Source organism: Engystomops pustulosus, chromosome 11 (assembly GCF_040894005.1).
Source record: "Engystomops pustulosus chromosome 11, aEngPut4.maternal, whole genome shotgun sequence".
In the NCBI taxonomy this organism is placed as follows: domain Eukaryota; kingdom Metazoa; phylum Chordata; class Amphibia; order Anura; family Leptodactylidae; genus Engystomops; species Engystomops pustulosus.
Genome location: NC_092421.1, coordinates 50,704,511 through 50,826,947, shown reverse-complemented (window position 1 = coordinate 50,826,947; position 122,437 = coordinate 50,704,511). Strand labels below are relative to the sequence as shown.

Genomic DNA, 122,437 nt, shown 5'->3' with positions numbered 1-122,437 from the left:
TAGTAGCGTGGAGGAGCAGGCATAGCGTGGAGGAGCAGGCATAGCGTGGAGGAGCAAGCGTTGTGGTGGGGAGCAGGCGTTGTGTGGGGGAGTAGTAATAGCATGGAGGAGTAAGCGTTCTGTGCCGGAGTAAGCGTTCTGTGGTGGAGCAGGCGTAGCGTGGAGGAGTAGGCGTTCTGTGGAGGAGTAGTAATTGAGTGGGGGAGTAGACGTTGTGTGGAGGAGCAGGCGTTGTGTGGAGGGGCAGGTGTTGTTCTGTGTAGGTTGTATACTACCCCTCCCCCCCCCCATGTCCCAGAAGTCATACACTGACTTGGAGGTATATAATTATATGGCCTCCGATATGGAGTCTGCTAGTGGGGACGAGTGTGGGGACGTTTTGTTTGTGCACCTCTTCCTCATAAAGCGACTGTGAGGAACCCCTGAGAAGGCGCTTTCGTAGTATTGCTGAAGTGCCTAGGTACAAGGACAAGAGAGAGGTTGCATCATGATTCTTGGGGTGTTTATCTCCCGTGGCAGGAGCTGGGCACAAGATGACATAATAGATATTTTGTACTATCCATTATGCATCATCCTTGGGGTCCACCTGTGGGGTTAAAATGTTCACTACACCCCTAGATTAATTCATGGAGGGATGTTGTTTTCAAATAGGGTCAGTTCTCAGGGGTTCCTACTGTACTGATACCCGAGGGCATCTACAAATGTTTTATGGTGCCAAAAAAAATGTAAATGTAGGTACTCCAAATGCCATGGTCTTCCGAGCCCTGCCCTGTCTCCATCTTTTAGATTATTGGCATGTACCCGGGAGAACCTGCATGATGATTTTTGGGGTGTTTGCCTCCAGTTGCATGAATTGGGTAAAATACGTTTGACACTACCGTAACAAATTTAGAGAAATTGCAAAGCAAATTTTACTCGACACCGTTCAATTTGTGTTACATTTGAGCCAGGATCTTATGGGTTAAAATGCTCATACAACCCTAAATAAATTCTTTGAGGGTTGCTCTTTCCTAAAATAGGGTCACTACACGGGGGTTTCTATTATACTGGTACCTCAGGAGCATCCCAACACCAGTCTATTGAAACGGGTGCTCCAAAAGCTAGATTTTGCTTGTCCCTTCTCCGGCCTGCTGTGTCCCCAGCCTCTAGACTATTGCTACACATGGGGCATTGCCATACCCGAAGTAACCCACTGAATGATTTTTGGGGTGTTTATCCACAGTGGGATGAGTTGGGCTGAATACATTTCTTCCTACTTTGGCACATTTGAGAAAACAATTTTTACACTGCCCCTATCATTTTGTATTACATTTGACCCAGCATCTCAGGGGTTGAAATGTTCATACAACCCTAGATAAATTGCTTGAAGGGTGCCCTTTCCTAAAATGGGGTCACTACTTGTGGGTTTCTATTGTACTGGTACACCCCAACACCAGTCTAGTGACAAGGGTGCTCCAAAAGCAAAATTTCGCTCCTTCCCTTCTCAGCCCTGCCGTGTGCCCAGCCTGTCAATTTCTTGCACATGTGTGGTATTGCCGTACTCGGAACAACCCAAAGAATTATTTTTGTGGTGTTTGTCTGAAGTGACATGGGTTGGGAACAGTATATTAGGTGCTAAAATGATATTTTTGAGATAAAAACTCAATTTTTAATATGCACCATTTACTTTGCAATAAATTTTGACCATCATGTTGGGGGTTAAAATGCTCACCACACCCCAAGATAAATTCTTTGAGGGGTGTAGTTTCTAAAATGGTATAATTTCTTGGGGGCTTCTATTGCACTGGTACCTCACGGGCCCTACGAACATGACATGACCCTCTAAATCCAAACGTGTGAAAGTGGAGCTGCAAAAGCAAAATTTCGCTCCTTCCCTTCTCAGCCCTGCTGTGTGCCCAGCCTGCCAATTTTTTGGCACATGTGTGGTATTGCCGTACTCGGGACCACCCAAAGAATGATTTTTAGGGTGTTTGTCTAAAGTGGCATGGGTTGGGCACAGTATATTAGGTGCTAAAATGACATTTTTGAGATAAAAACACAATTTTTAATATGCACCATTTACTTTGCATTAAATTTTGACCATCATGTTGGGGGTTAAAATGCTTGACAGAAACCCCAGATAAATTCTTTGAGGGGTCTAGTTTCCAAAATGGTATAATTTCTCAGGGGTTTCTATTGCACTGGTACCTCACGGGCCCTGCGAACATGACATGGCACTCCAAATCCAGACAGGTGAAAATGGAGCTTCAAAAGCAAAATTTTGCTCCTTCCCTTCTCATCCCTGCTGTGTACCCAGCCTGTCAATTTTTGGCACATGTAAGGTATTGCCGTACTCGGGACGACCCGCAGAATGATTTTTGGGGTGTTTGTCTAAAGTGGCATGGGTGGGATACAATATATTAGGCAGTAAAATTACATTTTTGAGATAAAAACACATTTTTTACTCTGCACCATTTACTTTGCATTAGATTTTGGCCAGCATGTTGGGGGTTAAAATGCTCACCTCCAACCCCAGATAAGTCTATGAGGGGTGTAGTTTCCAAAATGGTATAATTTCTCGGGGGTTTCTATTGCACTGGTAACTCACTGGCCCTGCGAACATGACATGACACTCTAAATCCAAACGTGTAAAAACGGAGCTGCAAAAGCAAAATTTCGCTCCTTCCCTTCTCAGCCCTGCTTTGTGCCCAGCCTCTCAATTACTAGCACATATGTGTTATTGCCGAACTCGGGACAACCTGCAAAATTATTTTTGGGGTGTTTGTCTAAAGTGGCATGGGTTGGGCACAGTATATTAGGCACTAAAATGACATTTTTGAGATACAAATGCATCTTTTACTCTGCACCATTTACTTTGCATTAGATTTTGCCCAGCATGTTGGGGGTTAAAATGCTCTCCCCAACCCCAGATAAATTCTTTGAGGGGTCTAGTTTCCTAAATGGTGACATCTTTGGGAGTTTTATATTATACTGTTACTTCAGGGGCTCTTCAAGTACACTGTGGCACCACAAAACATTTGCAGTCAAATTGGCCTTCCAAAAACCCAATGGTACAAACTCTGTTCTGGACATCGCTGTACGACTAAAGAGCAGTTGACATCCACATGTCTGGTATTACCGTACTCGGAAGAAGCAGGGCAAAAATTTTGGGATGTATATTTACCTCAAATTCTTTCTGAATTTGTCCAAAATTTTCAATCCATTTATGTTTGCTTCCAGAGAAAGATTTAAAGGGTTAACAGACTTTTCAAATGCTGATTTGAATAGTTTGAGATGTTAGGTTCATAAAATGGTGTTACTTGTGGGGGTATATAGTACATAAGCCTTTGTAGGGCACTTCCAAACTGAATTGGTCACTAAAAATTTTAGCATTTTTCAAATCTCTTGAAAATCTGAGAAGTTGCTACTAAAACTTGAAACCTTCTCCGATCCGTAAAAAAAATGGAAATGTAAAACAAATTATGGAAATAAAAATAAGACCAATGGCAAAAGGTTTCTACAAAAAAAAATTGTGGTTTGACTTTTTGTCTAAAAAGTATAACATTTGAAATTTGAAAATTGTCATTTTTTTTCAAATTTTTCCTAAATTATTGAATTAACTGATCACCGAAATGATAATACTAACATAAACTACAATATCTCATGAGAAAACAATCTCAAAATCACAAGGATATCTTAAAGTGTTGAAAAGTTATTATCACAGGAAGAGAAACTGGTCAAATTTTAAGAAAAAGGTCTGAGCATTAACTTAAAAACCGGCTGCGTCATTAAGGAGTTAATTGATGATTTTTATTAACACACCTTTGTTGTCTTCTATTTAAATCGGAGCCACAACTTTCTTCATACATCTAAATCTGAACAGACCCTACTGACTTTTAAATGGGATCCTCCACTAGGTTACCCATCTTTCTCAGATTGAGTGGTAGATCTACATAATATTTCACATATATCACTTGATCAAACACAAGCTCAGATTTCTGAACTATAAACTACCGTAACACACAATCAATGGGAAGAAGTTGTTTTAGTGGTGCAAATAGGAAAATATATAGGAAAAACATGGTGAAACTAAAGCCGAGGTGTATTTGTTTATATGCTGCAAACTTAATTAAAAATAAAGCTAAATAAATAGGATCTCCGCTCGAGTGTTATCACGCCATGATCAGGTCTCCGGTGGAATTCCATGTGGATCACAGTAAAATTAGGTAAAAGGCAGTGTTTGTATAGCTAACATCTCTGAAAATTGAAGTGGTCCACTGTTATTCACATGGCCGGGTCGTGAAAAGTTCTGCATGCTTCTCATTTCAGAGCATTGATTGCCTTGGAACCTTAGCCTTCCTCCTGAACCACAGAGTAAAGGGTGAAATAACAAGAGCAAACGCCAGAGAGGATTAGAGCCTGCACGGAACACAAGGAGTAGAAAGGAGCCCAGAGGTTTCTGATGTAGGCTAAGCCCTCTAATTCTGGGCATATGGGTTTTATTAAGGCTCAGATTAGAGAAATGAACTCATGCAGACTATACAGGGAGGACACACTTTGGACTCTTCCATCCCGAGAGCACAATAAGGCCACACATATTCTTCAGAAATTTAGAATGTGTAGTGCCTCTGTTTGAAAGCACATTAAAGCCGAGAAGATAATGGAGACCATACATTGTAGACTTGAAATATAACCCTGTATGTGTTTCTCATACCCAAGACTCAAGCTGCTCTGAAGATATATGTTCACAAACCACTTTCAGGCATACCAAAACGTATGGTGCTTTGTAAAAGTGGGTATACACTCACCAGCCACTTTATTAGGTACACCATGCTAGCAACGGGTTGGACCCCCTTTTGCCTTCAGAACTGCCTCAAGGGGCCCAAAGAGTGCCAAGAAAATATTCCCCACACCATCACCACCAGCCTGAACCGTTGATACAAGGCAGGATGAATCCATGCTTTCATGTTGTTGAAGCCAAATTCTGACCCTACCATCCGAATGTCACAGCAGAAATCGAGACTCATCAGACCAGGCAACGTTTTTCCAATCTTCTACTGTCCAATTTCGATGAGCTTGTGCAAATTGTAGCCTCAGTTTCCTGTTCTTAGCTGAAAGGAGTGGCCCCCGGTGTGGTCTTCTGCTGCTGTAGCCCATCTGCCTCAAAGTTCGACATACTGTGCATTCAGAGATGCTCTTCTGCCTACATTTGTTGTAACGGGTGGCGATTTGAGTCACTGTTGCCTTTCTATCAGCTCGAACCAGTCTGCCCATTCTCCTCTGACCTCTGGCATCAACAAGGCATTTCCACCCACAGAACTGCCGCTCACTGGATGTTTTTTCTTTTTAGGACAATTCTCTGTAAACCCTAGAGATGGTTGTGCGTGAAAATCCCAGTAGATCAGCAGTTTCTGAAATACTCAGACCAGCCCTTCTGGCACCAACAACCATGCCACGTTCAAAGGCACTCAAATCACCTTTCTTCCCCATACTGATGCTCGGTTTGAACTGCAGGAGATTGTCTTGACCATGTCTACATGCCTAAATGCAAATGCCGCCATGTGATTAGCTGATTAGAAATTAAGTGTTAACGAGCAGTTGGACAGGTGTACCTAATAAAGTGGCCGGTGAGTGTATGTTCCACATGTACATATTATCAGGGTTGAGTTTGTTTCTCTTCCATAACTGACCATCTAGTATGTTGGAGATGCTCCAAATTCTGACCTATAACAAATTACAGGAGAGATAATGGAGAAAATGGATTTTAACTGATGTAAGGTTGAGAATTATTTCCCTTAGGACAGTGGTGGCGAATCTATGGCACTGGTGCCAGAGGTGGCACTCAGAGCCCTTTCTGTGGGCACCCAGGCCATCATCCCAGAATGAAGTTCACCAGACAATACTCAAAGAATCTTCCTGCAGAATCTTCCCTACAATGATAGGGGAATTTGCCCTCCTCCTTTCAACTGCATTAGTGTCCTTGGGAGGCTGAAGGATTGAAAGTTGTCAATGAACAAAGAGAAATAAATAAATTACTGCTTAAATTGCTGTGCTGGCACTTTGCAATAAATAAGTGGCTTTTGGTTGAAGTTTGGGCACTCCGGCTCTAAAAGGTTCGCCATCACTGCCTTAGGAGGTAGCTGATTGGCTGGACGAGAAACCTCATGAAAAAAAATAGGGTCCTCCTATTATCCTTAGGCCCCCTGCACATGAACATGTATAGAATATATACAAAAGGCCGTATATACAGCACAGGCATTCCAATGGGCAATACGGATGTCACAGGTGCCCCTCACCTGTGCCCCTCGGTGTTCGGGTGCCCCCACGACCCACATCCTGGGTCGCTGGCACACCCTAACTGGCGCTGGCCATTTCCAGGTAATTGATAAAAGCCAACCTCTCCAGGCATTCCCTGCCAAATCTTTGTGCCTAGTGCCTCAGAGAAAGCTGTTCCATGCAATTTACTGCGTGTCTGAATCCTCGTTGTGACCCAGGTTCTGTTATTGACTCTGATCCCGTGCTGCCTGTCCTGACCTTCCACTTCTGTACTTCGTCTTGGTCGCCACGGACAAAGTAGCGGCTGTGGAACGACCTGGTGGTACCACGCCGCAACAAGTCCAACCTGCTTTGCGGCGGGCTCTGGTTAAAACCCGGATACCACTTAGAGTCCAGTCCCTGGTGTCGGCTTATGTCATTGTCTATGGTGGTATAGAGGATCCACTAACATTGATCCTGTCAACGGACATCCATTTACATGGCCGTATTGTCCATTGTACCACTCCGTGAGCGGGACGTATAAAAATATAGAGCATTTTCTATTTTCCACCGTATTTCCATTCCGTGCGGCCAATAAAAGCCAATGGGAACTTATAAAATATGGGCTAAATACGTGCTGAATGGGCCGTATGCTGGCGTATATACGTGCAGTATCCAGAACCAGTGGGAGGTGCATTCTGTCAGCCAGCCATAATTTGCGAGCCCACCGTATTTTATATGGATTTAGTGCCAGAGGGTTGCAATACGACCAGAATACAGCCGTATATACAGAACAGAAAAGACCATACGGTCGTGGAGATCGTGTTGTTTGTGGAGCGGCAAATGAGAACAGCAGCAGGAGTTGCACATAATTCTTATTCTTTTTATGTTTCTGCAAAACTAATTTGGTAACATATATTAACTAGTGGTTTATAAAACAGACAGTTTGGGCAGTAGCCCATGGCCCAAGGCTTCTCGGGGGCCTATGGTCACACACCAAATTTTAAACTGTGAAGGACTTTAACCAATGCAATCCTCATCCTGTTCCTGCCCTCAATGCACATGTACACAAGAGCCATTTCAGGACTTTTGAAGGTCCTCCAAAAGGTCCTGTAACCACAGATTAAAGGCAGGGAAAAAGGACAAATGCTCTATTCACTAAGAATCTTGATTCTAGTACCATATGTAGGAAGTGACTTGTAGGGGCTATAATATTTATACAGCCAGGGGCCCATGCCAGTCTTAATCCACCCCTGAATACAGTATATGATATTATAATTTAATGTGTATAGTTTATGTGTAAATCCCACTAATGACCCTGATTTTTATCTGTGTAACCTGATCACATTAGGTGGTCATAAAAATGTATTAGGGGCAAGATACTTTCCCAGCAATCGCCTACAGGCCGACAACAAAGTAGTGAAGTGACTAAAGGTTTATTAGGTTATCCATATACTTCCATGTCCTCCCACGAAGGGGGGAAGGGGAGTTGGCTAAGTGACTACCATTTTAGACATAAAATTTTAGTCTCTTTTCTATTGGAAACTGGTGTTTAATCATCTTCCTTAAAATAAGCTTCTCATTACAAAAACAGTATTTTTTGCAATTAAATCAGGGACACAGCCTTCTACTAAAATGGCCATTAAATCAACAACAAAAAGGAAGAAACTTTGTTCAATTTTGAAGATTTTTTTTATTGCGGAAAAAGAAAAACATATCCAATGTCTCTCTAACCACATAACAGAAAAAAAAACTAACAGAAGTGAACATGACAGTGGGTAAATAGACTAAGGACACATGAAATGTTTAGCCTCCCCCTCATTTGTTATAGACGTCACCAAACCACCACAGTATATTCTCGGTAAACAGGAATCGGTAACTGAATAGGGGCGGAATTTCATGACGAGAAGTAAAGGTAAGCCGCTGTGGGCGATTATTGTGACTGTATAAAGTTTTGAGTATAGACGGTGAAGGTCAGGCATGGCCCGCTACACATGGTTACATCTAGAGGCACGTAGGGTGACAAGGGACCCGTCCAGACTTGGTCAGCAGTTGGGATAGATTATAGGTGACTTACATTAAAATGATCACATAGAAATTCATTTTGATGCTTTAACATAGATTTCCACAATAGTACGGGAGACGACAACAAAAGAAAGAAAAAAAATTGCACCTATAGAGGCCATCCACCAAGTCCTACAGACATCTGATGCAGATACTGAACTACACAAACCATAGACAGCGCAGCCTCTTCAATGCCACCACATATAAGATGGGTCTCACACATGTATAATTGTTTCTTTTCTACGGGCAAGTGGATAGAGGTTGACCCCCCCCCCCCCCCCATGCCCAGTGCATAGTTTTTTAGCCATCGCACCAAGGAGGGGTATATTTCTCTTAGGGGCAGAATATCATCGACAAGTCACCTTTATTTCATCAAACCAGTCATCCAGCAGATGTATTTCGAACTTGGTAAAAATATTGGCATGCAGTCTTCTTCTCTAGAACTTTATTATTGGGGGACCAAAGCACAAGAAAATTTCAGCTGCGGTATAGAAGCATGCGTTCTGCACATGTCTGACCCACCAAAGTTGCATACTGTTTCACAGCGGTCTCATCGCTCGGCCCTTTGCGTCTCTTCTTGTATACGCTGTAAGGCATAACGGTGCGCTTATGTAAGATCCGGACGCGACATAGCTCTGCCAAATGGTCTTTGTCCCCTGTGAAGAGGAGCAGAGGTGATGTTCATACAATCTATAATAACGCTCGAGAGAAAGAAAGTAGAAATAGTGTTGTGAATTTCCTCAAACATCTGTACAGAACAAAGTTCCACTTCCATCTCTGATGGACAGAATGAAGAGTTTAATTCTGCACAAGAACATCTGTGGCCCAGCTGGTTCTAAAGAGACCACCTCAGTCACAAAATATTAATGACCTCTATAGAACACGAACCCTAGAAGATCTAGCTTTGTTGAAAATGGCTGCTTATCAGTTCAATAAGATAGTATTTGACATAAAAGCCAAGGAATGCAAGACGGAGAAGCACATACCTTCTCTAGGATTACTGTGAAAACGGGAATATTTAGAGGACTCGAGCAGTGGAAAACATTTCTCGATAGGCACCCAGGTATAGCTCTCTGGACAAAGTAGTTGTGATGGCTTATACTGACCCTACAAAAGAGTGGAAAACATAAAAATTACAGCACAACGAGAAGATGGAATAATAGCATGTGAAAAGTCTTTTTAGTAAATATTCTTTGGCCGAGACCCATCTGTCTCAACCAACTCACATCTGCAAGAGGCAGCTTAAACTTGTCACCCTAAAATAACATTATTAGCAGTGTTAAAACGCTAGCACTTCTATACCCTGAGAATGCCGGATCAAACTTACAGCAATCTGGCGTATTCATAAAGCGCGGTCCGAAGTGTGGCTTCTTTCCCAGACCTCCCCTCTCACGCCATAGGCCGGCAGTGACTGCAAGGCTTCATGCGGCAGTCACCTCCTCCTCGTACCGCCCCGTCATGACCTTTGTAAGCTTGGACCGGCAATCTGAGGGTATGGTGCTGCAGTGTTTCGCTAATAATGCTAAAAATAGGGTAGTGCTAGGAGATAGTAAGCAGGACACGGGAAATGAAAGGAAGTGCCTAGTCCTGCCAGCATTACACAAGTAAGTACACAAGTACTATATGGGTGACACTTTTAGGTTTTTGCACTTACCGTTGTAAAGGGTTGGAATAACAGCCAAACCCTTTAAGAAAGCCCAATGATCTGATGGTAGAACAATCAGTTGGGTCCAGGAGTTTAGTTCCCTATAGAACAACTTTATGCTTTACATTACAAGATGAACATATCCCCATTAATAATCGCCATCTCCAGAGATGCCTCCCTGTACGGAAATGGAAACTAAGGAATAACCATCTAATGATCTGCTAGTTGTTTCTGACAGATTTAATGGAGCTGATAAAACACCTCTGGAGCAGCTTTGAGCATTGAAAGCAACTTCTTCTAAATATTTCCTGGCTCACGTTGTGCATTTACCGTTTTATTCCATACAAAAAGCGCACAAAAATAACTGCAATAATTGCAGTGGTTTTCTGCTATGGAAAGGAGCTACGGGAACACCAAGGTGATACTAACCCAAAGGGGACCACACACACAATTCATAATTTTCCCCAGATATTTGGATTCGTGGTTTAGTGGTAAGATGTGCACCAAAGGTATCGAGGTCAAATCCAACCCATACGAAAAGGAAGTGGTTTGTATAAATTTTGTAGACATTAGACAATTGGTCAGCTTAACCCATCCAATCTGGTGAGACTGGAATATATGGTTAAAATTAAAGGGGTTCTCCAGTGACCTACAAGTTAGCTCCTATCCACAGGGACTAATTTGCCAATTGGTGAGGGTCTCGGCGATGAGACTGCCCGCAGATCACAAGAACGAAAGTCCGTTGTACCCCCAGATGAATTACTCATCAATCTTCACCTGCTATAGAGATGAGCAGCAGGCCCATGCAAACCAGCTGCTCAGGTGGTACAACGAACCCCAGTTCTCGTGATACCATTAGTGAGACCCCCACCGATCAGCAAGTTAGCCAACTTTTTTGCCTCTGGAGAACCCCGTTAAATGTAGCAAAAATATAAAGATAAGAGATGTAACATCTCAACCAGCCCATTCTTTGCTCTCAAGGGAATTGTGCATGAACATCTTGTCTAACACCACACATGGCTAAGTAAAATTTGTTTAGCCAAAGCTGGTTCCAGACAGTCTTGTTCAGTTACCGATATGTCGACAATATGTTTTGGAGTGAAAACTGTTTGGGGACACTTGGAGTCCAGGCCTTCCTACAGAACTACCGTCTTAGTGATAACATGACTACAGTACAGTGCAGTAGTCCCATGGGCAGACGGAGAATCATACCATTATAGGTGACAATGAAGTTTCAGTTCAGGTCTATGCATAGACTGTGCACTGGGAAATGGAGTCCAGAAGACATATTGACTGTAGTTCATGTATCACAGTCACCAGAAACTGGTCAAGAGGGATTCAAGAGGAATAGCTTTTGCCATTAGAGTTTGTGGCCAACAACTGTTGAAAGTGTACCATTACATACAGACACTGACTAATGCAAGTAGAACAATGCAAGCTAAATTCTTCCTAAAACGGTAAGATCATTGGAGTTTCATCCAGAAGATCAATCAACTCTTAAAAACAAGATGTCTTGTTACATGTGGTCTGTAGGGGTGGATACAACTGAACAGATCATATACTGTTACACCATATGGCTCTCCTCGCTTTTATAAACATCCTCTTAACCCTTCCGATGGGTCCTTACACGCAGCCAGCTTGCATTTTCCTCTTATAGAAATCATAACAAAAGCCATAATTATAGTCGGGAAATGATTGTACATCTTCTAGTTTGATATTTCTGTCCAGTGCATGAAGATAACACTACTAGTTCACGTCCAACAATAGGAACTGTCTATATATAGATGGGTCATGAGGACCCTAGTGAAAATGCTGCCACGTTCTTGCCTGGTGCACGCATGCCCTCCCAATTACACAACATAATCTAGAGGACGTTACACCGATGATCAAAAGACGTATCAGCTTGTACTAAACACAGAGTGGATAAGAGATATGCCTTAATAATGTTTAGACCGTTTCCAAATACAGCAGAAGGATTCAGAACATTTTACATAAGACAACCGCAAGGTCATCCAAATTTTAGCTTCGGATTGTTCAGATCCCTTTTTTGGAATGTGTGCAGCCGGCAATGCAGCACCAGTTATACACTCACCGGCCACTTTATTAGGTACAACATGCTAGTAACGGGTTGGACCCCCTTTTGCCTTCAGAACTGCCTCAATTCCTCGTGGCATAGATTCAACAAGGTGCTGGGAGGATTCCTCAGAGATTTTGGTCCATATTGACATGATGGCATCACACAGTTGCCGCAGATTTGTCGGCTGCACATCCATGATGCGAATCTCCCGTTCCACCACATCCCAAAGATGCTCTATTGGATTGAGATCTGGTGACTGTGGAGGCCATTTGAGTACAGTGAACTCATTGTCATGTTCATGAAAAAAAGTCTGAGATGATTCCAGCTTTATGACATGGTGCATTATCCTGCTGAAAGTAGCCATCAGATGTTACAGGGTACATTGTGGTCATAAAGGGATGGACATGGTCAGCAACAATACTCAGGTAGGCTGTCGCGTTGCAACGATGCTCAATTGGTACCAAGGGGCCCAAAGAGTGCCAAGAAAATATTCCCCACACCATGACACCACCACCACCAGCCTGAACCGTTGATACAAGGCAGGATGGATCCATGCTTTCATGTTGTTGACGCCAAATTCTGACCCTACCATCCGAATGTCGCAGCAGAAATCGAGACTCATCAGACCAGGCAACGTTTTTCCAATCTTCTACTGTCCAATTTCGATGAGCTTGTGCAAATTGTAGCCTCAGTTTCCTGTTCTTAGCTGAAAGGAGTGGCACCCGGTGTGGTCTTCTGCTGCTGTAGCCCATCTGCCTCAAAGTTCGACGTACTGTTTGTTCAGAGATGCTCTTCTGCCTACCTTGGTTGTAACGGGTGGCAATTTGAGTCTCTGTTGCCTTTCTATCAGCTCGAACCAGTCTGCCCATTCTCCTCTGACCTCTGGCATCAACAAGGCATTTCCGCCCACAGAACTGCCGCTCACTGGATGTTTTTTCTTTTTCGGACCATTCTCTGTAAACCCTAGAGATGGTTGAGCGTGTAAATCCCAGTAGATCAGCAGTTTCTGAAATACTCAGACCAGCCCTTCTGGCACCAACAACCATGCCATGTTCAAAGGCACTCAAATCACCTTTCTTCCCCATACTGATGCTCTATTTGAACTGCAGGAGATTGTCTTGACCATGTCTACATGCCTAAATGAGTTGCCGCCATGTGATTGGCTGATTAGAAATTAAGTGTTAACGAGCAGTTGGACAGGTGTACCTAATAAAGTGGCCGGTGAGTGTAAATTATAATGCTATCTAATACCATACTGGAGGAAAAAAAAACACAAGAGCAAATATTTTTGTAAAATAAAACTGTAAAATAAAAAAAAAAAAATACTTGTGAAATTGAAAGTATTAATTAGGAAGCCGATGTGCACAGAGGACGATGATGTAATGTCAACCAGATTGGACGGTATGGAAAGAGGTAGCTACAGGCAGTGTCTGGAAAGGCTAGTTTCCAGTAAAGAAATGAAGTTTCTATGTTGATGGATAAAAATTGATTAAATATTTTTTTTTTATCCCTTGTGATACTATGGAAACTTTTAGAGCAACACAGAAAGTTAATGGAGTCAAATCAGGTGTCACTACTTTAGGTCAGTGGTGGCGAACCTATGGCACGGGTGCTGTGACACTTACAGCCCTCTCTGTAAGAACCCAGGCCATTGCCCCAACACAGGACTCAACGTCTCCTCCTGCAGTCCCAGGGCATACTGCAATCAGTGCTGTACAATAGTCACATTCGCCTACGACTGCAGGAAGAGCGAGGAGGTGTAGACAGCGTTTGTTATTATTTGAGCACATACTGCAGGCTCTTCATTTCTCGCTGGACAGATTCTGCTAATCCAAATGTCCATTCCTTCTGTCAATGTATTGGCGTTCTCAGGGTTCTTATACGTTTTAAAGCTGAGGCACATCAGTTAAAAATAAGTTACAGCTTAAATTTCCATGTTGGTACTTTACAATAACTGGGTTTTCGACTGTAGTGTGGGCACTTGCTGTCCAAAAAGGTTCCCCATCACTGCTGTAGGTTATACCAAAGCATTTCAGGATTAAGAAGGGACTATATACGAAGGTAGACAGATAGACAGCAGAGTACTCTCCATACTTGTCTCAATCACTTATACAACAGGACCAGCCAACCATCTAACATATATAGAAGTGAAGAGGGTGTCCGGGCTACTCACAGATATAAAATGTTGTTGAAAAAGGTGGAAGCATGGTCAGCATTACAGCCTTTCAACGCTGGGGACCTGGGTTTAAGTCCCAGGGTCAACATCTGCAAAGAGTTTGTATGTTCTCTCCGTGTTTGCGTGGGTTTCCTCCAGGTACCCTGGTTTCCTCCCACACTCCAAAACACACTGGTAGGTAGGTTGATTAGATTAAGAGCCCCATTTGGGACAGAGACTAATTTGGCAAGCTCTGTGCAGCGCTGCGCAATCTGTGTGTGCAATATATAAATAAAGGAATTATTTCTCGTTATGACAAGAGACAAGTATGAATGTGTTTCTATGGAGGTGGGATGGAATATATCTTAGCTTAGAGAACGTCTGAACATTGTCACCTTTACACACTAGAAGCCCATTGGGGCACGTGTTATCGGTCCAGGCAGAAATAACATGCCTGGTTTAAGTAGACAGCAAAAGTTAAGGGAAGTTAAGGGAATCATTCTACTTGCTACATGTTGACTGAAGCATTGCTATCCCCATTTACGCAATGTGTTCCAATAAATCTACATACAAGAGAACATTCTTCTTCTGTACCAAGATGTACTGGTAATGAAAACTAAGGGATGCGCCTATGGGGGCAATATGCTCACGCATTACAAACCTGGATGTAGGACAGAGAAGCCTTTGTACATGTTTGTTTGGACAAAAACTCTAAATTTCACACATCTTCTCTTAACTTCTTTGAAGTCAAGGAGGTCAGGAATCAGCAACAAGGATTCACTCTTAGTTTGGACAATTCCTGACCCCATAGTTTGACCGACATCCCTGAGCACAGCATCAGGCAGCGAGGAAGCCAGATGCAATATTATAGAGAACCCGTTTAAACAACCAATCAGTAAAGATGCTTAAATTAATAAAATTCTGGAGATTAAAATGAAAATGTATGGAATTCAAAGCAAGGATTAGCAGGCTCTTTCCTCACTCCAGTCCTAAAATAAATGACTTTTTGGATGAGGGGGGACTGCTGTTAGCAGCTACTTACCAATGATCTATGGCGATCTGTTAATACAGCGTTAAGAGGGGGATAAAGTGAAAACATAAAATATTGAAAAGAATGAGGGCCGGGAAACCTGATATAAAGAAAGACTTGAGTTTCAGGCCTCGGCACCTAAATCGACAGAGAAAATGCCTGTCAACTAATTTTTGTTTGGTAAGCGAACAGTCTTTTTAAGTAGTGCCATATAACCCAAATATTGGCACGCACACAGCATGCCCCCGCACAACATCAGAAGCGGCCCCGGACCCCCGCCCCCTCCTCTACTCTGCATTCTGGAGACGTTTCAAAGGGAATACTGTAAGGGATTTGTTGAAGGGTCTGAAAATATTGTTTGCTTTGTCATATCCCATCTAGGAAAGGGTCGCAATGAGATCAGCTTATAACAAAGAGGAGATTTAACTCGGCGGAGTCCACGCAGGCTGGTACAGGGGAGGCCAAACCTACAGCCATTCTTGCACTCACATCTGCAATCTGTTGCTGCACAATGACCCCTGTTGAGATTTTATTAAAAGGGTATTAAAGCAGCTTTGCAGTTTCAGAGAACCAGTCACTGTGTAAACAAGCTTCCCCCGAGACTGTCATCGGGAGAACATTAGTGACGGTGACACCTCGGGAGGGAGGGCGGTGGGGGTAGATGGTGCAGACAAAGGACAATTTCTTTTTTAAATTGTCTGTAAAAAGGACTTGGCCACGTCCCAAAAAAAATTCTAGATGTACATTAAAGGTCCCCCCCCCCCTGTATCCAACTGCCAGGACATCTCACGATTGGCAAGATTGGCACGACTTTGAGCATTGACTCATCCTATGTTGCCGGAATTCCCATTGCAAAGTATGCATCGCAGGTCGAAAACTCTCCTATGAGCCTTCATCAGTATCAACCATTAGAGAATGGACCTTGCACAACCCAAATATGTATTAATTAAGCAAAATGACGACACACCAATAAGAATGCATGAATTACCAAAAAGAAAAAGAAAAGTGTGTCACCAGGCAGATATGATACAAAGTGAAAAAAATCTTTATTCTTTTGTGCATATCATATCACAAACAGGGAAAACTGTGTTAAAATCAATTAAAACTTTACCAAGTACATAGATAGAAAACATGGTCGGCCATACAGGTAAGTACGGACCAGTCACACACCCAACAAGACATCAACACCCTAAAGTGATTTGATACGTTACACAACAAATAGGCTGCAATACTCCAGCTGATCATACACACAAGGTTATGGCACCTGAGCACTGGGGGATCAATATCTTATATTTACTATGGGAGATATAAATAGGCAGACAGATCATGATTTAAGGCAGATAAAGGGAGCTAAGCTGTAATAACACTGCTTGGCCACTATACGCAGAAAGGAGCTATACCTTTGGCTCCCCCTTTGTGCCAATTTTGGTGCAAAAAAAAAAAAAAAATTGGTGGAACCTGTTTGGAATGGAAACCCCTATGATCTGATATTAATGACCAACCCTATAAATAGGTCATGAGTTTGAAGAAACTGAAAAAAAAGTCCTTTAAAGAAAGTCTTCCAGCTCCTAATATGCTCTATTGGGGAAGGCAATCCTGGCATAAAGGGAGAATGCTGGGTGTAAGAAAAAGAAAACAGGTGCATCAGCAGAGAAAGCTCCACCCCCAAAGCACTGAGAAACTTATTTAGATAAAATTAGAAACTGTATATTTTGCTAGGTTCTGTCTGGCACACTTATAGGGTGCTTTTCACTTTAATTGAGGGTTGATTTAGGAACTGTAAAGCCCCCTTTAAGTTTTGGGCAGCTTAATGTATTATACTTTGGAATTTGTCAAAGCAAAATAAAAGAAATTAAAGAAAAAATGACTGCATATTCAGTGGTTTAAAGACCGAAATATGGAACTTTACCACTGAAAGTTTGTTTTACATGAGCCTCAAAGTATTCGTGTTGATCCACAAAAGGGTCTTAAAGTGAAGCCATTAATAATCCACATTTTAATAACATTTGTATTCGTAGGTAAATAGTACAAAATAAATAGAAAAATAAAAGTGTTTAACTGCCTGGCACATGTAGTGCTGGACACGTCTCTGTGGAACCTGCGCTGGTGCCATCACAACTGTGTGAGGTTTAAAACTTGGCCAAGAGACACATGAAGTCGTGAAAACTAATTCTTGTTTATAGTTCTGGATAGTTGCTTCATGTTTTACAGGAAAAGGACGATCATGTGTGTTCATATTGCTGTGTGCAGAGACACAACTAAGGATATAGTGGTGGAAACCCGGCAGTCCCATCGCACCACTATATAGGAACCCGGCAGTCCCCGCGCACCACTATATAGGAACCCAGCAGTCCCCGCGCACCACTATATAGGAACCCGGCAGTCCCCATGCACCACTATATAGGATCCCAGCAGTCCTCATGCACCACTATATAGGAACCCGACAGTCCCCGTGCACCATTATATAGGAACCCTGCAGTCCTGTGCACCACTTTATAGGAACCTGGCCGTCCCTGCGCACCACTAAATAGGAACCCGGTAGTCCCCGTGCACCACTATATAAACCTGACAGTCCCTGTGCGCCACTATATACTGTCCCTGTGCACCTGAGAAAAGCAAGAAGCTTTTGTATACGTGAGTATAGAGGCTGTGGCCAGGAAGCTGGAAAGATGGTCTTATCCAAGTTTTGCAATAGAAGTTAAAAAAAAAAAATTCCACTTGCACCACAATATTAGGATCTTGAAGTCCCTAACCTTACCAGGAAGCCATATGCACCCTATACATCCTTATAGTAATTTCCAGTAGTCCTGTTCTGTGGAGACATGGATACAGATATTTACACCAATATATTAAGATCATGCTGTCCCTTACCATGGAGCCGCAGGCACACTGTGCACCAACATATGGAGTCGGTGGAGTCATAGGCAACCAGTGCGCCACTGCACAGGGATAGGTCAGGGCCACCATATACAGACTTGTGAACGCAGCCTTACCATGTGAGGACCCTAATGACTATGATGACATGAGAGCTCTCAGCACGACTTCTGTTCCATCCTGATACCATGATCACAGTACAAGCAGCGCCACAAGGAGTCACTATACCCGGGAGCTGATCTTTAATCTACATTTTTTGGAGTGTATGCATTTGTATGAAGCTAGCCTTAAAGGAAATTTACCAACAAAATCAAGCATGATAAAGCAGAGACACACTCATAGATTTGGGCAGGTGGGAAGTGCTCCGCCACAGTTTAACAGCCTGTGCAGATACAGCATGGAGGGGCTCGAGTAACGCCCCCAGATTCATTAGAATGCTTTTTAAGAAAGGAGGCCACGAATGACAAATATAAGAAGGTTACCACAGTCATGGTGCCTGGATCTATGAGTAAGTGTCCCTGGATTTTGATTTCCTTTTATGTTACAATCCCAGTACACCACTTTTATCTTAACCGTATATTCTTACATTTCACTACATGATAACATTTCCGTTTTTGGAAATTCATGGAAGCATAAAGAGATATAGTATTCAATTATGTTAATCTATATTGTGTTATACTACCCTGAGGTATACAGCACTCCTCTTCCCATACACTATTAAATACGTGCCAGGAGGACCCAGCTATATACTATGCAAGGGGTCCTCCTGATTTCCCTTCAATGGAAGATAAGGATCTGAAAACTGTATTTTAATCCCCTAATGTTTCTGTTAACAGGGCAATAATCGGCCCCCATAGATGTCTACTGATATCACATGTACACTTGCCCAGGAGTCGGGTATGGGGTTATGTGTATGGTCATAATTAAGAAGATATTGTTACATCTGGACAATATGGCCCTCAGACCCGAAAAGGTTTAGAGAGACCCCTGGTTTATATAGGCATCTACATACAGTTTATATTTGTCTTTAAACCAGACTTAACATACTGAGTAATGGTGGCAGTAATAAAAGGGGCGTAGTGTGGAATGGGAGCCGCTGCTTGGCCGCTAACCAAAGTTCTGTAGGGCATTTAGCGCAAACACTGCACTTGTTAAGAATTTCTGGTATGTAACTATACTTCACCCTCTGTAAAAACAAATCCAAAATAAAAGAAAAAAAAAATCCGAGACCCAGAATGCTTTTATGTTCAGCGATAGAAAACAGACATGTAACAGCTCCGGCCCGAGCGCCATACAGCACATCAGGTGGCCAGACGCTCGGGAGGCGTCTATGGTGACCAAACAATTAGGTCCGACACAGAAACCAGCTGGAAATAGACAACAAGTTGCGTCTCCCATTCTTGGATACATGGCGGTCAGTCCAGGAGAAGTCAGCAGTACCTGTCTAAGGAACCCTCCGATTGGTCTGCGACTACTATTGCAAGTCAGTGACTATTCACACAATGCAGATTTGCTGCAGAATTTCTAACATGGTTTCTGTCGCCCCCATTCAGGAGAACAGACTTTATACAAACTACTAGATCTGGACCACAATCATAGTGATGTCTTAAAATACACAAAACAGCTCACCTTGTATCTCATCTTGGGACAAGTGTGAATATAAAATCCCATGTAGTAATAGCACAGGTCGGCTGCCTTTTTCTGCAACTCACGGGTGAAAGTGATTTCTCTAGTGGGACAAAAAAAAACATGAAAATCTCAAATTTTATGAACACTGGAATAAGAAAACCACAACCAATTCAAAATCCATCACCCCCAATACAAAATGCATAAGCACCTAGGCAAGTATGAATAAAAATACAACTAGAAGTTACATTTTTCCCATCTGTCAGGACAGGACTATTAGGAAAGATGCTGAGCTACTTGTGAGATACTTGTTTAACATGACAAGACCATCGACAGTCTAATCTCTACAACTTTCTAATATTTTCTTACCGTAAGGCGGAGTATACACCAAGTGACAGGAATGAGTAATCAGGGTCATAGTAGAGATATACAGATGAGACACAGTATGGAAGGATGTCAATAACCCCGACAGCGATGAGCTTCCCATCAAGCCAGTACTGCTGGTGGAAGGAGCCGTAACCACTTGAGATGCCATCTTGTCGAGTCTCCATCTGTTTACAAAAATTTTCAAAGGTGTCATTAGCCAGTTAAGGACCGGGCCCTTTCCTGTTTTTTCATGTCCATTTTTCACTCCCCACCTTCAAAAATCTATAACTTTTTTATTTTTACATGTAAAGAGCTGTGTGATGGCTTGTTTTCTGCGTAACAAATTGCACTTCATAGTGATGGTATTAAATATTCCATGCCATGTACTCGGAAGTGGGAAAAAAAATCCAAATGCAATGAAAATGGTGAAAAAACGCATTTGCGCCATTTTCTTGTGGGCTTGGATATTACGTCTTTCACTGAGCGCCCCAAATGACATGTCTACTTTATTCTTTGGGTCGGTACGATTAAGGGAATACCAAATTTGTATAGGTTTTATAATGTTTTCATACATTTACAAAAATTAAAACCTCCTGTACAAAAATAATTTTTTTGATTTTGCCAACTTCTGGCGCTAATAACTTTTTTATACTATGGTGTACGGAGCTGTGGGTGGTGTCATTTTTTGCGAAATTTGATAATATAATATAACAATGAAATCATTTTTAGGACTGTACGACCTTTTGATCACTTTTTATAGATTATTTTTAGATTTTTCAAAATGGCAAAAAAGTGCCATTTTCGACTTTGGGCGCTATTTTCCGTTACGGGGTTAAACGCATTGAAAAACCGTTATCATATTTTTATAGATCGGGCATTTTCAGACATGTTGATACCTGATGTGTTTATGATTTTTACTGTTTATTTATATTTATGTCAGTTCTAGGGAAAGGGGGGTGATTTGAAATTTTAGGTTTTTTTATTATAATTTTTTTTTAAATTTTTTTAATTTTTATTTATACTATTTTTCAGACTCCCTAGGGTACTTTAACCCTAGGTTGTCTGATCGATCCTATCATATACTGCTATACTACAGTATGGCAGTATATGGGGATTTTCTTCCTCATTCATTACAATGTGCTATCAGCACATTGTAATGAAGGGGTTAAAACGAAATAGCCTCGGGTCTTCGGAAGACCCGAGGCTACCATGGAGAAGGATCGCCGCCCCCCACCGATCGCGGATGTTACCGGTAAGCCTTTGCTGCAATATGCAGCAAAGACTTACCGGCTATGGAGAGGGCTCAGCCCGTGAGCCCTCTGCATGCAGCGCGACGCGACCGCCGCCGTGAATACACGGCGGGCGGGCGCGAACCGGTTAAAGAATCGATTTCAAAAATTTTACAGAACTCAAAATATTACAGGCGGTCCCCTACTTAAGAAAACCCGACTTACAGACGACCCCTAGTTATAAACGAACCTATAGATGTTGGTGACTTACTGTACTTTAGCCTTAGGCTACAATAAACAGCTGTAACAGTTATCACAGGTGTCTGCAATGAAGGTTTATTGTTAATCCTGGTTTTTGTGAGAATCCAACATTTTTAAAATCCAATGGTCACAAAGAGCAAAAAAAAAAAAAATTGGCATACAAATTCAACTCAAGAACAAACCTAGAGAACCTATCCCGTACGTTGCCTGTACTACAAAACTTAAGAGGTTTTTATGAGACTTTTACTTTTATATTAAAGATCTTTCAATATCAGACTGGAAGCGGGTCTCATCCCCATGAACAGATTATTAAAAAGGAATCCATCAGTTTTTACTTTTGGCAATAATAAACTGCAGACAGTGATAGGTATAGGCCCATGGGAGATATGTAACCATAACTTTGTGCGCAGTACGTAGCAGCAGGGCTGTGAACAGATTGCGAACAGGTCCTGCAAGCACTTTGGGCAGGTTAGCCTGCAGAGCTTTCTGCTCTTTGCAATAAACTGTTCTGCAGCTCCTCCTCTCTGCTCTGAGTGACTGCTGTAAGTATCTAACCAAAATCCTGATGCAACTCTGCCTCTTAGCAGAAAGGAGGGGTTGTGGAGCAGTTCAATGCAGAGAGCAGTAGCTGCACAGCTGGATCTTAAAGAGGACCTGCCACCCAAAATTTTGGCACTAGGAGCTGTCACCACCGGCCTATGGAGCAAGTGGGGCGGTCCAGGGAAGAGGCAGCGCCTCGGACCACCCCCTCATGAATACATCGGACCGGTTTGCAAGCGGTCCGACCATTACATTATTCTCCGCCGCAGTGTTAGATAGTGTTATTGGAGGTTTCCGGTAACGTTATCACTCTAACACTGCAGCGTTTGTTCAAGCACTAGGAGCCTAGTGCCGAAATTATGGGTGACAGGTCCTCTTTAACTTCACGTTCCACAGTTCAGTCAATACTAACAAACATACACAAAGGTATGGTTACTAAACTAGCGAGCCTATCAGTCACAGAGCTCATCATTAAAAGAATTGTAAAGCACTTTAAGATGTGCCACCAACTCATAGTCTCTGCAGCTTGCACACCCCATGGGGCAGCCCAGTGGCTCAGTGGTTAGAACTACAACCTTGCAGCACTGGGACCTGGGTTCAAGTCCCAGGGTCAACATCTGCAAAGAGTTTGTATGTTCTCTCCGTGTTTGCTTTGCTTATGGCGGTATCATCCTCAGGAATGTAAACGGTCTTTAAAGCATTCTATGCATTTCAACCAGACCCGGAATGGACAGGAGTGTTTTTAATCCGTACAAACCCTCCTCCATGCCTCCCTTGCTTGGGGTTCCTTCTTTACCGGTCAAATAGTGCACTGCATCTGCCCGTCTCCACTGGATTATTAGGATATGCTAAGGAAGAAAAACTAGTCCAATTTTGATCTCTCTGCTGCAAGTTGCTTTGTTGTTTTGACACTTCATAGGGCAGTAGCCAAGTCCGTAATAAACTGGTAGTGGAGATGGCAGGAGGGGAGGCTCTGCCGAAATCTGCACTTAGACACTCAGAAGTGAGGTGATTTACTGACACCAATTGTGAAACAGCATGAAATGTTCTATGCAGGGAAATGAAAGGGACCCACACGTGGAGAGGATTAGGACAATTTGCCATTTCTAAACGTATATTAAGGGTTAGGTTGTCTCTAGGTTCCTGTGCAGCTGTGCAATGTGATGCAAAACCCAACAGGCGATGCACTCGAGGACAAGGCGCTGATTTAACTTTATCAATTTGGCCAAAGATAGAAAAGGATGAGTTTTACATTAATACAACAGAGATAAATTATCAAGAGAATCTGTGAAAGATCAGACAGAAGAATGTTTGTATTTGCACCAAAAAAAAAAAAAAGTTTGTTTTTTACCATTGTAACTTGGAAGAAACAAAAAGTTAAAAAAAATGATACTAATGAGCCATAAGGGCTCTGCTGGCTGTTTCTAGAGCCCCTCAGTGATGTCTTTTCACTGGTTGTTAAAATGAGCAGAGCAGGTCTACCCCCTGTGTTTTCTGCTGCTACTAGGTTACAAAGGGAGAGGGAGTTGGGAGAGAACATTTGAATCTGCACCACTGAGGAACAGAGCCCCTTAGACTCATTAGCATAATTTTATAACTTTATTTTTCAAGGAAAGTTATTTTATTTTACAAAGAAAGAAACCATGAATAACAGGTGATAATGGTTTATCATGCTTGAATTTGATGGAATATTTCCTTTAAGTAAGAGGGAGTTGCAATATCTGGTACAAGTTGTAGACAAGTACTGCATTTAAAAAAAAAAAATTCTCCAAAATAATTCTCCGATGCAAAGACTTTATAATAGTGAGGCCTAGCACTGGGGCTTCCACACATAAGAGGCAGCAGACAAGATCAGGCGTCTCATTTTATTAGCAGCATCTCAGTCGAGCAGATCCTCTATGTGGTGGATACGGGTCATGGAAACACTTGTGTAAATAACAGGCCGTCCACATTCATCCCCCTACAAAGAGAGCAATGTACTGCTGGAACGGGGTGGAACCTACAAAATGCCGGACACAAAACGACTACTGGACCCCTAAATAGAAATTTGTAGCCGAGTTTAAGAGCAGCCATGTGTGACGAGCCACAGCAGGTCTACAGCTAATATCTCCACAGGCTCGGTGAAATGGGGCAATTGACTTTGGATTGTGAAGCTTTATTTGACCTTCTCGGTTTCCTGCTATTAAGTCTAGTTTTTCATAGTTCATTAAGAAGGAGAATGTGTGGAACGTTTGGTTTCAGGTATAACAAAATATCGATAATTCTAATATAAATCATATAAACACTTAAGGAACAGTAAATGGAAAAAACACTTAAAATGCAGAAAAGAAAAAAGCTAAAAATATCTTGGTACTCTTCATCAGATTTCAACTTTATAAAGTACTAACAACGCTGGGTAGATCCTATCATCATGAAGAGAAATATATGGATCTTGGCTCTTTTAGTTTATGTAAAAAATTTACTTTTTTCAAGCAAAGTACTTTGGAGGCATCACCAGAGCCCCTCCGGGATCCATGGGCTTTAGCTATTACACACCTCCCTGAAGCACTTGCGACCCAGCCTCCTGCTCCCTCCTACCGCTAGGTGTCCGAAATATGGCAACTGCACAGACTTACTGCAGCCACAAGATTTTGGACAGTAAGAGGTGGAGAATTGCTTTGGGGGGAGTGGAATAGTCAGAACCCTGGGAGGGGCCCTAGTAAAGGGGTTGTCCACTTTCAGCAAATAATTGATAAGGGTTGTGTAAGGAAAAGTTAGATCATTTTCCAATATTTTTTCTGTATCAATTCCTGACAATTTCCTAGATCTCTGCTTGCTGTCATTCTATAGAAAGCTTCAATGTTTACTTCCAGTGGATAGAAATCTTGTGATTATTATCCCAGAGAGTCATGAGAGCAGTGCACCTGTGTGACATCACATGACCCTCAACAGATTTCCGTCCACCGGAAGTTAACAAAGACGGTTTTTATAGCAGGACAGCAAGCAGAGATCTAGAGAACGGTCAGGAATTGATACAGGAAGAAGACTGGAATATTGTATAACTTTTCACTATACAAAGCATAACAATTATTTGCTGAAAGTAGACAACCCTTTTAAAAGTACATTTTCTAAGTACACTAAAGCAGCACAGCTTCTACTGAACATCTTTTTATTCAAGCTGATGGGATCTACCAGCAGTGCTAATAGTTAATGTGGAAATCTGATGATAGATTTCCTTTAAAGTGGTTGTAACAACTATTTCAGTTATCCTCTATTTAAAGAATAAGGGAGAACAAGCCGATTGCTGGTGGTCCAACTTCTGGGACTCCACTCATCATGAGAAAAGGAACCCCCCAGCAATCTGGAGAACAGGGGACCTGTTCTCACCAATTAATGAAACGGCAGATCAAAAATAAGTATGGCCGCTCCATTCAACAGACATCTGACCTGCCGTATGTAGATGTGATTTTATAGTCTCATGCACTGTACCGGTGCTGTAAATTACAGTGCGCCAGCTAACGCCGTAGTCAATAAGATGAAATTCTAACTAGTGTTGCTTAATCTCAATTCAGTTTGAAACAGCAGATTGACCAGTGATTTAAGTAACCCCTTGTGTCGGGAGGAAGGAGTTGAAAGAGAAGCGTAAGGAAATTGAAAACATAAAAAAAATTAAACAAAAAAAAAAAAAATTGAATGTGTCCACACCAGTTCTGTTTGGTTAACCTCATTAATCCAAGGCCAGATACCGAAAAAAAAAAGACAGCAGGATGGAGGGTCGTGATAAGACAGAGGGGAAAGTCCTTTTTGGCAATGATCAAGTGCTAAAAAGTTTTTCCTGTTCTCACTAATGAGTTGTAAAGTTTCTCAACAAAATTCTAAGAAGAGGACATGATCGGATAAGACCAGGACCCCTGAGCAAGTCAAATGAAGAAAGTAATTACTGCAAATCACTGAAGGAGTTTGGGCGCTTATATAATTTCCTTGCGTATTGTTAAAAAGACTCAAGAATCTCATCATGAAAGTAGACATTAAAAAGTTACATAGATCACACACAGACGGGTGTGTGCAGCCATCAGTGCTTTGTAATAGGCAGAAAACCTAGCATTTACAAATACAGGCAGTCCTCGGGTTACAGACAAGATGGGTTCTGTAGGTTTGTTCTTAAGTTGAATTTGTACTAAAGTCGGAACTGTATCTTTTATAATTGTAACCCCAGACAAATGTTTTTTGGTCTCTGTGACAATTGCATTTTAAAAATGTTGGATTGTCATAAGAACCAGGATTAACAATAACACTTAAAGGAGTATTTTCCTCTGGGCATTCACATTCATTTTCATTAATCTGCCATACATAAACATTTCTTCAATTAGAGGTTATTAAAAAAATTGTTCCTGTGTGAAGATAATTTCTCATAAATGTAGTCATATGGTCCCTTAGAATCAAGACTGTGTCCTTGGATACAGCCACCTCTGATGGAGTGATTGCACAAAGATTCAAAGGGTTTTTGTACATGAAATGCCCGGGTTACTGCAGGTCCCACAGCCGTCCTGTGGTAATGATTGCTGAATCCAGGAGGTCAGACAGGGCTCAATAGCGCATCTCTGGCCACTGCTGTCAATATGTGAGATGGTTGTATCCGAGGAAGCTGATCTTGTTCCTAAGGGACAACATGGCTACATTTATGAGAAATTATAACCACAGAGGAACATTTTTTAATAACATCCAATTATACATACATGTGGCAAATTAATTAAATTAAATGTTAATGCCCAGATGGGAATAGCCCTTTAACTGCAGACACCTTCACTAACTGTTATAACTGTTTATTATAGCCTAGGTCTAAAATACAGAAGAGGTACTTAAAAAGGTCCTTACCTCTAATGGAGAATCACAGAGGAACCTTGTGAACTATCCCAGAAATCAACATCAGGAGTCATGGGAGGAAAGAATAAAAAACACAACGTTAAAAACAAATATATAACATGCTAAGTGATAGTTTGTATCTTTAGTGTAGTATCTAACCTGGTAGACTTAGGGGGACATAAGGCTTCAGGAGAAGGATGAGCGTTATACTCGTTTATAGCAGCAGTGCACATACTCGACTACCATTCCAATCAAGCAGGAGGGTGCACAAGACCCCCACTTTTATGAGTATTGGATGTCCTACCACTCAGACACTAGGATAGGATAGGTGATGCTGTCTCCTCCTCTGTAAAGTCCACTATTCAATTTTAGCACAAATTTTGGTAAGAGCTCTGAATTGTGCAGTTTCTATGTTATTTATCCTGGAAACAATTAACTGACAACTAATAGCTACCATTTTCCAAGTCAAAGAGGTATCTAGGGACACAGCATGTGATTGGACACCACAGGCATTTCTAACCTTTTGAAGGCGATACTGATGCCCTACCATTACCAAAAGTCACCAATATCAGATTGTTGTGGGTTTGACCCCCTGAAAACGCCACTAATCATCTCTATTAAGCAACAAATAAAAAATGAAAACAGGAGCAGACAGCTCTGTCGTCTTTGTAGTTGCCTCAAGTCCAAAGGAGCTGATCTGCAGTAACCTGGTCTGACCACTATTCAGAGAACGGGGCTCTCTCTGCAGCAGTGGGAATTCTTGATGAACGTCAGAAGGCTGCATCACATGGAACGTATCACACATTCCACAAATTCTGCACTCCAGGGTCCAACATTGGATGTATCATACATCCCTCGGATGCAGCTAGATCCATGATTGGGATGAGATTTGCTGCTGTTATACGGTCCATACAACAAAGCCATCTATAGAAAGGCCAAACTAGGGAAATGGAATTTAAGCAATTATTTGCAAGAAAAATGAAAAATCAACTGCACAACGCTAAGTTCTGAGAGATGCTCCAAAATTATTAAATGGTAGAACTCAAATTTTTAAGCACATGTCAGAGGAAGTGAGAGATCTTCTTAAATGATTAATATGCCGTTTATTCAGAAATTGTACATAGGTCAGGAAAGAGACAACTTAAGGAGGGCAAAAAAAATTCTCGGCCATTGTTAACCTTTCATCGGAACGTCTTAACAGGAAACGAACAGTATTTGTCTCTGCTTTGTGCCAGGTTTTATCTAATTAGCAATTAGTGCTGTAACTTTTCTCGCTCTGGCTGCCGAACACGGCCTCTCTTGGCTGAACACGAACAGGAATGTCCTTGCAAGTAACCAAAAAGAGATTAGTCATGTTCTGATAGAGAAGGTTCACAAATACAGCCTATATATGGTAAGCGAATGGTTTATTCCAAGTGTCACTTCTCTTAATGCGGTTCTGCTTTGCGTCCGCGTATGTTTATTTCTGGACAGTTCAGATGTAAATTTACCACTAGTGGAGCTGGATTTTTGTAATGTAAACACTATAGCGAGAATTTATGCTCCTGGACATTCACTTAAGAGGTGATGCAGACCCTGGTGTTCATTTTTTTGTTGTCCTTAGGTTTACACTATTCCTCTTTAGCAGTAGCTGTGCACGGGGTTAGGACATGGAGATACATGAACCAGCTAAACTTTTTCCATCTCTATTTTTTTTTTTAAAGAGTGTCCCCCATCTATCAGATGCAGTGTTCTGTATGTATATGTTGCAGATGTTCCAGATGTATTATCCCCATGCTTCCGCCACTAATACGGTTACAGACTTATTCAGCTCCAGCCATGGACGTTAACACACAAGACCTGCATATGACAGCCTCAGAGATTCCTATTCTGGTCACACGACTTTATGGATCCAATTTACTGCCAATTAATAATGAGAATAGCAGCATATGGTGAGTAAAGGCGTGAGCCACATTAAAGGGCAAATCGCTGCGAATGAGCGGACGTATTTCACCACATGCTGAATGAAGTTAATTAACGCTCAGATCTAGGACTAGGAAGAGATTTCAAAGAACTGCCAAAAAATTTGCCTGCCAAAAAAGTTAGTTGCCTTACCAGGAGGATAACAGAAGCACCGAAAAGTGCATATTAAATAAAATACAAAGAATTTAAAAATCAGACCACCACAGAACTCCAAATTAAAATGCAAAAAAGGGAAACAAGGTCAAGACACAAATATTTTTAATATAAAGGGGTTAAATGATCAAACAAAAGTTCCAATCACCCCTGGTACTGGTAATAAAATACCGCCTTCCGGAAATTCCTATGTTCCTAGGTTAGTTGACACGATGACGCATATATACACACGCTCAAAAATAATGCGCCCAAAAAGAAACGTGGCTTTGAAACTCAGCATTCGGTTACATCTTCGGTTGCATTCACATGTCCTGGCGGAATTGCGTTTTGAAGAGCAATTCAATCAGAGCGGGGCGAGATTTGTTCCTATCGAATATATAGGATTCAATAGGTTTTGCATGTAAATAACTGGAACGAGTATTTGTTTCAGTTGAAACTAAAGTTGAAATTTGTGCGTCACAATTAAATTTAAGCAGAAAGTGTGAGTGCAGCCTTAGGAACACATATAAATTATTACAGACGTGGTCTGGTAAGACACAAGGGGCTGACACATGGTCTACCACTGGGTAGTGTACCTCTTGGTGAGCTCACTCCTGACGCTACTTGACAACATTTTGACCATTTGGCATATACGATAAATGGATGTAGATCGCTGGATAGAGAGAAGCAGGATGGTCCATTTGCAAGGACTTAGCAGAAAGAAATGTGAAGTCATGCAGTTCATTACTTGTCCTGCCATAGACAAGAGGTGCTGTGAATAAAAAAACCTGGAGAACTACCTTCTAGGAATGTGTCGTCTTAAGCGACAGATCCAGGTTATGCTGAAGCGGTTTGAGGATAAAGACCTTGTGGTGAGTCCTTCAACCCAGTCTTTGCTTTTGGATGGACACATTGGGGCACACATTTACTTACCCGTCCCTGCCTGATCCCCGTAATGCATTGTCCGACGATCCTGCACGGCTGCCGCGATTCACAAAGGGCATGCTTCCAATTTCCTGCATGTGTCACTTCCCCGCTCAAGTCCGCCGGAGTTCACCTTCTTCTTCCCGGTGCATGTAAGTGCTTGGTATTGCGACACAATTAAATGTTAAATCCCGGGCGTTGTCCGAATCCATCGGATTGTCCGACGGCCCGACCCCCGATTCGTTGCACGAAACCCGGTGCAGATGCGCCAAAATCCGATCGCGTACGCCGTAATCCACGGCGCGATACCCTAAACCATTGGAAACCTCGACAGAAATGTGGCCGCGGGCCCTTAGTAAATAAGTCCCATTGCCTCAAAATATATAGCCATGAAATGATTCTGGAACAAAAGTATTTACCAAGTCAGACATGTCAGGAGACAGACCTAAAGCACTTCCCATACAGTGCATATGTCCTTCTTATGCAAAGATTTCAAAGACCTTAGTTACATGTCTACCCATAAAAATACTCATAATATCTACATAAGTGATTAGTGTCTGATATTCCAGAACATCTAAATTTCGAATATACCACAAACAACAAACGATACAGTGTTGTTTGTTTGGGATAAAATTTGTTCTGATCCCTACAAACAGCAACATGGATATCTCAGAATAGGCAAGGAGTATGGAAAAGTTCCAAAAGACTTCAACCAATCTATTACGTTCATGTCCATGAGGGTCCCCATGGGCAGCACGGTGGCACAGTGTTTAGCACTACAGCCTTGCAGCGCTTGTTTCCTGGGTTCAATGTCCCATCCAGGTCAACATATTCTCTTCGTGTTTGTGTGGGTTTCCTCCGGGTCCTCTGGTTTCCTACCACACTCCAAAAACATACTGGTAGGTTGATTAGATTGTGAGCCCCATGGGGACAGGGACGGATTTGGCAAGCTCTGTGTAGTGCTGAGTAATCTGTAAGTGCTACATAAAAAAAGGAATTATTTTCATGCACAAAACTGCAGGCGGGCCTGTGACATGGCTACACAATTGCACTGAGCAGCCGAGGGAGTGCTAGGAGCTAAAACAGCAATAACACCGAGTATAATTGTAAAGTAACTGATCTTTATTGGTGTTAACATCTCTAGGGGATTGAGATGTGAGAATTTTATTTAGTAGGAAAACCCCTTTAACATTGAACATATGGCTTCATCATAATTTCTTAAAATGAAACATAATTTCAATGAAAATTGCTACATAACGGATCTCAATGCAAAGTTTCTTTTTGGTTTTCTTTGTCTTAGTAGTCAGAGTTCATATATCCTGACAGTCGTATTAATAGTCTGCCCTGCAGGTGAACTTTCTACGAGTGACTGGCGTTTCTCCACTGATACATATGGCTCCGGAGATACAAGGAAGCCTGTAGCAGGCGGAGAGCATGGGTCAATCATATGGGTTCTTCATAGTTTGGTACAGTCTGCCCTCTTTATAGGGCTGGCACCGTGCAAATACTCGCTCATTTACAGTTCCAGGAATAGACAACTTTAATCCCACAGCTGCAGGAGCAGCCCCCCAGGCAGGAGGGCTTGGCATGCCCAACCACGGCACATCCTGCTGCCCTACATTTTCCAAGTCTGATAGAAAAGCAGAGGGCACAAGCCATTTCACACCATTGCAGGGGACCGGGTAGTTTGATGTCTGTAAATCTTTCAGCACATCGCTGTTCATAGCAACAGATTCCCCAAGAGGTCTGGACAACCTTACTCACTGCTACTAGTGCAAAGAAAACAAGAAGCTCACAGCCAAGTCTTCTCCTCAACAGGGGAAGGCTTCATTTACTAAAAATGTTATAAGCGGCCACCACACAGCCAATATATAGATTTTTATCTAGGTAAACGACTGTAATTTACCATGGTGGACCCAGGGCCGCTACTAGGAGGTTTGGGGATCCTGACTGGCAAACTTTGTGGGCCCCTTACCCCCCACAGAATGATAATCCGGCCCTGTGTGCACAGTGAGTTTCCTGAGGGTTCTCTGTGACTTGGGTGCCCCCCCTTCTCCTTGGGGCCCTCTGAATACGGTCACACTAAACTCCCCCTGATGTCAGCCCTGGGTGGACCTCTGATAGGACACTCCAACCAACCCTATACTGGCTAGAAAAATGAAAAGAGAAATAAAGCGTGCCCCTGGTTTATCATGCTTAGTTTAAAGGCAACATACCATGAAAATCAACAGGCAAAGTAGCATTAGTGGAAAAAATAGCTGTATTTTTACTGTACATATTATATTTTTCTATATTATTTTTAGGGTGGCCATTTTACTGAACTACTATTAACAGGTTTTAGAGACCATGGAACTGCCAGCCGTTGGCAGAACAGTGGAGCCCTATAGTGGAAGTAGGATTGACGCTCTATTTACATCTATAGGACCGCACAAGAACATAACAACATAGAACTGAATTCACAGAGTACTTTTGGTCCAGCATTCTGACAATCATGAGGGTGATTCTATTGGGCAGTAAATTTAATTTAAAAGGTGATAAAGTAATTCTGGGCCCAAAGAAATCCATTTCAATAATACAGACCATTAGTATTTCTATTTATTTTCTGCCAGCAATTCACGGATAGCTGCCAGAAATTAGAACTTTTCTCGTGACCTTCACATCTTGAAGGGAGCGAGCACAATACCTGTTCTACTTTATCTTGTTACAGTTATTGTGTCATGTAGAAGGTAGAACAATGCACTGGCAAGAGTCTTCAGAATGACAAGATTACAGGGCTAACCATTGCCAAGCGATCAGAATGGGCCGTTATTCGAGCACTCATTCTCCTTAAGTGGCTGTGAAATCTGGCAATTATAATTAGGAAATCACATGCAACTGGATACTCTTGTTAACCCCTATATATTCACAGTTCAACATATACCCCAAGTCATTGCCACTAGGCTGCTAATCCTTCCCTAGCCGGAATAATCTCCATGGTATTAGATGCATAAACAAAGTAGGGTAATGGGTTTCCCATCTTTGTGATTGTACTGAACCTTTTGAAACTGAAAAACACAAATCTCTGATACGGTAAAAAAAAATGTATAAAATAAAAGTATAAAAGAGTATATAAAAAAGTGTAAAAGAAAAGCATTTCACAGAATATTCCACTTATTTAAATTTAATGACCCTCAAAAAAAAAAAAAAAAAAACATTTTATAATTGTAAGTTGAAGTGGAATCAGGGAAAGCGAGCAAGCAAAATGATTTGAGTAACTTTGTTTAAGGGCTACCATTGGTTTCCCCCGCTGGAGTCCAGAGTTACAGATTTAACCTTGAATGTCTGAATGGAGCACATCAAATCAGTAATTTTAGGTTTTGTCTGGTAAATCTGGCGTGTGCAAGGGGCAGGTTTGTCACTCAAAAGCATCCAGCCTTAAAGGATATCAACCACCAGAATACTGGTGGTAGAGTGTCCTAAATAGGCTGCTCGCTACATCTAGGGGATGTGGTGGGGACTGTTTTTTACATGTATTTTGGTTTCTTTATTGACAAAATAATAACTTGTAAAAAACGCTGGAGGCACTTGAGCACCTCTCAGCTTTCCCGGATTTTAATATTTTCACGCCCCCGCTGCAAGCCTCCTACTGCTGTCGGCCTGGGAACTAGGAAAGAGCACAGCCCCGCTCTCTCCACGAACCGGCTCTGATGTCATGGCTGGATCCTAGTTCCCCGGGCTGTGGCAGATGGAGGCTGGCAGTGGGAGGCGTGAACATATTAAAGTCCGGGGAAGCCGAGAGACGCTCGAGCGCCGTAAACCTGCGCGCCTCCAACACTTTTACAAAATTATTATTTTGGCAATAAAGAAGTCGAAATACATGTAAAATACAGTCGTCGCCCCCCCCCCCCCATCCCCTAGACATAAAGAGCAGCCTATTTGGGAAACTCTACCACCAGTAATCTCATGGTAGATGTCCTATAATGTTGATGGCTAGACAACTGGGTCAGAGAACCCCAAAGACGGAAGGTCTTGTGTACCTTCTGTATCAAAATAACATACTAATGGGGCTACTTCCGTCATCGCACACAGTAGTTCCTGTTCCAAAATTTCACTCTCTGTGTAGCACAAAAGAATTTGTTGAATAGGCAAATCATTCTCTATACTGCAAAATATAACTTTCGAACATTCCTCTGTTCCTTCAAACCACAAAAACTAAATATAACTTAAGGCAAACCTTTCAGTTGTTGGAACACTCTGGATTCTGATCATCTCTACCTTTAGGATCCTTAATAGTAGTTTGGTCTATAGACAACGTGAGTGTTTTGCTTTCAGCATCAAACATAAACTCGCTTTAAGGCTTCAGACAAAGGCCCATCTATACTGACTGTAGCCTGACATATAGCAATGTCACATAAACGTGCAAATGTTTCATCTTGAAGTGCCTTAAGATCCTAACGCAGTGCTCTTACCCGAACATCTGTTACTTCTTAACCCAACACCCACTACTTCTATCTGAAGGGCTCTATAGTCTGCTTGGCTGAAGTCTCAGGCTGGAAAAATTAAGATAAGTGAAGAATAACAGGGGGAAAGTAAATGATCGTGCAATTACTGGCGTCGGGTTCAATACTCCATAAAAGAGTGTGATATGCCTTGTGTAGTGCTTGAGTAGGCACCAAAGCACACAGGGGTTCAGTAAACAACAAAGTAACCTCTACGTAATGAACCCTTCAACACAACTGTTCCCTTAGTAAAATATACTATGTCAAATTCACTCCTAGAACACAATATAATGTATAGGTTGGACTACATGGACTGATGTCTTCTACTACTATGAGTACCAGGAACACTCCAGTCACAGCTAATTTATTAAGTAAAACATGGGGCAAGGCCTGAAGGCAGGAGGATCTGCACAAGAGATTCGTTCAGGATCTGCATAAGGTATAATTCAATGAAACAGCTGTGACTGGAGTGTTCCTTTAAAGCGAACCCGTCATCAGAAATTGTCTAAATAAACCTCTAGCAGTACGTTATCAAGTAGCTGAGCAGATTCTAGATTATGTTTCTTCCATGGCCTGGTGTGGTGGCATCATCCAGAAAATCAACTTTGAAGTGAGGTACAAATTGCTTTTATGAAGTCAAGCTTCTCCTGCCTTAGGACGCCCCCTTCACTGTAATTGATGGTCCAGCATCCAGGGACGTCATTGACCAGATCTCCTGAAGTCCAGTGCATGATGTCAAGAGGTGTTCAAAGGTAGGAGGGCTTTACTTCAGTGTAAAACTCTCTAGCTTCCTGACTTTCTACAACCACTTGACACTGAACTTCAAAGTAAATTTTCTTGATGATGTCACCATCTGGGTCCTGAAAGAAACATGATCAAAAAGCTGGTTGACAACATGCCGGTAATTTATTTGGCCAGTTTCCCATGACAGGTTCCCTTTAAGTTAATTTCAGAAGAAACACTTTACATGTCGGTAATGCAGGTATGATATGGATGTTTAAAAGTGTTCCTAATCTTTCAACAAACTTTGCAGAAATCAGTTTGTCTATAGTGGTGTAACTGGCCTTATACGAATATTTACATTACAGGGGTACGACGGGAGTTAACGCTCAGTGGAGGCCAAACAGTTGCATCAGTCACTCATAGGTTATTAAAGCCTCTGCTGGGTGTAAATTATTTTCAACATGGACATTTAAAATAAAGAGAATAGAACCTGTTGCTATGGGAAAATCCCATAGCCAACCACCATAAATATACAGGCATAAAATCCTAAATTCACTCCAACGCCTGTCTTCTCCATTGAACTTCTCTGTAATCTGACACTTCAGACATATTTTGTCCATTTTGGTAGAAAGTTTGAATTCAACAGTGATATTAAAGGGAAATGCAGCGGAGGAGGCATTTTGCTCCAATACCTCTATAAGGATGAGATAGAGACCAACTCCATTCCAATTCCACTGCTTGACAAACTTCTCTCTATTACTGTGTTGCTTTAGATCCAGCTGACAACTGGCGTAGTCTGCCATTTTTTTAACATATGTTCTCTCTAAGTTTGCGTGGGTTTCCCCCCACACTCTAAAACATACTGGCAGGTTGATTATACTGTGAGCCCCATTGGGGACAGGGACTGATCTGGGATTTTTTCAGTTTTTAAAAGCAAAAGACACAGCGATAAACACAAGCCCAATAGAGACCATATCCAAAAAAATAAACAAAAAAAAAAAATAAGGGTCAATATGTCCAATGTCAAAGTGTTCCTCGTAGTCTGCCATTTTGATGAGCCAGCTATACACTAGACACTAGATGCCATTTAAAAGGTGTTCTCCATGATTCTTAAACATAAGAACATTAACATTAGAACATAAACTTCTAATATAAAAAATGTATGGATTTTCTAAAGTAGGTGGAATTACCTCCAAGATGGCCAAGATCGACAACTACAACTCCCATGAAACCTCAGTTCTCAGTAATAGCTCTGCTCCAAGTGATGATCTAACCAACTGTCCTGCTCTGTTACCATGGTAATGATGTGTTCAACTGACATTACTGCACATTACCTCTCTGAGATGGGTCTTGCCACAACACTGGCCATACTAAATGCACTACAAGCAACCGACTACAGCCAAATGTAGTGATGATCACATGACCTGCTTAGGCAGATAGAGGTCATGTGAAGTGGACATATGACCAGCAGCCATCTTCTGTTGACTCATTAAAGGGCCAGTAGCATTTTAATTCTCCATTATAATGTATGACTACAACATTTTTCTTCTAAGGGTAACGCATTTTAAATAACTAATTACATATTAGCTTATATTTTAATGACCCATTTGAATATGTATTATGTTTATTCCTGGAATACCCCTTTAAATTACAGTCTGCCTTTGGGCAGAGTGGTGGGATGAGTAAGGAGGTTTTGTCTTCTTTTAGAACATTGTGAACAATTAAAAAAAAATTATTGGTGAGAAACCTTATTAAACCTACACTATTAACTGTGGATATTACCATATGAGGACCCTCCACATTGTAATATATATGGATTGCATTACTTCAGTGGCTAAAAATAGTACATCTTTTACTAGATTTAAAGTAGGGATTAAAGTCTATTTCCACTTTAGTAAGTTATGTCATGCTCCAAAACGTTTCTATTTTGTATCCATTTCTCTACAGCTCCATCTCCATGGTAACAGACTACAACCCTGTAGTCAGATAATTTATCCTTTATTCAAGCTAATGTCACATAATGCCAATCTACCAATAACATTACACAAGGTTTGTTGTGACCAAAAATACTATATAATAATAACTATAAAATAATTTGATATTTAAAAGAAAAAAAAAGTTATGAATTTTACATACAAATTGTTCAAATAAGGCAATGTGGTATTCACAGTAATATCTAAAGGAATTGACACTGAAAGGATACTTATCCCCTATCCACAGGGTATTAAGACATATTAGGAAAGAATGAGGCATTTTCCCTTGTGGATGGCCATAATATTGTAAATTATGATAGATTTAAGGACAATGGTTCCCAAAATACTAACTCACAAGACTGAAAAGAGTAAGGAATCATGGTGCTAACAGAAATGGTGAAGTGAATCTACGTTTTCCGTTCCCCCTGGTTTCCTCTGTATTGAAGGACCACCTTGTGCAAGAACCAATATTGCCATAAAGGGACCTCTATCCTTGTCCGAGAGCCAAGGCAAACATTCCTCCCCACCACAGCGCTTTAGTGGCTTCTATTTACAGCAGCCAAGGAGAATGGAGGATGCTCACATTACAGAAGTTATGCAAAAGGAGCCAGCACTACATCACTCCACGACATGAAACAATTTTTTGTAAAATAAAACGGTTTATCACACCGGCCTCCTAAGCAATGTCGATAATATTGGCTGACGGCAAGAGCCGAATTGTTATCGAGAGATCTTGCTCAGCTATGAGAAGCAGCTTCACTACACACAGGACAGAGCCTGATACAGTCTATCCGTGGAGTAGTGGCAGTTCTTAACTACAGTGGATTGAGAAGTTACTGATCACTTACTACATGGTTAGGGCTGGTTAAGTAGGAGCCACAACATCAAGCAACCAGTGAGATCTCTGTGTTCTGACTCAGTATACTAGGGAGAAAACTTTAACTCATCATGGAAATTTGTATATATAATATATGCAAGTATAATCCCCTAGTGGAGCATCAATGGCTGTAAGTCTTCACATGCCTGCAAGGCGGCCTTAATTTGCAAAGTCTCTGTAAGGAGAACTTTTAAAAATTCTCTTGAAAATAACCAACATAGGAAGTCTGTAGCCAACTCTTATGGTGAATCAGATTATTTGCATACTGCAGACCCCACTTATACAAAGGAGATTTTACATAATTCTCTTAAAACTTGTTAACCCCTTCCCGCCGCAGCCCTTTTTCGATTTTGAGTTTTCATTTTTCACTCCCAACATTCAAAAATCTGTAACTTTTTTATTTTTCCAGGTACAGAGCTGTGTGACGGCTTATTTTCTGCATAACAAATTATACTTCAAAATGGTGGTATTTAATATTCCATGCCTTGTACTGAGAAGTGGGAAAAAAAATTCCAAATGCAGTGAAATTGGTAAAAAAAAACGCATTTGTGCCGTATTCTTGTGGGCTTGGATTTTACGGATTTCACTGTGCACCCCAAATGACATGTCTACTTTATTCTTTGGGTCGGTACGATTACGGGGATACCAAATTTGTGTAGGTTTTATAATATTTTCATACATTTAAAAAAATTAAAACCTGCTGTACAAAATAGTTTTGGGGGATTTTGCCATCTTCTGGCGCTAATAACTTTTTCATGCTTTGGTGTATGGAGCTGTGGGTGGTGCTTTTTTTGCGGATTTTGATGATGCTTACAATGTTATCATTTTTGTGACTGTATGACCTTTATGAGCACTTTTTATAGAATTTTTAAATTTTTTTTAAATGACAAAAAAGTGCCATTTTCGACTTTGGGCGCGATTTTCCGTTACGGGGTTAAACGCAGTGAAAAAACGTTATCAGATTTTGATAGATCGGGCATTTTCGGACGCGGCGATACCTAATGTGTTTATGATTTTTACTGTTTATTTATATCAGTTCTAGGGAAAGGGGGGTGATTAGAATTTTTAGGTTTTTTTATTATAATTTTTTTATTTTAACTTTTTAATTTTTACTATTTATCAGATTCCCTAGGGTGCTTTAACCCTAGGGTGTCTGTACGATCCTATCATATACTGCCATACTACAGTATGGCAGTATATGGGGATTTTACTACTCATACATGCCGATAGCACATTGTAATGAATGGGTTAACCCGAAGTAGCTTCGGCTCTTCGTGAGACCCGAAGCTACCATGGCGACGGATCGCTGTTACCTGATGATGTCACGGGGAGCGACGATCCACGGAAAGATTTTAAGCCGCCGGCGATCAGCAGTAAAACTCCTGCGATCGGTGCCGGCACCGATCGCGGGTGTTACCGGTAAGCCTTTGCTGCATTATGCAGCAAAGACTTACCGGCTAAGGAGAGGGCTTGGCTTGGTACCGGGACCCGACTATTAAGTCACATGTCGGGAAGGGCTTTAATGGCTTCTGATTTCTAAACCGCCAGCTAACTTTACCAAAACTTTAACAATGTGTATTTTTAGCAAATTTTAAATGTTAACTTAATGTTTAAACAAGAAGTAAATGCAGAATCAGTATACAGATTTTATTTTCCAGTCTGTTACCATGGAGATACATACATTTACATAGAACGGGAAAGATTTATATCTATCACAAAGTACAGGAAAGTTAGACTTATTACGCAAAAAGACTTATTACGCAAAAAGAAAACAAGAGCACAACTTTAAGAAAAACATGATAAACCAGGCACTGTGATAATCTTCTTGTAATTGTTATCCATGGCTTTCTTCCTTCTAAAAATCAACTTTTAAATTATGTTACTTAACCTGTGGGGCTCTATGGGCGTTTCCAGAGTCTCTGAGGGATGTCTTTTAACTGGTAGTTACAATGAGCAAAGCAGGGGGAGACATGTTCTGCTCATTGTAACACCCACCAGAGCCTCTTAGGCATATTAGCATAATTAGGAAAATTGAGGTTAGAAGGAAGGAGGCCATGGATGACAAATATAAAGAAGATTACAACAGTCACGGAGCCTGAATCTAAGAGTAAGTGCCCCTGGTTTATCATGATGGCTTTTGATGGTAAATTTTCTTTAAAAGGGGATTTCCAAATTTCAGCTAATTATTGTTTTTATGCTGCAAATGGAAAGCTTATATGTTTATTTCCAGTGGACAGAAATATGACAATGGTCACAAAGGTGCACGGCTCATTAGTATCACAGAGAGTGATCAGAACAGTGTGATATAACGAGTCGTGCACCTGTGTGACCATGGTCAGATTTTTGTCCACTGGAAATAAACATATAAGCTTCCTATAGAATGGCAACAAGCAGAGATCTAGAAAACCATGAGGAATTGACACAGAAAGTATATTGAAAAATTATATATTTTATCATAAAAAATTTGACATTAATTTGCTGTAAAAGTTGTGCTTTTTTTACGTAGTCCTAGTGTACTGCAGAGTTGGTGTTTTGGAGTTTTTTATTTCCCCTGAATATGGATTTATATTTTGATGTCTCCACAGAAGTTGAAGTTCTGAAAAAGGTAATAAGTCATTCAACAAACATGCAGAACGAGATGGAAGGAACCGAAAAATCAGGACGTGTTTTGTCTCTTCGCAAACGCATACTTTTACTCCCTATAAAGCTTTGTGCCACTTGGCAGCACGAGCTGGAACTGCAGTAAAGTCAGGGGGAAAAAAAACTCACTCACACCTACTCTGCCATTTTTACTGTTTGAAAAGTTAATAAACTTGTTACCTTATGAAACAAAGGCTGCTTTGCCTGAAATCCAGAGCTATTACAGAACCTGCAGTTCTGACCGTGCAGCCACGAGATTATAAAAAGGGGGCTCAGAAGGCCATGTACAGGAACAGCTTAAAGTAAACTTTATCTAGAACATTACACAGTCAGATCTGCAAAGTACATTAGCGCACAAGTCATTAATGCTCGTCAGAGCGAGCACGGAATAAAGGGCGAACTGTGGAGCCGCCTTGCACAGCCTGCAATTAATAGGAATTACAGAGACAAAACAGAAGCCGCAATGGTTCTTGTCTATGCAAACGATCAATGCTTTCTGTGTACTTTGGATGTTACTGTAACAGAATGTGCCAAAAAAATCCTCAGAAATACTTAATTGAAGAAAGGCATTTGCAAATTGTAGGTGCGGTGAGGAAAGTAGAATTTATGTCAAAGGGAAGGGGTATACTGTAGCAAAAGGCAAGGGATGCAAGCTCCAAAGATTTCGTATGGCTCCTAGATTAAAGGGGATGTCCACTTTCAGTAAATAGCGGGTATTGTTTATATAATGAAAAGTTTTACAATTTTCCAATATATTTGCCGTATCACTTCCTCTTGGTTTTCTAGATCTCTGCTTGCTGTCATTAAACAGGAAGCTTCATTGTTTATTGTGGACAAAAACCGATCCCTGGTCATGTGATGTCACACAGGTGCATGGCTCGTTATATATCGCAGAGATTAATCAGAGCTATGTGTTATAATGAGCCGTGCACCTGTGTGACATCACATGACCAGGAACAGATTTCTATCCACAGGAAGTAAACATTACAGCTTCCTGCTGACAGCAAGCGGAAATCCAAAGAATCATAAGGAATTGATACAGAATGTATATTGGAAAGTTGTATAACTGTTCATTAGACCAACACGATCAATGATTAGCTGAAAGTGGAAGAAGTCTTTAAAATTAATTTTCTATGCCAAAAATATTAATATTTGGAAGTACGAATCTGGAAAAGGCCTCATGGACATGACCGTATGCATCATGCGGTCTCATTATTACGGCTGTCAAAACAGAACGTGCGTCACCTGTATGTAACCCATATGCCACCATAAACTAGCCCTATCTGGAAAAAATAAATAAATAAATAAATAAATATATGGTGGGTCTCCTGTGCAACCTACCCCAAAAACTGGCCGTATAAGATGGACAACACCTTATGTAGGTGTGTTTTTTTGTACTCCCATAGACTTCCATGAAAAGACTGCATTGCAAAAACATAAAAAAACAAAAAATAAGACGTGTTCAATTTTTTTAACGTTGTGACCAGTTCACGGTACAGTGAAAAATGCGGTGACCACATACATAACTGTATTTATTATTATTATTCAATGGGGCAGTTCTTTTAAGACCTTTAAAAACCTTGCAATTTTACATCTAAATAACCGTTGTGTGCATGAGGCGCTGCTTTAAGGTGGTTAAGTAAACATAGCAGGACTGCAAAACGCGTTTCGGTCCTGTACGTGGGCCTTCATCAGCTGTCAAGTTAAATATAAAAAAAGAGGCAATTTAGTAATTATATGGGGCAGCATGGTGGCCTAGCAGCGCTGGGGACTTGGGTTCAAGTCCCAGGGTCAACATCTGCAAAAAGATTCTATGTTCTCTCTGTGTTTGCGTCGGTTTCCTCCCACACTCCAAAACATACTGGTAGAATAATTAGATTGTGAGCCCCTGTGGGGACAGGGACCAATTTGGCAAGTTCTGTGCAGTGCTGCGTAATCTGTGTGCGGTATAAATAAAGGAGTTATTATTATTATTATTATATAGTAATTATATTCTGTATCCTTCCACATCCTCCTTTCCTATTTTGGTTAACCCCTTGGATGCTGAGAGGTTACGGTTTTTCCCAGTGATTATCCCAAAATATTAATAGGCGATTGATGAGGGTGCAACATAAGGCATCGTTGACGATCGGCTGATCAATCTGTAGTGTAGTGACCATCTAATAAATGGAAGCCTAATCTGCAGTAAGCCAGCACAGCCACAATAATGAAGCTGTCCTCTTCCTGTTCTATGGATAGGTCATATACACCTCACGGTATACGATATTCAGCAGCTTTCCTCCATAAGCCACAATGTAACGTCCCTCTCAAAAATGTGCAAATATTGCTGCACACATCTGTGGCTGGACTGTGAAAAAACCGAACACGTACTGGCTGGATTTTACAGACTGACCCCAGCGGAGAGGATGAGACTCCGTGCACCTGATATATGATACAAGGAGTCCCTTCTTCCCAGCTGGACAGCAACACAAAACTGTTATCATGGACTCAGATCGGCGAGTCTTGCCTTCTGCACTGTGTCCGGTCCATTTTTCACAGATCAAACACCGCTGCATGCAGTTGGCCTTCCTCGTTGAGTGCAGGATGACTTAGACTGAGAAGACGCACTCTACTGGGAATGTTCGACAAGGCTTATTTGGCTTATTAGTTTAATTTTAAGTTGAATTTTGGAAGGAAGGAGGCCATGGATAACAATCAACTATTCTAATGAGCCTGATGGGCTCTGGAGGGGGTGATACCAGAGACCCTCCACGCTGGAGCACTTCCCTCCTTCCACTAATTACATCAGGCAGAGTGAAAGGGAATTGTTGATGTAGCAGGGGGAGACAGTGTAACGGCGTGTGAAGCTGCAGCATGGAGGGGCTCTGGTAACACCCTAAGGACCTTTACGAGCTCATTTGCATAATTTTATAAGTTGCTTTTAGAATAAAGGAAGCAATGGATAACACATATAATAAGATTGCCACAGTCGAAGTGAATGGATCTATGAACAAGTGTACCTGGTTTGTCATGGAGGTAGTTTTCCTTTAAGTGTTTGGTGCAAAAATTGACATTGTTTTTAAAAACAATCTAGCTATGTAAATTCTCTAGCAAACTCAGCATGTTGGTTTCCTTTTTTTTTTTTGCAAATTGCTTTGCAGTATCGATTGATTTGTGGCACAAATTGTCCTGTGTGCACAAATATGTTACACTAGCAGTTTCCTAATATAACGCAGCTATATGCATGTTCATAGCTGTGTCAAAACACACTGGGAGATGTAGTGCAACAGCTACGGAGCCACCGATTAAAAATCACCATCCGACAGGCCTGTAAACGTAACACAGACTGTGCACTAAATGTGACGGCAAATCGCCTGCAGGGGGCGACAGACCATCCAGGTCAAAACTACTCAATTATCAGTGTTGTCCCCAAACTTCAATCGAAGGACTATAAAATATACATTTCCCATTAAAGATTTGTTACCCACATGATTTGGAGGTTAACAATTGGTTTTCTATCTACAGCGAGCGTTGGGTGAAGGGTTAAATATGAGAGAAGAAGGGGCAGGGGGGAGCGATGGAGAGAAGGCATTCCATCACTATGCTGGCCAGCATCCCTGCACATGCTGTTACTGCACAATGTCAAAGCTGTGATTGTCCCTCGGAGCTGGAACGCGCTGGGCCCGGTGTGCTTGCCTCCTGCATTTCCGTCTCACTGGCGGGTGGCTGTGGTTTAGAAAGCACGCAACATGTACCCCTTGTGAAGAAGGGGGGGGGGGCCCGAGCTGATGTAGTACAGGAGAACAGAGGAGCGCTTGTTCACCTTCTCCCACCAAGATACACAGAGATTTAAAGGTCTCGTCTAGCCTCTAGTACCCCATATTCCACCCCAAATTCCATCTCATGAGGCAGCCTTACAAATACACCTCAGCCACAACAGAACATACAAGGATAGAGAGAATTTTAGAAATATGTTATATCCAGGACGATCCCTTTAACATCGCCAGTCACCAATTACAGTGAAAAGTGGGAGCTACTGACATGCGATCACTTCAGGCGATCCCAACTTCAGTTCTATGGCACTTAGAATCATCAGGCCTGCGGCTCTGTGAGCTACAGAACTGGTGATCAGGTAAAGGAAATCTACCATTAAAATGAAAAAAAAAAACCTCATAGATCCAGGCACCGTGACTGCGGTAATCTTCTTTTATTTGTTATACATGCCCTCCTTTCTTCTAATATCAAGCTAATGAGCAAGAAGGGTTCTGTGTGGTGTTAGCAGGGCCCCACAGGGCTGCAGATTTACAGGCTGTTACACTGTATCACCCTCCCCTTGTTCTCTCCAGAGTTCCCCTTTCTTCTGCATGATGCATTCTCATACATTGGGGGGGAGGAGGGGGTTGTGCTCCTGCACAGTGAACGGCGGATTATCTACGTGTCCTTACTGATACAGTGGGACACGTCGCCTGGCGACTCCTCCAAGCCCCTACATGCAAGGGGAGAAGGGAACAACGGAAGCAGCCAGATTGGCTGCTGCCGATGTAAGGGGTGTTTCTCCATTGATGTCATTGTTCTTATATGGACAATGACATCACCGGCGTCCTCCCTCTTGCTGAGCGCTGCATCCACTCAGTGGGGTGGATGAGGAGATGCAACATGTTGCATCCGCTCCCTATAGGCTTCTTTGGTCTCTGCTGCTCAGCAGGAAAGAGCAGGATGGACAGACGTAGCTTGCTGCCTCCTTACATCCTGTCTGTTTTAATGGATGCGTTGTATACTGGTCAGACAAAGGCAACAATTATGCCTCCATCTGCTAGTATATGTCTATGGACAAGTGTATAAGTTGAGAGTATTCCCCAAAGTATAACCTCAGTGTACACACTTTAACCCCGCCTAACAGCCTGTAAGCTACAGAGCGGAGGGGCTCTGGTAACACCCAGACTCATGAGCATAATTTTAAAAGTTGGTTTTAGAAGGAAGATTACCATTACCAATATAAGAAGATGACCACCATAATGCATGATTTTGATAGTAGATTTCCTTTAAATTCGTTTAAAGGTGCATATAAAAATCTAACTCCCATCTTTTCCTTTAACTGCCTGTATCTCAGAATCAGAACCCTGATGCAATCCGAAAGATGAGATACTGGTTCTAGGTGCTAGAGAACTGATGATAGCGGTTCTGAAATGAACTTCCATTTCATTGAGATTATTAAAAGGTAAACAAGTGAGATTTCACATTAAAGAGGGATGAAGGACATTTCATCCACTACTTGAGGGGGGGCTGGTAGTTTAATTAGCTAAAACAGGTGACAGGTTCCCTTTAAATAGAGGTCTGGTGTCAAAGGGTAGAGGGTAGCCTCTGCAGGGTAAGTCTTATTAAAGGTTGCAAATAGGAGCAACCATGTAACACACAGATCTCAGAATGGAACTCAACTCACAGAATGTAGCAAATGGGAAATCCCTTTCAGTTAAACTGATAGAACAGAAGCAGTTGCCTTTTGTAAAAAGTCAACTTTTACAAAAGGAAAGAAAAAGAGCTAAAAAATATGATATTATTGGTTGCTATGAAATTTTCCTCGGCTTTGCAGACAACCCCTGATGGGCTGCTGCCAAAATCCGCCACATACTGGGCTTCCAAAGCAAACTTTAAGTAGGCACAAGAGACCTGAAGTTGGCATCGGGATTCAAAAGATACACAAATAAAAAGATTCCCATCTAAACTACAGCCAATAAGAGGATATGGTGGCATTAGCAGAGTGTTCTAGGGTATGAGCCGGACTATAAATCAAAAAAATTTTTCTGCTAAATTTCTTCAGACTGGGTGTATAAGAACTTGGTCACAATGGTCCATTTGATAAACCTGCATTACCGCTAAGTAGGTAGTAAGCACCAAACGGAACATTTCAGACACTACTAGATTTAGGATTCCCATGCGCCCACAAGTACTCGGTGCCAGGGAGCAGCTGCTGCCACTTACTGTTTTGAGTGTCTACCGCAAGCACTTTTAGGTAGGTATGGCCCACAACCACAGCAGTACAGAGACTACCAGAGATGTGAGTGCTGCACCAAGGGACAAGGGATACCTTTTAGTATCACACAGTGGTTTACTTGCCCAATTCCTCATTTAACTTTAGAGTTCTTGGAATATGTCTATATTTTAGGTCAGAGCATAATTTAAAAATCAGGACCATTTCCATCTCCGTATTCACAACTTACAATCCAACCTTTATCTCACTGCTGCACAAATATTATCTGTCTGCATTTCAAGGGGATGTGAACATAGAGGTAAAATATAGAAATAGGATAAAGTAGACTGACTGTCCGCAACCAACCAGCATAAAAAAAGTGTAAAACCTTAAAGAGTTCAGGTAAGTAAGTTGTATACTGAATGAAATAGTATTTTCTAGTGGGTTATGTTTCAAAGCTAAAAAATCAGACAGGCCCTGTATTTTACCCCTCTGCACAGGAATTTCTTCAGTCCATTGAAAAAGAACCTTGTGCTGGTCTGATCCCATGGACTTAGTACAGTACAATGGATGGGAGTCCTTGCATCATAGTGAAATATAATGCAAGGAGTCCCTGCAACACTGCCAGCAGACAGGGACTCCTTGCATAATATTTATGTATAATGCAAGCACTGCACTGTGCTTGGTCCATAGGATCTGATGGGTCTATTTCCACAGAACAAACACACTCACGTGCAGACGGCCTTTGGCTGTATAATCCTCCACTTTAAATAGGCTGCAGCACAATTACAGTCCTGTACTGTCTCTAATGGATGCATCCGGTACTGCAGCTTGTGAACAAGACATTTTCTTCTACTTGGCATCTTGTTTGTTGTCCTTCAAAATGTTCCCCAGAGCAATTCATTGCCCTGCGTCATATTTACACCTATGAATCTATGGGGCCCCCCTTGTTCTTTGCAAGCAGAAATGACTCACGAGCAAGAGTGCGTAAAACCTGATCTGGACATCTTCAAAAAAAAAAAAAAAGGAGGCCATAAAATACCCTGGAAAAGCCGGAGCAAATACACCTTCACAGGAAAAATGTGAGTCATTATCCATGTAACCCTGGTGCAGGGACAGCTGCTGCAGCGTGTGAGGGAAAGGTCATGACGTATCATGGAGTAATTGGAAAGGAAAAAGTAGAGAGAAGGTGGGAAAGGGACAGACACAAAACATACAGTTACAGCAGGCAGGCAATACCTCTTCAGGTCCGCATTCATAAGGAAGGTCCTTGTGGACGCACATCTGGTACTTGGCATAAAGAGCGGCTGAAGAATCGAAGGAAGCCACAAATTCAGGGTCCTCCATGGAAGCCGGAACTAACTTGACCTTCAGGGGTAAGGGAAAGTCAAGCTTAGCTACAGAACGACACAACAATGGACAAAGCTTCTGAAGTGGTCCCTCTAGATGAAGATGCTAAATTTTCACCTGCTACAGTAAGAAGAATGCATGAGAATAACAATCCCAAAAAACTTCGGAGAACAACAAAGGCTCCAAGTGTCTACGTCTTCAGATGTTTCACCTTTGGAAAGCGTTACCTGTAAATTATTAGGCTGGGAAAACACAAACCAATACAGTGCTGCCCGCATGACGCTAGGCACGAAACTGATCAAAGGTGGTCATGAAGGAGGCAACTCCTCATTACAGCTCTTAAGAGGTGGTCTGCATGTCACTTGATTAGGGAAAAATTCAATAAAACATATTGGGGGTAAAGGAGCAGGGATTATAGAAGTCTGCCTATGCCTGCACCCCCACTACAAATGTAAGAGGTGGGCTGCTAAGAAATGAGGAAGAGCATTAGGGGAAAGGAATTAGGACCAACGTATCTACAAAGGGGGCCACAAACGGATTGTGACCAATGTCATTTCCATTAGGAACAATCCTTTGAGAACTTTTCTCTTATGTAAAGGTTTGTTGGATATTATTACGATATTATTATTGCCATTACTGCACCCACCTATAGCGCCACTGCACCTGCAAAGTAACAAAGCCATATTGTGCCATCATGGGTAGGAGGCTGGGGTGCAATGATCTAGCACCACATGTTTGCCAAACCTTATAGAGTTAAGGGCAAAATATATAAAGAAAACTGTTGTCACATGTTCTCGGTCTGCATCGGCAGGAGTAATAGAAGATTATAGAAGTTAACAGAAGAATAAACAAAACAGAATAAAAAAAAAAAAAAAAAAGATATATGGGATAACCGTTAAGGTCTGTTAGCCGGAGGTCCCACCTCTAGGGTCAATATTGATTAGGTGAAGAGGGTACCCTACCCCACTGCTGAATGGAGAGGTGAGGACATCCTTGTTAGAGTCTGAGACCTTATACTCACCTGCACAGATCCCCAGCTACTGCCATTCTGTGTCCCTACTGTTCTCCCCTTCCTACACCCATCCTAATCTGGAAAGCAATGGCTGGGAATGATCACTCTGCCAAGGCGGGGTGGCGGACGGGTGCAGAAGTAGAGTGTAGCAGAACGGTAGCAGAGCAGGATCGGGAGCGTAAAAGTAGAAGTATTTTTTTTAGTTGTTAATTAAAAAAAAAAAAAAATGGAGTCTGCAGAATCTCAAACAACTTGTAACCCCCTTAAATAAACTAGGTACATTTCATTCCTTCCACATTAACTTTGGCCCGCTGGGAGCGATACTTTAGAGCAAATTTGTTGGGCTCCTATGATGGCCTGTCCAATTCCCATTAAAAAAGAAATGGTGTTGGTGGTGTAAAACTGTATTTACTAAAAAAAAAAAAAAAAAAAAAATATTAACTTTTTATGTCATAACATCAGAAAATAACTACTCTTTATATATACTTCTCCATCCTGCTGAAGACACAGAGAAGCGGTCGGTAGTCCAAAAAAAAAAAAAAAAAAAATTGTAAAAAGGGAATCCAAAATTCCATGAATATTTTTTAACCTAGTATGTGGACCCTAACAGATCTTTTTTGGCACATAACTGGTATGTAACTTGCCACTACCCACATAGTATCCCAGCATGCCTTGAAATATATGGGGCGATACAAAGACATCAGTTATAGAAAATGCAATACATTTCAGTCCAAGTTATGTTTACCTCCTAGACGGAGACCAGAACAAAACTTGGAACCTGAGAGTAGCTGGTTCTACAATAATACAGGAAAGCATAAAAAAGAACAAATATCACACACAAAGTCTCTACATTGCCATTGGCAGCATCGAAAGGCATTGCCCAACACAACTCCACCTGCCAAAAAACATCCATTCTCCCACACAGCGGACAATACCGCCAAGGCAGCGTAGCTGAATAATTACAGCTCAGAGACAGAAAAGCCTAAATATTACAATAAAATCAACAGCTCATATGGAATAGAGATGATATGGAACGAGACTGAAAGCGTTAGCCCTGCTCCAGGTCCTCAGCGATGAGTATCGTGAGGTTGGCGCCGTGTAAAAAGAAGTCAAGAAGGTCACTCGCCATTTGAGCAGAACATCGAGATCCTGTTTAGATTTCTTTGCTTTTTAGCCTGAACATTTGTGATTCTGGCTGGCACAGAGCGAAGCACGAGCTCCAGGAATAGCAGGGCTTGTGTACGCCTGAGGACCGTGCCGGAAACCAAATACTGCTTGTGGCACCATCTCGGGCAGGTCACGCTATGTACCTGTGTGTCTGGAGCGCTCTGGGGCCGTCGAGGTCTTGTGCAGTGACTAATAGCTGGCTGTGCTGAATAACTCTGTACCCATTACAGACGTGGCAGGGTCAACGAAAGATGCAAAAGGGGGTCTACCAGCTCCAAAAACAGCTTTCCTGCTACACAAATATTGTGCAAGATTTCCACAATCAATCTTATACACGGCTCTCCTTGCACTGGGGGTGTAGCGGTGACTACTAGGGTACCTATTCTTTCTTCGCTTCACAACCATACACAAATCTCCTATAAAAATAAAGTGTAGAAGACAAAAAGTGGTCACAGCCCCACCCCGTGCACCCAGAACCTCAGTTGCATAAGAATAGAAACAGGAATCATATCCCTGGAAAGCGTATAAGGTGCCCTACACAACAATGTTTTTACATTTGGGAGATTTGGGAGCTGCTATCCCCTCCTTTACAACCCATCAATACTATAGAGCCTGGACTCTGTATTGGGTGTATGGTCCCTCCGTGTGGCTCGTCTTCTGACCTGGCTCACAGTCGGCTTGTCAGGCGGGTCCTGGTGAATGGTCATCTGATAACGCTTATATACTTGGTAAGACTCTTGAAACGTTGCTTTGAATTGGGAGCTGGGAGGACAGGACCTCACAAGTTTCACCTTAAAAAGGAGTGGAAAAAAATACATTGGTTATAGGACTCATAGGGCCCTCTGAGACACGGTCAACCCAGGAGGAGGACGGGCGCCAATGCCGAAACATAATCGTAATGCGTGGGAAGAACATAGACAGTGGTGTTTTTTGATTAAATAGGTCACCATTAACAGAACGTCTAAAGTCTGATCACTAGGGCTCCTCATAATACCTGGAAAGAAATAGCAATAGTTAATGCTGTGACCAGGAGTATAACCGTAGATGTTACACCCCAAACCCATCACCTACATACACATGTATACTTGACCGAGTGTGCATGTGTTCTGTATAGAATCATGGCCAGTCACCTCTGGGGACACATATCCCCGAGAACAAGATTATTGAAACCAAACTCCCTGACATTGAAGAAGAGTCAGGAAGACAACATTTATCTAAAGTGAATGGTCCGCTTTAGGGTCCGGACTCACGTGTAGTGAATGAAGAAAAAATAAAGAGATTGAACAGTTGAATTGCAACTAGACCCATTTTTATCACCCCCACCACTTCAGGAGGAGAGCCAGGGGGCCATATACACATTAGTCAATTAAAAAGGAACCTGTAATGAGGAGCCCTATTTCTGTCTGCCCATGTACCTATAGAGAATAGTGTACACATTGGCCAAAAAATGTTTGCCAGTGAGGATCGGGGCAGACATGTTTAACTTCCTAAGGGGGGGAAGGTGGGTGGGGGATATGTCGGTTGAGATATGGGCGACATGGGAGGTTTTTTAATTTGAAATTGATGCATGACGGAATTGCGTCAATTGGGAGCTTAAAGAGACCCGGTCACCAGATTTAACCCCCCTCCGGCAGGGTATGAAATGCCCTTTCTAGCATTCCCTTTTATGGGAAATCTCACATCTTTACCTAATAAATCTCCTCCAAAGTCACGTGAAGATGAGCAGAGACAAGTCATATTTTTTCACTGAGATAAGGCTACTGGAGAGAGTCATTTCAGACACCGTTAACTCCAGTTCTATAACACCTATAAACATGCTTATGGTGTCATATTAAAGATAAGAATCTCATCTTTTAAACTACATCAGACAGTTGATGGCATAGCTGCAAATATGAGCTGCAGGTAAAAATTCCATTCCATGATGTGATTTGAGATTTTTATATTTACTAAAAACACCAAAAGCATATTTCAAACAAACGTGAGGTGAATAGTAGTTTAAAATCGGGTAAATCTGGTGACAGGTTCCCTTTAAGGCTAATTATTTTAAGGCAAAGATTAAAAAGAAAAAACAAACAAAACAAAAAAAATCAACATCTTCCAAAAATTGCCCCTCTTTCCCATGTGTGGTTTTCCAGTACAGTTACTATAAATTAACACAATATCCACTGGAGAACCTACAAGTTAATGTAAATGAAGCATTACAGAAAATAATGTAAAAATGAAAAAAATGGCAATAATATGTTTAAGAATAATAGAAAACAAATCGTTGCAAAAAAGTGACATTATACATGGAATTCCATTGTTGCAGGTGGAGTTGAAAACAGCTATTTATTTTTCTAAAAAGTAAAAAAGAAGTTATTATATCGCCCCCTGGTGGCAACACTCTGCACAAAGTAAAGAAAATGTAACCAAGAAGTTGTGTATTTATTCTTAACACATTACACTACATAGACAACATAAAAAACTGACTGGATTTTTAAACTGGGCAAAAAAAACAAACAAAAAAAAAAAAAAAAGACTGAAAGTTGTTCAGTTATAAAATATAAATATTGCTTAATGTCTGCAGTAGAATTTAATGAGCATGGTTCAAAATCGAACCCATTAAAGGGATTGTACCTAGTTATATTGTTATCTTCTCTGCAACCACTGAGACCCCCATGATAATGAGACCCTGCGACTGCTGGGACCACCCCCGATCATGAGACACTCCGACTGCCAGGACCATCACTATTCACAAGCCAATCTGACTGCAGCTTGGACCAGTGACAATCACGAGCCAATCCGAACGGCTACTGAGACCAGCATCGATCATGAGCCAATCCAAATATTGGGACCAGCACCGATCACAAGACACTCCGACTGCTGGGACCAGCACTAATCAAGAGGACAGGGGTCCATTCAATGCTATAGGAGTCTCAGATTTTACACTGGGCAATAGGGGGAACTCCCATTCCCATACTGTTCAAGAGAGAAAACTAAGCAACTTATAGAGCTCCTATAAGCAGTGGAGTGGCAGGACACATACACAACCTGCAGCTCCATTCAGTAGAGACACCCTTTGTAGTGATCCTGGGGGAATTCAATGGTTGACCCCCACCAATCAGATTTTGATCCTCTACCCTGTGGCTAACACTATTACTTGGTACAACCCCTTTAAATGGTCCATGGATGATAAAGTCACCATTGTACCTTTAATACAGATTTTCATCTAGCTTGGTCAATCTCTAGAATCAACAATATAATTTAAAGGGCAGATCTAGATACCAGCATGTAAAGCATACTCATTACCCAATATATTTTCTTTATCAAAGCAGAAAATCTATGTAACACTGTACCAATGAATACTATAGGATGTGCAAAAAATCATGTACATGCACGGAAATGTACAGGCAGCATTAATATAAAATCTGCAGCATGTCATTGTACTGCAGATGTCCTAGTTCATTGAAGTTACAACAGTCCTCGAAAATCCATAAGCAAATCCACATGTGGGGCATGCAAATTTGGTCAAGGCAGGGGCGTAACTTGAGGGGGTGCAGAGGTTGAGGTCACATCGGGGCCCAAAAGGTTTAGGCCCTTATGTTGTCACTTTCCCATATAAGAAGACTATTACTATAAACCATACATTATAGTCAGGGGCATGGCAAAGACTTTGCATTGGGGCCAATCGGCTTCTAGTTACGCCACTGGTTCTAGGATTCCCGTGTGGACAATCCTGATCGCAAGGGTATGTAGATATAGGATTAACGGGGGATCAGAAATCCAAGGCTTGTTGTAGTTCGTGCTATTGAAAGTAGATTTTTACACACAGAACACAAAGTAGCAATGTACAATTCACACACATTGAACACATGGGGGTATCCTCGGACCTAGCCTGTACTATGGAAAAGGAGACTAAACAAGAAAGTAGGGATAAATGCTTACCTCGAGTCTATGGGCTACATTTTCCCGGTCCGGCACATCAATGAAATCCTCTATAGATTTGATGCCGTTTGCTTTGGGCTTTGATGAAGTTGGGGTGACAGCTGGATGCTCTGATGACGACGTCTGATCACCCTTTTGAAGAAGCATTTTCTGCAGGCGCCGCTCCTTACGGAGGTCTTTGGCTTTCCGACACGGTGGTCTCGTTGTATCGGCACCTTTACCTGGAAACAGGGACCCTATAATTTATGTGTGTTCATATACCATATTTTACTAAAAGGAATTGGACCAATTGTCAGGCAGGGTTTGTTACTGGAAAGAGATACAAAAACCGCCCTAGGGCGGCACAAAGGAGCCCATATCCTGACAATAAGGAGTGGCGATTAAAACTTAACTTTTATTTATGAGCTAAAGTATATAATATAGGGTATGAATAGATACTTGGTGCTCAAAACAGAATTCGTGATTTAAAAGCACAAGTGTCCTAAATGAGGTGGCCTTAGGGTATAGGATCGTAGATCTGTGTATATAGTAACATCGGAGTGGGCTGGACTCGGGTAGTGATAGCTAGTATGGCAGATATACAAACCTGAACGCTATGGGTTATTATCATTTAAACCCAAGCGTTGATTCCTGTGGTATGGGATCAGTGAGATCCCAGACTTATACAGGAATCTATTGCGGTATCCACAGCCCACAAGACCCTAAGTCTATCCAGCCTACAAAACCAAGGTACCACCCCTAGATAGGACCACTGCAATTTAAAATAAGAAAAGAAATTAGCCCCCCGACATGTTTCGCCAGTGACCTGGCTTCATCAGGGGTCGGGCTAATACTAATCGGCGGCGCTGTCTCGCCGGGTATATAAAGATCTTAGCCCCTCCCCTCTGAGGGTATTTGACCTATGGGTGAGGCGGTTGCTCGCCGCCACCTTCTTTTCTAAAGTGATTGAAGTGTAACAGAGGTGGGTGGAGCCGAAATCCGTGCCAATGGAGCGGGGCCAGGGGTGGTGCTACCTCAGACAGCTGGCGATGACACTCACCAATCCCTGCGAGCGAGTGTGCGCATGACAGGTTCGGCAGTGTTGATTCAGCGGTGAAGACGACTGCGCATGCCCAGGTACTTTGCCTCCGGAGTACGGCCGGCGGAGAGATGCTGTCAGCAATAGAGCTGACTGCGCACGCTCAGGCACTCTGTCCACAAACGCCACGGTGGAGATCAGGCAAAATGCACCCATCCGCTAGGTTAGGTAGGTATACTTCTGAGCATTTCCCATATAATTTTACTGACCTAGGATATTATATGGGAAATGCTCAGAAGTATACCTACCTAACCTAGCGGATGGGTGCATTTTGCCTGATCTCCACCGTGGCGTTTGTGGACAGAGTGCCTGAGCGTGCGCAGTCAGCTCTATTGCTGACAGCATCTCTCCGCCGGCCGTACTCCGGAGGCAAAGTACCTGGGCATGCGCAGTCGTCTTCACCGCTGAATCAACACTGCCGAACCTGTCATGCGCACACTCGCTCGCAGGGATTGGTGAGTGTCATCGCCAGCTGTCTGAGGTAGCACCACCCCTGGCCCCGCTCCATTGGCACGGATTTCGGCTCCACCCACCTCTGTTACACTTCAATCACTTTAGAAAAGAAGGTGGCGGCGAGCAACCGCCTCACCCATAGGTCAAATACCCTCAGAGGGGAGGGGCTAAGATCTTTATATACCCGGCGAGACAGCGCCGCCGATTAGTATTAGCCCGACCCCTGATGAAGCCAGGTCACTGGCGAAACATGTCGGGGGGCTAATTTCTTTTCTTATTTTAAATTGCAGTGGTCCTATCTAGGGGTGGTACCTTGGTTTTGTAGGCTGGATAGACTTAGGGTCTTGTGGGCTGTGGATACCGCAATAGATTCCTGTATAAGTCTGGGATCTCACTGATCCCATACCACAGGAATCAACGCTTGGGTTTAAATGATAATAACCCATAGCGTTCAGGTTTGTATATCTGCCATACTAGCTATCACTACCCGAGTCCAGCCCACTCCGATGTTACTATATACACAGATCTACGATCCTATACCCTAAGGCCACCTCATTTAGGACACTTGTGCTTTTAAATCACGAATTCTGTTTTGAGCACCAAGTATCTATTCATACCCTATATTATATACTTTAGCTCATAAATAAAAGTTAAGTTTTAATCGCCACTCCTTATTGTCAGGATATGGGCTCCTTTGTGCCGCCCTAGGGCGGTTTTTGTATCTCTTTTCATATACCATACACCTAGGTGACTACATCCTATGACTTTTTACACTGCAGCCCTAAGACATCTACTGGGCAGTGCAATATGGCCACCTACTGGTGACTATATATTACTGCAGCCAGCCACTAGGCTTCAATGATAGGAAAGCACGTGCATAGATCCAAAAAGTCTAGGTTGTAAGAGAGGGATGCAAAGTTCTAGACCAAATCACACTGCATCATCAGACTTTTACATTTCCTGGCTGCAACAGGGGCATAATGTGCAAGACTAGGAACTATGGCTCAATTCTGACGCACTTCTGTAGCCTCATAAATCCATGCGAGTGACAAGTTACTGTAAAATCAAGAGGCCACGTGTGGATAAGACTAACAATAAGACCGAATAAACATCATCATCCATTACGCTGTTTGCAGATGTGCCAAATTCGTTACGCCATTTCACAACAGAGTTTCCCTCTTACTGTCATAATAAAATGCTCCCTTCACTGGTTTGTGCGCTGGACCTGACCCAAATTTATGCAACTTTACATTGGCTACACAAAGATTCAGTGGAAGTCTTTATTCTATTCATTTAAATTCCTGCACTTCCTTTGCTTAGGTCCAGTAGGTGGTCCTACTAATAGTGGGCTTTCTTTTTTACCAACACAAAAATAATAGTTAATCATGGCTCAGGAATAGGACTGTCCACTAGACACCTAGGCACAGAAAGTATTAGGGTTCATTGAACAAGTGCCGAATTCAGGCTACTCGTAGACGGGGAATGGGTTTGAGGGAGAAAGTGCACAAATCGGCCACCACTCCATTTAAAGGGCATCTACCAACAAGATGAAGCACTGTGCTCACTGTATATATACAGGTTCCTGTTCCTCATTCCTTCAGTCCGTCCTAATGGCATCACCTACTGTGCCTCTCTCTCTCTCTGTCTCACTGGCAGATACACGGATAGGGGAGGGAGCAGGGTAAGTCACAAGTCTACCGATTCAGTCCCTCCTATTCATCAGTGATCACACATGTAAACAAAGATCCATGGGGAGTCTGCAGACAGCACACATGTAAGTAGGACTGATGCATCACTTCGGGCATTATTATTAATGCAAAAAGACTAATGGGCAACTAAGAGTGGCCGACCCCTTTAAGGTACTTTCACACCACATTTTATGGATATGCTCATTGTTATGTGCCAGGAAATATACCAGCATATATATTGAACGTATCTGTTGACATATACTGGCAGGTGGGGACATTCTTTTTGCCTCCATTAGCCCAGTATACATCTCATCCAGCAGAAAATGCAGGATGAAAAAAGCTCAGCTACATCTTTCTATCCTGCCAACTGATGTAGGGAGGCAATAGACTATGGGAGACAGGGGCTGCATCCATCCCCAACCTTTGCCGAGCATGGGGTCAGTAACACCCTGAATATTATTAGCTGCAGTCTATCACTGGTTGCTGCCGATGTGAACTCCTCCTCCCACTTTCAGGGGCAATGGGGTGCAGCAGGACAATGTATTCCAGGGTATGTACATATAGTTGGATATGTTCTATCCCGTATACTATCACTGTCTATCACGAATACTTACAACAAAAGGGATAGATGTGATGTGAACATAGCCTTAGAGTGTCGACTAGCCCATGCCGATGATGCCTTGGTCATGTTAACCCCTCGCCGTTCATATATTCAGAACTTCACATCAAACACAACACACCTGGTTTTGGCATAGAGTGAACAGTGGTCTTTCCTTTAGCCATTTCTATAGGGTCTCCATGTTCTTTATGCGCTTCATCCACAGTGCTCTTCTCAGTTTCCCTTTCTCCCTGTTGTTTCTCCGTCTCTTCCACCTCGGCGCTCAATGGTTTGAGCTCGTCCTTTGGGATCGCAGTGCAGGAAACATTGCAGGAGACGGGGCTGTCCGCCTGAGAGTCCATCGGCTCAACTGAAATACCTGGAGAAAGACAAAAAATAGAGTTACTTCTTTACATTACCACAAAGACTTAATAATGCAAGGCAAAAAGGGAGATAATCAAAACCAATGCAAGGGAGGAACGCAGGATTAAGTTTTCCAAAGTGCCTTGAAGAAAAAAAAGTTGGAATTTAGTTGCGACAGCCAACTCTCTACTGCATCAGTTTTCTGCATCTCCAGCAATGTTTGAGAGCTTTGGCCACAAAAGTATTTTTCCTACAGCCCTCAGATGTTGAACGCACCCCATCATGTGCATCCGGCCAGACACAACTGAGGAACAAATTGTGCACCTGTCCGGCATCTACAGCCAGATACAAAAAAACCTTGAAACATTGTGTGCAACCTCTACAATTCAAGGAACCGAATGATCAAGAGAAACACAAGAAGGACCCCATTAGAACAGACAGGATCGGTTTGACATACAAGGCCGTGGCCACACGTTCCGCCAGGCCTCCGTTCATAACGCGACGCTTGCGCACAGGAGGCGGTACTTGGCCCGAATGCACATGCGTTTCCCTGGAAATGCATGTGCATTCGGGTCGAGGACCGCCCCCTGTGCGCTATCGTCGCGTTATGTGCAAAACCCAAAAACGCCGGAAAATTCAACGAAAGTGTGGCCGCGGACCCTTAGTAAATAAGCCCCTATGTCTCGGCCACTTGACATTATAGTGTGTGCACATGCTACATGGGCAGGAGGTGTCGGGAAGAAGAAGCCAAAGGTGAGTATAGAGGATTTTTTTCCAAGAAGGCCCTGCTGTGGCCATTTCATCAATGGGGGCATCTTCTGTGGACATTTCTGTAAAGGGCGGGGCTAAGCTATGGACATTTCATTAACGAGGTGCTGCTGCTGGACATTTTATTAGAGTAGCGGCTGCATTTCCTACCCTAGGGCTTATACTCCAGTTGACAACTTTCCCCAGTTTTTTAACCGAATGTCTACTTTATGTGGACATGGTTTTTTATGCATACTCTTATTTTTGTAGGATGTTATGGGGCTTTGAACGTTAGGTGCGATTTTTCACATTTTCATAAAAAACGCAAAATCCTGCTATTGGGGGACCTGCTCAGGTTTCAAATCACTTTCAGAGGCCTAAACAAAAGTAAACCCCATAAATTACCCGATTATAGAAACTACACTCCTCAACGTATGTAAAACGACTTTTATGAAGTTTGTTAACCCTTTAATTGTTTTACAGGGGTTAAAACCAAATCGGATACAATTTTGAAAGTAAATTTTTTTTGGCTAAATTAATGTGTTTTTCAAAAAATGTACAAATTCTCAGTGGATAAAATACCAAAACGCTCGACAAAATTTGATACCCAATCCCTCTCGCGTATAACAATACCCCATATGTGGTGGTAACCTGCTGTATGGGCACACGCCAGGGCATCGAAGGGAAGCTGCGCCATTCAGAACAGATAATGCATTGTCACTTTTTATTGGCTATACAATCTTTATTTTTTTGGCAATTTGGACATATAAGGGCTTATTTTTTGCGACATGAGATGCACTTTACAAATATTTCATTTTAGTGGGTCATTAGCTTATTGATGAGATTTTATTAACTCTTCAATGTATGGGTGAAAAGAAAATTGTCAATTTTGGTTTCCTTTCTTTTTGTATTTTTTGGGGGTCGTACACCGTACACTAATAATACTATACTATCTTTATTCTATAGGTCACTACGATTACGGTGATACCTCATTTATATAGTTTTTCATTTATTTTTACAATTTTACTGGAGAAAAACTAATATAGAGAAAATCTCATTTGTTTTTGCATCGCCATCTTTTCGGAGACGTAACTTTAATATTTTTTGGTTTAGGGCTTATTTTTTTACGTGTGGAGTTGTCCTTTCAATTGGTACCATTTTGGCGCACATAACTTTTTAGAACATTTTTGTGAAGAGATTTTATGAAAAATTTACTTTTTTGGCGAGTTTTTCGTGTTTTGCTTTTACGGCGTTCATCAAGCTAGCCCAATAATGTTTCTGAGTTATTATACAGATTGTTACGGACGCGGCGATACCAAATATGTGGGGGGTTTTTGGCAATTTTGTGTTTTTTTACCTTACTACATGTGTATAGGGAATTTTTGTGTTTAGGGGACTTCAACTTTATTTAATTAATTCTTTTTATTAAAAATGTTTTTATTTAATGTTTTTATTCACTTTTACAGGTTAGCTTGAACAAGCGATCCACGGATCGCTTGTTCAAGCTCTTCTTCACCTTACACAGTGTAATACAGATGTATTACACTGTATTATGTGACACTGAGCATGCAGTGTCCGATTCTTGTGAAATGCCTCTAACAAGCCGCGGTCAACACGACCGCGGCGTGTTAGGGGTTAACACCCACGATCGGAGAAATCTCCGATCGCGAGTGTTAGAGGCAGGAGTCAACTATAATATATAGCCGACACTCGCAGCTTCTGGCCCCGGCTCCATTCAGGAGCCGGGGACAGAAGTTTGACGTAATAGCATTTTGCGGGAATGCACCTCCCGCGATGCAGTACTATTACGTTAAATGTCGGGTAGGGGTTAAAACATCGTAATCTTAGGACAACGTTAAAAATAATGATAGGGCCTATTCTAATAACCAAATTGACAAGACAAACATAACAGGCTATATATATAGTCCTTTATTGACCGTGATGAGTGTCACGTCTTACTTATGACTATTCAATGCTGTTGTATTTTGGGATGTCTCCTTCTTTGTGTATTAATGCTGGAAATATTACTGGGGGACAGCACAAGTTCATTTATATTTTGACAGCCTACAGATGAAGACTTCTACAATTGTACGGACTCTCCATTTAAAAACTGAGGGGGGATGTTGTAATGTACTGCATTTTTTCTTTTGTTACAAAAATGAAACAAGAGACTGGTTTAAATCTTTAATATACCGTATTTTTCGGCCTATAAGGCGCACTGGACTATAAGGCGCACCTCTAATAAATGCCTGCTAAGACATCTAGGTTCATATATAAGGCGCACTGGAGTATAAGGCGCAGGATCAAATGCAGTACCTAAAAATGACCATCAGGTGGCAGACCTGTGCACAGTTCAAGCCAGCTACACTTTCTGGGAAACTTGTCTTCAGCGTGTGACAGAGCTCCGATCTCAGAGGTATGGCTGCTGGGGGTTAATGCAGGGTGATGCAGCAGGGGTTAAGCGGTCTCCCTCTGCCCCTTCTCCTTCCCTCCTCAGCCAGGGTGTTATTACTGTGGGGTTCCCTGTGGCTCCTGTTACAGGGCTGTCAGGTATGGGGGATTGTTTACTGATGATGATTGCCTCGTGGTCGGCACTATGGCAGCTCCGGTCTCTCCGTGCTAGGGGAGGGCAGGATGGGCACAATGTTAGTTGTGGTGCCAGGGCACTTCAGGAGCTAAGGACCCTGTATACTGTGTGGGAAGGTGCAGGAAATTTCTGGGGATGGAGCTATTAAACACTGGTAAATGTACAGTACATCTTGTCTGTAGTACATTTCTGTATAAGTTCATATATAAGGCGCACTGGCCTATAAGGCGCACCTTTGATTTCTGAGAAAATTAAAGGATTTTTGGTGCGCCTTATAGGCCGAAAAATACGGTAAATGGATTTGAGCGAAAGAACAAGATGTAACGCTTACCATCATTGGCAGAATGAGACACTTCTCCATCCTGCAGAAACCTTTGCATCTTTTTGAGGACTTTCTTGTGGGATTTGTTGAGTTGGTAATTCACTGCAGATAATCTGTGATCAACGATACACAATATTGTAAGTAAATGGGCACAAGTCTTCCAAGAAGGGTTCGCGATGCTCAATATTCAATAACCAGTGACAAACCTGAAAACTGTACAATGTTTAAAGGTGCTGTCATGCAAAGGACATTGGGGGAGATTTATCAGAAGTGTCAGAGCAGAACTGTTCTAGTTGCTTATAAAAAGCTGTGGAAAAATGAAAGCCGAGCTCTGATTATTGGTAACCATGAGCAACTAGAACAGTTTTGCTCTCATACACTTCTGATAAATCCCCCCACTAAATATCTATGTAACAGTAATATATAATCTATTGTGACCCCCCAACTAAAATAGGGTTCTCAATACCCAACTGCAGTGCGTTGTTCAGCGGTGTATTATCGGTGGTGTGTACATTCAGTTCTGATGCAGATGGGGAAATCTGAGCACATTGCATGAGAACAGACAGACGCCACATTTCCTAAAGCTGTCCATCCATACACTAAAGTTCTCATGTCAGGCCTGTGCAGTGTGCGGGTGGCCTCTAAACGCACGTAGCAGTCTTACCTTATGGTGTATTGTGGGCAGCAGGTCTGGCTCATTAGAGGCTTGTACACATACTTCCCACTCCTACAAAACAAAAGATACAAACAATTCTGGGACCAAATAAAAGTGCAGAAAAATAAGCAAATGCTCCCCTTCTGTAAACAGGGACATTCCACATGACGGAAAATGTCAGTACAAGGATCTGTGCGGATGGGAAGTAGCGCCAGCAGTTGTTCTTTCTAGGTTTCCTAAGGTATTTGAGTGTATGACGGACACAGAAAATTGGAATCTCTGAACATTTTGACTTGCTCCCGACGTATACAAAAAAAGGGTTTCCTTCCAGAATTTGGAAAGAGGTTAACTATTCAGGCCTCCTAACCAGGGTTGTAGAGTCCAAAATGGTGACCATTTTGGTGAAGTCGTGATTAAAAGTCTGTTCTATACCGGATATAAAAACTTAGGTCAGAGGTGAACAACATTTATCGATCAAAGAACCGCATTGTCATACAGCTCAACTGGTGGGGCCACAGCTGTAAATAACACCCTAGATGCACCAACAACCACAGTACAGAACAAACTGCCCCAGAAATTATTCATAACACAGTATAGCAATAAATACCACCCCAGAAACCAAATACAGCACTGCATTCAGAGCAGACATTAAAAATGGAGACCCCAGAGCAGACAATATTAAAGCTGGAAACCACAGAGCGGACAGATTATTTCCTTTCCTGACTCCTCTTCTGCTCCTTGCACCACAGTGCGGCTTCTTCTATCATCCAGGTGCTGTACTGCTCTGCTCCCTGTCCTGAGTTGGTTGTATGGGTTGACATAAGGATGTAGAGCGGAGTTGTTCTAGGAGCAGGAAAGGACCTGGGAGCAGAACATATTTGTAGCTACATGACCAGTGTCAGGAGTTAGACCCCAGAGTGGAGTGGTAGGAGAGGACCCGGAAGAGGCGAGAACGTTTCAGCTGCACTCAGACTCTTCCACCAATGAACACTTTCATCCTTTACGGAAGCGCTCATTGGACCCCTTCTGTTAGCAGGGTGCATACCGCAACTCGAGGCTTGATGCAGGTGGTCCATCAGCTGTGAGTTCTGTACACCTGATCCAGGCTTTTAGTTGAGGTGAATGTGGCTGCACCTAATGGACATGCTAAGTAGTGAAAACTCCCTCGCTACAGATCAGAGGAATAAGATGAGAAATGGCAACACTCATCTTTCAACTTCTAGAGTGACCAGGAAAACAGTAGAGTGTGCAAGTCAGAGAGAAAATTCTCCTCTATAGATACTCCTAGGGACGAGTGCCTAGTCACAGAGCACATGTCATTGAAAGGTACTATACAAGAGATCTTTTTTTCTGCAAAACCTTTTTTATACAAAAACTCTTTGGCAGTGTATGTACTATGCTCTGTGGGGGCTATGGGTGCTCAAAATGGGTGACAGTTTCCCTATAAACTCAGTGCAGCTTGTGTTTTCGTCATCTTCTGATGGCTAGCTATATTCCAAGCACAAGAACAGACAATGAACATCAGTCATTAGTGAATTATCCAGTTCAAGATCTGAAGAAGTCAAGAGAGACGGGCCATCAGAGAGTGTAGATTACAAAGAACACAAAGACAGGAAGAGGGGTGGGTAGGAAGATCTGTGCCCCTGAAACAAAGCCGGAGCTACACGAACAACAACAATATGGACTTTATAATTATCCAGGAAGAATTTAAAAAAAAACAGGACTAATTATGGAGCAGCCCCAACACGGCCTCTGCTTACCGTCTCCATCCTCTGTCTATCAGGTCTTGGTAATCTTGGACAGTCAGAGAGTGCGCCCACATGCCTGGAGGAGCAGAGAGAGAACCATGGTGAGACAGAGCAGACCTGCGCCAATATTATATTGTAACGTTCAGAACAAAGTTTTATTTAACAAATCCTGGTGCAAAGTTTGTAAAAGTTACAATAAAATATCCACAAAACTTTACCTGAAACTTTTACAAGAACAATGTTCACTTTGTGTGATGTGATGGGATTCCCCGAATATCATCAATGACGTTTCCATGGCCAAACCTCAATAAGTACAGTCATAATATACAATGACCTATATGTAGTAATGTTTCCTAATAAAAAGCATAAGACCACTTAGACCAAGCAGCCACCAGATGCATTTAATCCTTCAAAGTGGTAGATGCCATTTATGGTGAATTTGGGGTGTCTTACTAGAAGAAAAGATATTTCTCTCTTATAAAAAAGGGGTTTTACAGGTTTAACAAATTGATAATCAATCCTTCCAAATGTCATCAATAACAGTGCAGTGGCCAAGCCAGCTCACTGTCCAACCGCTCCCATTTACCTGAATAGGAGTTGAGCTGCAGTGACTAGGTTTGGCCACTACACAGATAGCTTGTATGCTTCCTGTTCTATTCTCTGTGGACTGACCACAAATAACAGCTGCGTGTCAGACTGTCACCATTTTAATACTAAGGACTTATCCTGAGGATAGATCATCAATGTCTTCATCCTGGAAATCAGTTTAAATGGACTCTGTTGCCACGTTACCCCATTTAAATAAATCTCAACCATTTAACTATAAAAAAAATGTAAATATATCCTTCAAAGTCATGTAGCAATGAGTAGAAAAGGGTCATATTTTACCAGAGCGGAAGAGGGAGTGCACTGTAGACGCGGTGCTATAATACCTAGAAAAATACTTTTGGTGTCACATTAAAACGAAGAATCTCATATTTCAGATTGCAACAGGCTTGTTGTGAACTACAGAACCGGAGATACAGGAAGCAAAAAATATAGTGAGCTGCAGATAAAGATCCTATTGCTTGCTAGTTTACCTGACTATACCTCCTGTTCTGTAGCTCACAGAACCACAAGGCCGATCTGAAAGATTAGATTCATATTTTTAAAAGCATGTTGTTAAATATTATAGGACCGAAGATAGGGGTGTCTGTAGTGAACTTTTAAACTTGACTCATCTCAGGTAAAATATGACTCTCCTCTGCTCATTTCCAGATGACTATTTTTTTTTTTAACACATGTAAACGTTTGAGATTTCACATAAAAGAGGGAATTCTAGAAAGGACATATTTCACACCTGACCTAAGGAGGCCGGTAGTTTAATGGGAGAAAATCTGGCGACAAGTTCCCTTTCATTAGAGAGTGCCACAAACCATAGACACAATTTCCTCACTACATCCGCAATGATGAGCATATAACATAAAATATAGACATGGTCCCTGCAGCCTGCATTTTGTAGTTTACAATTCCCACACAACAGCTGTGTCCACATTTATTCCCATTAGACATCAGCACCGAATGTATTCCAGCTTGTTCACGTGAGTGTGTATGTACGTCATAATTCCTCTATTTCACAATATTCTGCAAAATATTTATGTACGTGATAGATACCGTGAAAAATACTTCTGGATAGATATTGTTATAGATATCTGCATATATGATCTACAAATCAACTAGAAGATGTGTGTATTGGGTTAACCACGGTCTGCAAGCAATCAATAAGGTCAGGAATTATAATGTAATATTTGCTTGGAAGTCTGTGCCAAGTGATTAAATTGGCAGCAAAATTGGCCGATTCTAATACAATGTAGCTAATCCTCTGCTTATCAGCATTGAATATATAGTAAGGCAGGCTCCATAGGGCACGTTCAATCCATGAAACACAAATACGAGCGATGCTTCCAAGGATTAAACCCTCTCTAGGGACTTAATACAGTCATGATTATATGACTAGACATCAGTCCTCCAGGCAGGAGCTCCTAGCATTAGGGTACGGTCACACGTATCGCTAGCGCCGCGTTTACACATGCAGAGCTAGGATACAGGGGCAGGCCTTGGCCCCATCACGTATGCGTTTCCATGTAAATGCTAGAAATTGGTATCCAGAACCCGGTGTCTTGCATTGTTTTAATGCAAGACACTGGGTTCTGGTTACCGATCACATATGAATCCATAGAAACAGATCCGTGATCAGTCCCAGGCCCACCTCGTACCCAAGAGGTATTTGTGACCAGACCTTTAAAGAGGGGGTCTATGATGCAGGTAGTCCACATTATAGGGTAGTATTCAAGGAGTTTTCCCATTAAACCTATCCGCAGGATAGGGCCTAACTTGCTGATTGGTGGGGGTCTAAGTAATGGGACCCCAAGAAATCAATAGAACAAGAGATCCAATGGACCTCAGTAAGACTGTTCGTCTTTCCCCGAGATAAACTAAGGAGCTGTGGATAGGGCCTAACTTGCTTCATGGGAAAACCCCTTCAAGGAAATATAGCCAATACTTCATGAACTGAATACACCAGTCTAAAACTAGCCTAATAATGAACAAGCCATGGCTACTTAAGTCAAGCAATGTTGAAGCAAAAATGTCTTGATTAATATGCAAAACCTGCAGAAAAACATTAGATTCTTCAAAGATTTTATGGGAACCAGTCACATGAATCTGATCCACAGATGGGCATGTTGTAGAGCAGAAGCTGCTGGTAGTACATGGTTACATGGAAGCATATTACCATGCTCTATAACATGCTGCCTACAGATAGGACACTACGTACGATCTGCTCAGCTCTTACTGCTATTTAACATGCCTCCTGCGGATAGGATCCCAAGTATAATTTGTTCAGCTCCTGCTACTCTATAAAATGCTGCCTGCAGATAGGACTCTATGCACAATCTGCTTAGGCCCTCCTGCTCTATAGCATGCGGCCTGCATATAGATCAAGAGGAGCTGAGCAGGTTGTGTCCTATCTGCAGGCTGCATGTTATAGAGCAGGAGGGGCTGAGCAGTAAGTACATTATATACAGTAATAAGCTCATCCTGCTCTATAACATGATAGATAACAGATAGGACACTGTGAATAACCTGCTCTATAACATGCTGCCTGCAGATAGGACATAAAGAACATTATATCACCTGGTCTGACCCAGTTCACATTAGACAATCAGCTGCAGACATACAAGTATTTCTACAAGGGCGAATCCCAACAGGCCAAACTTTGGGGGATCATCACTGTCTGCTGCCCACCAGGACTGTTGTGTATTGGGAAAAGCAGTGCAAAATGCCATGGAAAAAAGTGAATGATGACAAAGTTTATAACCAGGAATTGTTTTGGGCAAATACAATAAAGTTGCATATTTTGAATCTTGATGACACCACGGTCACGTGACGTGAGCCCCATATACAGCAGATGGAGCCCCTCAGCTGTGCAACTCCTAGGGGAGGTCATGGGCTAATTACAGGACACGCCTTACTTCTCACATCCGCCCCCTATGGCCGGCCTACCGCATAACAAGCCGTGACGCTCGGTTCCTCACCATGAGACATGTTCCCGGCTTCGCTCTTACAATAACCGCAGCGGTTTCCATCCTCCCCACCGAAGTACTCCAGGATACTTAGCGATCCTCCGCCGGCAGCCGCCATCTTCCTCCCTGTTCTAGTGCAGAGTATAGCCGGTAGCGCGCATGCGCAATACCCGGACCGTAGCATGCACAGCCGCCATCATTACTACTGGCAGGAGTCCGCTTAGTTTACGACACTTTACATATGGGTGTTGGCCTCTATCTCACCCAACAGCAACGCTTGGACTATAGTGTTTATGTACATGTGATAGGGGCACTTACCGTGAGAAGCTTTGCCTCCTTGTAGGCGGCAGTATCCACACGAAGACCCCTCGCGCAGTCCCCGGTACTCGAGTATGGAGTACATTCCCGCACCTGTAGTGGGCAAACCACCCTATGCCGGAGGGGGGAGTGGGCTGTACCACTGCTCGCAGAGCTGCAGCGCCAGGTGATGCGCTGCACGCAGCTATACTCTACAAGGTTCCTGGAGATCTAGCGCTGCCCTCTGCCACCAATCACACGGCACCTGTTACTCCAAAAGGCTGAGGTACCCGGAGTAAGCAAGCATCTGATTGGCCAGCGCCGACAGCTCCACCCCGCAGCCAAAAACTGCTACTTTTCAATTGTATTGTAATTAGTATTTTTTTATATATTTGTTATTTCATTTGTTATGCAGTATCTTTCTATAAAACCTTGCAATATAAGTTTTAATAGACATCATTGACTGATGGTGCTTCACAAGATGCGTTGCGCCACATTTTTCGATGCGTTTTTGACGCGTTTCAAAGGCTTTAGTCTTGATCACATGCTGAGGTTACGCAGCATGTGAAAGAGCCCCTTAGATCACACCCATGTTTTTGTGGCAGATACCGATAACCTGAGCTCAAAGGGGAAAGATTTGTCAAACTGTTTGCAACAGAATTCTGTCCTAATTTGATCCAAAAACGGACCAAACCCCTTATTAGGGTCCATTCACACGCGGTATGCCCGCCGTGCACTGGAGAGGAGGAGGTGACCCCTCCTCCCTCCATAGAGAATAGCGGTGCACGGCCGCACACACGCCAAAAGATAGAGCATGCTTTGTCTTTTTGCTGTGTGCGGGCCGGATCAGTGCCACACGTGTGGCACCATATCTGCGCCGCGCCACTATTGCCGTCTATGGGGAAGTACATGCGGCCGCATGTACGTCCCTGCAGACGGCCATGTGAATAAGCCCTTAAGAGTACATTCACACATTCAGTTTTTACAGATGCAGTTCTCAAAGCAAAAAGCAGTTGTGGATCACAAGGGGTGAGAACATATCATGAAGTGGTGCTACTCCTCTTTTTTAACTCCACTCCTTGTTTGGACATCAAAAACTGCATCTTAGACGAGTAAATGCACCATCGTGTTTTTAAAAAGTTTTTTGAAAATCAGAACAAGGCCTTGGAAAAGATGAGTCCATTTTGTGGGAAAGTCTGAGCACCAGAAATGGGACAACATTTTGGCAGTTTTCTTGTGCAAATTAAAGATGAGGTGCAAATGACATCTAAACAGTCCTATATTACACCAGATTTATCATTCAGCTCCATTCACTGATAAATCTAGTGCAAAAACAATAAAGTTCAGGATTGCACAACCTTTATTGGTCAGGTAAGAAAAATCTCCACTTCAGGGGCTGCATCAGTAACCTGAACCCTAAATCCCATGCCATCATTTAGACAATAACAGATGCAGACCCCAGACCAGACAATTATTTATAATAATTGTGATGTTCAAAGAATACAATAATGAATAATGTATAAATAACCCAGAGCAGACTACCATTACAGGAGACTCCAGAGCAGACCAATACCGGAGAACCACTCCAAAGTAAAACACTACATCCAAAATTATTTATAAATGTTTTCCTCTGTGTATACTTTTCATAATTGTGACACCTTTTAGCTGACTATACATACCATATGAAGTCTGGGCATTGTGAAAATGCTATAAATGCTCCTAAGAAAAAGATTAATAAATGATCTTCCAATTTCCTCAGAAGCTCTTAATGGTTTACACAAATCAACAAAACATGGAGTACTGTCCCTAAAATCACATAATGCATTTACCTTCAGGACTGCAGAGATATTAAATAAGTGCGGCATTATGCAGTAGAGCAATAAGTCCATGTGATTTTCAGTGTATTGTATAACTGTATATCTCCACGCTTCAAATGTAATAATCTTGTGGGTTTTTTAAAATATATTTCTCTGTTGAATTCTGCACAAATCTGACATTAAAGGGGTTTTCCCATGATTCAAAGTTAGGCCCTATCCACAGGATAGGGCCTAACTTGCTGATCGGTGGGGGTCTCAGTGATGAGGTAGTCACCTCAGGACGCCTTAAAGGATAATGGTCACAAACATTTATGGAGGAGTGACCAAGGACCACCATGAACAGCCACTTCCAGTACCAGAATAAAAGCAAAGAACTGGTGGATATCCAGCTCTCTAGGAACTCCTATTTGATGGTCAGACACCCTGCAATCACAGAATAGGTCATAGCTATATCAGTGGATGGATGACACTTGATTAGGAGCCCAGACCAAATCATCAAATATCACAATACTGGAAAAGCCCTGTAAAATAATTCTCTAAATCTGGCCAACCATTACAAGACTCCACCTGTGGGTGGTCAGTTTATAGATTTCCTGAGCACTGGTTCCCAGGCCAAGCAGCAGGATCTCATGGAAAAATCACCTAGCCAGCCAGCTAGCGGTTATTGACGTGTTGGCAGAATACATTCATTGGTCATCTGTATTTCCTGGCGAGAGTAATCTAAATACGTTAATACATGTAATGCCAGGTGATGTGGCAGCAGCGGTTTTTCCATATTGAACTTATTGTATAAAAGACAACAAAAATGGGCAAAAAAGACCAAAAGGGCAAATTAACACAAAATGATTTATTTTCATTTCAAATGTTTAAAATTACCAAAATTTTGCTAGAATTTACAAAAATTAAAATGTATTATTTTTGCAGCAGCAGGTTTAAAATAAATATAAAATTGTCCAAAACAGGAAACCTTTACTGTGCAGTCATCAGGCAATCTTGTAAACCCTACAAATACATTAAAGACCTTACAGAACATTCACCATAAAATATTTTAAATATATGGACATATCATATACATAATAAAAAAAATTATCTATTATATACATAAATATTTACAGAGGCTCTAAATAAAGAGAAGTGAGATTTAGCAGTTTCCAAACCTAAAAAAAAAAAAAAAAACACAATAAATATACACCAAAACCTGCTATAATTTGCATATTGTTCCTATGAAAATCAATGTACTAGACCAGTGATGGCAAACCTTTTAGAGACCGAGTGCCCAAACTACAACAAAGAACCGCTTATTTATCGCAAAGTGCCAACACAGAAATGTAATTTGTGATTTATACTCCCTTCTCTGTCACAGTTTTCATTGATACCAGTGCTCTGAGGACACCAATAAAGCAGAAAATAGTCCCAGGTAGCGCTGTCACTTTAATATATCTCTGTGCACAGCAAGTCCTGGGCTGTCTGGGACTGCAGGAAGATACCTGGAGTCATCTCTGGTGATGGCCTGAGTGCCCATAGAAAGGGCTCTGAGTGCCACGTCTGGCACCAGTGCCATAGGTTAGCCATCACTGTACTAGACCCTTTAGAGCAGTAGTGATGAAACTATGGCTCAGGTGGCACTCTGTGGGCTGTTACCCTCGCACAGAATTTACCAGACAGACTGAGTGACTTGTGGCATCCTGTGCCATTTTAAGCATAAATCATAGTCCCCCTGCAGCCTGTTACACTAAAAGCATGGTGGATGGCAGGGCCGGCTCCAGGTTTTAGTGGGCCCCTGGGTGACAGAGCCCTAGTGGGCCCCCCTTCAGTAGTAACACTGCCCCCCCTCCCCCGCATGGACACTGCCCCCCCCTCTCCCCCTGTATACACACTGCCCCCCCCTCTCCCCCTGTATACACACTGCCCCCCCCCTCTCCCCTGTATACACACTGCCCCCCCCTCTCCCCTGTATACACACTGCCCCCCCCTCTCCCCCTGTATACACACTGCCCCCCCCTCTCCCCCTGTATACACACTGCCCCCCCTCTCCCCCTGTATACACACTGCCCCCCCCTCTCCCCCTGTATACACACTGCCCCCCCCTCTCCCCCTGTATACACACTGCCCCCCCCTCTCCCCCTGTATACACACTGCCCCCCCCTCTCCCCCTGTATACACACTGCCCCCCCCCTCTCCCCCTGTATACACACTGCCCCCCCCTCTCCCCCTGTATACACACTGCCCCCCCCCCTCTCCCCCTGTATACACACTGCCCCCCCCCTCTCCCCCTGTATACACACTGCCCCCCCCCTCTCCCCCTGTATACACACTGCCCCCCCCTCTCCCCCTGTATACACACTGCCCCCCCTCTCCCCCTGTATACACACTGCCCCCCCTCTCCCCCTGTATACACACTGCCCCCCCTCTCCCCCTGTATACACACTGCCCCCCCCTCCCCCTGTATACACACTGCCCCCCCTCTCCCCCTGTATACACACTGCCCTCCCTCTCCTCCCGTATACACACTGCCCTCCCTCCTCCCGTATACACACTGCCCTCCCTCCTCCCGTATACACACTGCCCTCCCTCCTCCCGTATACACACTGCCCTCCCTCCTCTCGTATACACACTGCCCTCCCTCCTCCCGTATACACACTGCCCTCCCTCCTCCCGTATACACACTGCCCTCCCTCCTCCCGTATACACAGAAGACACAGATCGCTTTGAGAGCCGCCCGACACTGCTACAATTGATCTGGGGGCCCGAGTGGGCCCCTCCAGTACCCCAGGGCCCCGGCACTTGCCCGGGTGCTGGCGCCGGGCCTGGTGGATGGGATCTATACAAACCACATCTACATCCTGGAAATGTAACCTGAAGAGGTGGAGAATGGCACAGATACAGGAGTAACTCCCATTGCGGTTCAAAACACATCCCCTGCATAACGTGTGAACGGAGTCTCAGCCTGTGTAAAATCACATTTTATGTGTTTGCCGAATACACGGAAACTCGATAAAAGTATTAAAAGTCAGCTATCCTTCCTGACTTGTCTTTATAAGTGATTTTTTTTTCTAAACAGCATTAAAGGGGTATTCCCACATGGGCAAGATTCTTATATAGGTTTTCCCACGAAAGAAAAGTCTCACATTTCCATCCCCTAGTGATGTTTACACAATTAAGATCATTTTAACACTGAGTAAAATTGTAAAGGGGTTATTGCTGTTTTAGCTCCTATCACTCTCTAGGCTGCTCAGTGCACCCTCAGTGGGTGGGGCCTCTCTAAGCAGACACATTGGGGCTCATTTACTAAGGGTCCGAACGCCGCACTTTCGTTGGGTTTCCCGAATATTTCCGTTTTACACCGAATTGCTCAGGGATTTTGGCGCACGCGACCAGATTGTGGCGCATCAGCGCCGGCTATCAGGCGCCAGAAATCCGACGGTTCAGAAAAACCGGGGAGTTTAAAAAACAAAATTGTGTCGCAAGATCAGCACTTACAAGCACCAGGAAGAAGACAGTGAACTCAGACGACCTCGGCGCAGCAGCGACACCTGCTGGATATCGGGCGCACAACCTTAGTGAATCCCGGCAGACCCGATTCCTCAATGGACAACGCGCCACGAGATCGCGACTGGACCGGGTAAGTAAATGAGCCCCATTATCATCCATCTAGTTTCATGGGGTGACAATGTGGTTACATTATCAGGGTACAGATGTATATACACTTTCATCTGGTTTCTGATATTGTACTAACACACTGACACATAGAAATAGATATGAGACAGATCAGAGATGCATTATGCCAATTACACAGCGGCTGACAGACTTTTACACTATTGCACTTTTAAGCTCTGCTACATCTCACAGCTATGTGCCTGCCTGCCTCCCCCCTTCCCCCAGATCACTTATCTCCGTGTAGCTTGTATTTTACAGCCGCTCTCTCTGCTCTCGATCTTCTGGCAGGATGTAATCAGTGAGTCTCTGAGCTCAGAGCAGGGGGCGGGGCTACAGGCACAGAGCAGGAAGACACAGAAATGTCATCTGAATAATCTCACACAGAAATCCAAGATGGCGGCCACCCGACCCCAAGTCAGAAGTTACAGGGTTGTGTCTAGGGGCAACTGAAATTGTGTACAACAGAACTGATAGAGACAGGTTGGAATTATAACAGTGAATTTGAGAATGTGATATTTTGTTTTCCTGAGTACATGTAAGAAACTTGTCTTCATTGGAATACCCCATTATATATACTCAGGATAACAAAATATCACATTCTCTAATTCAATGTTATTAACAAAAATGCAGCATTTCACATATATAATTCCAACCTGTCTCTATCAGTCCTGGTGTACACAATTTCAGTTGCCCCGGGATTTTTTTTCCTGCCTGACACTGCACTGGACTACTCTCCAACTCCAGCCCCCACCCTGGCATTCCACAACAAGCTCACAGACACTTCCTGCCGGCAAGCAACAATGCGAGTAGTGTAAAGCTACAGACAGATAAGGTCTTTATCCAGGGGAGGGAAGCACAGCAGATCTGACAGTGACATTGTGTGTAATATGGATCTCATCATCTCTGATCTCTCTCATCTCTCTCTGTGTCAGGTAAATTAAAGTGTATATAAACCTGTACCCTGATAATCTAAGCACATTGTCAGCTCTCATATCACAGAGGAATCATGAAGTGTCTACTTAGAGAGGTCCCGCCCACACACTGGAGTCTTACACTGACCATCACAGTGTGGTCAGAGTAATATGAGCTAAAACAGCAGTAAAACTGAGTAAAATTGTAAAGTAAAGCGGGTTAAATATAATCTTTATTGTGTAATCACTAGGATATTGAATTTTGAGAATTTTCTTTCATGGGCAAACATAAAGCCATAAAAAAAATGAAAACCTCTTACCATGAAGCTGTGCTGGCTTGTTCATGAAGGAGGAATCATGGGTTCTGTAATTTCAAAAGTGTCAACAATTTCCTTGGAGAAAGAAAAATGAATTTAAGTAACCTTAATCCCAAATAAATTTTACATAAAGATATTCATAATGACACCTGTCTCAGCCAGGAAATAATGTGCATAAAACATACAGAGCATGGGCCTAAAATATTTTTTCTAGTGCTCTGAATGCTGCACTGCCGACACAGACCTGGGTGAGATTTTCTATTTTGAAATGGGTGAAGTCTTTGCCCGATGTCTTTGTTCCCATAACATTCAACAATATCAGTGTCTTGTGGCCTATTCTTCTGGCATATTTTCCTCCCTAGAAAACCCCTTGAATGCGGTGGTTACTATTCCCACTTCCCTTGCTTTCTATTGCAGGCAAGCAAGTGCTGCAAGAGTCTAGAAGACAGCAACACTGCGTCTTTCCATCTCAATGATAAGTGAAATAACAATCAGGTGCTGGGACTGGTAGTTTCCTGTGTGTGAACAGTAACAAAATCATTGTCAAGGCTATCTAGGCCATAGCTACGCCATACAGATGAAATCAAAAGTCCTACCTTCCAGTCTTGATGGCTTAGACTGATGACACCTTGGTATCTAGGTTGGTTATCAATGTCAACCTGTGACCCACTCTCTTGATTAATGGGTTCTAGTAAAGGGAGGTAAGAAAGAACATCAATTCAGCATATAATATTTATGGTATTGTGGTTATATTGTTACACAGATTCCAAATAGACTGACATCATCTTTATACAATATAAAACTTTATAATATGTGTTCCCTTCTCAGCCACTAATAGTCAAGCTTTCTTTTTTTTAACAGATTTTAAGGGGAATGCCTATCTTAGAATTTTAAATATATCAATAGTTAAAGTAATTCCGGATAATCTTCACAAAAGGCTTTGTATTGGGATCTCAGTTACACAACGAGTTTCTGGCTGACAAAGGAACAATCACAGCTCACAGTCTCCTCTCATTTGAAAAAGGAATCATTTGAGATTCCGAAATGCGTTGTGCAACCGAGATACCTATAAAAAGCCTTTTGTGAAGATTATCCGGAATTACTTTGACTACCAGTGTGCACCGCAACGACAACCACCTCATTACCCAATGCACTTGATCCAGACCAATGTGGCTTCTGTGTTCTGAAGATCCCATCAATGGGCTGTACCATATGGTGTCATACTTAAAGGGAACCTGTCACCAGGAGACCCATTTTTAGCACTCTCCCAGTCCCCACAGAGCATAGTACATACACTGCCAAAGTGTTTTTGTATTAAAAATTGGTTTTACAGAAAAAAAGATATGTTATATTGTACCTTTCATTAGCATCTGCTGTGTGACTAGGCAGTTGCCAAAAGGGAGGGTCTGGAAAGGAGCAGTCCCCCCTCACCCTTGGCAAACATGTAACCTTTGCAAATATAAGAAAACACCCATCACTTGGCTTAGCGACGCCCCCTGCTCCTCTACAGCCAATCCCGAGTGTGGGGAGTTATTCATATATTTAAAAAGGTTGCTACAGTGCCGGAGAAGCAGACGGACGACTGACTACCTGAATACTACCAGTGGTGGTCGCAGCGTCTGTTCTGCGGCATTAAATGTGTGAATGTGCCTGAATGTTGTAGTGCCTCTGATGATGCATTGGTCATAAGGGCCAATGCTGAAACGCGTAAGGCAGGAAATACAAGAATAGGCAATTCACTGGCTTGCTTTAACCTTTGCAGCCAGTTATATGTTCTGGATGCTAATCAGTTATATGTAGAGCTGAGGTGGCGTATCTTAGTCTAGTGTGAGCTCCTCTAACCCTGGTGGCTATTGAGCACCTTATCACGCATAGAGGGTTGAGGGGAGTCACACTGGTAAGCCTAAATCCAGTTTAATTCAGATACGGCTATTTAGTTAGCCCAGGTTTTAACAATTTTTGTTACATAATAAAGTTTTTGTTTTTAAACATTCTATTTAGGCAGAAAATTATTCAAATATTAAGAACGTGAACCGCATATCTATAATTAGTGGAATATATTTAAAAAGGTCACATGTTTCCCAAGGGTGGGGGGGGACTGCTTCTTTTCCAGTCCCTCCTAGTCACACAGCAGATGCTAATGAAAGTTACAATATAACATTTTTTTTTCTGTAAAACCTATTTTTTATACAAAAACACTTTGGCTGTGTATGTACTATGCTCTCTGTGTGGACTGGGGGAGTGCTAAAAATGGGTCTCCTGGTGACAGGTTCCCTTTAAGCTTCCCACTAGCGTTGTGCCTGGTATCAGCACAACTCTCTCTGGTGAGCCTTATTCTAACCAATTCACCCAAATCTGTGTTTTTCTCCGCAAAATACTACTCTATGAGCGCTTTCTGGTCTTTCCTTGGCCAAAAGCATCTAATGGATGAATGTGCTGCTACTTCTGTCCTGCCTTGTTCAACCAGGCCAAACTAGTATAGAAAAAGGCAGGTATAGTAAATAAAGCAAGTCTTGTATCCTGTGAGACAAGGATTTGTCAGTCTATCAACTAGAAAATAAGAATCAACAATAGAGAAAATTTGTTTAAAAAAAATGTCTATACCTATTACTGGTAATTTATCTTGATCAAGCTTTATTCTTGCAAATCCATCCTTTAAAAAATAAATAAATACATTTAAATCGGCACTTAAATATTACAAATCAAATAATAAAAAAATCAATGAAACCATTGCTAATATACATATGGATAAGCATAATATTTATAATAATAATAATATATTAATGGGTTTCTGCCAACTTTTCAAGATATCCTATATCTTATGAATGGGGGATAACAAGCTGGTGCGGGTATGACAACTGTAATCCCCTAGCAACCTGGAGAATGGGGATCCTGTTCTCACTAAAGTGTCCTGCTGCTCCATTCAATAATATTGGAAATTCAGGAATTGCAGTAGTAAATCACTCGCCTATCTATTGCACTTCCATTGACTGTCTAAAAACCGGAGATAGGCCAACACTATGAAATTCCCATTCCTATAAATGGAACAGCGAGACACATGACCAACCTGAAGCTCCACCCATAAACGAGAATGAGACCCTCTGCATTCTCATGATCAGTGGGTGTCCCAATAGTCAGACCAGCAGGTGATTCCCTGTATGGTGAATTGGGATTATCTTTTAAAAGTTAGAGCAACCCCTTTAAGTAACAGACTATGGTTATGTACTTTGCAGAGATTTTTTTTTGACTTCCCAACTACGGTACTTTTATTATTCCGATCTGGAATAATTCAAGGCATAGCCACAGAATAAGTGCAAGTCCCTGTGTGACTCTGGTCTTATGACAACACATATGTAACAGCTAATCATGCAGAAACTACCAATTTGTACTGAGAAAAGAAAATAAATCTCACCCGAATGATGAAGGAAACATGAAACATGTTCTCAACTGTGCGAGCAAAAGAATTTGGATCAATCACAAAATCAAAAAATGAAATGGGAGTATCCGCTATAAAAAAAAAAAGAAGAAGATTAGGATGGCTATTTTTAAAAACTTGTGTGTTTATACAAGTATGAGGACTTATGAACATGAAATAGGGCCTGTGCACAAGTTGCAAAACATAGGACAGGTCTTGGTGCTGCTGGGTTTGTTGTTTGGACAGTTTTTCTGTCGTCATGAGCACGGACCTCACCCATTGATGGCAGTCAGACTATAAAGAATGGTCCACGGAATCATTGTTTGCCACCCAAGGAACTGCAGACGTCATATACAGGGAGGCTTAGACTAGCAGCCAAAACTAACAAGTTCAAGGGATTCAGTTGTCTATTATTTAAGGTGTATTGGGGCCTTAAAACCTTCACGTTGCTGGGTTTTTTCGTTAATTTTTTTGTTCCCCACCTTCAAAAAGCTATAGCTTTTTCATTTATCCGTGTACAGAGCTGTGTGAGGGCTTATTTCCTGCTTAACAAATTTTACTTCTCAGTGACATTATTTATTATTCTATGCTGGAAGCCAGCGCAGCTGTGCCACAAAAGGTTGCGTGTGTGCCACAATTGCAGCACAGACACTAGTTAAATATCTGTGCAAGCCATTTTAGCAATGAAGAACGTGAACAGTCCGACTAAAGCGCATTGCAAAGCCCTTTGTAAATGTGCCCCAATGTGTACGAAAAAGAAACCCATAAATTTTGTTGTTTCGCCATATTTTGACACTAATAATTTTTTCATATTTTTTTTCTGGTGTACAGAGCTGTGCGAGGTGTCATTTTTTGTGAGATGAGGCTGACCTGTTCATTGCTACCATTTTGAGGACTGTGTAACCTCTTGATCACTTTTTATAAAATTTTTATGGTATGTAAAATGGTGTCAAAGTTGCGTTAATAGACATATGGGGGTCATGTTCAGCCATCAGGTTCACCGCTGGCAATAAGTGTTTTTATATTTTGATAGATCAGACATTTTGGGATGCAGCGATACCCAAAATGTTTGTGATTTTTACTGTTTATTTTGTTTTATACCAGTTCTAGGGAAAGGGGGGGTGATTTATTTTAGACTATCTGGGGTACTTGAACCCTAGATGGTCTGATTGTTTCTACCATATACTGTGATACTACTGTACAGGCGGTCCCCTACTTAAGGACACCCGACTTACAGACAACCCATAGTTACAGACAGACCCCTCTGACCTCTGGTGAAGCTTCTGAATGCTTTACTATAGTCCCAGATTGCAATAATCAGCTGTAAAGTGTCTGTAATGAAGCTTTATTGATAATCCTTGGTCCCATTACAGCAAAAAAGGTTTAAACTCCAATTGTCACTGGGGCCAATTTTTTTTTTATCTTGATCTACAATTATAAAATATACAGTTTCGACTTACATACAAATTCAACTTAAGAACAAACCTCCAGACCCTATCTTGTACGTAACCCGGGGACTGCCTGTACTACTGTATTGCAGTATATGCATATGTAATGAAAAAAGATTCATTACAATGTCCCACTGGCACATTGTAATGAATCCACAGAAACCATACAGCCTCAGGTCTTAGAAAGACCCAAGGCTGTCATAGCAACCGATGACGTCAGCGGTGATCTCAAGCAACATGGGAAATCAAGGGATTAAATAAGGGATTAGCGCTAGCAGCGAACGTGGTTGTTAGCAATGGATGTTTGCTGCAATATGAAGCAAAACCCAAGTCTGTATGAAAAGGGCTCGCACCGTAAGCCCTTTTCAAACATCCTTAACAGCTCCCTGATGGATATATCCATCGATGCTGTATGTACCTGGTCATTTCATGTAATATTTTTGCCAAGTACGGTGCTTGTCCACCTGCACCACTTTCATTGAAAACGAATGGCAGATTTCTCAGGGAAACCCCTGTTAAGCCATTCTGAGATATCAAATGAACATGAGCAGGTGAAATGTAATGTACACTCACCGGCCACTTTATTAGGTACAACTGTCCAACTGCTCGTTAACACTTAATTTCTAATCAGCCAATCACGTGGCGGCAACTCAGTGCATTTAGGCATGTAGACATGGTCAAGACAATCTCCTGCAGTTCAAACCGAGCATCAGTATGGGGAAGAAAGGTGATTGGAGTGCCTTTGAACGTGGCATGGTTGTTGGTGCCAGAAGGGCTGGTCTGAGTATTTCAGAAACTGCTGATCTACTGGGATTTTCACGCACAACCATCTCTAGGGTTTATAGAGAATGGTCCGAAAAAGAAAAAAACATCCAGTAAGCGGCAGTTCTGTGGGCGGAAATGCCTTGTTGATGCCAGAGGAGAATGGGCAGACTGGTTCGAGCTGATAGAAAGGCAACAGTGACTCAAATCGCCACCCGTTACAACCAAGGTAGGCAGAAGAGCATCTCTGAACGCACAGTACGTCGAACTTTGAGGCAGATGGGCTACAGCAGCAGAAGACCACACCGGGTGCCACTCCTTTCAGCTAAGAACAGGAAACTGAGGCTACAATTTGCACAAGCTCATCGAAATTGGACAGTAGAAGATTGGAAAAACGTTGCCTGGTCTGACGAGTCTCGATTTCTGCTGCGACATTCGGATGGTAGGGTCAGAATTTGGCGTTTACAACATGAAAGCATGGTTCCATCCTGCCTTGTATCAACGGTTCAGGCTGGTGGTGGTGGTGGTGTCATGGTGTGGGGAATATTTTCTTGGCACTCTTTGGGCCCCTTGGTACCAATTGAGCATCGTTGCAACTCCACAGCCTACCTGAGTATTGTTGCTGACCATGTCCATCCCTTTATGACCACAATGTACCCAACATCTGATGGCTACTTTCAGCAGGATAATGCGCCATATCATAAAGCTGGAATCATCTCAGACTGGTTTCTTGAACATGACAATGAGGTCACTGGACACAAATGGCCTCCACAGTCACCAGATCTCAATCCAATAGAGCATCTTTGGGATGTGGTGGAACGGGAGATTCACATCATGGATGTGCAGCCGACAAATCTGCGGCAACTGTGTGATGCCATCATGTCAATATGGACCAAAATCTCTGAGGAATGCTTCCAGCACCTTGTTGAATCTATGCCACGAAGAATTGAGGCAGTTCTGAAGGCAAAAGGGGGTCCAACCCGTTACTAGCATGGTGTACCTAATAAAGTGGCCGGTGAGTGTATATAATCTATAATATAAACTAAATTGATTTCCATAGCTGCACAGAGTTATAGCATTATTGAGCGTTTCACACTTACGATCTTCCCTGAAGTAGGTTTGCAGAAATCCTAAAATCCTTTCTACTTCCTTCTCTGTAGCTTCTTGGTGAGACTCTTCCATTTTCTTCAGCTAGAAAACAAATATTTTGAGTCAGGCATGGTGACTAACAAAGGGGTATTCCCACAAAGTAATAAATATGCTCAAGATGACAAAATAACATTTGCTGTAATTCAATGTTATTAACAAAAATACAACATTTCACAGATATAATTCCAACCCGTCTCTATCAGTCCTGCTGTTGTGTGCTTTGGTTGGCCAGGGATGCAACCACAAACTCAGTCCTGACTATGGTCGGGCAGGTCTTCCTCTCTTATGAACGCTGTACTGTAGGAGCAGGGGGAGGTGGAGATCACTAGAGCAGGAGGCAATTCCTGTCCAGCAGTTGAAGAGGAGAAAAGCGCTACAAACAATACATAGCAGTGATGAGGGATTGTTTGATTCATTAGGTGAGGTAGCAGAGCTAAGTTTGTTATTAGGGATCTTACATTCATCTCATAACTCTGATCTGTATCATCTCTCTTATTCTACATGTCAGATATTAGTAGAATCTTCAGAAGCTAAATAAAAGTGTAGCTAATCCCTGCACCATGATAATCCAAGAACATTGTCCGCACACAGCGACAGGTGGATAGGACGAATGTGCATGAGCAAAACACAGCGGAATCAGAACTATTAACTGATTCACGGCGGGCGGCGTGTCCCGCTACATGGAGAGGGCTCACGGGCTGAGCCCTCTCCATAGCCGGTGAGTCTTTGCTGCATATTGCCAGCACCGATCGCGGGTGTTTTCCCGCCGGTTGCCTGCTTTAAAAAGATGCTGGCGCATGGGCGTCGCCATCTTGCCTAGGATCGTTGTTCCCCGTGACATCATCGGGGAGCGGCGATCCGTTGCCGTGGTAGCCTCGGGTCTGCCGAGGTCCAGCCGTCCTGAGGTCTGTTCCTGTGTCCAGCTGCAGTGGTCCGTTCGTGTGGTCCCCACACCGGTGATCCGTCCCTGTGGTTCCGGTTTCCTGCTTCCTTCCTTCCTTACCGCTGCCACCGCGGGCCTAGTCATACCTGTGGAACGACCTGGTGGCAAGCCGCCGCAGCAAGCAGATCCTGCTTTGCGGCGGGCTCTGGCGAAGACCAGGGGCCACTTAGACTCCAGTCCCAGGTTGTGACTAGTACCTGCGGTGGTCCAGAGGGTCCACAGACTCTTCCCTTAGAGACTTTGTAAAATGGCTGATGCAGGAGATCTGCCTCGTTAACTGCAATAGGACTGACCTACAAACAGACCACATGGCCAAGGAGGTTAGGGGTTTGGTTTAATATTAGGCTTGGGCGCACAAACACATAGCAACCACAGTCCCGAATAGCCGTGATCACCAGAGCAATGACTTATCTACCAATCCATCTTTACAGCGATTTTCCCATGCAAGAAAGTTCTTAAATGTGAATCCCCTAGTGATGTTTACACAATAAAGATCATTTTTAACCCCTTACAATTTTAATCAGTTTTTATTGCCGTTTTAGCTCCTATAACTCAGTGATGGTCCGTGAAAAACTGGACTCTCTAAGCAGACGTGTGCTATGAGATGATGTGTGATAACAATCTGCTTAGATTATCAGGGTACAGGTTTATCTACACTTTTTTTTTTTTTAGCTTCTGAACATTGTACTAGTATCTGACTAGGCCTTCCTAGATAAAAAAAAAAAAAAAAAAAAACCTATCTTGCCAGTAGCTAGTAGAGTAAGTCTCTGCACATTGGTGCTTGCAGGCAGAAGTGCCTGTGTCTGAACTGTAATGCAGAAAGCACTGCAGTGTGCAGAAAAAGAAGCTATTCATGAGTAGAATCTGACCATAGTCAGAAGATTTGTGGTTGGATCCAGGGGCAACTGAAATTGCAAACATCAGGACTGATAGAAGATGGACTTATATCTGTGAAATGCTGTTTTTGTTAGTAATAGTAAATTAGAGAATATGTTATTTTGTTATCCTGAGTATATACAAGAACCAAGTCTTCATGGAAATACCACTTTAACCCTTTCCTGCCGCAGTCCTTTTTCGTTTTTGCATTTTCATTTTTCACTCCCCACCTTCAAAAATCTATAACTTTTTTAATTTTTCCATGTACAGAGCTGTGTGATGGCTTGCTTTCTGCGTAACAAATTCCACTTCAAAATGGTGGTATTTAAAATCCCATAGCGCGTACCGTGAAAAAAATTCCAAATGCATTTTACGGATTTCACTGTACGCTTCAAATTACGTGTGTACTTTATTCTTGGGGCTAGTACGATTACGAAGATACCAAATTTGTATAGACTTTCTATGTTTTCATACATTTGCAAAAAAAATGTTTTCAAAATTATTTTGCCATATTCTGGCTCTAATAACTTTTTTTGGTGTACAGAGCTGTGGGTGGTGTATAGGATTTTTTATCATTTTTAAGAATGACAAAAATGTGCCATTTTCGACTTTGGGCGCTGTTTTCCGTTATGGGGTTAAACACATTTAAAAACCGTTATTATATTTTGATTGATGGGAGATTTTAGGACTTGTTGATACCTAATATGTTTATGATTTTTACTGTATAATGATTTGAATTTTTAGGTTTTTTTCATTATAATTTTTTGTTTCACTTTTTTTTTTATTTTTACTATTTTTCAGACTGCCTAGGGTACTTTAACCCGAGGTTGTCTGATCGATCCTACCATATACTGCCATACTACAGTATGGCTAATCGCACATTGTAATGTAAGGGTTAAAAAGAGACAGCCTCGGGTCTTTGGAAGACCTGAGGCAGTCATGGCGAGAGATCGCCAATCCCTGATGACATTAAATTTTAAGACGCCGGCAGGTTTGCAGGCGGCGATCAGTGGGTTAACACCCACGATCGGTGCTAGCACTGACAGAGGGTGTTACCGGCAAGTCTTTGCTGAAATATGCAGCAAAGACTTACCGGCTATGGAGAGGGCACAGACCCTGAGCCCCATCCAAGTACCCACACACAACATGTGACGTACTATTAAGTCACATGTCGGTAAGCGGTTAAATAAATTACAGCAGTAATAACAAACTTAAAACCCACAACAAAGGTCTCTGTACAATGCAACTTGTACTAACAGTACAGCCTGTTTACACCTCATAAAGCTGCTGACAGCTCCTACATACCTGTGCTGGCATCACTTTCTTCTCCGCCACCTTACTAGTCCTCTTCTGACGATCTGTCTTTTGACGTACTATCGGAGGTTCAGTCTTAAAGGAGCCCAACCTATCAGATTAAAAAGAAAAGCTTTGATATAACATATTTAGGATAGAACACAACTGGAAACATTGTAAAAACACACTTACATGAAATGAAATGTAGGTGTTCTTTTGAAATACTTTTCTGCTTCAGTTCCCAATTTTTTCCAGGCATCTGCCCCAAGATACCCCTTGGCACAAGCCTCATCTTCACTGTCACTGTCTGGATTTTCCAGTCTATTTATTCCCATGAATGAAAGCTGCAGGAAAGGGTGACAATATTAGGGGTATGATAACTATGTCCTCATTTTATTAAGAGACTGTGGTGTCTAACAGTGACTAGCTGCTTGTACATATATAACATTAAAGGAAACCTACCATCAGGAATCTATCATCAGAAGTACAAAATAGAAAAATAGGCGGCACTCCAGTGTTGTGGGAAAAATCAAGTGGTTTTTATTCCCAAGTTGCTACGTTTCAGCCTCATCCGAAGCCTTTCTCAAGCAATTATCATCAGAAGTAGATCTCAGAAGTACCGCTGCCCTAATCTGTAATTTAACCCCTTACCAACAGATGACGTCATACTACGTCACATGCCGGGTACGGGTGGATGGAGAGGGCTCACGGGCCGAGCCCTCTCCATAGCCGGTAAGTCTTTGCTGCATAAAAGCACCAATCGCGGGTGTTTTCCCGCCGTTCGCGGCTTCAAAAAGCCGCATGGATGCCGCCATCCACGTGATGTCATCAGGGAGCAGCAATCCTTTGCCATGGTAGCCTCGGGTCTCCCGGAGACCCGATGCTACTTCGGATTAACCTATTCATTTCAATGTGCTATCAGCACATTTAAATGAATGAGGAGTAAAATCCCCATATACGGCCATACTGCAGTATGGCAGTATATGATAGGATCGTAGAGACAACCTATGGTTAAAATACCCTAGGAAGTCTGAAAAATAGTAGAAATAAAAAAAAGTAAAAAAAAAAAAAAAAGATAATAAAAAAACCTAAAAACTCAAATCACCCGCCATTCCCTAGAACTGATATAAATATAAATAAACAGTAAAAAATTCATAAACGCATTAGGTATCGCCGCGTCAGAAAATGACATTTAAAAAAAAATTTACAGTCCTAAAAACATCAAAATCCACAAAAAACGACACCTCCCAAAGCTCCGTACACCAAAGTATACAAAAGTTATTCGCGCCAGAAGATGGCAAAATCCCCCCAAAAATTTTTGTACAGGAGGTTTTCATTTTTTTAAATGTATAAAACCTATATAAATTTGGTATCCCCGTAATCATATGAACCCAAAGAATAAAGTAGACCTGTCATTTGGAGCGTACAGTAAAATCCAAGCCCACAAGAATACAAATACAAATGCGGTTTTTACCAATTTCACTGCATTTGGAATTTTTTTCCCGCTTCCCAGTACACAACATGGAATATTATATACTCGAGTATAAGCCGACCCAAGTATAAGCCGAGACCCCTAATTTTACCACCAAAAACTAGGAAAACATATTGACTCGAGTATAAGCCGAGGGTGGGAAATGCATTGGTCACAGACCCCCCCCCCCCCAGTATATAGCCAACCAGCCCCCGGTAGTGTACAGCGCTGCCCAGCCCAGATCCCCCCCAACCCCCCAGTATATAGCCAACCAGCCCCCGGTAGTGTACAGCGCTGCCCAGCCCAGATCCCCCCCAACCCCCCCCGGTAGTGTACAGCCCAGCCCAGATCCCCCCCAACCCCCCCCGGTAGTGTACAGCCCAGCCCAGATCCCCCCCAACCCCCCCCGGTAGTGTACAGCCCAGCCCAGATCCCCCCCAACCCCCCCCGGTAGTGTACAGCCCAGCCCAGATCCCCCCCAACCCCCCCCGGTAGTGTACAGCCCAGCCCAGCCCCCGGTAGTGTACAGCCCAGCCCAGATCCCCCCCAAGTAGTGTACAGCCCAGCCCCCGGTAGTGTACAGCCCAGCCCAGCCCCCGGTAGTGTACAGCCCAGCCCAGCCCCCGGTAGTGTACAGCCCAGCCCAGCCCCCGGTAGTGTACAGCCCAGCCCAGCCCCCGGTAGTGTACAGCCCAGCCCAGCCCCCGGTAGTGTACGCCTGTCCCCAGTAGTATACAGCTTGCCCCAGCATTAAAAAAAATAATAAACGTATATACTCACCCTCCAGTGGCCCCGATGTGCAGCGCTGCTCCCCCGATGTCCGCGCGGCTCGTCTTCAGGCTTCCACGCCCGTCTTCTTTCTTCTGCCGGGCGCCGCCATTGCTCTCTCTCTCTCGGCCACCGCCTAGTATGACGCGAAGAACAATGGCGGCGCCCGGCAGAAGAAAGAAGACGGGCGCGGAAGCCTGAAGACGAGCCGCGCGGACATCGGGGGAGCAGCGCTGCACATCGGGGCCACCGGAGGGTAAGTATATACGTTTATTATTTTTTAAGTATTTTTAACTTACTATATGACTCGTGTATAAGCCGAGAGGACGTTTTTCAGCACATTTTTTGTGCTTAAAAACTCGGCTTATACACGAGTATATACGGTACCACCATTTTGTAGTGCAATTTGTTACGCAGAAAATAAGCCATCACACAGCTCATGGAAAAATAAAAGAACGGAAAAATAAAAAAAATTTCGTTTTTTTTTAACGTGGGGAGTGAAAAATGAAAATGCAAAAACGAAAAAGGGCTGCGGCGTTAAGGGGTTAATCCAGGAACCTAACCTGTTAAAACTTATTAATATATGTTTAATTTAATTTTAAATAAATTATTGTAGCAATATGTAAATTAACTGCAAAGACTACTGTGGTGTGGGGTAGCCTTAGCCTCCAGTGCACGGCCAGGATAGTACATGCCCCAGTAGCCTCTGCTGTCAATTTACATATGAGTAAAATAAAGTTTTTAACGAATGAAATTAGGTTCTCTGTTTATTAAATTAAAGATTAGGGCAGAGGCAGGGATGAGGAATCTACCATCAGATCTACTTCTGAGAGAGTAGATTCCTCATGGAAGGTTTTCTTTAAAAGTGCATGGTCTATGGAAGGTTGTAATTGGGTGAAAATGAATTGTCAACTGGTGATTACATACAACTTACCAGGTCCTCAGCAAATGAAGTAGGATCAAACACTGTCATGTCTGCTTGGAGCTGACTTGCCTTTTCTTTCCCAAGATTTGTTGCTAAAACAAGTAACTGAGCATCAAGAGCCGCTTCTCTAGGTTTGAACACTAAAGAATAGAAATAAAATCGAAACACTTTATATTTTGCTGCAGATTCCTATATAGGCAAATTTTGGTTACAGTCAGACATTTTGGGGTGATATATGCAGCCCCAAATTTTCAGCCGGATATACGTCTCCACACAGGCCTTCTCTGGTGCTCCAGACACCTGTGCACTGAAGCTAGTGTGTATTTCATTTTGTGTCCCAAAAGCTCATGACAAGTTCTCTGTAATGGAGCTAATTCAAGGCAATAATGAACCTATTCTGTTCATTGCCCAAGACAATACCAGGAGAATAACACCTAAACCCCGACAGAATTCTGAGCATGTGAACATGGACATATTGCAATGACTTACCTTCTGCAAAGAGCTGATTGGCCGCCTGAAGAGTGTCTGTCAGCTTGTTACTCCTGGAGCTCAGCATGTCATCTCTATTCTCTGTATAGAAAGAAATATCACATCACAGATTAAATTATGCTACTACAGTGACTGTACCTACCTAAAAGCTGCAAGAAAAACTATAATCACTCCTGCCCCCGGTAATATCTGTGAAGGGTACTGCAACAACCTTATTTGTAAACATAAAAGAGTAATTTCAATAATTGTAATATTGTATCGGGGAGAACAGGACATATGGCTTCCTTTTCTCAAAGAAGACCTGTCGGGTCTTGGACCAGTGGTTTAGGGCCCAAAAATCTACCTTTTTGAAGTTTGAAGGTGTAAAAAAAATAAAATAAAAATAATTTAAAAAAATAAACTTTTATGTTTAACTAGATGCAAGTCATATACGGCACATCAGACTCACATCTTTAGGTCCCGCACCAGCGCCTCCTCTCGCAATGCGAGAAGTGAACCCGTAATAGTATCCCGGCTTCATTGTGCAAGCGCTATACCTACCAACGCAATGAAGCCGGGGTGTAATACGCCAGCACCGACGGAAGTTGTTTTTTTGTTGGCGAAACTTTTAAAATCATACAGGGCGATTTGGGACCCTAAACCACTGGTCCATAAAGGAGATGATGGTGATTTAGTGTCCTAAATTGCCCTGACAGGTTTGCTTTTTTTCTCCTATACTGATCAGATTGTTATCCGCAGTGAGTGTCCAACTGCCGTGAGAAAGGACCATCCCTGGGGTACTGTTCACACACTTAGTGAATGGGAGTGTTGCAGATAGCCAAGTGCTGTGCTCAGCAATTTCCAACACTCCCATACATAGAGAAGCAGTATTCATGATAAACCTGCTACTCCACCCATTAGGAAAAACGGGGCCCCATGTTCGATGGGGCTCCTTGAAAACTTGGTACAACCCTTGGCTCTATAATCTATACTTGACAATGCTTGAACGGAGCGTTGCTAATGAGAGCCTCCGCTCATAGGGGGCCATTTAGCCTTAGTGTCTGAGAGCTGAACAATTGACAACCAATCAGAGCTCAGCTCTCACTTTATAAACAACTGTGGGGAAACTAAAGCTCTGATTGGTTGCCCTATCTCAGACGCTTCTGATAACTCCCCCCAGTGTATAATTTGTGTTGTGACTAATGAGGGACAAGTGTAAAGACTTTTTGAAGAAGAAAAAAAAGTGTCAACCAACAACCTGTGAATTTTTTCTCCACAGATCAAAGTATGATGCGATCACCCATAGCAACCCCAGATCTCTCAGCAATGACAGTCGCTATAGACAATGGTCCTAGTAGGCTCCGCACTCACGCTGCATGTTCTGCATCAGCTCCCGGTACTGATGCCGGATTTGCCTTCGGCTCCCATCATCCTGCTCCACTTCAAAGTCTCCGTCCATGTGGTTCTCCTCATGCTCCTCGTCGATAGACGACCTCCTGCTCGACATCTTGCGCTGCAGGTACCGCCGCTCTGTTCACACTTTGCCGCTTCCTGCAACAACAACAAGCCCGGGCTCGAGCGAGGCAGTTCGCGGGACGATGACGTAGGAGATCACGTGCGCCGCGAGTCGGTCATGTGACTTGATCAACGCCGGGCTGGAGGGCGATGATGCTCGGGGTGGGGGGAGCTGCAGTCCAGTCTCTGTTGAGTAGTTTTGGTTGGAGGACTTGGCTTGTGGCGGTTGGATTTGGGGCAGCATAGGAAAGACCCACTGCATTCCCACGTGGCGTTTTTAAACGCGGATAAAACGCATATGCGTTTCCGATTAAACGGATGCGTTTTGGTATGAGCGCCACATGTTTTGCATGTAAGTAATGCTAAACATGTTGTGCTCATTCCAAAACGCATCTGGGGCACAGGAGGAGGACGGGGGTGGGGGTGGGGGGGGGGGGGGGGGGGGGGCTGGGGCACAGGAGGGGGGGGGGGCTGGGGCACAGGAGGAGGACGGGGGGGGGGGGGCTGGGGCACAGGAGGGGGGGGGCTGGAGGACGGGGGGGGGGGCTGGGGCACAGGAGGGGGGGGGGCTGGGGCACAGGAGGGGGGGGGCTGGGGCACAGGAGGAGGACGGGGGGGGGGGCTGGAGGACGGGGGGGGGCTGGGGCACAGGAGGAGGAGGAGGGGGGGGGGGCTGGGGCACAGGAGGAGGACGGGGGGGGGCTAGGGCACAGGAGGAGGACGGGGGGGGGTGCTGGAGGCTACAGGGGGGGCTGGAGGAGGAAAGGGGGGCTGGGGCACAGTAAGAGGACAGTGGGTGCTGGAGGCTACTGGAGGAGGAAAGGGGGGCTGGGGCACAGTAAGAGGACAGGGGGGGCTGGAGGCTACTGGAGGAGGAAAGGGGGGGCTGGGGCACAGTAAGAGGACAGGGGGTGCTGGAGGCTACTGGAGGAGGAAAGGGGGGCTGGGGCACAGTAAGAGGACAGGGGGGGCTGGAGGCTACTGGAGGAGGAAAGGGGGGGCTGGGGCACAGTAAGAGGACAGGGGGGGCTGGAGGCTACTGGAGGAGGAAAGGGGGGGCTGGGGCACAGGAAGAGGACAGGGGGGGCTGGAGGCTACTGGAGGAGGAAAGGGGGAGCTGGGGCACAGGAAGAGGACGGGGGGGCTGGAGGAGGAAAGAGGGGCTGGGGCACAGGAAGAGGACAGGGGGTGCTGGAGGCTACAGGGGGCTGGAGGCTACTGGAGGAGGACAGGGGGTGCTGGAAGCTACAGGGGGGCTGGAGGACAGGGGGGGCTGGAGGCTACAGGAGGACAGGGGGGGCTGGAGGCTACAGGAGCAGGACAGGGGGGCTGGAGGCTGCAGGACAGGGGGGACTGGAGGCTGCTGGGGGACAGGAGGAGGCTGCTGGGGGACAGGAGGAGGCTCGTGGGGGACAGGAGGAGGCTCGTGGGGGACAGGAGGAGGCTGCTGGGGGACAGGAGGAGGATGCTGGAGGACACGAGGAGGAGGCTGGGGACAGAAGGAGGATTCTGGAGGACAGGTGGAGGCTGAGGACAGGAGGATGCTTGAGTAGGCTGGGGGACAGAAGGAGGCTGGAGGGCAGGAGGAGGAGGCTGGGGGACAGGTGGAGGCTGCTGGGGGACAGGTGGAGGACAGGAGGCTACAGGAGGAGGCTGGAGGACAGGAGGCTACAGGAGGAGGCTGGAGGACAGGGGGCTACAGGAGGAGGCTGGAGGACAGGGGGCTACAGGAGGAGGCTGGAGGACAGGGGGCTACAGGAGGAGGCTGGAGGCTACAGGAGGAGGCTGGAGGACAGGAGGCTACATTATGAGGAGGATAGAGAACAGGGACCACACCATGTGAGGAGGGGTGGGGGTAGGGGCACAGATAATATTATGTGTAAGTTTGGGGAGATAAATAAAAGTGGAAAACGAAATGTCAAGGGAGGATAAAATTAAAGAGGGGTTTTATAAGTTGCAGATTTGCTTTATGGGATATTATACAGGTCCATAGGGGTGGCCAAAGTAAGGGGCACTGTACTATGTGGGGACCGTCAAGGTTGTTATTATACTATGCTTGTGGGTGGGGCAATGGGCGTGGTTTAGAAAAAGGGGGAGGGGCTTTTGTCCCTCTTTCTCTTGTCCAAAAGTTGGGAGGTATGCATTTAACATCTTTTCGTTTCTGTTTTAACTCCTCACAAAAGTCAACATTTTATTTATTTTTCCATCAGCAGATCCGTATGAATCTTATCTGGAGGGTGGGAAATCCAGATGCGGTGGAATTGACGTAAACACCCCACAATTTCTCCATTTTCTTACTTTGTTTTTAGGCTTTTAGTTTGTGGTCCAAATGACACCTCCTCTTTATTCTTTGGGTCTATACTATCACAGAAATACCAACTTTGTATAGTTTTTTTGTGTCACTATTGTGTACGTTCATGTGCTGTGTACGGTTCTTGTGTTAGTGTCACCCAGGGTGTGAGGGACCCCTTTCTTTTCATCAGTCCCAGACCTCAATCATCAATAGGGCTGCACAGATTTGTCCTTATTCCCTCCTTATATTCTGCAAGTTACCACTTTGTGTGTGTCCTCGTTGGTTTAGGGCGCGTTCCCTACCGTCGCATTCATAACGCGATGCTAGCGCACAGGGGCAGGGCTCGGGCCGATGACATATGCGTTTCCAGAGAAAAGCATGCGATCGGGTTATCGATGTATATGCGTTCGGCCCAAGCCCCGCCCCCTGTGAGTTAGGCTGGCGCCATACGTAGCGCTTTGTCTGCGCTTGCAAACGCAGACAAAGTCGTGCCCACCGGGGCGGACCTCGCCCGATCGCATCAGCGTTTCTATTAAATTAACGCAAAACACCGGCGGCTCGTTCAACGCCGATGCAATCGGGCCGAGGCCCGCCCGGGGGGCGCGACTTTGTCTGCGTTTGCAAGCGCAGACAAAGCGCTACGTGTGGCGCCAGCCTTGGAGTTGCGCTATGAACGCGACGCTAGCGGAACGTGTGAACGCGCCATTAGGGTCAGAAAGTAGATGATCTCCTTAAGGAGAGATTGCCAATTAATACCACATTAAAGGCATGTGGAGACTTAGGGCGCGTTCACACGTTGCGTTTTGGTCGCGTTTTCATTGCGTTTGAAACGCATATACAACAGCTGATGAGAGGTGATTTGCCTAATTACAGTGCCATTTACGCTTGTAAACGCAATGTTAACGCACGCGTTAACAAAACGCATGCGTTAACATCGCGTTTACAATGCGTTTGGTAAACAGACATGTTAACAGTGATGTAATTCAGCAAATCACCCCTCCTCAGCTGTTGTATATGCGTTTCAAACGCAATGAAAACGCAGGTCAAAAAGCAACGTGTGAACGCGCCCTTAAAGGAAACCTAGCACTTCCGATGGTGGTTATAAGCTGCAAATGCCGTGCACCAGCTCAGGGTGAGCTGGTGCCGGCGCTTATTTTCGTTATGTTTTTAAACCGATATAAAGCGTTTAAATGCTTTAGTAATCTTTATATACAAGTAAACTTGCCAAGGAAATGGGTCCTAGGAAAATAATGCTAACAACATCTGAAACAATGAATCAAAATTATACAAATAGAAAGACAGATAGAATAAAGAAATAAATTTTATTTAATAAAATCACAAATAGAAGTAAAAGCAATTGGGGGCGTGGTCTCGGCATGCGGAGAGTGTAGTCGCACGCAACTGGAGCTCCCGTTAACCGGACGACATTAAGTGGCATAAGCCAACTACAGAGTGCCCAAACCGCAAGGAGATGAGTAAGGGGAGACACCAGAAGAACCCCCCGAAGCCTGCGGTCAATCCCGCGAACACCCTCCCGCGTTACCTGCGCCCCAGGAGTGAGACGATCGCTGGGCCTGGGAAAATGGCCGCCGCCTCCACGTGTGCCTCGGCTGCTCAAGCGGTGAGTGACTGCCGTCCTCTCCCGCGGCCGCCTAAGTCAGCGTCTGCTCCCAAAAAGCGAGCAGCCGGCACCCCAACACCGGCGCACACTCTCCCCCCGGCTGGTCCGGGGAGAAGTCCAACAACTCCTGCAGAACGCAATGGAACGGTCTCAGGCACTTCCGTATCAAGGGGCCAGGCCGCAACTCCACAGGAAGACATCGAGGGTGCCGTGGACCTGGACATGTCAGCCGGGGTTACGAGGTCTCCCCATGAGGTACAGCTTCCCTCCACACAGGCTGCGGGCGGCCACTGCCAAAATCCCCATCTGCAGGCAGACGGATTGACACGGAGGGAGATTATCCACCAGGCGCAGGTGCACGCTGCTCCCCCTGCTGGTCAGGAGAGGAAGGACAGTGCAGCTACAAATGGACAGACAGCACCCCTCTCTATCTCACAGGTGAGCACACCTGCCCAGGCCCCCCCAGTGGACGCAGTTTGGGACACTCAATGGGGTGAAACACAGCCCCCTTTACAGGCTCATGTGAGAGGTGAGCCCTCATTCTTTATGGAATGTATGCCCAGTACCCCAGAGCCTCCTCCGACCCCGCTTATGTTTCAGTCCCAGGCTAGTCCAGCTGGGAGAAGCACGGACCCGGACATAGGAGGTGCTTCGGCGGCTAGGTGCCATGGGGCGAGAGCAGGACCACAGATCTCACCGCTATTGTCCTTCTCCCCCTCCTTATCTCGGGGTCGCCAGTCTCCGGTATCACACATGGACCCACGATGCCCAGAATTTCTCCCGTCACAAACATGGGCCTCACCCTACGATAGGGACTCTGGGTTGCTAGAGGAACCACCTTTGACCAGGGCGGACTTGCATGAGGCTTTGAGAAATTTACCTACTAGAAGCTTTTTTGACTCCATGATATCCAGGATGGAGAAGATGCAACGTCATTGCCTGGATGAGGTGCACCGCACCATGGAACAGATGGGCTCCAGGGTGGGCTCTCTAGAAAGACAAACCGCATCTCATGAAACCAGACTGGAGCAGCTAGAACAGCGGGTTACCGCACAACAGCATATGATACGCTCCCTAACTCTGGAACACGACGACCTTGAGAATAGAGGTCGTCGCAACAATGTGCGGGTGAGAGGCCTTCCTGAAGATGAAGAGGGCGGGGACCTCGGGTCCATCATCACCACAATCTTTAATGGAGTGCTGGGAGACCCACCGGAGACACCAATTGAACTGGACAGGGTGCATAGAGCTCTAGGTCCGAAACCGACTGATCCTGATTCTCCACGTGACGTAGTATGCAGAATCCATCATTATCGCACTAAGGAGCGCCTGATGAGATGCGCCCGAGAAAAAGGTCGCCTGACGTATGGCGAGGTCACTATACAGATCCTACTGTGAGGGTCAAAGTAATGATTATGTGTCCATAATAATTATATGCTTTATGATTGTATACATGTGCCCTTTGCCCTATATTTTTGTACACTGTTTGTTATGAAATACAGAGCTTTTCCCTTACATCAGTTTTAACCAGACATGCAACTGTCAGCGGAACTCAAGTCTTGTGATGGAAAGCAGAAGATGGAAAAGCAGATGTTTGTTAAGAATAGCATCAGCATCCAGACTAGTGGTCAATTTACTGTAGACAACGGTGACTGGAAATTCCCCTGGCATAGCAACCAAGGCCTAGTTTTGGAAGACCAATCAGCAAGAGCCGGGGGCCAGACATATATGCTTAGCTATAACCAATTATAATGATTTTAATGTATGTGACCACACCTTTTCCTATGGGTATAAGAAGCTATGTAATCAGGAAATAAACACAGTTCATCTCTTTTTTCTGTTCGGCAAGTAAAGAGCATGAACCTAAGATAAAACGGAACTTCAGTCTTCTGTCTTTTCTTATCCAAATGTGCACGCATGCTCAACTAATTTGGAGTGTCTGAGAGAAGAGTGTAAGGCGGGATTGGCCCGACCCCGACAGCTGGCGCCCGAACGTGGGGCCATCCCCGCTGATACCGTACACCCGAGGACCCGAACCAGAGGACGGAGGACGAACGCTTGTCCACACCAATAGAGGACCGCGGCCTCACTGAATCACGGCAAGTTGATGCATATTATATATGTGTTGGACTTCCCTGTGATCATTGGTGTGGAATAAGTTAGTAGCTTCTGATACTTTTCGGGTCTAAGGGCTGATTGTCTGAGTGGTGAGACTCATTTTCTTTACGGTGATCGCTGGGATGGTTCAGAACTGATGTATAGTGACACTTCCCTATGGTGTGTCACTGAATCACCACGCCTCATTCTCTCAGGCACTGAGTCAGACCTTTGGGTGGAAAGTGAAAGTAAAAGGCTTCATTGTGACATATAGAGTCTCTGCCCCCCTTCTGTAGAAGCTGGGGAGGAAGTTTGCGGACTGAGAATAGTACAGATTGACATCCTCTGTTCTGGGGATATTGGGCACTGGTTACGTGTCCGGATTGTTTTTATTGTTTTTATTATTTTATACGGGGGGAGGGAATTAAGGTGGTCTAGGGTTAGAGACCGGAAAGAAGATAGCATGGCTCACTAGGAGACCGGCTGATTAAGGTACCGAGGGAAGCACGGTTTTTGAACTATTAATGGTTCTAACGGATGTGTAGTCAGAGGTTTTGGTAGGTTAGGGACGTTTGTTATTTTCTTGATACACAACGGTGAGCCGGGGCCCCTGCGTTGAGTGAATAGCTACACCAACGTGTACCTTGTTAGAACATGATGTTAGGTGTGTTTAAGAAAGTGCATACCCTCCCCGAGGGGGCAGAGACTGCAGTCGGGCTTGTTGAGAAAAGGGAAGGAAAAAAGTATGTTAATAATTGTGTGAGGTTGTACAAGTATGTTGATATGCCCTCAAAGGGAAGGCTACAGCCTTCAGTGTGGAAGCAAATTCTAACCACAAGTAGAGGTGTGTTAGAAGATAAGGGCATACTGGAAGCTGCTCAGGCTCACTACAGAGTGGTCAGAGCATTGCAAGTTGAGGGATGGTCAGAAGTTCAGGGAGATGATTGTTCAACAAAAGCAGAAGTGCTATATGGATATGTGAAGCTTTTAGATAGAGATGTGAAATGCGGAACCAAAATGGCGACAGTGCCATGTGCCCAGCCACAGCCCCATAATGGCGGACAACCCGGTCCGGAAGGGTGGACCTGTAGAGTGTGTGGTTTATAAAACCTGGAATGGGCGGAGTCATGATAAGAATTAGAAGAATTAGAATTAAAAGGACGGTGAGAGGAAAAAAAAAAAAAAAAAAACAACTTGATTAGATTTTTAAATAGACACTTAGAGCCTCTGACTTTGACAGACGGACACTAGGACAGAGTGACAGGAATCCTTCAGAGTGCCCGTTGAGAAAGAGACAGGTGATAAGGGACATTTTAGAGATTTTGATGTGTAGAGAATTTGAGAAAAAGAGATTTTTATTCCTTGATGACTAAATTTCTCCATAGCTGCTTGCAATCTGTGTTTGAGAACTGGTCTTGAAGCGATCTGTGCTGTGCTTGGGAGAGAACAGACAGTGACTTGACTTTGCAAGTGCAAGTTTACAAGGAGGGGGGGGGCGATAGAGGGAACTGTGACTGAAAGACAGAGGGAAACTGAGACCAGTGTTTCACAGACCACACCAAAGTATGACTGACAAAAGTTTCGATTCCGGAGGAGCCCAGTTCAAGGGGGCGTGCTTCCACTTGCTGGGAGGAGACATTACTGAAGTGACTAAAGTGAGTGGCTATATTCTAATATAGGTAACTAACGAGGACGTCAGCAAGAACATCCCCCCAGACAGCATCTCTTATTGTCAAACCCTCCCCTGCTAGCCCAGTGATGATTTTAACCCATTTACAGTCAAGAAAAAGACCCAGAAAGAACAACATACATGTAGGATGGTCCATGATCTCCAAGCTGCTAATGAGTGTCCCACACTGGCAGCAGTCCCCGAGAGTGACAAATTATTCACTGTTATTGATTTGGCAAATGTTCTCCTTTCTGTGCCCCTGCATGAAAATTGCCAGTACCTATTTGCCTTTACCAGTTCAGTATTCCAGTATACCTGGTGCAGATTCCCACAAGGGGGGTAAAACTCACCCAGCCAATACCCCACGGCCCTACAGGAAGTAGACTGACAGACTAGCCCCTTACTGGATGTTCTCCTTATTAGTATGCGGAGGACCTACTGTTTCTGTTTGCCAGGATGCATTTATTGACCTTATGTGTTTTCTGTTCCAGAAGGGTTGCAAAGTTTCCGGAGATGAGCTCCAGTATTGCCAGGAAAAGGTGGTCTTCCTAGGCCACTGCTTCTCAGCCACAGGCAGACACCTGACAGAGGAAAGAAAGCTGGTGGTCCAGAATGTGCCCCTGCCCGGAGGCCCTGAGCCTCTTTACATGTTTTTAGGACTGGCCAGCTCCTGCAGGCCTGGGATAAGGTCTGCTGCCTCCAGCCTGATGTTGTCTCTTGATAAACTGAATTGCCTCTTCCCCATTTGCCCTTAGTCAGGAGGCAATTGATGTATTCCATAAGCCCTAAGCTGGTAAATCCTGTCTGCCCCGGCCCTAGGCACATTCCACTGAACCAGATATTTTATTTTATTTCGCTTTGAGTATCCAGTCCATGCCATAGATGTTTTAGCCCAGGAATATGGTGGCCTCCCCAGTGACCCACTATTAGGCCCGGTTAGACTCAGTCGTGAGGGGGGCCCCTCATGTGTTAGTAGCTGCAGCCAGCAATCTGCTCAGCAAGGCCAGTGAGCTGATCCTAGACCCTAGATTACTCAGTTACAGTGCAAACCCCACTTGCCTTGCACAGTGTCCTTACCCAAGTACAGTCCAAACATCTGAAGAAAGGAATCACAGCTCAGACTCCAGTGTGCACTCCTGATGCCCCAGGACACACTGATAAGGTGCACAGCTCTGAATCCTTCATTTTATCGCCAGTCTTCCAGGATTCGGAGGGGGGGGGAGAAGGGTGATTAACCCAGATGTTGAGTTTTTTTCTCATAGATGGCTCCAGGTCTGCAGGAGAAGACAGACGGTTCTACACTGGATATACAGTGGTCAGTGGCGCACATGAGGTAGTACAAGCAGAACCACTCCCTCCACACAGGTCAGCGCAGGAGGTGAAGTGATGGCACTCAGGGAAGTGCTACAGCTGGTGGAAGGTAAAAGGGCAAACATCTATACTCAAGGTATAGTCCTGGGGTCTAAACACGACTATGAACCCATATGGAAGGCTAGAGATTTCCTCACCTCTGCAGGGACCCCCTTTAAGCATGGCACACTGATTAAAGAGCTCATGGATGCTCTCTTACTTCCAAAAGAGGTGGGGATAGTAAAAGAAAAAGCACACACAATTTGGTGACTCCACAAGCCAAGGGCAAGTATGTGGCTGACGGGATGGCGAAGGCAGCTGCACAGATGGAGCCCGGAGACTGTCCTGAAGTCTCAGCGGTGAGTTCTGGGCTAAAAGTTTGATCCACAGGTGTTCCAGTCCCTGGTGGCCCGAGAGTCATCAGAAGTGAAGGAAGTGTGGAGGAAAGCTGGAGCCCAGATGACGATGGGACCTGGATGCTGGGAGAGAGGGTGTGCCTGCCCGGAGCCCTGCACCCGACAGTAAGTCAAGTAGCCCACGGAAACACACACATATCCAAAATGGCCATGCTAGTGCTCATAAACCACAAGTGGTTTGCCCGGGCATTACTACCCCCGTCACTAGACTAGTGAAAGCCTTTATAGTCTGTGCCTGCCACAACCCGGGTAAGGTGGAAAAGACCCCACAGAAGGTGACACCCAAGCTGCTGTATCCCTTCCAAAGACTGCATATGGATTTTATCCAGCTACCAAAACGTGGTACGTAGGAATACGTGCCTGTGTGCATTGATCTCTTTCCAGGGTGTCCAGAAGCTTCTGCCATGACCAAGGCTATTGCTGGAGCCGCAGCCAAGAAGTTGGTGAGTGAGATTTTTCTGCAGGTTTGGACTTCCAGAGACCATAGAGTCCAGTCGCAGAACCCACTTCACTGGACAGGTAAAGACCTGAAACCTTGTCCCTCCTGGGTGTAGAACAGGCGAGTGCTTTCTTGCTGCCCACCATTCAGTTAGGACCACCTCCAACAGAAATATGGGATTGCCCCCTTTGAAGTACTTTTTGGCTGCGCACCCAGACTAGGCCCCTACTTCCCACAGACCCTATAGCTGATGGCAGGAAACCAGGTGGAATATGCCACACAGCTGAGCCAGGCCTTGGAAAAGGTCCGCAAAAGTGTTTCTGATTCCTTTTTCAGATCCAGACAGAGACCTCAGGATGCATAACCTGGAGCCTGGAGACTACGTGGTGGTAAAGAGACACCAGAGAGAGAGTCTGGAGCTTTGTTACGACGGTCCTTTCCAAGTCCTGCTGACCAATGCCACGTCTGTGAAGCAGGAGGGAAGCCAGCATGCTGCCACGTTTTTTATTGCAAACTTACTTCCTGCTAGCTGGTCTCTTCTGACTGACTGTATGCTCAGGGACACCCCAACCATGACTATCACTGTATTTGTAGGGCTGACCACGATGCCCGCAGGGTAGGAGACTTTACCTACGGTTGGTGCAACAAGACAATGACCTTTTTTAACATTGACAGCACAAGTAACCCTGTATTAGCAGTGTCTGGTGTGTACAGGATTTGTGGGGATAGGAGAGTCAGGTCAGGCCTAGAGACTGGGAAGGTGAGTGCACGGTGATAAGATTTGTGCATTCCTTCCTCGTGATCCCCAGGGATAAGGTTGATCAGACACATAAGGAAAGGTAGAGAATCCCAAAGGATTCTGAAGGTCTAAGAGAAGCACCTAGATGACAACGTTTATATAGATACACCAAGGGAGCCACACATCGGGGAAAGAACTAAGCCTATGCCTGCATCCAGAGAATCTATTACGCCCCAGGAATCAGATCTATTATTGCCGCATACAACCAGGCCTGTACCGTATGCGCCACTTGCAATCCCGCCCCTACGACAAAGGTACCCCAACAACACCTTGCCAGACCAGAGTACCCATTTCAAAGGATCCAAGTGGACCACATCCAGCTACCCAAGGAGGGAAAACACGAATATGTACTTGTAGTAGTAGACATGTTCTCCGGATGGCCAGAGGCGTACCCAGTAGCTAACATGACATCAAAAACTACAGCAAAGAAATTGATCACTGAGACAGTTTGTAGATTTGGAGTACCACAAGTCATAGAGTCAGATCAGGGCCCTGCTTTTTCTTCTCAGATATTCAGAGAATTATGGAATATGTTGGGAGTAGATTTGGGCCTGCATACACCATACCACCCACAGAGCTCAGGGAAGGTAGAGAGGATGAATGGTACCCTAAAGAACAAGTTACTTAAAATGACTCAGGATAGTCCCCTCCCCTGGCCAGAATTACTCCCCATTGCTCTGTATCATGTCCGACACACTGCCCAGGCCAAGCATGGTCTCACCCCCTATGAGATTTTGTTTGGCAAACCACCAGTTTTTCCCGTGATAAGTAAGCAGGAATTGTCTGAAAGTCATGATAAGACTGTACAATATGTAATTGAATTGTCCAAGGAATTAACTAATCTGCATGCTGCAGTTGTTGCTTCTCTTCCAGAGTCATCAGGTGACATAGTCCACAACTTCCAACCAGGTGATCAAGTGTATGTGAAGAAGCATATTAGGAAAGATTGCTTCCAACCCAGATTTGAGGAACCTTACACAGTGGTCCTGGTAACGCCTACAGTGGTGAAACTTGAAGGGAAACCCACCTGGATACACGCGTCACACTGCAAAGGGAAGACAAAATGAAGCTCTATATCCTTTTCTGTTTAAGTTGTTTAATAATCACAGATAATTCATAGTAATTCGAATTGAGGGACGCCAAATTGAGACCCACAAGTGCCCCAGTAAACTACATAGCAGGAGCAGATCAAGAACTACAGAAAAGAAGTAAGCGAGGTAATACCAGTTCCCGGGCTAAAATGGGAAGAGGTTTTCTCTACGGAAACTCAAGTTGTCCCAAGAAAGAACCTATGGTTAGAATGGGTAAGGTATACTGTAAAGGCACACAACATATCAGTCGGATGCATAGCTTGTGCAGGGGCGAATCCTCATCTGACCACCCAACCCTATGTGATCCCACATATAGATAAACTGACCTGTTTGATGAGACTTTTAAAGGGCCAAAATACCTCTGATTGTTTGGAATATCTACCTTTAGTTCATGTTAAGTCTAAGGTAAGACCCCCAGGTGAAATCTGGGTTGAGCAGGGGAACTATACCTGTGTATCCTCTGACATCACTGATGCCAAAACTCCCCTGGGGGTGTTTGAAAAAGGTTTCTGCCAAGAGATTGTCACCATAGACTCAGGTTTGTTGTCCGACCATACTTCTTTCCTTTATGATGTCTTTTGGCTTTGTGGGAATGGTAAGCTAAGGAACCGCCTCCCCCAATCATGGAGGGGTCAATGTGCTCTAGTTAAATTAGTCCTGCCTTTCTTGATGTTACCCTGGAATCCGACTCATAAAAATAAACAGGTAAAGATAAAAAGGTCACTAAGTAACACTGATTATGGACAAGACCCTGATGTTTACATAGATAGTATTGGTGTCCCAAGGGGGGTCCCAGACCGATACAAGGCTCAGGATCAGATTGCAGCCGGATTTGCTTCCATAATTCCCCAAGTGCAAATCAACAAAAATGTGGACTGGATAAATTACGTTTACTATAATGAGCAGAGGTTTGTAAATTATAGTAGGGATGCTTTCACTAGTATTGTGGAAGAACTGGGCCCCAATACTAGAATGACTTTGCAAAATAGAATGACCCTAGATATGATACTTGCAGAAAAAGGTGGAGTGTGTGGAATGATAGGAGAAGACTGTTGCACTTACATCCCTCAGAATTCAGGTGCTGGTGGTAAAACACTGATAGTAATAAAGAAAATTACAGCATTGGCAACTGAGATGAAGGAAAATGCAGGGGTAGATACCTCCTGGGCAGCATGGTTTACTAGCTGGACAGGAGGGTGGAAGACCCTTTTCCAACAGATAGGATTGGTACTACTCGGGATGTTCATCCTGGCTTTATTTCTCTTATGTTGTTGTATACCATTATACAAGAGGTTGGCCAAGAAAATTGCGAATAACAAGGCTAAAGGAGTTTTTCCGAATATCGATAAACAGTCTGTTTGTTATATGTCCATGAGGAATAGAAATCTGCCCGATTTGCCTGAGATCTCAGTTCTGTCAGAACAGCCTGATGTTCCAGTTCTGGAACACCCAAATTCTTCCCCGATAGATGACCTACCTGCCATTGTGATCTCAGAATACGTAACCCCCTCCCCAATAGTGGAAGCTTTAGTGTAAGGGAAAGAAGGAGGACTCCATGTGTCAGCAAGGTTAGTGCTGGGAAATTGATCCAGGTGTCACAAGGGCACGTTGGGTCAATGACTCAGTGAAGCAATCCACTCCCCTCTCCCACCACATGGACAGCCTATAAGAAAAACGAATCGCAGTGAAGTGTAGGGAAAAGCTCAGTATTTAGGGGGGAATTGTGAGGGTCAAAGTAATGATTATGTGTCCATAATAATTATATGCTTTATGATTGTATACATGTGCCCTTTGCCCTATATTTTTGTACACTGTTTGTTATGAAATACAGAGCTTTTCCCTTACATCAGTTTTAACCAGACATGCAACTGTCAGCGGAACTCAAGTCTTGTGATGGAAAGCAGAAGATGGAAAAGCAGATGTTTGTTAAGAATAGCATCAGCATCCAGACTAGTGGTCAATTTACTGTAGACAACGGTGACTGGAAATTCCCCTGGCATAGCAACCAAGGCCTAGTTTTGGAAGACCAATCAGCAAGAGCCGGGGGCCAGACATATATGCTTAGCTATAACCAATTATAATGATTTTAATGTATGTGACCACACCTTTTCCTATGGGTATAAGAAGCTATGTAATCAGGAAATAAACACAGTTCATCTCTTTTTTCTGTTTGGCAAGTTAAGAGCATGAACCTAAGATAAAACAGAACTTCAGTCTTCTGTCTTTTCTTATCCAAATGTGCACGCATGCTCAACTAATTTGGAGTGTCTGAGAGAAGAGTGTAAGGCGGGATTGGCCCGACCCCGACACTACCTGATCTCTCTGCCCGCACCCTACAGATGAGACATGTCCTACGCCCACTGCTGGACAAAATCAGAGAAAGCGATGCCTCATACTTCTGGGGGTTTCCTTTCCCCCTTGTTGTACGGAAGGAGGGTCGTTCTATGCCTGTTCATGACCCCGGCGACCTGCCGGCCTTATTCGGAATGCTGGGATGCCCCCCATGCGAAGTCCCAGATTGGTTGCAGGCCGCAGTTATCCCGAATTCCCGGCGTAGACGTCGAGACCGACCTGGAAACCCTCGTCCGCCAAGGGCGTACCCGGCTAGGAGGGGTCGCTCGAATGATCGTCGACCTCTGGAGGGGCCGCGATGATTTCTAGCTGTAGTTCACCAATTGTCTTTTCGGGCAACCGCCTTGTAACCCCCCCCCCCTTGGCAGTTAGGTTTCAGGGCCCTGCAGCTGGGTGTTTTACTGGTGCTCCTAACCTGTTTAAGCAAGACCTGTCTATATGCGGGTCTGGGGAATTAATGGTGCACTGTGATATTTTCAGAGACGTCCGGGGTGGGTGGCTCCATAATCCGCATTGCCTTACCAAACTCCCCACTAGGGACTCCCTAGGTGCTGACTGCTTTGAGCAGCCGCCTTTTGGAAAGTTTTTTCCGCCTTTGTTCCCCCCCTTTTAGTAGAAGTCCTCTCTCAGTTCCTTCTTTTTGTTCATACCCTCTGTATGAACTTTTCTTTCTCCACCCCTCCCTTCTTATCTTCTCTTCCTTTTTACTCCTCTATCTTTCTCGGTGCCTCCCCTCCCCCTAACGCTAGCATCTTACTTCCCTGTGCACAGGTGAAATGGATCCTAACGTAAAAATTGTCTCCTTCAATGTTAGGGGCCTGCGTACCCCCGAGAAGCGGCAGATGCTACAGAGAGACCTCTGGAGACTTCGGGCGCAGATTGTCTTCTTACAGGAGACGCATTTCCGCAAGGACAAGATTCAGAGACTCTCCACCCGGCGTTTCCCACATTGCTACCATGGATGCTCGGAGGATTCTCGCTCTAAAGGTGTGAGTAGAATGATTGCACAAAATACCCCTTGGGTCCTATTGGACTCCAGAGCCGACACAGAGGGCAGATATGTCTTTGTCAAGGGAACCCTCTACTCTCAGACTGTCACACTCGCAAATCTCTACCTGCCTAATGTGGGGCAACCCACTGCACTTGCAAACATCCTAGAGGAGCTGAGCTCCTTTCAGGAGGGGATCCTGATCTTAGGAGGGGATCTAAATTTCACTATGTCCCCGGACATGGATGTCTCTAACGGCTCCACATATCTGTCACGGGCCCAAACACGTCGAATTAAAGACATGTTTCTTAGGGGGCAACTGATAGATGTATGGCGGTCCCTATACCCGAGCTCACGAGACTTCACATACTATTCAGCCACCCACGACATGTTCTCTAGGATTGATTATTTTTTCATAGACCATTTTCACCTAGATAGGGTAGTGGAGGCAGACATACATACATCCCCTCTATCTGATCACTCGCCCATCTCCATCACCCTGAGCCTGGCCCCTCCCTCCCACTCGTTGGGTAGGTGGATCCTTAATCACTCCCTTCTCCAAGATCCCTTGCATGTGCAGGAGGTGGTGGGCGAACTCAGTCACTATTTCTCCACAAACCCTTACTCAGTCACCAATCCATTAATCAGCTGGGAGGCCCATAAGTGCGTCATCAGAGACGTATTTATGCGTATAGGCGGGAGGGTAAAGCGGGAAAGATACGCTCAGGCCACCACACTCCTGGCTCAAATCAAAGAGGTGGAGGATCGTCATAAAGAAATACAGACCCCAGCCACTAGGGACCTGCTTATCAAACTTCGGGAGCAGCTACGTAACCTCTACCTGGCAAAGGCAAAAGAATCCTTGACTAAGTGTAGGAGGGTATTTTATGAATGTGGCAATAAACCGGGCAAAATTCTAGCAAACGCCCTTCGGGCACAGAGAGCGGCCAACTATGTTCCGCACATAGTGGGTAAGGAGGGATCCAAAATAATATCCCCAGCAGGGATAGCCAAATCCTTTAGAGACTTTTACGCGTCTTTATACCACCTACAGCCCCAGAAGCCCCCTACTCAGCCAGAGATCAAGGCCTACCTTGACTCAGCTGATCTCCCCTCCCTACCTTCCAAAGACATTGAGGCACTGGAAGCTCCAATTTCAGTGGAGGAATTCAAACTGGCCCTAGGCTCCATGCAAACGGGGAAATCACCTGGCCCGGATGGCTTTACGGTGCATTACTACAGGAAGTTCACTGACCAACTGATACAACCCTTCCTTGAGGCTTTTAATGCTCTGTCCTCGGGAAGCGATATGCCCCCGGACACGCTTAGAGCGCATATAGTAGTGATACCGAAAGAGGGTAAGGACCCTGCATCCTGCAGTAGCTAGAGGCCCATATCCCTCCTTAATGTGGACCTTAAATTATTCTCCAAAATTTTAGCCAACCGCCTAGCCCCTCTGATGCCAAGCTTGGCTCACTTTGACCAAACCGGATTCGTGCCCTCACGGGAAGCTAGGGATAATACCACAAAGGCTCAGAATATGGTCCACCTAATCAAGACAACTGCCCTCCCTGCGGTCATACTATCCACCGATGCCGAAAAGGCTTTTGACAGGGTAGGTTGGCCTTTCCTGTTTGGAGTCATGCGACATCTGGGACTAGGCACACACATGCTTAGCTGGATTGGAGCATTGTACTCCAACCCAACGGCATCAGTGAAGGTGAACGGCTTATACTCGGACTCTTTTCCTATTAAAAATGGAACACGTCAGGGGTGCCCATTGTCCCCCCTCATCTTTGCTCTCACGATAGAGCCCCTGCTCCGGCGGGTCAGAAATAATCAAGACATATCGGGAGTGACGGCAAACGGCAAAGAAATCAAGGCAGCAGCTTACGCTGATGATTTGATGTTCTTCCTCTCCTCTCCCCAAGTGTCCATCCCTAACCTCCTCAAAGAAATGGATATCTTTGGGAAATTATGTAATTTTAAAATCAATATACAAAAATCCGAAGCTCTAGTGCTAAACATCCCCCCCTGACCGGAGCGCCCTCCTTCAACAAGCCTTTAACTTTAAGTGGTCCTCTACCGCCATAAAATATTTAGGTGTTCACCTTCCAGCAGATCCGGACCAGACTTATCGTATTAACTTCCCGCCATTATTACAGGCCATTAAGACAGATTTGGAAAGGTGGTCAAAAGGATTCTTCTCTTGGTTCGGGAGGATAGGGGTCCTTAAAATGAATGTTCTTCCACGCCTCCTATACCCCTTTCAAGCCTTACCTATCAGAGTCCCAATTAGCTTCCTGACCTCAGTTCAACGGCTATTCTCAACTTTTGTCTGGGCCGGGAAATCACCAAGATTGCAAAGAAAGATCCTATACCTGCGTAAGGGAGAGGGTGGGGTGGCGCTTCCAGATATCGCTCAATACTACGTGGCGTCCCACTTGAGTAGGGTTGTGGACTGGTGTAGACATGGGAGTACGAAGGCCTGGGTATCAATTGAGCAGCACTTCACTCGGGTTCTGCTTTCCTGTCTCCCCTGGGTCAAAACACTGGCAGGCACTTTCTTCTCACCCAACCATCTATGCTACTTTAATGGCCTTCAAACACTGCAGATCAGGGGCTGAGATTTCCCCTACCGACTCCCCCCTAACACCGATCCTTGGCAATCCCAAGTTTCCATCCGGGATCACGTCGCCGGTTTTTAAGCAATGGATAAGTGCTGGCCACTTCAGGGCTTGTCACTTCCTGGTGGATGGACAGTGGCGAGGAGGTACAGAGCTAGTCTCCCCTCCGAATCTCCCAAGAGCGCCGATGTGGCAGGGTCTCCAACTAGCACATTATTTAAGATCTCTCACACCACCTCCCACCTTCAGCCGGTCTCCAACAGGCTTTGAGGGGGTATGCACACAAAAAGGTCAGACTAAGGGTACTCTCTCATTAACATACAACCTCCTGATATCCCCCCCCCAGGCTTACGTTCCACTGTACATGACCAAATGGGAACGGGACCTGACATTGACTCTCTCTGCAGAACAAAGGGAAAAGATTTATGAACTGGCACACAAATCCTCAATTAGTACAGCTTACCAGGAGACAAACTATAAGCTGCTTACCAGGTGGTATAGGGTGCCCCATGTACTTCACAAGATGTTCCCAGATGTCCCCCGGACCTGTTGGCGCTGCGGTAAAGAGGAGGGCACACTCCTTCATATTTTCTGGAGCTGTCCCTCACTTGTTCCATTTTGGACGGCGGTGCTGGGGGTGATTTGCGAGGTGACGGGCAGAGAGCTGCGGGATGACCCCGCTTGGGTATTGTTACACCATCACGAGATTTCCCTTGCCACGTACAGGAAATCCCTGGTATGTCACCTTCTAAATGCAGCTAGGGCCTGTATCCCGGCCTGCTGGCACTCTTCCGATCCTCCCTCCATGCATCAGTGGCTGGGCCGTGTCAACGAATTACAAAGGATGGAGAGTCTCCTGAACACTGATCCAAAGAGGGCCGCCCGCTCTCAGAAAACATGGTTCCACTGGATCTCCTTTGTGGCATCTCCCCGCTACTTGGACTTGACAGCGCGGGATGGTGATTCTACTGAGATCTGAGCTCTAGGTAAGGGGAGGCACAACGCTCCTTCTTTTGATCCCCCTACTCTATTTCTCCTTATATCTGGCGATTCCTCGCCGCTATTTCCTCTTTCTTTTTTCTCCTTTTAAAGAAATTTTATAGAATGCATCTAATTTGCAGTGAACCTGTTTCAGTAGATAACGGTACATTGAATTTTTGTTGTCATACACTTGACATTCTTGGTTATAAATTGTTGCATTATCCAAATGTAACCCCCTCCCCCTTTCCACAAATGGGTGCATGTTGGCACCTGATTATTTGACTGTAAGTGCTTACCCCTTTCCCCCCTCCCACCCTTTATGCACTGTTTTGTTACAAAAAATTAATAAAAATTTTAATATGAAAAAAAAGAAGTAAAAGCAATTAAAATTCCCAATACTAGGGAAGAACAATAGATCCCCCAGTTACCAGCCCCAATATAGAATACAACAATAGTGTGACTAAGGATAATATACAGGTATGAAGCGTAGATGTAAAGTGCTTGACAAAAAATGCTAAATAGAGGTAAATGAAGTCACATTACCAAAGATAAAGTGCCGGGCCGGAGAAACCAGGGGGTCACAGGTGCCCCACGCGTATCGCCCGTCAAGCGGGCTTCCACAGAGGGCGCGTTCACACGTTGCGTTTTGACCTGCGTTTTCATTGCGTCTGAAACGCATATACAACAGCTGAGGAGAGGTGATTTGCCTAATTACATCACTGTAAACATTTCCGTTTACAAAACGCATTGTAAACTTAGCTGGATTCCAGGTCTCCTGTAGCATTGTCTGCTTCACCTTGGTATTTTATTCACCAGTTAGGTTACGCTCCCTTGTTTAGTGGTTTGACGTAGAGGTACCCTCTGGTGTGACCCGGCGGCTTTGCTCACTCTTCTATGTTCAGTGTCTTTACATCTTTAGTTCTCTATCCTCGTGTCTGCTTTGGTTTCTTATGCTGTCTTGAACCCCGTTTGTTTCATCCTTGTTCGTCCTGTTTTTTCCCTCTTTCTGAATACTGTCCTAACGCCCACACTGCAGTTTTTCTGTCTGTATCACCTCACTGCGGCTGACAGACCTATTTGGGTTCCTCTCACCTCCCAGGGCCATGCAGGGTAGTTAGAAGGCTCTTGTGGCAGAGGCTCCCTACCTTCAAGGGGGTTTCTGCCTTGGTAGGGTCTAGTTGGTAGATCAGCGCAGGGTTAGTTCGCCCTCTTGCTCTGTTCTGTCATCCTGAACTCAGACTGTGTGGTAGTTTTGTGTACAGTATTCCAGACGTGAGTTTTCATAACAGAGGCACTGACCATAACTGGTCTGCATCTTGGATTCGACCAGCGACTTTTACTCCTCCTATGGAGCCTTTGTCAGCAGTGGTCTCCCCGGTTCAGACCTTGACTCAGCTGGTGCAGGATCTGGCTGCCCGGCTCCAGGTACGGGAATTCGGCCCCGGTTCCTGCGCCTGCGGTTTCGTCTCCGGTTTTAGAGCCTAAGGTTCCTAAGTTTTTTTCCGGTGACAGTAAAAAATTCTGTTCATTTCGGGAGGGGTGTAAACTTTATTTTCCTGTACGGCCTCACTCATTTGGTACTGAGACACAAGGGTGGGTGTAGTCATTTCTCTTCTGCGTGGTGACCCGCAAACCTGGGGTTTTTCTTTACCCTCTGAGTCTCCTTTTCGCTCATCTGTTGATGCTTTTTTTTCTGCTCTTGGACAGACCTATGATGAACCAGACCGTCGCGCTCTTTCTGTCTCTCGTATTCAATCTCTGTGACAGGGTAAACAGACAGCAGAGGAGTACTGCGCTGCTTTCCGACAGTACATGATGAACTCGGGGTGGAATGATCTGGCCCTCAAGGATCGGGTTTTGACTGGTGTCTCTGACCATGTTAGCGACCTGTTACTAGCCCATGCAAAACCAGGGACTCTGAATGAGGCTATGACTCTTGTCGTTAGGGCTGACCGACGTTTAAGGTCCAGACGATCACCACAACGTTCTTCGGTCCGACCATCGACCCCCAGACTATCCTCTAGTTTAACCACGCCGGAACCCATGGAGGTCGACAATGTCGCTGCAGGTCAGAGGAGGACGCAACGTTGGAGGCTATGATTATGTTTCTATTGCGGCAGTTCCGCAGGTTAAACTAGTAACTGGTAGTATTCATGAAGAAATGTGCTCACTTTTTGTGATGAAAAATTTAACTGTAAACGTGGTTCTGAGTTTGCCCTGGTTACAGACTCACAACCCAGAAATAAACTGGGAAACATTAGAATTGGTCAGATGGAGTCCCCAATGCAAGGACCATTCTACAGTCTGTGGAGACAAAGAGCCCTAAACTCCCAGACTTTCTCTGATTTCTCTGATGTATTTTCCAAACCCCTGTCACAGGTTCTCCCTCCTCACAGGGACTTTGATTGTAAGATTGACCTTCTCCCTGATGCTAAGTTGCCTAAGGGCCGAATTTATAACCTATCTGTACCTGAGCGTAAGTCTTTGAAAAATGACATTGACGAGAGTCTAGCCATTGGCCATATCGGTCCTTCTGAGTCACCCACTGGTGCTGGGTTATTTTTTGTAGAAAAGAAAGATGGCGGCTTACGGCCTTGTATAGACTACCGGGAGTTAAACAAGATAACGGTGAAAAACTCTGGACCCCTTCCCCTGATTCCTGATCTACTCTGGGGCTCAGGTCTTTTCCAAGTTAGATCTCTGGGGAGCTTACAATTTGGTCCGAATCCGGGAGTGGGACGAGTGGGAAAACCGCTTCACCCTTAGGGCATTTTGAATACCTGGTCATGCCGTTTGGTCTGAGTAATGCCCCAGTGGTTTTTCAAGGGTTTATGAATTCTAATTTTTATGACTTGATTGGTGTTTTCATGGTGGTGTATCTTGATAATATTTTTTTTTTTTTCCTCAGATCTGGCTGCACACCTGGTACTGTCCCGCTAACATAAAAATAACCTTTTTGCTAAGTTGGAGCTGTATATAGTGATTGCTGGGGGGTGCTGTCTGTGCCACATTCAATGGGGCCCCCACCAGATGTTGCGCCCAGGGTCCCCACAAACCTTAATCTGGCCCTGAGCCGCATAATTTATTGAGTAGCGTTTATAAATTTTTGGGGGAATGGAAATTCAAAAAAACAAGACTCACTAGAAAGGTTATATATTTTTCTCCTGTTACCATTACAAATAGTGTGAACATGAATTTTTCCATTGTACACAATAAAAATAATGTAGCTTCATCCTTTTTTTTTTTCTTGTGACACAGTAGTGTTTCTAGTCTTGTACTACAAGGCTACCGGCACACAACAAGAGAATGAGGACGAATTGTGGCTGTACTTCCTACAGCCAACACACGTCATAGTATATAAAGCTGGAAAAAGACGGAAAAAGTCCATCAAGTCCAACCTTTAAGAATTAAATAAATGTTTTATCCCCATAACCTGTGATATTTTTGCTCTCCAGAAAGGCATCCAGGCCTCTCTTGAACATGTACATAGAGTCCGCCATAACAACCTCCTGCGTCAGAGAGTTCCGTAGTCTCACTGCTCTTACAGTAAAGAACCTTTGTCTATGTTGATGGTAAAATCGCCTCTCCTCTAGGCGCAGAGGATGCCCCCTTGTCCTGGTCACAGGCCTAGGTATAAAATGATCTTTGGAGAGATCCTTGTACTGTCCGTTCAGGTATTTGTACATTGTAATGAGGTCTCCCCTCAGTCGTCTTTTTTCTAAAGGGAATAATCCCAAATTTTGTAATCTGTCAGTGTATTCTAGTTCCCCCATTCTCCTAATAATCCTGGTTGCTCTCCTCTGCACCCGTTCCAGCTCTACTATATCCTTTTTATACACTGGTGCCCAAAACTGTACACAATATTCCATGTGTGGTCTGACCAGGGATTTGTATAAGGGCAAAACTATGTCTTTATCATGAGAATCTATTCCTCTCTTGATACATCCGATAATTTTATTAGCTTTAGCAGCAGCCGCCTGCCTCTGGTCACTAAAATTAAGTTTACCATCCACCAATACCCCCAAGTCCTTTTCAGCTCCAGTTTTACTAAGTAATTGGTGGTTTCTATAGGCTCATGCACACAGCTGTGAATTTCACAATCCTGTGCCTGTGAGGACAGACCAAGATGCAAAAGATACAGCAGATCCTATTCCTGCTCGTGTTTGTGTCCCAGACAGTGATTTTCCATGGTCATCGATGCGGGAGTGGATCTCATCCGTGAATAACACACGGGATGTAAACAGGGGTCTCCAGGACCCGTGTTTGCATCCCATATACATGCACACATAGGGGCTAATTTACTAAGGGTCCGTGGACCGCAATTCTGTCTGGTTTCACGAATATTTCCTTTTTGCACCTAATTGCCCTGGGTTTTTGGCGCACGCGATCAGATAGTGGCGCATTGGTGCCGGCTTGCATGCGACAGAAATCAGGGGGCGTGCCGTGTCTCTGATCACCTGAACCCCTGGAAGTTCCTGAATACCAGAATTCCTGGATTCACTTTAAGAAGCAAATAGGGTGCAGAAGTGTCCTGAATGACTTCCATTACAGGGATATTCCGGAAATACATCTGAAAAACCCATAATGCTATAAATAAATGAATACAACAAAACTTGTCATTTATCACAAAATGTGCTTAAATAGTTTGCTTTCATGATTCACAAAATTTTATGGGCTTTCTAAAGTAGGCAAAGTTATGTCCAAAATGGCTGCCACAGGATACTACAACTCCCATGCTCCATCAGTTCTCAGTAACAGCTCCTCCCTCCTATGCTCCTATGCTCCCTTTGATGATGTAACTGACTGTGTAGCACTGTTACCATAGTAATGATGTGTAGCTACCATCACTGCACATTACCTCACTAAAATGTCCACAACATTTTTCTACTATTTTTTTTCCAAAATTTTAAATAACAACTAATTACATATTAGCTTATTTTTAGATGACCTGCTATTAAGTTTTTCAATTAGTTGAACAACAACACCCTTAAAGGAAACCTACCATTTCAAATGGTAGGTGTAAGCTGTAAACACCGAGCACCAGCTCAGGGTGAGCTGGCGCCGGTGCTTAGTTTCGTTAGTGTTAAAACCGCGGTATCGCGGTTTTAACACTTTTTAAACTTTATAGCAGAAGCTGCTTCGGCGCCGCGCGCAGTTTCTGCTATAAAGTTTAAAAAGTGTTAAAACCGCGATACCGCGGTTTTAACACTAACGAAACTAAGCACCGGCACCAGCTCACCCTGAGCTGGTGCTCGGTGTGTACAGCTTACACCGACCATTTGAAATTGTAGGTTTCCTTTAATGGTCTTGGTGCTCACATAAGGCACAGAATTGTATTGTTTCACAATCACACAAGGTGTAACTAGTGTAGCTGCAACTCTAATGATCCCATACTAGAGGATTAATTTGTTGTAAAATAACATTTTTATGTTTGATCTCTTTTTTTAAGATTTTCACATTCAATAACACATAGTGTATAGAACAAGGTAAATATTATGTAGTAACATAATGTCCCAACATGAGTACTTAGAGAGGCCACATGAAATGAGAAAAAAAAGAAGGATGAAGAGAAGATGAAAGGATATTCAGGGATGTCCTGAAAAAGGATCCATTGGGGCAAAACTGTTTTTTATGTAGAATCTTGTGAATTTTTCATGATAAATTCCTCCATACCTGGAAGGATTTAGGGATGGATAGTTATCCAATGCCAGGAGATCAATTCCCCAATAGCTGGAGTATAATGTGTAGAGCAATCTGCATAGTTTGGTGTTTTTCTAATCTTGTCTTAGTATTTTGAGATGTGACTGAAGAAACACTTGACCTCGACACATTTAGCAACTCAGATCAAAGATCCTGTATCCCAAATCAGGCTCACACCAACAATCATTGCCCCTGTCAAGTTTTACATATTGTGGTCCAATAACAGATTTTATATAGCGCACACAGATTCCACAGCGCTGCACAGAGCTTTCCAAATTAGTCCCTGTCCCCAATGGGACTCACAATCTAATTAACCTACAGTATGTTTTGGAGTGTGGGAGAAAACCAGAGGACCCAGAGGAAACCCACACAAACACGGAGAGAACATACAAACTCTTGTATGACCCTAAAGCTGAAGTAATAAAATCATCAGCAGGGTGAGCTGATGTCGGACCATATCTTGACTAGTAGCAGAAACTGCTGTATTCCGGGAAAAAGTGTTTTTAGCGGTATATTCAAATCCCCCTTTGGCGCATATTCAAATCCCCCTTTGTGTGGCCGGCTTCCAGTGTGTGTGCATGGTGCGCACAGCGTTATCGTGGTGCTCCGAAGGGAGAATTTAATATACCGCTAAAAAAACTTTTTCCCGGAATACAGCAGTTTCTCCTACTAGTCAAGATATGGTCCGGCATCAGCTCACCCTGAGCTGTTGCAAGGTATTTGTGGGTTATAAGTGTAATTTTAAAGTGGTAGGTTTCCTTTAACCTAGTTTCTGAATTTTTTATGCCGCCACACTGAGGCTCTATTGCCCAGTGGCCTACTGATACCTTGAGCCGACCCTGTAGACAGGGACACATGTATGTATAGTGGTAATATGTAATGTCACGGGTGCTCCCGCGATCCCTGTCTCGGATCGCGGGCGCATCCATGTGCCCCCGCCGCAGCCCGGTCTCCTCACTCACCTCTCCCGGCTCCTGCTCTTCCCCGGACTGCCAAAAATTTAAAGGGCCAGCGCACCGCTAATTGGTGCACTGGCTGAACACCTCACCTTTAAGAATCCTGCCTCTTCCTGTGTCTCCTGCCGGATCTTTGTGCCTCATAGCCTTAGAGAAAGCTTCCAAGCGAGTATTCCTGCGTTCCTGTGTATTCCTGTGTGTCCTGTGTTGCCGTGTTACCTGAGTTCCTCCGTGTTGCTGTGTTCCGTGTGCCTGTGTTCCCGTTCCCACCTGCCTGGACCTCCTGTTGCTGACCCCGGACTTGGACCTGACGTTGCTTCTCTGCCGCCTGCCCTGACCCTGTGCCTGGACCTGTCTACGAGATTGTCATCCGCTAAGGTACCTCGACCTCGGCTGCCACCGTGGGCTAGTCACACCTGGGAACGACCTAGTGGTATCCTGCCGCAGCAAGTCCAACCCGCTTTGCGGCGGGCTCTGGTGAATACCAGGTGCCGCTAGGCTCCGGTTCCGGGTGTTGGCTAGTTCCATCTCCCGCGGTGGTCCAGAGGATCCACTGATCCTAACAGTAAGATCCAGCCATGGATCCCGCCGAGGTTCCGCTTCCCACTCGATCAAACTTTGCCGCCATAGTGGTCCAGCAATCCCGGGAGATTGCCGCTCAATGCAAACAGCTGGATCAAGTCACCACCATGTTGCAACAGCTGCTAGCCGCCCAGCAACAGCAACAGGTTCCCGTGTCTGCTCCCGTGGCTCCTGCAACCCCGGTCTGCCTTCCTGCTGCTGAACCACGACTACGGCTGTCTATGCCCAGCAAATTTGACGGAGACCCCAAACAGTGCAGGGGTTTTATTACTCAATGCTCCCTACAAATAGAACTTATGCCTTCGCAATTTGTCACGGAGCGTTCCAAGGTGGCACTTTTCGTCAGTCTTCTCTCTGGGAAGGCCCTGGCCTGGGCCACTCCTCTTTGGGACAGAGGCGACCCGGTCATGGCTACTCTTGCGGCTTTTCTGGCGGAGTTCCGGGACGTTTTTGAGGAACCAGCACGGGCTTCTTCTGCCGAGACTGCGTTGTTGAACCTGCGCCAAGGCAACTCATCTGTGGGAGAGTATGCTGTTCAGTTCCGCACCCTGGCCTCTGAACTTGCCTGGAACGATGCAGCTCTCATCGCCACCTTTAAGAAAGGACTCTCGCCGTAGGTCAAAAATGCGTTGGCGGCTCGGGATCTACCGTCAACTCTGGGTGGTCTCATCACACTGGCCACTCGGATAGATGTCCGGTTTAAGAAACGCGCCGAGGAACTTCGCTCTGAGCATCCTCAAGCTCAGGTAAGACGTTTTCCTCGCCTCGCACCTGCCTTCCAAAGACCGCTCCAGCCTCCGCCTGTATCGTCTGCTGAGGAACCCATGCAGGTGGACAGAATCCGGCTCTCTCTACAAGAGCGTTCCAGAAGACGACAGGAGAACCTTTGTCTGTATTGTGCCAATCCAGGGCACTTCATCGGGACTTGTCCTGTTCGTCCCCAACGTCCGGGAAACGCCAGCACCTAGGGCTCTTGGGAAAAGCGTCCCTAGGTGTGTGCCAAGCTTCTCCACGTCTGATTATTCCTGTGCTCCTCAGCGTAGACACCGGCACCCAGATCCAAGTTTCTCCTTTCCTGGATTCAGGCTCTACAGCGAACTTTATGGACGCAGCCCTGGTCTCCCGGCATCACTTCCCAGTGGTTCGTCTTGAGAAACCATTGTCCATTGCCTTAGTCAGTGGCCAGATTCTTTCCGTGCCCATCCGGATTCACACGGAACCCCTGCTTCTGCAAGTTGGAGCCTTGCATAAAGAAAGACTTTCTTTTTTTGTACTACCCCAAAGCACTTCCACCCTCCTGTTGGGTCTCCCCTGGTTGCAGCAACATGCCCCTGTGCTGGACTGGTCCTCTGGGGAGATTCTCCGTTGGGGCCCGGCTTGTTCTTCTCATTGTATGGATATCCCTCGTCCGCTCCCTGTCTGGACTTCCACCTCGTCTCCCAAGCCCCTGGAGGGGCTCCCCGCTCCATACTTGGATTTCGGAGATGTGTTCTCCAAAAAACAGGCTGAGACTCTTCCTCCACATCGTCCCTACGATTGCCCCATCGACTTGCTGCCCGGCTCTTCTCCTCCACGGGGTCGGGTGTACCCGCTTTCGGTACCCGAAACAGCCGCCATGTCTGAATATATTAAGGAAAATCTGCAAAGAGGTTTCATGCGTAAATCCTCCTCTCCAGCTGGCGCAGGTTTCTTTTTTGTCACCAAGAAAGATGGCTCTCTTCGCCCCTGTATAGACTATCGCGGTCTTAACAAATTCACCATTAAGAATCGCTACCCCTTGCCGCTGATCACGGAGTTGTTTGATCGTCTACGGGGCGCGAGAGTCTTTACCAAGTTGGATCTTCGTGGTGCCTACAATCTTATTCGCATCAGGAAGGGTGACGAGTGGAAGACTGCCTTTAAAACCGTGATGGGCATTTTGAATATTTAGTTATGCCCTTTGGACTTTGCAATACACCAGCCGTTTTCCAGGAATTTGTTAATGATATCTTCAGAGACTTATTGTACAGCTGTGTTGTGGTTTACCTGGATGACATCCTCGTGTTTTCTGCTGATCTCGAGTCCCATCAGTCCCATGTACGGCAAGTGCTCAGTCGCCTCAGGACTAACCATCTCTATGCCAAACTGGAAAAATGCCACTTTCATCAAAGGAGCCTTCCATTTCTTGGCTACATTATTTCCGACAGAGGCCTGCAGATGGATCCTGCTAAACTATCTGCAGTTCTTCAGTGGCCACGCCCAGTGGGACTGCGTGCTATCCAAAGATTCCTGGGCTTTGCCAATTATTATAGGCAATTCATTCCACATTTTTCATCCCTGGTAGCTCCACTGGTGGCGCTAAAAAAAAAAGGTGTCAATTCTTGTCTCTGGCCCCCTGCGGCTGAGGAGGCCTTCACGAGATTAAAGACAGTGTTTTCCTCTGCATCTGTTCTTACCAGACCTGATACCGAGAAGCCATTCTTTCTGGAAGTCGATGCCTCTTCCGTAGGAGCTGGAGCGGTTCTTACCCAGAAGGGGCCTAGGGGCCGAACTCTCTCCTGCGGCTTCTTCTCCAAAACATTTTCCTCCGCAGAGAGGAATTATTCTATAGGGGATCGTGAGCTTCTGGCTATTAAGTTTGCCTTGGAGGAATGGCGTCATCTGCTGGAGGGAGCTCGATTTCCAGTCAGTATTTTCACGGACCACAAGAACCTCCAGTACCTACAGACAGCTCAACAGTTGAACCCACGTCAAGCCCGGTGGTCCCTCTTCTTTTCCCGTTTTGGCTTCCAGATCCATTTTCGCCCAGCCGAGAAAAACATCAAGGCTGATGCCCTGTCACGTGCTTCCGATGTTATGGGGGAGGACTATGCTCCGAGACACATCATTCCTCCAGAGAGGCTTGTGCTGGCAGCGCCGGTGGACCTTCGGCAATTACCTCCCAGCAAGACTTATGTACGACCTGGACTTCGAAAGAGGATCCTGACCTGGGGACATTCTTCTCGAGTGGCTGGGCACCAGGGGTGCAGTGCTCTCTGGCCCTGATTTCCCGTTTCTATTGGTGGCCTGATTTGGTCAAGGACGTTCGGGATTTTGTGCGGTCTTGTGCCTCTTGTGCTCGCAATAAGCCCTCACGACAAAAACCCGCTGGTCTTCTGTTGCCGTTACCCGTGCCTACCTGTCCGTGGTCTCATGTGGCTATGGACTTCATTACTGATCTGCCGCCATCATCTGGCAATACCGTTATCTGGGTTTTAACAGACCGCTTCTCTAAGATGTCCCATTTTGTCCCTCTACCAGGTTTGCCTTCAGCCCCACGTCTTGCCAGTCTCTTCTTCCAGCACATCTTCCGGCTTCATGTCCTTCCCCGGCACATCGTTTCTGATCGAGGTGTTCAGTTCGTGTCCAAGTTCTGGAGATCTTTGTGCAATCAGCTGCAAGTGAAATTGGACTTTTCCTCTGCCTATCATCCTCAGTCCAACGGCCAAGTAGAGAGGGTGAATCAGACTTTGGGGTGCTATCTCCGCCACTTTGTGTCCGCCCGTCAGGATGACTGGGCTTCTTTTTTACCATGGGTGGAGTTTTCCTACAATTCCCTGGACTCCACTTCTGCTGGTTCTGCTCCCTTCTTTATTAATTACGGGCTGCACCCACGGCCTCCTCTTCCGTTACCTGTGTCTGCAGATGTTCCTGCTGTGAAGGACTTGGTACAGGATCTAAAAGCCATCTGGGAACAAGTCCGTACCTCATTGCTCCAAACCTCTGCCAAGACCAAGCATCAAGCGGACAAGAAACGTCGGCCTTTTCCTGTCTTAGCTCCTGGTGACAGGGTCTGGTTATCCTCAAGGTACGTCCGACTGAAGATCCCTGGCTACAAATTGGGACCCCGGTTCTTGGGTCCATTTGAAATCCTCAGTCGCATCAACCCGGTGACCTACAAATTGCGGCTGCCTCCTAGCATGCGCATACCCAACTCCTTCCACGTTTCCCTCCTCAAGCCAGTCATCTTAAACCGCTTCACCCGGCAAGTTCCTCTCCCTCCGGCCCCACAAGCGGACTCTACTGATGTCTTCGAGGTGAAGGAGATCCTGGATGGACTAAGACAGTGAGAGGTAGGCGGTTGTTTCTGGTAGACTGGAAGGGATTTGGTCCTGAGGAGAGATCTTGGGAGCCAGAGGATAACATCATGGACAAGAGCCTGCTCCAATGTTTTCTCAGGCCCAAGAAGAGAGGGAGGCCGAAGGGGGGGGTACTGTCACGGGTGCTCCCGCGATCCCTGTCTCGGATCGCGGGCGCATCCGTGCTCCCCCGTCTCCTCACACACCTCTCCCGGCTCCTGCTCTTCCCCGGACTGCCGTGCGCTCCCGTCCCCGCCTCCTAGGGCGCGCGCGCGGCTCCTGCCGAAAATTTAAAGGGCCAGCGCACCGCTAATTGGTGCACTGGCTGAACACCTCACCTTTAAGAATCCTGCCTCTTCCTGTGTCCCCTGCCGGATCTTTGTGCCTCATAGCCTTAGAGAAAGCTTCCAAGCGAGTATTCCTGCATTCCTGTGTATTCCTGTATTCCTGCGTATTCCGTATTCCTGTATTCCTGCGTTCCTGTGTATTCCTGTGTGTTCCCGCTCCTGAGTCCTGTGTTGCCGTGTTACCTGAGTTCCTCCGTGTTGCTGTGTTCCGTGTGCCTGTGTTCCCATTCCCACCTGCCTGGACCTCCTGTTGCTGACTCCGGACTTGGGCCTGACGTTGCTTCTCTGCCGCCTGCCCTGACCCTGTGCCTGGACCTGTCTATGAGATTGCCATCCGCTAAGGTATCTCGACCTCGGCTGCCATCGTGGGCTAGTCACACCTGGGAACGACTTAGTGGTATCCTGCCGCAGCAAGTCCAACCCGCTTTGCGGCGGGCTCTGGTGAATACCAGGTGCCGCTAGGCTCCGGTTCCGGGTGTTGGCTAGTTCCATCTCCCGCGGTGGTCCAGAGGATCCACTGATCCTAACATGTAACACACATTCCTCCTAAGGGAGGGTGGGGAATGAATAAAGATTGAAAAGTAAAACGTATATGAATTAATTGATCAATAGACTTTACAAAATAGAAACATTGTTGAACATGGCATAGGTACTATAGAGCCTTAGCGTCTAAAAGTGCCTCTTCTAAGGCAAAATATGACTCTTAGCCCATTTGTATAATACTTTGGGGGAGATTTTTTTATAGGTATAAAAGAGATTTCACTCTCGTGCCCCAGTCCTTCCTAGAGGGTCTGGAGATGAGAAAACCATGACAATATCTTTTCCTGGGTCCTCCTGTACTGTAATCTGGAATAGGGCATGTGTTTGTATCTAAACCTACTAGTGTAAGACATAAGATGTCAACATAGATTTTGTATGTATCCCACCTTTGCTTAGACTCTACGCACCTGTAGTTTTTGACTGTTACCAAACCTGAACCTTTTATCAGGGACCGATTCAGCCATTTAAATGAACTGCAGAACATATGGGCTCCTGGTTCAGCTTTATTTATTACATTTCCTTTCCAAACAAAGTTATAAGTGACTTTCCCTTTGGGCCGGTTCTGTCCCTACCCCCAAGCCTTAGTTGTACTGTGTGAGTAGTGCAGGCCCGTTATATAGCTCTAGGATCAGATTCCTCACACTTCACCAGAGTTTCAAATCCCATTTATAGAAGCTTGCTACATGTGACCTGCTCAGGAGAGAGGATCAGCATTCAGTGCCAGCAGGGACAGGAGAGGCAGAGGCTACATAGGAGCACAAGTTGCCTGAATTATCAAATACAGAAGATAAGAGGCGGATGAGAGGTACACGGGCAGATCTCTGATCCAGTCTGGACAGACTTTAACACAAGAGCAGAGATTATCAGGTGATTTAGAGTGCAGAGACGGCTGCTCGGATCCCTGGGATATATGAGAAGGGTAAGAGACGATGACTTGTACATATAATCTCTCTGGATCCAACTCTTTTAAAGGTGTACTAACCTAAAATATGTCATGTTAAAGTAGATTTAGGTTACTATATGAAATCCAGACTATAGAGAAACTTTCGTAGAAAGGCAGATGACATAGGATGGCAATATACAATGGGAACCTTTAGTGTTTTGGGCAGATAGGTTCTGTAGGTTTGTTCTTAAGTTGAATTTGTATGTAAGTCGGAACTGTATATTTTATAATTGTAACATCATTTTTTTTTTGGTCTTTTTGGGGTTGTCGTAAGAATCAGGATTAACAATAAATCTTAACTGCAGACACATTTAATAACTGTTATAGCAGTTGATTGTAGCCCGAGGCTTAAGTACAGTGATTTGAGTTTCTATCAAAATAGGAAAGGGCCACCCTAGATTACTTGTTTATAGTAAATCACAGAAATAAATATTTATGAAAATAGGAAGTACTCATTGATAACTCCATGCACCAATGCTTCACCTGCTCATAGTATTGGGGATACAACTTCTAGTTCTGTGGATAGCAGAATCCATTTTCCACAGTGGAAGGAAACTTGCGCATTAGAGAATTGTTTTGGTTGCTCTTCTTGGCTGCAAAAACGAAACGCAAACTTCACTTAATGGAAACTAGAAAGGGACAAACATAATACACTGGTGACAT

General features: G+C 44.2%; 4 protein-coding genes across 16 annotated transcripts in view; 2 read left to right on the top strand and 2 right to left on the bottom strand.

Annotated features, from left to right (window-relative positions):
• Positions 1-8,557: 8,557 nt before the first annotated feature.
• Positions 8,558-68,416, bottom strand: ATE1 (arginyltransferase 1). 8 transcript variants are annotated; one of them, XM_072131036.1, is made up of 13 exons: positions 68,173-68,416; positions 64,304-64,367; positions 62,553-62,615; positions 61,898-62,001; positions 58,012-58,248; positions 54,053-54,273; positions 50,791-50,919; positions 47,839-47,967; positions 26,956-26,988; positions 20,075-20,256; positions 19,709-19,808; positions 9,285-9,405; positions 8,558-8,954 (listed from the first exon to the last, which is right to left on the bottom strand). In XM_072131036.1, exons 1-13 carry the CDS (start codon positions 68,255-68,257, stop codon positions 8,776-8,778), a joined length of 1,647 nt encoding a protein of 548 aa, XP_071987137.1. In that variant the 5' UTR covers positions 68,258-68,416; the 3' UTR covers positions 8,558-8,775. The 8 variants fall into 8 exon arrangements, with proteins under 8 accessions (XP_071987137.1, XP_071987136.1, XP_071987140.1 ...); XM_072131035.1 differs by lacking the exon at positions 68,173-68,416 and adding an exon at positions 67,867-68,051; XM_072131039.1 differs by lacking the exon at positions 68,173-68,416 and adding an exon at positions 67,466-67,588.
• Positions 68,417-70,800: 2,384 nt separating this feature from the next.
• Positions 70,801-90,113, bottom strand: NSMCE4A (NSE4 homolog A, SMC5-SMC6 complex component). The gene is made up of 11 exons (XM_072129985.1): positions 89,743-90,113; positions 88,393-88,473; positions 87,913-88,043; positions 84,932-85,083; positions 84,752-84,851; positions 81,579-81,669; positions 78,266-78,360; positions 77,458-77,506; positions 75,450-75,541; positions 74,857-74,928; positions 70,801-71,125 (listed from the first exon to the last, which is right to left on the bottom strand). The coding sequence occupies exons 1-10, from the start codon at positions 89,876-89,878 to the stop codon at positions 74,878-74,880; spliced, it is 978 nt and encodes a 325-aa protein (XP_071986086.1). The 5' UTR covers positions 89,879-90,113; the 3' UTR covers positions 70,801-71,125; positions 74,857-74,877.
• A 3,131-nt stretch (positions 90,114-93,244) lies between these two features.
• On the top strand, positions 93,245-103,852 carry LOC140105356 (uncharacterized). 2 transcript variants are annotated; one of them, XM_072129260.1, is made up of 3 exons: positions 93,245-98,986; positions 99,307-99,437; positions 100,108-103,852. In XM_072129260.1, exon 1 carries the CDS (start codon positions 93,651-93,653, stop codon positions 95,196-95,198), a length of 1,548 nt encoding a protein of 515 aa, XP_071985361.1. In that variant the 5' UTR covers positions 93,245-93,650; the 3' UTR covers positions 95,199-98,986; positions 99,307-99,437; positions 100,108-103,852. The 2 variants fall into 2 exon arrangements, with proteins under 2 accessions (XP_071985361.1, XP_071985360.1); XM_072129259.1 differs by having other exon boundaries at positions 99,307-103,852.
• Positions 103,853-121,536: 17,684 nt separating this feature from the next.
• TACC2 (transforming acidic coiled-coil containing protein 2) overlaps positions 121,537-122,437 on the top strand; it is a 118,785-nt gene continuing 117,884 nt past the window's right edge. For all 5 annotated transcript variants that reach the window (XM_072130786.1, XM_072130784.1, XM_072130787.1 and 2 more), the window contains exon 1: positions 121,537-121,750. The gene's annotated coding sequence lies outside the window, so the exon portion shown is untranslated. The remainder of the gene's footprint in view (positions 121,751-122,437) is intronic.

What these genes read in the sequence shown, in the direction of transcription:
- ATE1 (XM_072131035.1), bottom strand. Translation starts at nt 68,038, where the DNA reads ATGCTACGGTCCGGGTATTGCGCATGCGCGCTACCGGCTATACTCTGC. An exon ending in TGCCCACAATACACCATAAG is followed by an intron (nt 62,002 to 62,552) that starts GTAAGACTGCTA and finishes CGTTGATCACAG; the next exon opens with ATTATCTGCAGTGAATTACC. An exon ending in ACAAGCCGACTGTGAGCCAG is followed by an intron (nt 47,968 to 50,790) that starts GTCAGAAGACGA and finishes TTACCCCTGAAG; the next exon opens with GTCAAGTTAGTTCCGGCTTC.
- NSMCE4A (XM_072129985.1), bottom strand. Translation starts at nt 89,878, where the DNA reads ATGTCGAGCAGGAGGTCGTCTATCGACGAGGAGCATGAGGAGAACCAC. An exon ending in AACCTACTTCAGGGAAGATC is followed by an intron (nt 78,361 to 81,578) that starts GTAAGTGTGAAA and finishes TTTTTTTTATAG; the next exon opens with CGGATACTCCCATTTCATTT. An exon ending in TAAGCCATCAAGACTGGAAG is followed by an intron (nt 74,929 to 75,449) that starts GTAGGACTTTTG and finishes TCTTTCTCCAAG; the next exon opens with GAAATTGTTGACACTTTTGA.
- LOC140105356 (XM_072129260.1), top strand. Translation starts at nt 93,651, where the DNA reads ATGAGTAAGGGGAGACACCAGAAGAACCCCCCGAAGCCTGCGGTCAAT.